General features: G+C 41.2%; 1 protein-coding gene across 1 annotated transcript; it reads left to right on the top strand.

The window, feature by feature from the left end:
* The first annotated feature begins 24392 nt into the window (after window positions 1-24392).
* On the top strand, window positions 24393-83925 carry LOC124622380 (protein transport protein Sec61 subunit alpha-like). Its single transcript, XM_047148068.1, has 3 exons — window positions 24393-25166; window positions 52072-52354; window positions 83348-83925. The coding sequence occupies exons 1-3, from the start codon at window positions 24393-24395 to the stop codon at window positions 83704-83706; spliced, it is 1416 nt and encodes a 471-aa protein (XP_047004024.1). The 3' UTR covers window positions 83707-83925.
* The last annotated feature ends 59586 nt before the right edge of the window (window positions 83926-143511 follow it).

Here is a 143511-nt window from a genome sequence, read left to right as displayed (position 1 = left end):
AACTGCAAGTATTTAGATTGCCACCGCGGACTGGATGGCTCAGTCGCAATTACTAGCTCACTGTCTGAGTCAGTCTCAGTCTCAGTCACTATCCTAGTTGGTGTCTGTCATTCATCGTATAGCGAGACTTGTACATGTGTGCAGTTGTGTTGTAGAAAGAGGATACCGGCCATGAAACAACATCCTCTCCCTTGCTTCCCATGGTACAAGATTCTACAGTGTTGTCGAAGAGACAACAGTGGCAACAAGGGTAATTCAGTGCAAATCAAAGTTAATCAACTTGCTTGCTTCTTTTGTGCTTTAACTTGCAGGGGTGATCGTGTCTGCTAATTTGTTGTTGTTTGTTCCTGCATGTATTCCAGGAAGGGAGCCACAGAACTAATCAAATTTCTCTTTTCATAGGCCTTGCTTGCTTTTTTGCTATAACGTATTTGTGTAAACCATGAATGCCCCACCCCCTCCACCCCACACCCCCGCACCTCAGCCACAGATGGCCGATGTGATGGATCTAACGCAACCTTTAAGTTTCAGAACCAATAACTTACCGCCCTGCTAACAACAGTACAACAATTACTGGCTGCACAAGCTGTGGCGGCCGCACAACAGACCAACCAACCAGCCCAACAAGTGCCGTCGACCAGCATACCACCATTCCAGCAGTTTAACGACACCAAAGAGGAATGGCTCGAATACCTGACACAATTCCGAGCACATTGTCAAGTTCATCATGTTGAAGGTAATGTAAAGCTACAGTACTCTCTTTTGACTGTGGGGTTCCCAGTGTTCAGGTTAATTCAAAATCTATTTTCAATTGCATCTCCTGATGAACTCAGCTATGACCCAGTAATTGCTGCATTAACTCAAAATTACGACCAGCAAGTTCAGGTAGCTGCAGCTAGATATCAGTTCTTTCACTTGTACAAAAAGCTGGAACAGACGTACCGTCAGTGATACACAGAATTAATGGCCATGACTAGGAAGTGTAAATTAAATGTAGTTGTGGCAACTTTTCCAATGATTTAATGATTAGAGATGCAATAACATTCAGTATCCCAGATAGCAGAATATGGGAATAGATCTTAAAGTACTCAAATCCATCGCTTCCCCAAGTATTACAAATCTTAGAGCAATATGATTCAGGTGCCATAGCGGCTGATAAATTTGACTGGGCCCTAATTTGCCGGGTCAAGTCGCCCCTTGCTCGCCACCCCAAGCAGCCACAACAACGAGTGCATACACAGCTGCATGGACAGCCACACAGACATGTAAACAAGTCTGTGAATTTAGTGAAGTCTTGCCCCCAGATGTTTTGCTCACCATAAAAGGCAGGACTGCCCATCACATAACATAACATGTCACAAGTGTGGAAAAAAAAGGCCATGGCAATGAGTTTGTTTGCAATGGCACAGAGACGCCAATTTTGCCCACTCCCAGAAGAAACAGGCCTGTGCACATGCAGTGGACACTGTGTTTTCAAAATCTACAACAGGTTCTGACAAAAGTAAGACTAAGATTGTGCCTCCTTCTCACCCTAGTACTGTGCAGTGACATTCTAACAACCTATTTGTCTCATTACGCACTGCTGACCACTGTGTGGACTTTCAGTTAGACACAGGTGCCTCAGTAACTTCGCTTAATCATGCCACATATGAACAATTAGGCTCACCATGCCTTTCTAAATCTAGCAAGCATCTCACTGCTTACAACGGACAGGAAATTCCACTGCTTGGACAGTGCAGTCCTGTGCCTAGTACTTACAAATCTCACACTGTGTTGAAATCCAGAGACAGTGAGAAAATTTTTGGTGTAGATGCCTTTGATTTGTTTGGACTTGTCATCCACGAGAATGTACTTTCCATATCAGCTTTCGCACTAGCTTGCTTAAAGAATTTACAGAACTATTTTCAGAAGGAATGGGAAAAGCAAATAACTTCGTAGCACATTTTACATTGAAAGACAATGCACAGCCTAACTTTTTTTGGGCCCACCACATTCCAATTGCTTTATGAGACAAAGTAGACAGTGAACTGAAAGAATTGAAAGATAATGGTGTAATTTCTCCCATTCAAACTAGTCAATGGACAAATCCTCTTGTTTTGTTGCTTAAGCCACCTGGTCACATTCCTATTTGTATTGACTACAGTCAACCCACAGACAGTAGTTGACACTTATCCATTACCTTGCCTTGGGGAACTCATGGACAGGCTTGGTGCAGGACGTTACTTTTCTTAGATAGATTTACGTGGTGCCTACTTGCAAATTCCATTGGATGAAGAATCACAGAAAGAGTTCTAAATACACTCTTAGGACTGTTCAAGTATTTGTGTTTGCCCTTTGACAGTGCTTCCACACTTGCCATTTTTCAATGTTACTTGGAACAGCTGACTGCAAAAGTCCCATTTTATTCAAACTACTTTGACGATATTGTCATCTCAGGTTGTACACCAGAGGAACACATTGCTAATTTGCGTACTCTTTTACAAATGCTGTCAGAAGCAGGACTCAAGTGTGGTCTCGAAAAGTGTGATTGAACTACAGTACTTAGGCCATGTGATAAACAGTCAAGGTGTACATCACCTTCACTCTCATTTGCTTGCAATCTGTGACTTGCCTGTTCCTCATAATGTGTCTGAACTGCAGTCAGTACTAGGGAAAGATGGTATGCTACATTCAGTTCATACAGTTTGCCACTCAGATCAAGGCTCCACTGCATTGCTTGCAATGCAGAACTGTGCCTTTTGTGTGGACTTAAGAATGTCAAGACGCATTTCAGAAATACAACAATGCCTTGCTCAGGGACAGATGTTTAGTGCATTTTGACTTGGCTAAGCCAGTAGTTTTGCAAGTCGACACTTCTTCCTATGGAATTGGTGCTGTGCTTTCACACAGAATTGGCACACAAGACAGACATATAGCTTTTGCCTTAAGTTGTTACCTCAAACTCAGTGCAATTACTCTCAAATTGAAAAATAATCTCTTGCTATTGTGTATGATTTGACAAAGTACCATCACTATTTGTATGGTCACAAGTTCTATTTAGTGGCAGATAAAAAGCCTTTGCAGTCTTTGTTTCATCCATCAAAACCGGTTCCTACATACACTGCTCAAAAATTGCAACATTGGGCTTTGTTGCTTTCACAGTATCAGTATGAAATTGTGTACAGATCTACAGCAAAGCATGGCAATGCAGATGCCCTATTTCATCTTCCGATTGACCCAGACTCTGATTTTGATACATTGCCACATTTTGTTGCCAAATCGATGCACAGGGCTCTGAATTGCTGTTATCTTTTCCCTTGCACTACAGAAAAATTGCACAGGCTATGGAAACAGACCCAGATCTCAAGATTCTGTTGCATTACATACATACATCTTGGCCTTGTTCATTGAACTGCATCCAGAACTCAGTTGTGTCCTGATATTTTGCACATTGGCATAACCTCTCAGTTCAAAAGGGTGTGACTCCAGTTCAAAATAACAGTGGTAAATGCATGAGCTTATTCCCAAAGTGTTGCAAAAGGATGTGCTATGATTGCTCCACCAAGGACATTGAGGAATTGTTTGTGCTAAAGAGTCAGCACGATGGCACTGTACTTGGCAGAGTATGGACGTCCAGATTGAACAGATGAGGTCATGGTGTCGCACACAGACATTCTCAGTTTCACCTAAGACTCAATCACCATGGCAATGAGTGCACATTGACTTTGCGGGACCATTCTGGAACACTCATTGGCTCATAGTGGTAGACTCTTTTAGCAGGCTCCCATTTGTGATGCCTACAGCTTCTACCACATCACGTAGCAGCATTCAAGTGTTGTCCTCCATATTTTGCGTAGATGGTTTGCCAGAAATACTTATGTCAGACAACAGACTACAGTTCACTTCATGTGATTTTGAACAGTTTTGTGTACAAAATTGCATTCATCATCTAACAAGTGCTCCATTTCACTCCCAGTCCAACAGAGAAACAGAACGCTTGGTACGCACTTTCAAACAACACATGGCCAAGCTTCACATCACCCACACAGGAACAGACACTCCAACTCTTTCTCATCTCCTATCACTCCCACCCATGAGACGGACCATTACCGGTGGAACTTCTGCTTGGCTGCCACCATCGGATGCTGCCCCACTTGCTACACCCACCGCAGCATCTGGTGCCGCCAATGGTCCGCAGGTATTGCTTTGCACCACATAATATTGCTTTTTTTTTTTTTTTTTTTTTTTTTTTTTTTTTTTTTTTTTTTTTTTTTTTTTTTTTTTTCAGGGTTTATGGCAACCACTGGCGCTGGGAAGAGGCATAATACAGAAATGCATTGGCTCTTCTGTGTTTTCGATTGCACGTCCTGACAGTTTGCAGCACCGTCACTAGAACCAAATTCGTGCATGTCGTTTGCCCCGTGATTCTGCTGGTTTTCTTCCCTCAGATTCAGGCCTCATGGGACCATGTGGCCTTTGCAGTTACCCACTGGTGCCACACGGGTATCCCGGGAGGAGCGGGTGGATGATGCGCCCTCGCCGCTGCTGTCCCCACTCACAGACCAGATGGACCTGGACCCACCATCACTTTTGCCGTCACCATCACCATCATCGCCCTAGGATACACCCTCAGGGCTACACGTGTGCCCTGGCAGCAGATTTCTAGAGGATGTTTCTGGTTGCCTCACAATCCAGATGGTGGGGTATGGTCGGGAGTACGCCATCCTCCACACTCATGGCTCCCAGCTCATCTCTATATCCAGCATCCTGCCTCTCTCCCCATTGTCATTCGTATTATCCCTACATGACAATGTAGGAATGTGCTGGTGTAAGCTGTCGCCAGCACACCTCGGCAAAGATGTAGCAAGAAGATCGTCAGTAGGTGTTGGATCAAGCGTGGCTATCAGGAGAGGGGGCCATAGACAGACTCACAAGCAATACGCTGCCAATGCTCTTTCGACTGCAAATATTTAGATCACTGCCACTGACCAGAGGGATCAGTCTCAGTCTCTCAGTCACCAGCTCAGTCACTAGCTCAGTCACTGGTGCACTAACTCGCATCCTAGTTTGGCATGTGCCATTCATCTCATAGCAGGACTTGTACTTCACCAGCAGTGAGGCTAATGTGGACTATTAGTGGAGAGGTTGTACCCCAACATATGGACTTTTAAAGTTAAGTAGCTTCCTGGTTATGTCAATAAATAACCTAGTTAATAAATGTGTGCAGTTGTGTTATAGAAAGAGGATACTGGCCACCAAACAACATCCTCTCCCTTGATTCCTATGGTACAAGACTCAATAACTTCAACAAGCAGTGTATGTTCCAGAAGGCCCACCACAGCCTCTGCCCCCGCCAATGCCTGTTCCTGTGTTGCAGATGGTCCAGTTCGATCTGCAAATGAGGTCGCTGCCTGGCTGATCACTGTCTAGGGTTTCTTCCTCTGATCCCACTGAATCTGATGCTGCAGCTGCTGCCACCCCCATCACTGGGTCCTGTGTGGCCAGTGTCTCTGATGGCCCCGCTGATGCCTCCAGTGCAGGTCGCTGACCTCAGTGAGGATGTTACTATGGAAATGCTGTCCCCAGCCCTGCCTGATGACCTCTCATGAGAAGGAGGACAGTGTGCCAGACCACTCTCCCATCACTTCCACCCCAACCTGCCAGTGCCTGCTTGCCACATGCTGCAGCATCTGCCATCGTCGGACAATAAAATGGAGGTTAGCACAGTCATTGGCATTTTCTGTGACTCAAAATGTCGTTGCCTTGTTAGATCAGTGCTTTTTTTCATTGTACTAATTCTTTTTCCATACCAGTGCTTTTTTGGTACCAGAGCTTTCCCGGTACCAGTGCCTTTTCTGTATCATGCATTTTTTCTGTACCATATAATTTTCTGTGCTTAGTGTTTTTATATATGTGGTTTTCCCAAGGGATGGGAGGAGGGCTGTACCTTCACTCATAATGTGCGCGATTTAAGAGATCTCACGTCCATAGAGTCCAAAGACCCACTTATAGAGGCCACCTGGGTTGGGCCCCTGGTGCGCTCTGGTGAGCCGCCAAAGAAACAGTATTATTTAAGGGATCGCAAATGAGTGCTCACCTATTCTGTAACCTGTACTACTGCTGTCCATTCACTGTGTTCAGTGGTGTGCACAACCTTGATATGTTTATTGAAAAAGTACTAGATTCCATAAATTGCATTTGTTCTTGTTGAAGCAAATGCATACAATTCAATTTAATGCTGGAGGGACGATTTTACAGAAAAGTTATTACAGTGTCACCAGCATTAACTGGATGCTCATATAACTTACTAGTTTGAAACTTGAAAGGGCAGCTTGTAAAAGGTCATCCCACTTACTTTCTGAGATTTGTAGAGGATCCAAGTTACGCACTATCTGTTAAGGTTGTTGTTGTTGTTATGGTCTTCAGTCCTGAGACTGGTTTGATGCAGCTCTCCATGCTATTCTATCCTGTGCAAGCTTCTTCATCTTCCAGTATGTACTGCAACCTAAATCCTTCTGCATCTGCTTAGTGTATTCATCTCTTGGTCTCCTCTACGATTTTTACCCTCCACACTGCCCTCCAATACTAAATTGGTGATCTCTTGATGCCTCAGAACATGTCCTACCAACCGATCCCTTCTTCTAGTCAAGTTGTGCCACAAACTCCTCTTCTCCCCAACCCTATTCAGTATCTCCTCATTAGTTATGTGATCTAATCATCTAATCTTCAGCATTCTTCTGTAGCACCACATTTCAAAAGCTTCTATTCTCTTCTTGTCTAAACTATTTATTGTCCATGTTTCACTTCCATACATGGCTACACTCCATACAAATACTTTCAGAAATGACTTCCTGACACTTAAATCTATACTCGATGTTAACAAATTTCTCTTCTTCAGAAACACTTTCCTTGCCATTGCCAGTCTACATTTTATATCCTCTCTACTTCGACCATCGTCAGTTATTTTGCTCCCCAAATAGCACAACTCCTTTACTACTTTAAGTGTCTCATTACCTAATCTAATTCCCTCAGCATCACCCGACTTAATTCGACTACATTCCATTATCCTTGTTTTGCTTTTGTTGATGTTCATCTTATACCCTCCTTTCTGTTAAGGTATCTGATCTCAATAAGCATATATTCTTGATATATCAGAGTCAGCTGTTATATTAAAATCATATTGTATATATGTTTGAATTAAAAAACAGTCTTGGTTGCAACTTATTCTTTTATTAACAATGTGTTTCACTTTCGTGGGGCATCTTGAGATTATCTTAAGATTTTTCCTTTTACAACATATTTAAAACCATAAAACATAATATGTTGTGAAAGGAAAATTTTAAGATAATCTGAAGATGCACCATGAATGTGAAACACGCTGTTAATAAAACAGTAAGATGCATCCAAGACTGTTTTTAATTAAGATACTCTACATATGGCAGCTGTACCAGGTGTGCTAATGGAGTTTTGTATATATGTCTATATTGTAGTTACAAAGAAATTATTTTGATTTTATACAACCATTCATCCAAAACTCTTTGCACATTGTGGAATACATTATGCATTTACAGACATCACATATGTGTGTGCACGAATGAACATGTGGAAACATGCATGTATACACATTGCACAAAATTCAGAAAATTTAGCAGTAATACTGCAGTAAGTAAACCATTTTTGTTTTATTTACAAAACAGGATGCACTACTAGGATTTTTCATTTTATTGTTTTGAGTTTCTTGTATTTCACATGTTCCAAAAATTCCACTACTGAATAGAAGCAACAACCTAATACGAAAGCCATAAAGGTCTTAATAAATAGTGAGAATGATGATATAATTTTCACTGAATGTAGAAGACTATTGTAAATTTGAATCACACCATTTTTAGACAAAATTTTAAACACTGATTTCTTGTTCAACTGAACACGGAACTTTTCATTTTGCCTTGTGTTATGTTCTACGTCTAAATGTATATACATTCTCCATGAACCACCATATGGTGTATGGCAGAGTGTGCCTCCTACCACTACCAGTCATTTCCTTCCCGTTCCACTCACAAGCAGAGCAAGGGACAAAATGATTGTCTTTATGCCTCCATATGAGCCCTAATTTGTCTTATCTTAGCTTTGTGGTCCTTACACGAAACATACATTGGTGGCAGTAGAATCTTTCTGCTGTCGGCTTCAAATTCTGTTTCTGTAAATTTTCTCAGTAGAACATTGTCTTGCGTCCAAGGATTCCCATTTGAGTTCCCAAAGCATCTCCATATTATCTGAATGTTGATCAAACTGCCAAACAAGTCTGGCAGCCCGCTTCTGAATTGCTTCGATGTCTTCCTTTAATCGAAATTGGTGGGGACGTCAACATTTGAGCACTACTCAAGAACGGGTCACACTAGTGTTCCACATGTGGTCTCCTTTACAGATGAACTAGACTTTCCTAAAATTCTTCGAATAAAATGAAGTTGACCATTTGCCTTCTCTACCACAATCATTACAAGTTCATTCTCTTTCAAATCATTTTGGAACATTATGCCTAGATAATCTGTGTGACACTGTCAAGCAAAATACTACTTTACAGGATTACTTTTCCTACTCATCTGCATTAACTTCAGTTTTTCTACATTTAGAGCTAGCTACCATTCATCACATCAAATAGAAATTTTGACTTAAAATGTCAATTTATCTAGAAGAATTCTGTCATTCACACAATCAAATGCCCTAGAGAGGTTGCAGAAAATAAAAACCGGCACTATTTTATTATTTAATGGTTGTAAAATCTAGTGGGTGAACATGTAAGTGGCATTCTCAGTAGAGCAACTCTTCTGAAATCGAAACTGTGATTTCTTAAGGATGCTATTGTTGCTAACATGAGCTACTATTCTAGAATACACCACCTTCTCAAAAATTTTGGAGAATGGTGTTAGTGCTCTAACAGGTCAGTAGTTATTGACATCTTTCTTATCACCTTTCTTAATGAGGGGTATAACAATAGCGTAGTTCAGTCTCTCTGGTAAAATGCCTTGAGTTAGTGAGGCATTACATATATTGGATAAGACTGGGCTTATTACATGAGAACAAATCTTTTGTACTCAATTGGAAACATTGTCGAAACCAGATGAACTTTCGTTTCTGAGACACTGTATAATTTTCTTAATTTCCAAAGCAGAAGTTGGTGATACATCCATATTATTGAATTTTATGAGAGTTACATTTTTAACATTCTGCTGTGATTTTGCCTCTGAACTGTTTGTTGCTATGATTACTACTATATTTAAGAAATGAGTACTAAATGCATTTGCTGCCTGTGACTCACACTTTAGAGCTCTTCCATTTAGCTTGACACTGATGTTGTCTTGTTCTGTGGCTTGTTGACCTGTCTCTCATTTCACTACATTCCATACAGCCTTCAGTCTGTTGTCAGAAATACTGATTTCTAACATTATGTTCCTTGATTTTTAATAACCTTTATTAGAAATTTTGAATAGCTTTTGTAGTTGCAACTACTGCAGGGTCCCTACTACTTTCTGACAAAAGATACATTTCCATGTTCCTTTCACAAGATACTTTAATCCCTCTAGTGATCCACAGTTTTTTACATGGCTGTTCAGTGTTCTTTCTGATTAGCTTATGTGGAAATCTGATTTTAAATAATGATATAAATTTATTGTTGAATGGATTAAATTTTATGTTAGGGTTTAGTTCATTAAAAATTACATCCCATGTCATCTCCTTTAAGCCATTCTTAAAAGAATTTGTCCTGGAGTCATTAATTACTCTAGCAGATTTCCACAGATCCAAACTGTAATATACTATGTTATTTACCCCAGATAACTGTGCATCACAATCAGAGAAATGCAGTCTGTGTAATGGTCAAGTGACAATATGTTTGTATGATCCTCCTGTGCGAATGATTCAATAAATGCGATACTTGAAACTTCATCTTTCCTTTTGCTATATTCTATAGCCACACCTGACTGATCAGTGAGTGACTAGATAGAAGCTTTTTACCCTCTTAACAATTTTACATTGGGCCAGAATTTCTTCAGGCTCTTGGCAAGATCTTTTGCAAGTGTGCGATGGTGATAGTTGTGGTATGCTTCAAGCATTGATCTTTATACACACACATGAATCTCTATTAATTTTTGCCAGTTGTCATTTGCATGTTCTCTTTTGAACCGAGAGAGCAACAGTCTTTGCTTTCTCAGTGTTTTCTGAATTTTGTTAGTAAACCATGGAGGGTCTTTCCTCTCCTTAATCCATTTACTCGGCACACACTCCTCCAGGGCACAACTTAAAGTCCTTTTGAACTTTGCCCATAATTCCTATACATCCATTATAGTGGAACTAAATGATGTCCATTCATCATCTGAGTGGGATGCTAACAACTGTTTATCTGCTCTTTCTAGCAAAAATACTCTCCTAGCCATCTTGATACATTTATTAACTTTAGTAACCATCACCACTATGATGACATCATGATCATTAACCCCTGTCTCTACACTAACACCACTGACAAGGTCAGACCTGTTTATAGTTACAAGGTCTAATGCATATTCATTGTGTGAGGGCTCTCGAACTAGCTGCTCAAGACAGTTTTCGGAACACTTGTTCAAAAGTACTTCATAAGATTGCTGAGTTGTATCCTTACATGTCCCAGTCTATACTTGGAAGGTTAATGTTCATGTTGTTGTTGTTGTGGTCTTCAGTCCTGAGACTGGTTTGATGCAGCTCTCCATGCTACTCTATCCTGTGCAAGCTTCTTCATCTCCCAGTACCTACTGCAGCCTGCACCCTTCTGAATCTGCTTAGTGTATTCATCTCTTGGTCTCCCTCTACGATTTTTACCCTCCACACTGCCCTCCAATACTAAATTGGTGATCCCTCCATTTCTCAGAACATGTCCTACCAACCGATCTACATCTACATCTACATCTACATTTATACTCCGCAAGCCACCCAACGGTGTGTGGCGGAGGGCACTTTACGTGCCACTGTCATTACCTCCCTTTCCTGTTCCAGTCGTGTATGGTTCGCGGGAAGAACGACTGTCTGAAAGCCTCTGTGCGCGCTCTAATCTCTCTAATTTTACATTCGTGATCTCCTCAGGAGGTATAAGTAGGAGGAAGCAATATATTCGATACCTCATCCAGAAACGCACCCTCTCGAAACCTGGCGAGCAAGCTACACCGCGATGCAGAGCGCCTCTCTTGCAGAGTCTGCCACTTGAGTTTGTTAAACATCTCCGTAAAGCTATCACGGTTACCAAATAACCCTGTGACAAAACGCGCCGCTCTTCTTTGGATCTTCTCTATCTCCTCCGTCAACCCGATCTGGTACGGATCCCACACTGATGAGCAATACTCAAGTATAGGTCGAACGAGTGTTTTGTAAGCCACCGCCTTTGTTGATGGACTACATTTTCTAAGGACTCTCCCAATGAATCTCAACCTGGTACCCGCCTTACCAACAATTAATTTTATATGATCATTCCACTTCAAATCGTTCCGCACGCATACTCCCAGATATTTTACAGAAGTAACTGCTACCAGTGTTTGTTCCGCTATCATATAATCATACAATAAAGGATTCTTCTTTCTATGTATTCGCAATACATTACATTTGTCTATGTTAAAGGTCAGTTGCCACTCCCTGCACCAAGTGCCTATCCGCTGCAGATCTTCCTGCATTTTGCTACAATTTTCTAATGCTGCAACTTCTCTGTATACTACAGCATCATCCGCGAAAAGCCGCATGGGACTTCCGACACTATCTACTAGGTCATTTATATATATTGTGAAAAAAAATGGTCCCATAACACTCCCCTGTGGCACGCCAGAGGTTACTTTAACGTCTGTAGACGTCTCTCCATTGACAACAACATGCTGTGTTCTGTTTGCTAAAAACTCTTCAATCCAGCCACACAGCTGGTCTGATATTCCGTAGGCTCTTACTTTGTTTATCAGGTGACAGTGCGGAACTGTATCGAACGCCTTCCGGAAGTCAAGAAAAATAGCATCTACCTGGGAGCCTGTATCTAATATTTTCTGGGTCTCATGAACAAATAAAGCGAGTTGGGTCTCACACGATCACTGTTTCCGGAATCCATGTTGATTCCTACATAGTAGATTCTGGGTTTCCAAAAACAACATGATACTCAAGCAAAAAACATGTTCTAAAATTCTACAACAGATCGACGTCAGAGATATAGGTCTATAGTTTTGCGCATATGCTCGATGACCCTTCTTGAAGACTGGGACTACCTGTGCTCTTTTCCAATCATTTGGAACCTTCTGTTCCTCTAGAGACTTGCGGTACACGGCTGTTAGAAGGGGGGCAAGTTCTTTCGCGTACTCTGTGTAGAATCGAATTGGTATCCCGTCAGGTCCAGTGGACTTTCCTCTGTTGAGTGATTCCAGTTGCTTTTCTATTCCTTGGACACTTATTTCGATGTCAGCCATCTTTTCGTTTGTGCGAGGATTTAGAGAAGGAACTGCAGTGCGGTCTTCCTCTGTGAAACAGCTTTGGAAAAATGTGTTTAGTATTTCAGCATTACGCGTGTCATCCTCTGTTTCAATGCCATCATCATCCTGGAGTGTCTGGATGTGCTGTTTCGAGCCACTTACTGATTTAACGTAAGACCAGAACTTCCTAGGATTTTCTGTCAAGTCGGTACATAGAATTTTACTTTCGAATTCACTGAACGCTTGACGCATAGCCCTCCTTACGCTAACTTTGACGTCGTTTAGCTTCTGTTTGTCTGAGAGGTTTTGGCTGCGTTTAAACTTAGAGTGAAGCTCTCTTTGCTTTCGCAGTAGTTTCCTAACTTTGTTGTTGTACCACGGTGGGTTTTTCCCGTCCCTCACAGTTTTACTCGGCACGTACCTGTCTAAAACGCATTTTACGATTGCCTTGAACTTCTTCTAGTCAAGTTGTGCCACAAGCTCCTCTTCTCCCCAATTCTAATCAATACCTCCTCATTAGTTATGTGATCTACCCATCTAATCTTCAGCATTCTCCTGTAGCACCACATTTCAAAAGCTTCTATTCTCTTCTTGTCTAAACTATTTATCGTCCACATTTCACTTCCATACATGGCTACACTCCATACAAATACTTTCAGAAACGACTCCTGACATTTAAATCTACACTCGATGTTAACAAATTTTTCTTCTTCAGAAACACTTTCCTTGCCATTGCCAGTCTACATTTTATATCCTCTCTACTTCGACCATCATCAGTTGTTTTGCTCCCCAAATAGCAAAACTCCTTTACTACTTTAAGTGTCTCATTTCCTAATCTAATTCCCTCAGCATCACCCGACTTAATTCGACTACATGTTAATGGATTTTAAAGCATTAATTATTTACTTCTAACATATTTATATGTTTAAATCAAATAATGGAAAATCCAGGATGGACTGTAACAATATTTTGAAAAGGATAGTTGCTACTCACCATATAGTGGTGATGCTGAGTTGCAGATAGGCACAACAAAAAGACTGGTGCACAATAAGCTTTCAACCAACAAGGCCTTTGTCAAAAATAGGCAACAGACACACACACTAATGCAAACACAACTCAAACGCTCATGACAACAGTATCTGGCAGCTGAAGCCAGAGATTTTTGACGTGTGATTATTACATCCTGGATTTTCCATTATTTCATATTTACAAGTTTCTGCTATATAGATACAGGGGGTGGGTGGGGCGCAGGGATTGAAAGCTTTCCGGAAAAGGGCTTGGTATAATCTGTTTGTCAAGCATGTAGCATTCCTCTCAGTTCTTTTCTGAATTATGAAGATAATTGAACTATACGGTGTGTTACTCCAGAACATAATACTATACTGAATACTATATTGAAGGCTGCAGTGCAACTGAACAATGTAGGCAGTATTATCCCAATGTTAACGTAATTGGTTTGGAGTGTTTTCTGTAGGAAGGGTGTTTGTGTCAGTCTGTGTGAAAGATATTCATTTGTGATTTCATATTCAGCGCTAGGTTACTTAGAATCAAGAGGAAAAGACTGGTTTTAGGACTGATCCTTCAGGAATACATCTTTTCTTGTTTTTTTCCTCTGTCTGTTTTCCTTTAGTTCATGTTTTATCTCTGTCTTCTCTCTCCTAGTTTTTAAGCATAGGCTAACCATTTTAACACAGTGCCTTAAACTGGAGCTCCTCCAATTGCTTTATGTGGTCCAGAAAATTGAATGTTTCACTTAAGCCTAAATTAAAAAATGGGGCATTTTCATTTTTGTAGAAAATCATAGATGGCACTAGATGTAGATTTATTTTTCTGACAGTCATACTGGGTGTCAGAGAGGATTTAGTTTCTGTCTATAATTTTGATTAACTTGTTATACAATTTTTTCCTATGATTTTACCAAAGCCTGATTATAAGGAAATGGTCTATAGTTTTATACGTTTGCTTTGTCTCCTTCTCTTGAAATGGGACCACTTTAGCAATATACAGACAGTCAGAAGAATGCCTGCCAGAAAAGATGAGTTAACTATATCTGCAAGAGGTATTGAAATGTTTGTAGTGCAACACATTTTGACAAAATCTAAAGTACCATCAATCCCTGAAGACATTTTCTTGAAAGCACCAGTTGTTTCACAAATGTAGACTGAAGAGAGACACTGATATCTTTTTTTGAGGAATGACAAAGTTATTACATAAAACGTCCAGATTGAGGTAAGTCGGGTCAACAGAAGTGTCCGATTTTACCCGTCTGCTTTGACCCATGACGTAATGGTGTTGTGATGTTTGATGTCACTATAGCATGGTGTTTTTGAGTTGGTTGTGTTTGTAGATGTCGTGTTGTTGTATTTGGTAGTGACCTCTGACAGCGGATGTGGATATGCTGAGCTTAACATGTGGTTTTGAGTTCATTTGAGTTTTGATTGTCATCATGCTAACATGGTTTTGAATTTAGGTAGTTAGTGCAGTAATGTGGGTCATGGAAATGTTTTCAATTACTAAGGTTTTTTTTTTTGTTTATGTGTTTGGTGTTTTTGTTAGGTCTGTGTTTGCGGAAAGATGTCTAATTTTTGTATTGCTTTTTAATTAGGTATGGATATGAGTGGGTGTTTTAGGTGATTTTTTTGTTGATTTGGTGTGTGTGTGTGTGTGCCAACCCAGGTGGTACTGCCAGAGACTTTTGTTGGTAAGTAATTGTTGTTTTGGTTTTACTCTGCAGAAGTTGTGATGTTTTGTCTGTTGTATATTTGTGGTAGGTCGGTTGTGTTTTAATTCATGTAGTGAATATGGGATATTTGGGTTCCTGAGTTCTGGGGTATCGATCCACTTTTTGAAGTTATAGGTACTGGCTTTTTGGTATCGATAGTTATGGTTGAGCTGTGTAGGTCATGAACGTCCAAATTCTGTGGTTTTGCTGGTGTAGCGGAATGCAGTAATTTAAATTTTTCTGGGTATATTTTGTTTTAGGATGGTGTGGTGTTTCTTTATTGTTGTATATTTAGCTTGTCCCCACCCTTAACCCCCAATTTTCCGCCGTTGTTACGTTAGTTTAATTTTATTTTTGGAGTGAGACGGTATTGGGTCATTCCACGTGAAGTGTCTTAGGGCTCCCAGCTCCACCATCTTCAATTTTGATGAAATTTGTACAGGATGCACCTGAAGGCCCCACATGAACTTATGGTTGAGGTGCTAGAGCCATTTTCGTGAAGACCACTTTTACAGAGACCGAAAAGTCGTGAAGAAATCGTCAAGTTTGGCATTCCACTGTGCCTAATGTAAAAGAGCTAGACTCTTGCTTCTGGGTATAGTGGTACAACTTTGTGTGCTCTACACACAAGTGTTGCAAATAGAGTTCAGAAAGCAATGAATTTGGCATAATTTCAGTTCAAAGTGGGCAACAAATCATGTCGCGAGACATTTGCCCCATAGTTTAATGAGGCATAAGTAGTGGACCAAATGCGCTATGGACCTGGTCTTTTTCCAAACTACTGTCTGTCTGGGTGTTTAGTATATTACAAATTTTGGCCTGGCTTGTGTGTTTAATTATTGTGCTACCATATTGTAAATTTGCTAAAAAACATGAATGTATCAAAATATACCTGTGTTCAAAGTCATGTATCTCAGAATGGACACCTACCACATTACATTCATTAACACCATTCAACAGAGCACATTTCATTCTATTAGAAAAACTTATTTTCATTTTGGTGTCCCTTTGGGCAAGGTGCAAAAATGTCACCTATAATTTGGAATTTTGTTGATTATGTCTTCATTATTTAAATATTCATTTTGCTGTTTATTCAGTGATTTTAAACCTGTTTGTGGCAGTTTAATTGCTAAATTTAACCATTTAATTGTACGAGAGACTGCTACATAATTTTTGGAGAATTTTGTTGATTAATCTTCATTGTTTAAATATTCATTTTGCTGGAATGAGATGTTCACTCTGCAGCAGAGTGTGCGCTGATATGAAACATCCTGGCTGATTAAAACTGTGTGCCAGACCGAGACTCGAACTCGGGACCTTTGCCTTTCGCGGGCAAGTGCTCTACCAACTGAGCTACACAAGCACGACTCACGCCCCGTCCTCACAGCTTTACTTCTGCCAGTACCTCATCTCCTACCTTACAAACTTTGCAGAAGCTCTCCTGCGAACCTTGCAGAACTAGCACTCCTGAAAGAAAGGATATTGCGGAGACATGGCTTAGCCACAGCCTGGGGATGTTTCCATAATGAGATTTTCACTCTGCAACGGAGTGTGCACTGATATGAACAAAGGATTGCATGCTTCATTGCTGTGAAGTATATCTAGGAACAGAAGCTCTAAATGAATGTTTGGAAAGTGCTTTTGCAGATTTTGAGCCTGAGGATACAATTCATTTCAAGCAACGGAGTCACACTGATAGAGATGCACTTGAAACCAGAGAAATGACAGTTGAAGGATTCATTGAACTATTAGTTACAAAACTGTTGGCCCTTTCTACCCACCACCACATTGCAAAGCATCAGAACAAGCATTTGCAGTTCACTAAAGAAGGTCTCAAACCAGGAGAATTGATTATATTAATGGACTTCGCAGACAATTAGTCCTTTATTGTCCAAGACGCAGTGCAGGGATTCCACTGGGAAAATTGTCAAGGTAATTTACTACAAAGGTAATGAAGACCTAAAGAGTGTCAGCTTCTGCATAATCAGTGATTGCCTCTGACATGACACAGTTGAGTGGATGTGTCTTTAATGTACTTGATCAAATCCCTTAAGTGCATTTTTAAAGAAATTAAGCATATTCATTATTTTAGCAATGGTTCTGCAGCACAGTACAAAAATTTTAAGAGCTTCCTAAATTTTTGCCATCATGGAAAAGATTTTGTCATTACTGCAGAATGGAATTTTTTTGGAACAAGCAATGGGAAATCACCATGTGATGGAACTGAGGGTACAGTTAAGCATTTAGCAGCAAGACTTGTCATATTTGCAACGCCCAACTGACAGCAAAATCTTAACACCAAACTGATCTGTTTGAATATTGCAAAAAAAAAAATTTCATGCCATTGAATTTATTTATATTAAAAAAGAAATTATTGAAGATACAAAAATTGATCAAGAGAAACGTTTTGAGGATGGATGTACAGTGTCTGGTACAAGAGAACATCACCATTTTGTGCCAATTGATGAAAAGCGACTTAAGATTCACAGAGTATCAAATGATACATTGTCCTTTATAACAAATGTTAACCGACATGCTAAAGTTGCTACTAAACGTGTTGCCATTAATGAACTACAGCCTGACCAGTATGTTGCTTGTGTTTATGATGGAAAATGGTGGATAGGAAATATCTGTGAAGTTTCATGTGAAGAAAAAGATGCCTTGATTAATTTCATGCATCCTCATGGAGCTGCTCAATCATTTCATTGGCCTACTAGAAGAGACGTATGCTGGGTCCCAGAACAACAGATAATTACAGTCATACCAGTCGCAGCTGCTTCAATGATGGGGCGACAATACAGTTTGCCAGAAGCAATAGTTTTGGACATCAGCAAAAAATTTAAAACATTTAACAATTGAAGAATTCTGTATTACGACTTGGGAACCATGGAGAGACCCAAAAAAGGCCTGGGAACCTGCTAGATACGCACATGCAGACTTGGGAACCTGCTAGATATTCGCATTCTGGCTTGGGAACCTGCTAGACACCCACTTTCAGGCTTGTGAACCTGCAGAGGGTGTGTACATGGGCAAGGAAAAAAAATTCCCGGATTTTTTCCCAGTTGGAAATACACTTTCTCCCAGGTGAAAATACACTTTTACGAGTTAAGTGACAGTATACTTTTCCTCGGCACTGTAAACCGTATCAATCCTTTGATGGTTTATGGTTTTATACAACGACGTAGAATTTACCAGCACTTTAGAAAATGAAACTCGGGGAAAAAACACGTTTTGGAAAGACCTTTGATGTGCAACAACATGTACGCTACATATTTTCGTGTTACGAAGGTATAAATTCAAATTCCACCAAACACCGCATGTTACTTTCCGAAGCATTAAAATCGAGATTGCGACGCGCTTTTGCAAGCCAGTCACAGCTCATGTCACGTGATCTCGCCAGAGCTGATGACAGCATTTGACACGTGATGTAGTCCGCCAATAGCAAGATCACTCGTAAGTAGCGCGACACACAAATAAGAAAAGTTAATGGCTTAAATTAGTACACGTATTGTTGCTACAAGTAAAGCAATGCTTACACATATAATACTGGTCTCGAAGATTAATAAGCTGCAAGAGAAGCTAAGTTTCCACATATAATGTCGATCTTTTTTGCGCGTCATACATCACATAAATGTACCAGTAAAATTTTTAATAACGACATAAATGTCTCATCTTCTGGGCTCGAAATTCTTCAGGTGGTCGTCCCCAAAGAGTTGATTTTTAAATGAGATCCAAACGCTCTGTGATTTAAGAAATTCGTCGTACATTCTCTCACATAGTTTACTTTGAAAGTAACGCTTTTCAAAGCAATATTTTTACGTGACCTATTAGAAATAGGTCCGTTTCAGCAGTTGCCAGAGAGCGCCAGATAACAGGCGTCACTGCACGTGGGCAGCTACGATGACGCAGGAAGCCCGCATGTTAGTACGTGTGAAACATTAAAAGAACTTGCTTTAAAACGAATCTAATGTAAACAGCTGTCACGTCACGCTCATTGGAGACAATTTGTTGTTACGAAGCATTGCATAGTCTTCCTAAAGCCTTTGACACACTTTGCTGTCGGCAGACGCTTGTATGAGCACTGTGTTTTGTTGTATATGGCGCATTTCCTTTGCAACTTAAGTTTTATTTTAGTTTTTTTTCTCTCGTTCATGTTTTGTTGCTGCAGTATTATTCTGCGGTAGCGGGATACAGTAATATTTTTTGTTAGAGTATTGGTTCTTACCAGTCAAAATCACAAAAATTTAACTGAAAACTGAAACAATGAAAAATTCCCGGAATTAAAAAAAATTCCCGGGTTTTTCCCGGTTTTCTCCCGGATGAAAAAATTCCCGGATTTTTCCCGGATCTCCCGGTTGTCCCAGGTCGTATACACCCTGCTGCAGTAAAGAAACCCACCCGTGGCTGACCTTGTATGGCTATCGTGCGTGGCCACTTGGTGATGGGGGTTACCAGTCTTGAGATTGGTAGTGACATAGCCATCATGGACCAACGCAAGGATTTTCCGAATTACCAAAAAAGTCAATAGCTTAGGCGAATTTTTTGCACCTTACCCAAAGAGACACCAAAATGCAAAGAAGTTTTTCTAACAGAATGAAATGTGCTCTCTTGAATGATGTTAATGAATGTAATGTGATAGGTGTCTATTTTGAGATACATGACTTTAAACACGGGCGTATTTTGATACATTCATGTTTATTAGCAAATTTACAGGATGGTAGCACAGTAATTAAACACACAAGCCAGGCCAAAATTTGTGATATACTAAACACCAGACAGACAGTAGTTTGGCAAAAGACCAGGTTCGTAGCGCACTTTCTCCACTACTTATGCTTCGTTAAACTATGGGGCAAATTTCTCGACATGATTTGTTGCGCACTTTGAACTCAGATTATGCCAAATTCATTGCCTTCTGAACTCTACCTGCAACATTTGTGTGTAGTGCACACAAAGTTGTACCACTATACCCGGAAGCAAGAGTCTAGCTCTTTTACATTAGGAAAAGTGGAATGCCAAACTTGACGATTTCTTCACGACTTTCCGGACTCTGTAAACGTGGTCTTCACGAAAATGAGTCTAGCACCTCAACCAAGTCACAGATGAGCCTGAAATTTGGCATAAGTTCATGTAGGGCCCTCAGGTACATCCTGTACATATTTCATAAAAACTGAAGATGGTCGAGCAGAGATCACCTTCTAAACTGGGACACTTGACATGGAATGACCCAATTGTCATTTTTATTTTTGCCCGCGTTTGTTGCCGAGTGTATGTACTGACGTCATTGTCGCTATATTGTGTTCGCTGGAACTAGCAGTTTCCGCCATATTGATGATGTCATGCGTCAAAGCAAACGGGTGGAATCGGACGCTTCTGTAATGGCGGTAAGTCGTCCATATTAAACATGCCAGTTAAAAACCAGTGAAAGTTTTACTTAATACATCATTTACAGGCGCTCTCTCGCTATTACGGCGACGATTTATTGTATATGTACTGTATATTCAGTTTCTAGGAATTGCTCTTGCTGATACTTCTTTGGATATAGTTCTCCGTAAGAATGAGGTATACAGTATGCAATGGATGAGTGAATGAATTGGTTGTAGGAAATTTCCACAATCGTCGAGTCTTCAGTATTATTATAATATTTATACAATTATATTGACAAAGAAGTGTAGTGTGAAAAGAACGTCACAAGGAACATAGAAATAACCCTTTTTACAGTCTAGATAAAATTATGAATAAAGGCGACTACCAAAGATCTATTTACAGTTAAGAAAAGCTTGCTGCCAAGATAGGCCTATATGAATTCCACCTGCACACAGTACACACTATCTGATGTGTGTTGGGGCTTATGGGCGCTCAACATCGAGGTCTTCAGCGCACACTATCTGATCAAAAGGATCTGGACACCTTTGAGAGGACATTAATATGGGGACCCATCGCCTTCATGAATGCTTGAAATATGCTGGGGAAATTTACAGTGGGGTGTAAAAAGTCGATAGAGTAATTGAAGACCATTCTTCCTCAAGAGCCAAAACCACAGAATTTAGTGATGTTGGGGGTTGGGGTCTGGAGTGAAGTCAACTTCCTATCTCATCTAAAAGTTCCATTGGCTTCAAGTCAAGCCAGTCCATTTCAGGTGCGTTATGGCTTTATGACAGTGTTTGCTGTCACGCTGATGCACCCATCATCTCTGAACTGTCCCTGTATTGCATGCAGTAGACAATGCTGTAAAATGTGTTCATATCCTTATGCATTTAGTATTTTCGGTAATTTCCAAGAATGACTGCCTATCGAAGTCGTGGGGTCCAAACGACACATATCGAACATGCGATTGTAAATCGATAATGCGAGTCTCGTGGCGGGCGTTATGATCAATTACTTGTGATCAGTTTTCCGTCGTTCATTTATTTGCTCTTTGCTCTGCGAATTATTTGTGACTTGCTTGGGAAACTCAGACGATTTCTGTGGATTGTGAATATGGCTGGCTCTGGGACTTAACAGCTGAGGTCATCAGTCCCCTATAACTTAGAACTACTTAAACCTAACTAACCTAAGGACATCACACACATCCATGCCTGAGGCAGGGTTCGAACCTGCGACCTTAGCGGTCGTGCGGCTCCAGACTGAAGCGCCTAGAACTGCTCTGCCACCCGGGACGGCGATTGTGAGTATGATGTCTGGTGTTCCTGACGTTTCTTCGGCGGATTCTTTCAATGGAAAAATTCTCATTCCATGCATATCCAGCGTAGAAAATTGACTTTTTGCCGCAAATATGCAGTTCTATCGGACGACGGAAGGAGGGACTGTGTTGACTGTGGTGCTGCGATGTGTGTAAAACTTCGTAAGAGGCGGTTCGATGCTGAAATACCGTTTCCAATTCACTGAGGACAGTGCGGAAAACGAACGAGTATCAGGAAGAATACGTGGTTCGACTCTTCCAAGTTATCCATCCAGACCAGCGTAATTCTTCTATCGTGCTGGATTCGAGAATACACATTGCAAGCAACAGCTTCAGAAACTGAGTTATTTGCAAATACCGTCTGTAACTATTTCGGGTTTTGCCGAGAAGTCTGTTATGCGGTAGTGACAAATGACAGTGTACCAATAGGTAGAGCAAGTAAGATTGCGGAAGTTGACGAATCTCATACAGCTAGACGGAAGAGCCAGAGAGGACGATCTTCAAAAAGCGAACTCGATCACATTTGGGTATTCGGTGGAATAGAAAGAGACTCGCGGAAGTGTTTCGTTGTCAGAGTATTGTCCAGAGACAAGGTCACTTTAGTGGGTCTCATAAAGCAGTTCATACTCCCTGCTGCTAAAGCCATTACAGACGGGTTTCAGTCGTACAAGACTCTGAAAGGATTCGACACGAATTCGTGAACCACTCTGTGGAGTTTGTGCCTTCGGATGACCCCAGTGTCCACACACAGAATATTGAGCGACTATGGAAATCTGTGAAGTTTGCCATTAAAAGAGAAGGGCGTCCAGGACAAAGATGAACTGTACTTGTTTCAGTACCTCTACTTCTACAACTTGCGTTTGCAGGGATCTGCCGATATTCTTGCCTGATATTGGCAGAGTTTGCCCAGGCACATCACATCGCGTTACATGGACTTTCACATGACGATAACACCGACAACGAATAAGGTAAGTCGTGTCCTTTGTAATTGCAAGTGTTTTTTTAACGCTCTTGTTTTGTCGTTGCTGTTGTGACCACCGTAAACATACTCATAACGCCTGCCACGGGACTCGCATTATCGATCTACAATCGCAAGTTCCATATGTGTCGTTTGGACCCCGCGACTTCGACAGGCAATCATACTTGGAAATTACCATACTTTCTTCAATGCAATAAGGAAACCACACCCTGTCCAATGGCATCCCTGTTTACCTCACCTCGAGAACCACTTTGCTGCTTGACTACTGTATCCCGTTCCTTTTAAATCCCTATGCACTGTCATTGCGCCAGCTGGACCGCTGGTAACACTTTGTAACTCACGGGTGATTCCTTCGGCTGATTTCATGCGATTTTTCACAATGTAATTGCTCAAAGGTCTCTTGCTATTAGCAGAAGAGATTTGTTTGATCGTTTCTGCTGTGGTTGTCGACTTGGGCAGCTTTAAGAGGATCGTGACAACTACTGGTCAATTCTGCTTTACATAGCGCTGTCGGGATACTTTCGGTCCGACACTGAACGTTCAGCAGATGACTAGACACTTTCCACGTGCCGCACGTTTTACTACATACGACTTATGCGGAATGTGCCACGAGCGACAGAATGGCGGTAATGTAATGAACTTTATTGCCCCTTAATCCACAAGTTCCTTCTCCGTAGAAAATTACCGATATCATGAAGTAGGAATATCTATGGAGTGAGCCTTCAGATGCACGCAACAGAATTTTTGTGGTCAGCATGCATTCCCTTCGAAAGAAGATACCGCACTTACCTATGAAAAGTAATTGTTTCTCCTTTCCTGTATTTCGATTTGCATATGCAGCAGTCACGATTATTCATTGTTATTGTTATTAATAAGTAAACACACAAAAGCAGGAGAAATGTCTGTAATAATCAAGTTACGGTCTTCTTTGGAAAATGTAAACAACCAATAACCAAAAGTAAGGTGACTATTACCACATGATATTGACGATATGTGCAGTATGCTATGTTTACTTCACAGATATTCTTGGCTTATGTTTATGATCCATTGTTATGACCATAGAGATTGGTTATCAACGATACGCTAGTCAGTTGTTGAAGTTTTGGAGATACAGGGATTAAGAATTAGAAAGAGTGGAAGTGGCGAAACCTTGCGTTACATTTTAGGTCCAGTATTAAGAATCAGTTGTTCTAAAAGCGAATATGAGCGCGAAAGCATATATGAATTTAATTAGTTTTATTTTTAGAAGGAATGACATCTGGATGCGTAGCAACTGAGTGTGTTGTTTGGTTCTAATTCGACAATACTACTTTGTTTCTAACCGTTAACGATTCTTTTATTGTTGTTGGTTAGTAACGTCGGAATGTCGTGGGAATCAACTTGATTTAATTGTGGCGAAAGGAGACTGCTCATTGGGTGAAAGTCACGGACGTGTTTTAGCAAGAACATTCTGTTGCCATTTTCGATTGAAAACGTGCAATGTAAACGATGTTAGCAGTTGTATGTCAGTAACACTTCTCGTGTCACTCGAATACTTTAGTTTTGATATTGGATATTTTTTTCTTCAAAATGGGGGTGTTTCTCGAAGTTATTAAACCGTTTTGCAGTATTCTTCCCGAAGTAACGAAGCCAGAAAGGAAAGTTTCCTTTCGTGAGAAAATGTTATGGACAATAATAACACTTTTTATTTATCTTGTTTGCTGTCAGATTCCTCTATTTGGAATAATGAGTTCAGATTCTGCAGATCCTTTCTATTGGACACGTGTAATTTTAGCTTCAAATAGAGGGACATTAATGGAACTTGGCATTTCACCAATAGTAACTTCTGGTATGATTTTACAAGTTCTGGAGGGAACGAAGATAATTGAGGTAGGAGATATACCACGAGATAGGGCGATTTTTAATGGTGCACAGAAGCTTCTTGGTTTAATAATAACTAGTTGCCAGGCGGTTGTCTATGTTTTATCTGGTATGTATGGCGATCCAAGTGAAATGGGTACTGGTGTATGTTTGATTATAATAATTCAGCTAGTGATAGCAGGAATGGTAGTAATTTTGTTTGATGAACTTCTACAGAAAGGCTATGGTGTGGGATCAGGCATATCTCTGTTTATTGCGACGAACATTTGTGAAACTGTTACGTGGAAAGCTTTCAGCCCGACGACTGTAAACACAGGACGTGGTACGGAGTTTGAGGGAGCTGTCGTCGCCCTGTTCCATTTACTTTCAACTCGCAAGGACAAAATTCGGGCCGTGAGGGAGGCCTTTTATAGACACAACTTGCCAAATCTTATGAACCTATTGGCCACGATTCTCGTTTTCGCGATTGTAATTTATTTTCAGGTAAGAAGATCTTCACCTTTGGTTTAATTATGTGTATTTTTCATTCTAAATATGTATGTTTATTGTAAAAAGTAGGTGTGTGCTATTCGTTATGTATACGAGACAGCTGTGTACAGTATGTATACAATTGTTTCTTAGGAGACAGTGCCTTGCTAAGGTTTGGACTAAATCTGACGCAATAGTACTCAGTTGTGGCACAAACAGAAAGCAGAGTAAATGGCACGAGATTTCTGTGTAACAATCATGTGGTGTACTTAATTGCGGTATTAAGAAGTGTCATCTGTCTGCGATGTATTAATAATTATTTAATGTAGTTGGTTCTTCATTATATCACTTAAGAAGTTGCTTATTGGGGAACTGCATTGTAAGACCACTGCGATGAAATAATGGAAATGCAGGAGGGAAATAAAAACTGCGATACGAGCAGCAGCCGACAGCGACGTTGAAAACATGTAAGACAAACACGTTATATTTTCAAGCTATCGGTACGCACATAAATTACACACGTAAGACTGGTTACGGGTCAGTTCTAGTGTCCGATTCCACCCGTCGGTTTTGACCAATGACGTAATGTGTGTTGTTATTTTGTTAATGCCGCAGATTGTACTGTTAAATGCTTTCTCTGGATTTCGTCTTAACTCGCGTATATTAAAAATATGATGTATAGTGTTTTGTTTTCGGTATCTTTTGTTGATGAAAGTATTCGTGATTTATAAGATTCTGCTTTCTTACCCAATTGCTTTTCATTATGGATGAGTCAGTTGTTTTTACAGCGAAACTGTTCCTTGACGGAATGACTGACCGTAAATGAACTATAAGGCTTTTACAATCATGGGGAATTATTGCAGAATTGTGCAAGTGCAGTGTTTGTGGTAATTATATGGTGTTGAAAAAGGTTAGATCGTATGCCACTGTAGTTGAATGATTTTCATTTTGTACGGAAGTCTGCGGGAAATTTATAAAGTGCTGGGGATCATTGGGATGGGGGATTGTTATAGTTGAAGTAGACGAGTCACATTTTGGAAAGAGAAAATATGCAAGGGGGCGTGAGTTTGTTTTTGCTTTGGGTTTTTGGAGTAATAATTTCTGGAAGGGATTGTGCTGATGTTGTATTTAGGGTCGTTCCAAATTGTGCCCCGAAGAAGTGTTAACAGCTTCAGTTGAAGAATATGTGGAAGTAGGGTCAATAGTGATGGCAGATGGGTTTTCTTCCTACAAGGGGTTGGGTGACAGGAGTTATCATTTGGTTGTTAATCTCAATACTGAGTTTAAAGATCACAAAACTGGGTCATGTACAGATACTATGGAGGGTGTGCTGGGGGGGGGGGGGGGGCTGTAAAATCTGTTGTTGTGCGGGAAAGAGAAGTATTGCAAGGCCATTTAGACGACTACTGTTGGAGGCAAGAGAATTCCTACAGGTTACTGTGTATTTGCAGCATTTATGAAAACAGTCTGCAAAACGTACAGGCCTCGTTTTGTTAGATGTGGGTGGGATTCATATTTTTTTCTTGTTTTCTGTTGTTATTTTTTTCCATGGTCTGTGGGTTTGGTACCTTTTTGGTTTCTCCATGTGGAGGATTTTCTATCGTTTTAATATTTCTTGGGTACAATGGTGGGGCGATGGTTTAGTAGTTGTGTCTTCTGCCTGTGGGTTTACGTGTTTGAATTGTGATATCATTTGTACTTCTTATTTTTAAATTTTGGGTCCGCTTGGGGGCGGGTGGTGGGGAAGAATTGATTTTGATGGTGGCTCTTTCGTACCTGGCAGTTAGTGTTTATTATTAATTTTTTGATTAGTTATTCTGGTTTTTGCATTTCGTTATAGTTTGACTCTCTACTATTACTATTTCTTATTGTGCCCTTATTTTATTCTTATTGTTAGCCTCGATCTTTCACTCCTTTGGAAGTTCATATGTGGTAAGTTTCCCTTTATATAGCCAATTTTATTTTGCTCTACTTATGTCAATTTTGCTTTCATTCCTGAGGAACAAATTATATCGTTTGTCATTTTCGAGCTATTGTAGCTGGTGTGAGTTACGTTTAGTATTGTTATCAGTTCCAAGGTTCTGTTTTTTTTAGTTTTTTTGAGTGTGTAATGATGTTTGTAAAGATTTCATTTTTGGAAATGTTTTCTTTACTGCTTTTGACAATAATGTTCTTTGAAATGGATTAGTAAGTTTGTCCTATATAGAAGAATTCTTTTGTCGATTCCTAGGTAGGCAAGTTCTGCGTTTTTACAACATATGTTCGCAATAGTTTCTCTCAGTGTTTCCATTGCTTCTTTCCTCTCTGTACTTCCGTAACAAACAAACACTTTATTTATTGCAGTAGTACAGAAAGTAACAGCAAAATTGAAATCGTACAACATAATACTGCACGTGATTACTTGTAAAGACGCTGAAAATAGTGATTTGTGGAATCGGTAACTACAGTTAACCTACATTGATATATTATTTACCATGAAAAGCGTGGAACAGATAACCGGAATTTATGTTTATAGATGAATTGTAGTTACCGATTCCAAACATTCCATGATTTATTATGCACATCGTTTTTCCAAATATAGGCCAATTCTAGTTACCGGTTCCCACCATTCTATGGTTGAATAGATGGATCTGGTAGCTAGATCTGACCTATGTAGTTCAATTCTAGTCACAGATTCCAACCATTCTAAGACGTCTTTGCAGCAGGTTTGTGCACTGAAATGTGATGGGATTTCCGCAGTACTACTTGCTCTACGAACTACCGCAGAAAGTTATTGGCTCTGAGCACTATGGGACTTAACATCTATGGTCATCAGTCCCCTAGAACTTAGAACTACTTAAACCTAACTAACCTAAGGACATCACGCAACACCCAGCCATCACGAGGCAGAGAAAATCCCTGACCCCGCCGGGAATCGAACCCGGGAACCCGGGCGTGGGAAGCGAGGACACTACCGCACGACCACGAGATGCGGGCGCAGGAAGTTATTATTATTGGAATCGGTAACTAGAATTTACCTCATATATTATAGGTCAATTCCAGTTAACGATTCCAACTATTGGGTGGTTCATTAATTAGATCGTTTCTCCAGAACGTGTGTTAAGCATGAAATCATCTGCAGCCGTTAAGTGCTCCCTGAACTTCTGCGAAAAAGTTAGTAATATTGGAATCGGTAAGTAGAATTGAACACATATATGTCAGTTCTAGTTATCGAGTTCAATATTTGTTACTTTTTATGATTTTTCGTACTTGCGCACCTGCTCTTTTAGGATTTAGCGTGTTGGTTTCGCCATATTTCATGTTACTTATTCCTATTTGTTATCATTCACTTTATTTTTCCGTTGCTCTGTTGTAACTTAGTTTCTTCCCGGCAAAACCCCAAATTTCTTGCGCTTCTCCGTTTGAATGAATAATTAAAATTAACGCAATTTTATAATAGTACGATTTCAACATGCGCTATAGTGTAATGCAGTTTAATGATTCTTTGTGCCCCCCTACTCGCATAAACCATGATAATAATTCTAGTCAGACAATTTTTTTCGATTCTTGTCTTTATTTATTTTCTTTATCTTCAACGCGTTTGGATGTAATTCGTGCGTTTACAAATAATAATAGCGTTAAACGTGAGCGTAATTTTATCGCATACTACATTCGTTTGTTTACGAGTATGATCTGTACATTTCATAGATTCACTCTGTGCAGAGGCTTTGCCTTAGGTACTACGTCATTGGTCAAAGCCGACGAGTGGAATCGGACACTACCAGATTTCTGAAATTTTAAATGGCGGAACCGCAGAGAGAGTAGTGGCTCTAACGTGCTAAACGTAGTCGTTCCTATTTCGTGAATTACAGTGTTAGTCGTTCCAACCCCGTTAATTAAAGTGCGATATGCAAAATACTACGCTGCTAATGTAGACAGTGTAATGTCATTGCAGTTACCTCGTGTTTCGTGGATCTCATAAGAAATGACATATTTCAGGAATGAGAAACGAGTCGAGTGGACTACGTGTTAATCGAGAGAACCAGTTACATATTAATTCTGTAGGCTGTAATTAATTACTGGCACCTAAGCTTAAATTATTATATGTTCTTTTTGCTTAGAGACATAAACGCAATATAGTTGCCAGTAAAGCAGCTTTAGAAAAAGCAACTGCTTCCCCAGCTGTACAAAATATGCGGTTGATACTGATTGTTTCTTATGAAACTATGACTATACTGATAACCAATTAAGAATAACATTGCGACGTGCTAATGGGAGTTTCAACTCATGAATACAATTAATTCGATGAGTAACCGTTTTAACTACTGATATGCAATTTATCCACATTTATTGTACCGTAACAAATCATATAAAAAGGATGTGTTTTCAGTAGATGCCCCGGTACATAGAAACAAATTGCTTTCGTACTATACTACGCAGCTTAGAATACGAAAACTACAGTTGTTTATCTCTTGAACTAAAAAAAACTGTTCTCCATACACAGATAACAATTAACGTTTAAAATTTTGTATACTGGTATAAGACTTCCTGGCGTGGTTTATGTGCTCGTGCTTGGAAAAAGTTTGATGTGTTTGGCTGACTACATAATGCCTAATGTCCTCTGATCCTGTGTTCTGATTGAGGAGGTCGTGAGTCCTGTGTTCACATTGTGTAACAAAGGCACATCACGCAGCGTAATCTCGATTTCACAGTTTGCGTAGCTGTCGTGCCGTATTTGGTGATTTCGTATTTTTACCTGTTTATTGCACAAGTATACAGTTTCAATGCTAGGGCACAGAAAGGTCGTTCCAAGACATGTCCTTGTATTCTCGGTTTGTTTTGCGACAGTTCCAGGAAGTCCAGTACCGATATCTAAAAACTTTACTCAATTATATGCTACAGTGAAGAGCCAAAGAAACTGGTACACCTGCGTAAAATCGTGTAAAACCTTACTCAATTATACACTACACTGAAGAGCCAAAGAAACTGGTACACCTGCGTAACATCGCGTAGGGCCCCCGCGAGCGCGCAGAAGTGCCACAACACGACGTGGCATGGACGCGACAAATGTTTGAAGAAGTGCTGTAGAGGGTGTCGCATTGTTCTGCTGGAGTTGTCCAAGTGCGTTGGAATGCACAAGGAACATGAATGGAAGCAGGTGATCAGACAGGATGCTTACGTACGTGTCACCTGTTAGAATCCTATCAGGGGCACCATATCACTCCAACTGCACCCGTCCCACACCATTAGAGAGCCACCACCAGTTTGAACAGTCACCTTCTGACATGCAGATTTCCCTTCTGACATGCAGGGTCCTTGGATTCATGATACCCGTACACGTCCATCCGCTCGATACAATTTGAAACGAGACTCGACCGACCAGGCAACATGTTACCAGTCATCAACAGTCCAATGTCGATACTGACGAGCACAGGCGAGGCGTAAAGCTTGGGTCGTGCAGTCATCAAGGGTACATAAGTGGGCCTTTGGCTCCGAAAGCCCATATCGATGATGTTTAATTGAATGGTTCTCTTCAGCCGTCGTTGGTCCCGTTCTTACAGGATCTTTTTCCGGCTGCAATGATGTCTGAGATTTGATGTTTTACCCGATTCCTGATGTTCACAGTACACTCGTGAAATGGTCGTACGGGAAAATCCACGCTTCATCGCTACCTCGGAGATGCTGTGTCCCATGGCTCGTGCGCCGACTATAACACCATGCTCAAACTCACTTAAATCTTGATAACCTGCCATTGTAGCAACAGTAACCGATTTAGCAACTGCGCCAGTTTTTTGTTATATATAGGCGTTGTCGACCGCAGCGCCGTATTCTGTCTGTTTATATATCTGTGTATTTGAATACACATTCCTATACCAATTTCTTTAGCGTTTCAGTGTATTACATACCCTAATCTCTGCGACATAATCGGAGGATACGATCAAAAAATATTACAGTTGTTTAGCTAATTATCATTGCTGCCTCTTTGTAATTGTACTTCTCACACTGCAATTTCATGTATGATATTAATTCTCAACCTTACCACTTAACATTATTTAAAGGTGACTTTTACTCGGTAATCAACCGAAGAAGTGAACATTAACGCTATAAGGTAGTGTAAAGGAGATGATCATACGTCTTAAAGCCTTTCACATAAAAATAGAGGCTTGAATAGAATCCTTATTAGCCATTTAGCATCTTATCCATGCATTCAGTGTCGCCAAGGAGTGCAATAATGAAATAATCGAAACAAATGATAGAATTTCGAAGTCAAACCTCGACCTAGATTACGTTGAAGGAACTGTATGCTTTCGTTTTAATCCAAGTGTCTAATACTTCCTTAAATGTATCTAGAGATAGGTTTTTTATTGTATGTTGTAGTTCTTAAAGCTTAGATATCTGTGCTAGACTGAAAGCTTTGAAAATGGTACGCCTGTTTTTCCCCTACAGTTTTTACCTGTATTGTGGATATCTACATTTTATCTGAAGTTGAAATATTTCAAACTCTTTTCCTCGTACATTTATTCTTCAATAGTATTTGTGACTGCTAATAACAAAAATTAGTTTTGGAAGAACTGTTGTTCACACTGCAATACAAGACATAAAAATGATTTTATTTTAAACTTTGCCTCCGTAACTAGTATTCCAGCTGCTGTTCCATATTGTTATAAAGAGAGATTTGAAGAGATTCCAGCAGACATAAAGCAAAAAACTTAATGGAGGAGCCATTCATATAAAACATGGAGACGATACCTGAAAAACGATTCTTTTCGCACACTTAGCCTTGTTCCGATATCAACAAAGTATCGATAGCATCTGAAATGAGTTGTACACAATTCATCCTGCGATGATACAATATTTTTTTCAAATGAAGTAATGTAGAGTATATGTGATATTTTACTTGATTTTTCAGTAATGAAAATACTTTAGCAAAAAGACGCTTTTTCGAAGGTTTCCTAAAAAAGAGCAATTGCTGTAAATATTTAGGAGAAAACATTTATATTCTGAATCGTAATTGCACCAGATTTTGAAAATAAACGCTCACTGGACACGCGACGACAAGATATTGTAGAGCATATTTCTTCAAACACAGAAAAATTACTTTCATGTTTTCCCATTCTGCCGGCAGGTGTGGCCGTGCGGTTCTGGGCGCTTCAGTCTGGAACCGCATGACCGCTACGGTCGCAGGTTCGAATCCGGCCTCGGGCATGGATGTGTGTGATGTCCTTAGGTTAGTTAGGTTTAAGTAGTTCTAAGTTCTAGGGGACTGATGACCACCGATGTTAAGTCCCATAGTGCTCAGAGCCATTTGAACCCATTCTATAAATGGGTTGCTTCTTAAAAATATGACAGGGTTTGAGAAATAAAGAGATACTTCGTCACTGTGGTGTTTCCTTTTTATTATTGCGGCCTTGTGCTAGCTGTTAATAATGTTTCCAGAAGTCGTATTCCTGTGTTACAGTAGACGAAGCAGTATCTTGCTGTGATTCACTTGGGCCACGTTGTTGCTCAAAAACCATACTTCAGTAACGAGATTTGTTGCATGCGCAAAACATTACAAATATTTCTCTTCACCAATAGATGTTTTGGTGTCTGCTATCATAGAACATCTACATTAATAGTCTGCAAGCCATCTGATGGTGTGTGGTGGAGGGGACCTCTGATACTGTTAACTGATACCTCCTTCCCAGTTCCACTCGCAAATGTGGCGTGTGGAGAATGATAGTCGGTAAGTGTCTGTATTAGCTCTAATTTCTCGAAATTTTTCATCATGGTCATTTCGCAAGATGTATGTAGGAGAAAGTAATGTGTTGTCGGACTCTTTCCAGAAAGTATCTCTTGAAATTCAATGGCAAACCTCTCCGTGATTCACTACGCGTCTGTCCGCCCCCGGTAGCTGAGTGGTCAGCGCGACGGACTGTCGGGTTTGATTCCCGGCTGGGTCGGAGATTTTCTCCGCTCAGGGACTGGGTGTTGTGTTGTCCTGATCATCATCATTTCATCCCCATCGACGGGCAAGTCGCCGAAGTGGCGTCAAATCGAAAGACTTGCACCAGGCGAACGGTCTACCCGACGGGAGGCCCTAGCCACACGACATCATCATCACTACGCGTCTACTGCAGCGTGTGCCACTGGAGTTTGTTGAGCATCTTTGTTGCGCTATCGCGCTGACTATAAACGATCCCGTGACGAATCGCGCCGCTCTACGTTGGATCTTGTCTATCTCTTCTACTAATTCTACATGGTATTAAATGTCACCAAGGTACGAATTTTAATTTGTTGTATATTCCAACTGTCAAGAGTGTCCATAAATGTTTTCGATGTATATGTGGCTGTATGTCTTTCGATTAGTGAACGAGCTGTTAGGTATAATACACACATTTCGCCGAAAGAAAATAGGCTGTCACACAAAAAAATTCTCGTTCGTTCATTATTTAAGGCCAAGTATCCAGTGTGAGACAAATATTGTCTATTTTTGATAATTTAGCCGAACCTGTAGCCACACAAACCTCATATTTTTCGTGAGTTATCTTTTTTAGATATTTTGCTCCAGGCACATTAAAATTAGATTGCAGTTCCTTCATAAGATATTAAAAGCTTTTTCCTTCAACCATGTTAAAAGGTCACGTATCCATACAGATAAAAAATACCAATGACTGAACATTTTTTAAATATTTTATACCTCCCTCTGTAGTAAAAAAGTCATTTACAAAAACTTCCAGTTTAAGTATAATGTTTAAATACTAAATGTATTTCATTTACCTTGATTGGGCGATGTTCTCGAAATAACTTCCTTTAAGGTATTTTGCAATACTGTCTTCGTTCTATTTGCACAAAAGTCGACATCGTAATCAATACCAGACCTTTCTTTTCCAATTGATAATATTTCTATGTTTATAGCTGGACAGGATACAACAAACTGGTACCCTACATTGTTCTTGGTCATACCCGAGTAATTTAATGACAATATAGTGTTTGTACTACGTAAGTGAAAAATACTCGAACACAATAAGTAGACTGGACAGCCAGTGTTTCGTGCAGTTCTCTCTTGTCACAAACCACAATAAAAGCTAACAAACTATTGTCAAGAAGCACGCACTGCACAATTGCAAACCACAGCAACCAATATGGCCGACGAACAGATGAACAGGCCGGGTAGACAAAGGGTAGAGCGGACAGTGGAAGCAGTACCACAAGCTTCGTTTGATTAACGTTAGCAACCGTTATGACCACAAGAATGCTTTTGAAAGAAAGATCTCCCACTTCAAGTAGTTTATGGCTGGCTGAAATTTGTCCAACTGATGGCCAATGGCCGACCGATGTGGCCGAGCGGTTCTAGGCGCTTCAACCTGGAACCACGCTACCGCTACGGTCGTAGGTTCGAATCCTGCCTCGGGCATGGATGTGTGTGATGTCCTTAGGTTAGTTAGGTTTAAGTAGTTCTGAGTTCTAGGGGACTGATGACCTCAGATGTTAAGTCCCATAGTGCTCAGAGCCATTTGAACCATTTGATGACCAATGAGTGGTTGCAACTGAGTTTCGACTGACAGCATCTATTTCTTCTGGTGACTCCAAATCACTAAATAACCTTGCTTTGTATACGCAATGCTTTTTGTGCTCAGTATCATAGCCTTCTAGTTGAAGAAAATGAGTACTAGGTTACGGCTAGCCTTTTAAAGGGACAGTGCATCTCAACCTTGTGAAAATTCAATACATCCTAGTGCAATTTTAATCTCTTGAGGGATTTTTCGGCGGAAATTTGTTGTATATATAAATCCTGGGGCATCGAAATCAAAAGGATCTCACTATCCTCGTTGCTATAGTTGCAGGGCTAGATGAATTAACTTTATTGCAGCATAAAAACCAAACTGTAACATATACGACTCCATTTAATAGTACATTTAACTACAGAATAAACCATATACAAGACAAAGAGAAAACATAAGTTAGCGATGGCACCAAAGATAAACATTAAGAGCAGTAATCAGTGGCACTTAGCTTTACACTGTATGACACTGAACTTCACCCCCCCCCCCTCCCCCTCCTAGTGTCAGTGATAATTTCTACTGAACTGGATTTGTCCAGACTGGGTAACAAAGAGTCGTGCACAGGCTGATGATGGTAAATTAGAGGTAACCTCTGACGTCCATTGCAGCTGGTCTTTGACTGGCAGTGGTGGGGCTGTAGTGTTTATCGAATCTGTGGTGTGTGTAGATGAGCCCGTGCCATTGTAGGGTGCACAGAAATCAGATTTGAGCCTATCGATGATGATGGTGGTTGGTATACGCATAACATCAACTTTGAATGTCTTATCCCGCCCTACTGATGAGGCAGTCGAGTAGCTGCAATGGCTTGCATACTGCATCATGCCGTACAACGATATGATGATATTTCGGTAGTTCATCAAAAACAAAAGGGCGATGGGGCTGCTGATCCTTTGGAGTAAAGCGACATAGTTGCTGGATTTTTGTATGCAGCTTTTTTACGAAATTTGATGGGCCAGTGCAGTTGTCTGGAAGTTGACAAAGAACTGTCGGGCAGATGTAATGGCTGGGCATAAACAAGTTCTGCAATGTTGGTTTTCAGGTCTCCTCTCAGTGATGCACGGAGACCAGGAGGATGATGGGCAACGTCTCTGTCCACTGTTGTGACTTGTGAGATCGAAACGACATTTTCCATTGGCGGTGGATGCGTTCGACTAAACCATTCACTGCCAGGTGCTAAGCGGTGGTCCTGATCCGCTTCATACCGAGTAGGAGGACGAGTGCTTCGAACAGATATGGTTCACATTGTCTTCCCTGGTCTGTTGTAATTCGTAGAGGCACACTGAAATGTGCTATCTATACCCGTAGTTTCGGTGGTAATTTTGGCGATCGGGATCATGTCGGATCAGCGTGTAATACAATCGATGACTATAAGACAGCAGGTGTGTCTTTCTGGTGGTGGGAGAGGCCCTACAGGGTCTAGATGTACATGTTCAAATCTATGATCAGAGGAAGAAGTGTGCGAAGATGTGACCTAATGTGCTGGCCAACTTTATTCTGTTTACAGGCCATACATTGTCACATATATTGCTTGCAATCTTTGTACATGTGTGGCCAGACAAAAGTTGTCTTCACCATGTTGATAGTGACTCATACTCCATGGTGTGCCATGTTATGTAAAGAGGCGAGTGCCTATTGGCGAAAGTCAATAATCAGTCACAAACGATTACAGTTTGTTAATACAGCAGCCTAGTTGACAGTGACAGCGTAATACAGCGGAGATGTAAGCCTGATAGTTGTGCCAACAAATCTCGTAGCTCACTATCTGTTTGTTGCACTATGGTTCAAATGGTTCAAATGGCTCTGAGAACTATGCGACTTAACTTCTGAGGTCATCAGTCGCCTAGAACTTAGAACTAATTAAACCTAACCAACATAAGGACATCACACACATCCATGCCCGAGGCAGGATTCGAACCTGCGACCGTAGCGGTCGCTCGGTTCCAGACTGGAGCGCCTAGAACCGCACGGCCACTACTGCACTATGGTGATAGCTTCAGAATGAACTGCACGATTGATCACTTTGATCCGAGAGAGAGCATCACCTGTCACACTTAATTCTCCTTCATTGTGAGCAATATTGGTAGTGAACTGTTCAATACACCTGAGACGTCACAGCTGACATGGTGACGCTTTTACAGGACACTGGCAGAAAGAGTATATTAGTAGCTTGTGATCTGGAATGAGTGTCAAGTGATGTCCGCCAACATACGACGAAATTTGTTAATAGCAGAATGGGCAGCATACAGTCTGTGATCATACAGTAGATGGACCAGTTTTGTTGAGGCGGCGATAACTGAAAAAGTCTAAGAGCTTTCAGCTTTCATCTGTATGCTGTTGCAGTGCAGCACCAATGGCAGTAGCGGATGTGCCGATCATCAGGGCGAGAGACGCCTACGGAACTGGGTACGCTTACAGCGTAACTTCTAGGATAGCAGTCTTCAGCTGGGTGAATGCCAGCTTGGCCTCACTACTCCACTGAAGTGTGTCCTTCAGCTTTCGTGAACAATGTAAGAACTTATTCAAAGATGCAGCTACGAGGATATGATTGTGAACAAACTGACGGTAAAAATTGGTTATGCCAAGAAATTGTCATATTCTTTAATTGTCGTAGTCTGTGGAAACTTAAGTATAGTTTCTACTTTCTCTTGCGGTGGCCATATGCCTTACACATTGATAGTCTAGCCTAGGAACTGTACTTCAGCTGCTCTGAAGACACATTTTGATGGGCAATAAGCAGGCCATGTGCAGGTAGATGAGAGAGATCTGTTGTAAATGCGACAGGTGTTCAGCCTCTGGATCTGACATGACCAGGACGTCGTCAGTGTAGACATAAAAAAGTGTAAGTCATTTGTGGCTTCATACATGAACTTCTGAAATATTTGAGCAGCATTACAAAGTCCAAAAGGCATTCGAGTAAGTTGAAATAGTCTGAATGGTGCGCAGACGGTAGTCTTAGTAACACTGTCCAGTGCCACAGGAAACTAATAAGAATGGATGAACTAAGTCGAATATAGGGAATATATGCTTACAGTGGACATTGATACAGGGTATTGGATGTTGATCGGTAATGGTTGTGACGTTGTGCTGTCTGTACTCGCCACATGGACACACCCATTATTCTTCTTTGGGTTCACGTGTAGTGGAGATGCATAACTGCTGCTCGTTGGGTGCCAGATGTTTTGTGCAAGCATTGAGGACAATTTGTGCTGCAGTTTCTGGGATGTCAAGCGGCACAGTCGAGCAAGTCGTGGTCTGGGTGAAGTCAAAATATAGTGTGTTATTGAATGCTGCACAGGTGCTAGTGTGGGAGTGTGGCTTGTGATCTCAGGGAACTGTCTGAGCGGCTCTATGATTGGAGAATCACCTATAATTATCTATCCTGCTGTGCGCTTGGCTTGCTAGATTGTAGTGGTGTCAAGAAGGCGTCAGTTATCGAGGTCAGACAGGAGTCCTTAAAACGATAAAAAGTCCACTTCGAGTAGAGTGTGCGTAGAATAATATGGCTGGTAGATGCGCAGTCGGTGGGGTACATGTTGACGGGAGCGGTAGTGTTGAGGGTTGCGGGCAGGCTCTGTAGGGGAAATACTGAGCACTGGAGGGGAAGTGCCATTCTAAATTGAAGCATACGCTCAGTGGAGCCCCTCCAAGCTTACCTTGCATAGTAACCTTTGCAGTAGATTTATTGTCACCTCTGCTTTGGTTAGTATGTGGAAAGAATTCCGCAGAAAATGCAACAAAAGCAGCAATTTATTTTCACCTGGCTTTTTAACCATTTGTAGCTTTTGGAGAGGTGTAATGAGTGGTGAATTTTGAGTACAACCTACATTCCTCATGTTACTACGTTAAAATTTACTTCTTTTGCCAAAACAAAGCAAAGGTTATACAGCATCGCCTCACTGGCATGTTGTATGGACGCAGTGTTGAGAGAATCCTGAAACAGTGGTTCATAAAGGAACTTTGGAAAAGTAAAGTCAATAGCTTACAAAAATAAACATGTAATGTCTTCACTAATACTGTTCCAAAATCCAGACTTGTCGTTTCACCAGCTATCGATGGCTAAGAGCCACTGCATTCAATGAAGGAATTGTGTTCTTTCATCGAAAAAGTCTGTATTTAGTGGAACAACATGGCAGATAACGAAATCTTGCATAATAACCATAGGGCAAAATACTCTTCTCTTTGCGTGTATCATTTTCCAAAATTCCATTTCGATATCCCGAAACGTTTATGAAATATTAGAAATGTTGTGAATATTTCATTCTGGCTTTTTTCGCTGCCGCAACTGCAAATAAGTGTGTTACATCAGATCAATTTTCTTGATACTAGTGAAAGGTATAGACCTGTACCCAAATCTAAAGGAAAATTCAATATCTTAACTAAATTTCATATGCAGCATCATATTATGTATGTATCAAACCCAAAATCATAGCGACTCCTATTTTTCATTGCAAACTTTTTCGAATTTTGTGCAGTGTTTTACTTAGATGCAAATATCACAATAACTGTGTCCATTAACGAAATGATGGACATGTCATCATGAAGCTGACATGCAAAGCTATAAGTCACGCAAAAATGATTGTTTTTATTGAATAATTTCTGTAAAATCTTTTGGGAAAGATTGCAGGATCACTGACCAATTGAAAGAGGGCAAACAGTTCTGCCCTCACTTTCCAAACAAACAAATGAACTTGCCCAGTGCACTGGACGAAAATTGGTCACTGCGCGTCAACCACCATATCCTGTGCAGACTCTGTGGCATGTCATGTCTGCTACGATGAACTGCCATTCAGATTTGCGCTGTAGGCTTAAGTTCAACACTAAAGTGACATGACCATGCACAGCAATCATAGAATGAGTAGCGGCAAAAAGGTGGCTGTCATTAAAGTTGTGACGTGGTAGATGGGAGCATGAGTAGACTGTTATGTCAGTACTTGTCTGACAAAAACTGCAACTTTGTGTCATGCTCGGTTACAAATGGTCGATGACTTGTCTAGAGAGCCAGTGGCCATCAATACTGACTTTCTGCCCAATCCCCCATTTGTACAGCAGGCCACACTGGTGCACCTTGAAACCATACCGTTGGTGGTACCAGACGACTTTTCCTGGTGAAGGAGAGTGGCTGCATTTTCCCAGTGAGCGGTAGCGACAACATCGGCGACTAGTAGACTGGGTCCGTAATGCAGCAAATAGCGCAGTGAGGTCGGCAACCTGTGGCTGTAGTGTGTGAGGATGTAATCTGCCTGAGACTGTGGAAAAACGGTTGTATTACACGTGGATGGATACATTCCTGCTATGCGATCTGGAGTTTGGGGGAGTGCATCTAGATTGCTGGCACACACTGTCAATATCTTCTGTGCATCAGGTGGCAGGTGGCATAACACAGTATTCCGCAGAATATCGTCACTGAGTGCATTGTTCGCTAATATATGCTGTTGGCGAATTAGCGACGATAGGGTGAGATCGCTTACCTCTTTAGTCCGGAGTAGCTTATTCATTCTCTTCGCCTCAGATTGTGAGAATGAGGTAATCGGCGCTCTGGATGGTTATGTACCGATCAGTGCTCAGTGGCAATTCCACATTTTCTTGCACCTCTGTGGGCATATCTCCATTGAGTGCAGCAACTACATAACTTTACATGTGTACCGTACGCTAGCACTGACTGACTTTCTACAATGAAGCGCCAAAGAAACTGGTATAGGCATGCGTATTCAAATATAAATATATGGAAACAAGCAGAATACGTCGCTGCGGACGACAACGCCTATATATGACAAGTGTCTGGCGTAGTTGTTACATCGATTACTGCTGCTACAATGGCAGATTACCAAGATTTAAGTGAGTGGTGTTCTAATCGGCGCAGGAGTGCTGCGACACAGCATCTCCGAGGTAGTGATGAAGTGGGGATTTTCCCATATGACCGTTTCACGAGTGTACCGTGAACATCAGGAATCTGGTAAAACATCAAATCTCCAACATCACTGCGGCCAGAAAAAGATCCTGCAAGAATGGGATCAACGACGACTGAAGGGAGTCGTTCAACGCAACAGCAGTGCAACGCTTCGGCAAACTGTTGTTGATTCCAAGGCTGGGCTATCAACAAGTGTCAGAGTCCGAGCCATTCAACGAAACATCCTCGATAAGGGCTTTCGGAGCTGAAGACCCACTCGTGTACTCTTGATGACTGCACGACGCCATGCTTTACGTCTCGCCTGGGCCCATCAGCACTGACATTGGACTATTGATGACTGGAAACATGATGCCTGATCGGACGAGTCTCGTTTGAAATTGTATCGAGAGGATGAACGTGTGCAGATACGGAGACAACTTCATGCATCCATGGACCCTGCATGTCAGAAGGGGACTGTTCAAACTGGTGGAGGCTCTGTAAGGGTGTGGGGCGTGTGCAGCTGGAGTTATATGGGACCCCTGATGCGTTTAGATATGACTCTAACAGGTGACATGTACGTAAGCATCCTGTCTAATCACCTGCATCCATTCATGCTCATTGTGCATTCCGACAGACTTAGGCAATTCCAGTAGGACAATGCGACACCCACACATCAAGAATTGCTGCAGAGCAGCTCCAGGAACACTCTTATGATTTTAAATGCTTCCACTGGCCACCAGACTCCCCAGTCATGAACATTATTGAGAATATCTGGTATACTTAGCAATGTGCTGTTCAGAAGAGATCCCCCCCCCCCTCCGCCCCCCCCCCCACCCGCTTCATACTCTTACGAATTTATGGAGAGCCCTGCAGGATTCATGGTGTCAGTTCCCTCCAGTACTACTTCACACATAGGATGAGTCCACGTTGTGGCACTTCTACGTGCTCGCAGGGGCCCTATACAGTATTAGGCAGGTGTACCAGTTTCCTTGGTTCTTCAGTGTAGATGCGCAAACCACAGCAAGGGATTCTATTGCCAAAACAGAGGTGGTTTTACTGTAACACGATTAATTACTGCACCAGTAGACACATCTACAGTTGTTGGTTGGTCTGACATTGTGGAGTTACGGTGACGGTGCGACATGGAAGATTTATGATGTAGTTGACACGGATGTTCGTACATAGCGTGAAACGGCACGATTCGAAGCATTAGTGACTGTCGAATTTCATGTCAATGACCGTCAGAGATCATGTCAGTGTCACCAATTGCGGAGCTAGATGATTTAAAAGTTATTGTAACATAAAAACTAAGCTGTAACTCATACAACTCAATTTAATAGCACATTCAACAACAGAATAAAACATATATAATAAAAAGAGAAAACATAAGTCAGTGATTGAACCAAAGATAATAATTTAAATAGTAGTCATTTGCACGTAGAACTATGCTGCATGTAACACTGCAACACTGTGGTTCACTATCAACGACATGCACACCTTAATGTGGTTAATGAGGTGAGGTGGCATAGGTGGAAATATGTATGCTGTACCGTTACTCAGATATATTAATTAAGTTGCATACCAGATTCATAACCACTGGACACACAGAAATCACTCAGTGACAACTACACAAGTGATAATTTTTCTTGAAATTAGATAATTTCCTGCATTTGTAATTTTTGGCCATTTGCTACATTGGTGCTGATTATATGCTGTGTGCTGTCAATCAGCAACAAGATTTGTATTACCAAAATCAGTGAGACATGTTTATGGCAACACTGCAGCTGTGTCATTCATTAAATAATGATACATTGCACTAGTTATGTATTTTTTCACGCACAACACGGCGCATTTCGAGAATAAGCAAGTATTTACGTAAGTATTTTTTATGTTTCATTCTGCCTCTCTTGCATTGTAGTCGTCTTTTTGGGGTTATAAGATACTGTGCCGCCTACAGCGCACAAAACTACACACGCACAAATCATCATTCGTACTGTTTGCGAGATTTCACACTGTGTGTGTGTGTTTTTTTCTGCAAAAAGACGACACAGTACAGTGCAAGAGAGACACAATTCACATACAGACATCACACAAAATACTTATTTAAATACATGCATTTGACAAGGAGAATGAATTCTCAGAGGAGTAGTGCTGAGCGTGAAAAAATACGTACTTATACAGTGTTTCATTATTTAAATCAGAAACGTTTGAGTAACGCGAAGAGAGCAAAGGTGTCAACTGACGCTACAGGTGGCCAAAAACAGAAACACTCGAAATGTGCATTCGAGTAACACATAGGTTTCATACCGATCACAGCTATCGCGAAACTGCGCATGTGTCGTAGAGACAGTTTGCAATTTGTTGTGTTACCTTTAATCGAATGAACCTATAGACACGGCATACACTTACTCAGTACTTGGATATGCGCATAAAATCGTTTTGATACAAGTATTTTTCTTTTGACACCTAATAATTATCGTATGAATGATGCCTTTCTAAAGGCATCCAGTGTCAAAACAAAAGTATCGAATACTTGTGTGTATTTACTTGTATTGATACATTCCTATACACACTACATAACACAGGGCTAGTCAGGGGCTAAAACTGTTACCACCACTTTAGATGGAAATATTCCTGCAAACAATCTGAATACCACAAATAGTAACTAAGTTAGCGCAGATACGTCTGTTATGTACTGTCTACTTCCTCAGATGATTATTGCAGAACTAAATATCAAGTCATACTATGGAAGATCGGTGATTCTGTCTGTCCACCAGATAGTTTTTGAAAGAAAAGAAATTATTGTTTTCGATGTAAGTTTGTACACTACAGTAAATTCCGAAAAAGTAATAGTATTGATTTAGAAACAGCTATCGATAATGAGAGTGCAGTTATAATAGTTAGTTTTGACATCAGGTACACAACGTCTTATACAAACTTTATTTGGGTTTTATTTGTCAGATGATAAATCTGTGACATTTTGATAATATTATTAGGACGTTGTTGTTGTTGTAGTCTTCAGTACCAGAACTGGTTGGGCGCAGCTCTCCATGCTAGTCTATTCTGCACTTGTTATTTCATCTCTGCACAGTTACTGCAACCTACATTCGTGAGATCCTGCTTCCTGTTTTTGATCATTGCTCTCCCTCTACAATTCCCGCCCCCCCCCCCCCCCCACACACACTTCCCTCCATTACCAAATTGACGATTTCTTGATGCTACAGAATGTGTTCTATCGATTGATTCCTTCTTTTAGTTAGCTCCTCACAACTGAATTTATTATGTATTTGCAGTCTCAAGAATATCAACATCTTTTGTCTGTTTATCCTATTTTAGATATTTGCTAGGTGAACACCTCTTACTAGTTTGGAGTTATATTTAACGTGTTTGGAAAACATTTATTAGTATCCATGAAAATCTCATTTACGGATATTTCGGAAATGCAGGGCCTCCTCGTTAGTTATTCGATCTACACATCTAACACCACGTCTCAAAAGTTTGTGTTCTCTTCTTGTTCAAATCTTTTATCATCCACATGTCACTTCTGTGCAATTGTACACTACGTATATATACCTTCGAAAAAGACTTCTTAATATTTAAATTTATATATGATGTTAACAAATTTCTCTTTTCCTTGCCATTGCCTGTCTTGCTTTTGCATCTGAATTTTATATCCCCTCTACTTCAACCATCACCAGTTATATTGCTGCCTAAGTAGTAAAACTTATTTACCAATTTTAGTCTCTCGTTTCCTAATTAATTTCGTCAGTATCGCCTGATTTAATTCGACTACAGTCCATTTCCCTCATTTTATTTTTGTTGACGTCCATCTCATAGCCTCTTTTTAAGACACTATGCATTCTCTTCTTTACTCTCCCAAGTCCTTTGCTGCCTGTGATAGAATTATGAAGTCATCAGTTTTTATTTTTTCCTCTAAAATTTAATTCCCTTTCCAAATTTCTCCTTTGTTTCCATCACACCTTGCTCAATATATTGATTGCGTAACACTGGGGATAGGCTACAACACTGTCTCAGTTCCTTTCCACTGCTTCCCTTCCCTGTGCTTCGACTCTTATAACTGCCGTCTGGTTTCTGGTCAAGTTTTGAATAGCATCTCACTCTCTGTATTTTATGCCTGCTTGTTTCAGAATTTGAAATAGTGTAGTTCAGTCAAAAACTTTCTTTCAATCTACAAATGCTATATATGTGTTTCCCTTCCTTTCACCTACCTTGTAGTAAGATAAGTCTTAGGGTCAGTATTGCAGCCCTACATTTCTCTGTAACCCAAACTGATATCACTCGAGGTCACTTACACCCGTTTTTCCATTGTTCTGAGAATAATTCGTGTCAGTATTTTGCAACCATGAGTTATATAACTGAAATCTGGTAATATTTACACCTATACGCACCTGTATTTCTTGGAACTGGAATGACATTCCTCTTAAAGTCTGAAAATATTTCACTTTTCTCATGCTTATTGCATACAAAATGGAATAGTTTTGTCATGGTTGACTTTGCCAAGGGTCTCAGTAATTCTGAGCGATCTAGTTTTGACTTTAAGCCTTTCAGTATTCTGCCAAATTCTTCCCACAGTATCCTATCGCTCATCTCATCTTCGTTTACTATTTGTTGGCTTTCTAGAATATGATAGGTGTAAGACAGCCAGTTGGTTGCCGTCATTTCCAGTGTATAGCCCTTCTATATATTCTTAGCAGCTCTTCCTTCTTTGCCAATAGAGTTACTGATATTCATGGAGCTGCTTCTATTTTTTACGGAAGCATCTTTAAATTTTCTATAAGCAGCATCGGTCGTTGCAGCATCGTGTGATCAAAGTTTACAGCATCATATTTTTGCACATTAGACTAAAATATACAGTACATAATCATACGCTGCTTATGAATTTATGACAGTTAATCTAGTAAAAAATATTGACAGTTTTTGCAGTATCATCTTGACCAGGGGTCTCCAAACTTTTTAGTCCGCGGGCCACATTGACTCCTCCACGAAGTCATAAGGGCCAAGATCTACCTATTGGGATTAAGACACCCTAGCACTCCATGATCACCGTAATGTAAGGCTAAAGGAAAGATGAAATCGAAAAAATCTGATGTAGCACTGAAATGAACAACGATTTTTATTTAATTACCGTAGATAATTTTGATTGGTGGACGTACCTGACCGAAATTCTGGCGTATTTTATTCTGGCGAATTTCACCGAAAAAAGGTATGTCACTGCATATTCTTCACGAAAGCGTCCTGCAAAGTTAACGAAATCTCAAAATCATTGTTAGCACCACTATTACTGCAAGACGTAACAGAGGTAGAGTGTGTCAACGCTTTGCTATTTCAAGCGGCGCAACAATAAGTTTATTTATGTAGTCTTGTAGCGAGTAGCAGAGCCAGAGCATATATTTGATAGTTCTGTTGCGTGATTGTGTCTATGTTGCGAGTGTCTCACGAGTTTTTTAGTATTTAATGCGCTGTGCTAGGTGAGACGACGAAGTGTAGGAAAATTCAAAGTTTGAATTCGAAGAGACAAGGAAAATCTGAAACTCGAAATACGTATAGCACGACTTGAATATTTTTTCACTGTAATTTTTAGTGGAACCATAGTGTAACTGTATTTAATTTAGTAATTAAAGTACCTTAATAATAAATTCATTGTATTTTGTTTAGGCAGCTACTCCCTAGTTTTATTAGTATTAAATAGCACAATTTTATTTTCAGGTTACAGTCTTTTGTGAAGTTCTGTACAAATATGGAAAAGAAACGAAAGGTTGACAGTGAAGGTAGAATTTTTAAAGAGCAGTGGGGATGTCAATATTTCGTGGTGGAGTCAGGGAACAAACCAATATGTATTATTTGCAATGAAGCAATATCAGTCTTCAAAGAATACAATATAAAACGTCATTATGAGACTAAGCACACTCAGAATTACTCCAAGTTTACAGTATGCGAACGATTAGAAATTCATGAGTCTCTGAAACGCCAGCTAAAAACCCAGGAGTCGCTGTTTAAGAAAGTAAATGCTGAACAACATGCAGCAACTAGTGCTAGTTTTCGTGTGGCTCATTTAGTAGCGAAATAGTGTAAGCCATTTACCGACGGTGAATTAATTAAGAACTGCATTATTGCAACAGCAGAAGAAATGTGTCCAGAAAAAATTAATTTGTATAAAAATATAAGTTTGTCGGCAAACACTGTGGCTCGAAGAATAGATGACATTGCACAAAATATATCAGCACTACTGCGTGACTAAAATCAAGACTTAGACTGGTTCTCTTTGGCTGTGGATGAGTCAACAGATGTATCAGATACTGCTCAAGTATTACTTTTTATTCGAGGGATTGACAAAAATTATGAAGTGTATGAAGAACTCCTTTCAGAAAAACAATCTTCAGTGGAATAAATTAAAATGTATTACAACTGATGGTGGCAAAAACATGTGTGGGAAAAATAAAGGTATTGTTGCTCTCCTTTCTAAGGCCGTAGAAAATGACGGTGGCTCAAAACTATCAGTAGTGCATTGTATTATTCACCAACAGGCTTTGTGTGGAAAACATTTCGATACGCCAGAAGTTTTAAAGCCAGTTATTTCAGTTGTTTATTATATCAGATCCCATGCACTCAGTCATCGCCAGTTCCGCGAGTTTCTTGAAGATATTGAGGAATGCGACTTGCGATATTATACTGCAGTGCGCTGGCTTAGCTGCGGTAAAGTTCTGACCCGTTTTTTTGAACTCCGAACAGTAATTGAAATTTTTTTGAACGAAAGGAATCGCCCTCTGGCTGAGTTACGGAACGGTGAGTGGTTATGGAAGCTAGCATTTTATACAGACTTAACTAAACATATGAATGACCTTAATTTAAAATTGCAAGGTGAAAACCAGCTTCTGCTTGATTTATACACGCATGTTAAGTCCTTTCGACAAAAGATTGCTTTGTTTCAATCTCAGTTGAACAAAGTATGCTTCACGCATTTTAAAACATTCGAAGTCAGCAAACTGAGATTCCTTTTCCTGTAACTTTCACAATTGAATCTTTGGGCGCTTTAAAAATTAATTTTGAATCACGTTTTTCAGATATCGGTGCAAATTCAAACGATATCAAGATATTTCAAAATCCATTTGACGTTGATACAGAAGTGTTACCCGCAGAACTTCAGTTTGAAATTATTGATTTACAATGTAGCGACTTTTTTAAAGAAAAACATTCAAAGTCAACATTACTAGAATTTTATAAGTGTCTTCCATCCACACAGTTTCCTAATTTACATTTTTCCGCTTTTGGCACTATTTATTTGTGTGAAAAAACATTCTCCAAAATGAAACAGGCAAAAACTATTTACTGATCAAAATTAAGTGATGAGCATTTGAAGTCGCTGATGATTATCTCCACTAGTAAACTTGATCGACAACTGGAGGTAATTATGAAAGGAAAGTTACAGCTACATAAAAGTCCCTAATTATCACAAAGATGTTAAATTTCTTTACGTGAATACTCTTAACACTGTGTGTTTTCAAGATATACAGTTATTTTTATACATCCAATATCACTATGTACACCAGGTATTGTATTTTATTTAAATAGCCTGTAAATAAAAATATTTTTTACGATTTACTTACTATGTGTATTTTACAACGTAATCAAAAGAAAGTGAAACCTCGCTTAAGAAGCATCTTCCATAATGATTGATTACTAGGGCTAGTCACCGAAGTGGCGTCCATTTGAAAGACTTGCACCAGACTCGTGAGTAGAATAAAATGCAAAGAATTTTTTTTTACTTAAAATGTTTTCGCCAAACTAGTCTGTTACCCGTTCTTTTTTTTTTTCACTATCGCACGGACAATGGTCTGTCTGTTTATTGTGGATAGCCACAAGTATAACCATGACCTTCCGCTTTGTAAAGATAGAGCTCCGACAATGTCGCGGTGTATTGGTCGCGACAGGCCTCGAAACTCAATTGTTGGCAATATAGGCACCACCTCAAATATTTGGCGGGCCGGATACCGGGGATGTCCGGCCAGCTAACGATGCCGGCTCTCGCGGGCCGGTTTCGGCCCGCGGGCCGCTGTTTGGAGACCCCTGGTCGTGACCATAGTTTACAACTGTAGCTTTTTGTATAAAAGACACAGATTTGAGAATTAAAGATATTTAAGATTTATACAACATTGTGATGAAACTGTACCATATGATATTATGTTTATTTGTGCTAAAAATATTTATTTTTACTCTAAGAACTTACGCTAAAGAGATAGGTGTGTACAGATCCTTTGAATTTTGCAGTCTGTTGTACTGTTTCACACTTGATAGTCTATTCAGATTTTCTACTAACACTATTTATTACAGTAATAACGTACACATTTATATTTTAATCTGCAGGATACTCAGCTACACCATAATAACGCTTCTGCAGTAATTAGGCACGAACAGCTGTTTTAAATGCGAAAATATCTGATTATTTTGATGTCACAAGTTAGTTTGTTGTACAGCTTGTATCCCGCTTGGAGTGGTCCATTATGTTGTAGTGTTATATTAGAATATTGGAAATGTGTATCTTGGTTTCCTCATGTGCTGTGTAATTCCCTGGGTTTTAACTACCAGCTGGTTATTGTCATCTAAGATTTCCCTAATGAAATTTATACACAGGGCAGTAGAAGGACATGAGGTTTTTTTGAATAAAGAATTGCATGAGCTTCTGGAAAGTGCCTGGAATGGCAGCTGTCTTTAGAGCTGCGAAACAGCTTTTGCTAGCACTCGAGTTTCTCTGGTAGATAACACCGTATTATAGAGATTTTGCTTCAGTAAAGTTGACATTTTTTATTGTTTTCTTTGATGTGGCTTGAAAGAATTTTTATGCAGTGACTAGTAGTGTTCAGTTTATTGGTTACGTGTTTTGTATGTTGGACCCGTCTCAGACCCTTCTGGATCCATATTCCCAAAAAAAAAAAAAAAAAAAAAAAAAAAAAAAAAAAAAAAAAAAAAAAAAAAAAAAAAAAAGAAATTGTAGAATTTATAATTTCCAAGTTTCCGGTGAATAATTCTACAGGGGCAGCTAACGGATTCTAAATTATTTACTGTGTTTGGATTTGTAGTAACTGTTTTATGCGCCACTCAGTGGACGTCCAGTTGCGATATTAGCGTGCAAATTCCAGCCTTCGTTGCCGATGGATAGCACTTAGCATGGGTGCATGAACCAGGCGTTGCTGCAGAGGCCCTTACGCAGTAACATTCAATGAACGGTCGTTCAGGAGACACTGTTGTTGGCAGTCCCTTGGTTCATCTGGGTGGTCAGTTGCTCAACAGTTGCACATCTGTTCATCGATACACGTCTCCACAGCCATCTTTCATCCCTGTCATCTATGGCCCGTGGTGCACCACAGTTGCCTTGGCACCAGTTTCAGATAGCGACATTTTGCTGTGCGTGGTAAGATTCAACCATGGCAGCAAGCGAACAGTTTACAATCTTTGCCCTTTCAGAAATGCTTTCACCTTTGACCTGAAAGCCAAGAGCATGCCCTTTAGGACGTCAGGTAAATCACTCCTTTTTTGCATTACGACAACGACTCCATATTTTCCGTATCTCCCCCTCCCCCTACCGACAGGCTTTATGTACCCTCAACTGCTAGTGCTGCCACCTGCCATCTGTGAGTGGTTATTGCTCGTTGACGTTGAACATGGCTGTTGGTCATGTTAATGTGACTGGACCGAGTATATTCTTTTAAAATGATTTCGTAATTTTCATGGCTTTGAAATAATTCCTGACAGAATAAAGTCTCCTGTTCCTGTATCTAAGGACAGTTGTGGAGCCGATTCTCAATAGGGGGAAGGAATATGGTTAAATATTTTGCATTTGGATGGTATTGGAAGCAGGTGAGGAAATCGAAAATTCAGGAGACTGAAGTATGCTAAAATTACTTTTGGTAGGAATCAATGAAATGAAAATTAAACATATTGGCGAGGAAATTACAGTATTTGCGAGAACTAAGCGAAGATGATGAAATTGGACACTCAAAATAGACAAGTTCATGCTACAATGGATGTGAGGTATGTTTAACCGTGATAAGAAGTGAGAAAAATATTCTCGCCCTTACAAGGGAATTGTTGCCTTGTAACAACCAAATGGTGGGTTTTTATCCTTTATGATTGGCAGTGGTTTCTGCTTGAAACCGCCATTTTATACATTTTTTTAAGTACTAGCGTCTTTCGCATGAAGTCACCGATGCTATTGCAAGCCAGAGACTTCTAGTGCTACACTGAGGTACTTATATGAACGTAGTGCATTGTCGCAGTCACAGCATTCAAGGCAACAGTCGGCGCGGAGAATGTACTACGTGATTATTGGAGATCGTGAGAGGCGTTTTCTTTTTTTATAATTACAATATTCAGGAATTCATTGACAGTGACATATATAGTTATTATAACGTAAACTTGATTTTGTACTGTGTTGTTATGAGAGGTTTTCACTTGAAACCACTGGAGCAGTACGTACTTTTGATATAAATTTATTAAATTTTAGATCCATTTTTGCTTATTATTTAAGACTATAATTTGTTTTAGGCATTGTGAGTTCACAGAAGTTTCGAGGTGTGGGATTGTGTCTAGGAAAAACGTGAAATTACTTTCAAACATCTCATGAGAAGATGGATGGCTCAAAACCGAATGTCCCAGTGGTTCCAAAGTAAAATCACCACTTTGAAACAAACTATTTTTTTTTACTTTTTGCCATTTTCTTCTTGTATTCGTTACTTACTATGATGATAAAGGTTAATTTTTTGAAAAAAATTGAAAATTAATTTTTTAAAAATATTGCTAGGACTCAAAAGGTTAAAGGACGGAATGAAATTATATGGAATTCCGAACTCATGATTGTATTACGGCTGGCAACCAACATATGTCCTGTACTTTTCATATTAACGCTGCACAGTTATATAGCACGATTTATGTCTTAGAGATTTGCAAGTGAAAAGACAATTGATGATATCGTCTCCCGTGTTATCAAAAAAATTTTCTTATATTTGTTAAACTTTCCTTTCACCTAACCAAAAATGTCTGTGGGAAGGCACCATAGACATTCAAATGCGAAACCTTGATCGAAGTTCCACGGTTTATTTGAAACTTTCCTTTCACCTAACCAAAAATGTCTGTGGGAAGGCACCATAGACATTCAAATGCGAAACCTTGATCGAAGTTCCACAAGCAGACTTATGTATGTCGGTTTATTTGAAGGAAGGCTTCATAAACAGCAAAATGGGAAACATTGGTTCAAGTCCCAGTAGTAAACTTGTATGTACAGTGGAACTTACTCAGAGATTCTCCATCTTCATCTTAGGAATAATGTACCAGTAAACAGAGTTAGGCATGAGATGAAGAGTGGTCTGATTTCAAATTTAGAGACGTACATTGTGTGTCAAACCTTTTACCAATGATAGTGGCACACGAAAATTCTGTTGTTTTTCTTGCTTGCTTTTTGGTTGTAAATGAAAACTTTTTTCTTTTCTCTTTGCAGGGCTTCCGTGTTAATCTCCCAATTAAATCGGCTCGCTTTCGCGGACAATATAGCACGTACCCCATTAAACTGTTCTACACGTCCAACATGCCAATCATGCTGCAGTCGGCGCTGGTGTCCAACGTCTATTTCATATCGCAAATGCTCGCTTCCAAGTTTGGCGGAAGCCTTTTTGTCGACATTCTGGGAGTCTGGGAAGAAGTAGAGCCGACCCGGTCCAGCCCAGTAGGTGGCCTGTGCTACTACTTATCGCCGCCAGAAACGTACGAACACGTCCTACAAGGTATGATCACCAAGTATGAAAAATACAGTTCGTTCTTGTTATTTATATTTTCAAGTTTTACATCACAGAACTTGCTATTATTGCCTTTTTGTTTTGGAGGTAAATTAATAACGTAACGACAAATGTACGCAATACACTGAATAGATTCAGAAAAGCTACAATCCATGTATAACAAAGAAATGGACAGAATTGTCTAACATGCATCATTAAAGCTGTGATATGGTTGCATACATTCACAATATTAAATTTCCACCTTTTTTAAAAAAATTATGTGATACATAAACAGAATGTTTTAGAAAGTATTTTTCTTTATACCTTACGAACTCATAAGTGAAAAGAATATTTAGTTAGAGGGGTAAACGTGAAAACGTTACTATTTTTGCGGAGTTGTGAACAAAATGAACATAATTTATTTAGTTATTTTTTAAAGAGATAGAGCAACGAGCTATATTTCTTTAAATGGGGCATTAATTTGTCTATTATTTAACTGATATACGTAAACCAATGGTGTGCAAATCAGTTTAAATCAAATTTCTATCAATTTCTGTTAGGAAACTAGAAATGTTCTAAGTTTCAGATGTGGATGAAAAGTGCTGTACATAATTATCTACTTTCGGATGGATGTTCTGATGCAGGAATGTTCATTTAAGTGAGTTGTTCAACTAATGCCTATTTTTATGAATGCACAACTCAGAGTGCCTTCTAAATGACCTCTGGATAAGATGTTAAATTGCTTGTGCGATGGAATGACAAGCTTCCTTGATGTGCTGTTACAAGCCATGTTCGGTTACATTGTAGAACGTATTCTTACACTGCTGTATGCAAGGCAGGGTATGAATGCATAAACGAGTTTGGTTTGCCATGGATATTGATATGGAATAAACATGTTGTTCACATCTAACTAATACGTTGGCATGTTGCTCATGCTCGGCAAATGCCACACAACGCCAATGAAGCAGCTATATCTTATGGCGTAAAATATCCGGATCGACAAACTTCACTATTAAGTTCTTATGTGCTGAACAACAACTTCGAGGAGCAAATAGTTTCAAAAATTGCGGTGGTAATAAATGAAGACCAGCAAGAAGCGAGAATATGGAAGTACCCGTTTTAGCTGCAGTACACCATATTCTGCATGATATATTATGAAAGGCTGCTGCAGTCACTGGTGTCAGCGTTACATCTATGTGGTAAATAGGGCATGGCACAACTTCCACCCATACCACCTGTTACTGGCACAGGAGCTGCGTCGAGATTGTTTCAGTGGGAGAGTTACTTGCTGCGAATGGGCAATGAATGATTTCACTCTGGACGTATTACAAAGTATATTATCTTCTCTCGTGAATTCACGTTCACAAATTATGGTGCAGTAAACTGTCGTAATGTACATTACTGAGACACAGAACTACTGAGGTGGGTAATTTATGTTGACTGTCAGAAGATGTGAAAGGAGATGAAATCGTTGGCCCACGATTATCCATAGCTATTTGGAGAGGTGAGATGTATAGAGCTTCTATCGTTGACAGTTAAGTTGCTCTCCTTGAGAATGTAGGTCTAGACCAGGGGCAGCCAAGAATTCGGCTCTTGAGCAGTGCCCTAGCTTGCGAGCCGTAGCTCTCAGCATGGCTGTGCACTTACTCACCGCCGAACCATTCTGTCTGAGCGTGAGAAGGGGAAATGCGAGAAACTGCGAAGGCGCTGCATTTACAATGCCAGAAAAAAAATAGTATACCCTTTTAGACGCTGCAGTTCACTCAAGATTTATTGCTAGAACAGTGCATACGCAGCACATGAAATGATTACATCTACAGATCAATAACAAAAGCGGTTCTAAGGTACCAGGTATCGGCCCAAGCTGTAACGCCCACATTTGTATGTGGTCATCCACATTTGTATGTGGTCCCGGCGCGCAAGTCGCCCAAAGTGGCGTCGACTGGAATGCGACTTGCACTTGGCGGCCGAACTTCCCCGCATGGGGCCTCTTGGCCAACGATGTCATCCACTCATTTACATTTTTTTTTGTATGTGGTGCAGCCTCCATGAGCGCAATGCAAGCGCTGATTGTGGCATACAGTTGATCGTACAGATGGTGCATACTGTGCTGGGATGCGTTATGTCATGCCTAATCGACTTGATGACGAAGTTATGTAAGAGTTGTTGGGCGATGATTCGAATGAGTCACTTATCATCCCATCACAGTCCTCACGTACTCGATAGGAGAGAAGTCCAGAAGAAATTGTACTGGCCAGCGAAGTACCTGCATGTCTTGCATCACGTTGAGTTTCATGGACAATGTGTGGAACAATACATCACATATTGCCCTTTAAACTCACATGAATCCCGTCTGTCGATTATTGTAATTTTTTTCATCCTTCTATTTCAACTGTCTTTAAATTATTTTTGCAGGGAATGTTGTTTAATAGCAGATTTGCAGTACACATCGATTATGTGACTGCATAATAGATATTGAGAATCCTCATCTCTATCTTTTGTTATTCCCATTTATTTTTAAAAGCTTGTGACAATAGATTGCTAGACTGCCACTTCTTGGATCTGTGAACGTCCATCAAACAGCGGAGAGTAAACAGTGCTGACACCACGATTCTGCTCAACTGCAGATAGACGTGCCGACCGAAAAATGCCGTACCGAAGTACTAAATAAAAAGTGGCGCTGTACTGGGTACTTCCATGAATTACCAAACAAAGACAATCATCAAACAAAGACAAACATCACTCCGCATGCGATCCGCATGTTGGGCTCTCTTGCAGCTTGGCACGCTGCGCCCAGCTCTGGTCTAGACAGTAGCGGCTAAATATGGATGCAGCACATCGGTGACCTAGACCATTCTGCATGTGCTGTGCAAGGATCGAACAATGGATTTACTGTAAGATGATCAGGATGTCGTGATCCTCAGAAGCACTCCACACATTTGCCCAAGTTAACACCAACAGATTTCTTTTTGTCAAGGTATCTAAGGAATTGGGTTTTTGTCACCGAATTCACACCCTAGGCGTTGAGGAAGATTACAACTCGTCCACAGGTCGTTTAGAGTGCACATTAAGTTATCCATTCAGAAAATTGGGCAGTAATTTGAACACCTTAACTAACTGAACATTCCTTCAGCAGGACATCCACCTGAACATAGCCACCTATCTACAGCATGATGCATTCACTCCTCAAACATTGAATGTTTCTAACTCCATAACCAAAATTTATAGGAATTTGATTTGAACTGGTTTGTACACATACATGATAGAGAAAATAATGTTCAGTTAAAAATATTAGAACCCGTTGCACTAAGTCTCTGGAAAATAATTAAATAAATTATGTTCACAGTTTCACAGAAAGGGTAACGTTCTTATGTTTACCTGTCTAAATAAATTTCTTATTTTGTAGGTTACGTAGAAAAACACAACCGAGCTTATTACAAATGAAATAACCAATAAAAGTAAAAACCCACGTAGCGTGACCTCAGGGTGAAATTTTCTCAACAGTCTGCGTGGTACAAGGGCAAACGTAAGGTGCCACTAATTCACCACAAACTGTCTGTTGCCATCCTACACCGAATTCCACCAGCCATAGGATTTCACAAGGAAACATCGTTTACGATTCGCATTCTTGCTACATAGTTCAATCCCAGTGCTGTGCCACCAGATTCATCGCAACATTTATATGTGGCCACTATCACTAGCAACGTGAGTCTATTGACTAAGTGGCCCTTCTCACTACTGATCGTGGCATCTTACTCGATTTCGCTACAGGGTATTAGTCATGACATAGCTAACGACTGTGCCATTACAGAGACTAACAGAATTTAAATTTTGGGTGTAAGTATTATATTACCTGTTCGATAACAAGTAAGAGTCACATATTGTATTTTACATCTCTCTTTGTGTTAGTAAGACTTGCCCCCAGCTTCTAGTTGTACTAGAGTGACTATACACGTGAGGTTGTCATTGGAGATACGCAAATGTGTTTCATTTCGCGGTTTTTCAGAATTCCACTAACTTTTCATCTTCAGAGATGTCCCTTCACTGCAATGGAAGCACTTCGTTGTGGCCTCGTCCAGAAGTGAGAGATATAGCGCTGTAATGGTGATATATTAGCACCCGGAGTAGACAACATTCCATTGGAACTACTGACAGCCTTAGGAGAGCCAGTCCTGACAAAACTCTACCATCTGGTGAGCAAGATGTATGAAACAGGCGAAATACCCTCAGACTTCAAGAAGAATATAATAATTCCAATCCCAAAGAAAGCAGGTGTTGACCGATGTGAAAATTACCGAACTATCAGTTTAATAAGTCACAGCTGCAAAATACTAACACGAATTCTTTACAGACGAATGGAAAAACTAGTAGAAGCCGACTTCGGGGAAGATCAGTTCGGATTCCGTAGAAATGTTGGAACACGCGAGGCAATATTGACCCTACGACTTATCTTAGAAGTTAGATTAAGGAAGAGCAAACCTACGTTTCTAGCATTTGTAGACTTAGAGAAAGCTTTTGACAATGTTGACTGGAATACTCTCTTTCAAATTCTGAAGGTGGCAGGGGTAAAATACAGGGAGCGAAAGGCTATTTACAATTTGTACAGAAACCAGGTGGCAGTTATAAGAGTCGAGGGACATGAAAGGGAAGCAGTGGTTGGGAAGGGAGTGAGACAGGGCGGTAGTCTCTCCCCGATGGTATTCAATCTGTATGTTGAGCAAGCAGTGAAGGAAACAAAAGAAAAATTCTGAGTAGGTATTAAAATCCACGGAGAAGAAAGTAAAACTTTGAGCTTCGCCGATGACATCGTAATTCTGTCAGAGACAGCAAAGGACTTGGAAGAGCAGTTCAATGGAATGGACAGTGTCTTGAAAGGAGGGTATAAGATGAACATCAACAAAAGCAAAACGAGGATAATGGAATGTAGTCGAATTAAGTGGGGTGGTGCTTAGGGAATTAGATTAGGAAATGAGACACTTAATGTAGTAAAGGAGTTTTGCTATTTGGGGAGCAAAATAACTGATGATGGTCGAAGTAGAGAGGATATAAAATGTAGACTGGCAGTGGCAAGAAAAGCGCTTCTGAAGAAGGGAAATTTGTTAACATCGAGTATAGATTTAAGTGTCAGGAAGTCGTTTCTGAAAGTATTTGTATGGAGTGTAGCCATGTATGGAAGTGAAACATGGACGATAAATAGTTTGGACAAGAAGAGAATATAAGCTTTCGAAATGTGGTGCTACAGAAGAATGTTGAATATTAGATGGGGAGATCACGTAGCTAATGAGGAGGTATTGAATAGAATTGGGGAGAAGAGGACTTTGTGGCACAACTTGACAAGAAGAAAGGACCGGTTTGTAGGACATGTTCTGAGGCATCAAGGGATCACAAATTTAGCATTGGAGTGCAGCGTCGAGGGTAAAAATCGTAGAGGGAGACCAAGAGATGAATACACTAAGCAGATTCAGGAAGATGTAGGTTGCAGTAAGAGCTGGGAGATGAAGAAGCTTGCAAAGGATAGAGTAGCACGGAGAGCTGCATCAAACCAGTCTCAGGACTGAAGACCACAACAACAACAATTTCTTCGTGTACAACATGGCACCTGGGTAATGTGGGCTGGCATCTCGGTGCCATCCACATCAGAACCTAGGGGCAGACTGAGGTTGGCCCCAGTATATAAAATAAAACAAAATTTTTGTAGCTACTATTAGCTGAAACAAGTGATGCAGAGACGTCCTTGTGTCAGCAAGAGCTAAAGATCAGGTCTGGTGTCAGTCTAGTAGCGGGGGACCACAATGAAAAGTAATGACAGTGGTGGCTCCCATCAATTGTTAACAAATATCATTAAAAATATTGTTTATGGCAGTATAGTTGGGGGCCAGTCAATAGGGCTGTCGGTTGTGTGTGCTGGAAGTAATGCAATGAACCTCCCACAATTGCAGAATGGCACTGATAACTAATATTGTACACCATATTAAGAGTAACACAGTGAACTGTGATGCAAAAAACTACAGCAATCATTAAATGTCATCCCTTAAAAAGTTAAACTGTTTTCTCTTTACTGCAAACGAAATAGCTAAGGATTTTCTGCAAATATCACCATGTTGTTGTTGTTGTTGTGGTCTTCAGTCCTGAGACTGGTTTGATGCAGCTCTCCATGCTACTCTATCCTGTGCAAGCTTCTTCATCTCCCAGTACCTACTGCAACCTACATCCTTCTGAATCTGCTTAGTGTATTCATCTCTTGGTCTCCCTCTACGATTTTTACCCTCCACGCTGCATTCCAATACTAAATTGGTGACACTTAAATCTATACTCGATGTTAACAAATTTCTCTTCTTCAGAAGCGCTTTCCTTGCCATTGCCAGTCTACATTTTATATCCTCTCTACTTCGACCATCATCATTTATTTTGCCCCCCAAATAGCAAAACTCCTTTACTACTTTAAGTGTCTCATTTCCTAATCTAATTCCCTCAGCATCACTCGACTTAATTCGACTACATTCTATTATCCTCGTTTTGCTTTTGTTGATGTTAATCTTATATCCTCCTTTCAAGACACTGTCCATTCCATTCAACTGTTCTTCCAAGTTCTTTGGTGTCTCTGACAGAATTGCAATGTCATCGGCTAGCCTCAAAGTTTTAATTTCTTCTCCATGGATTTTAATTCCTACTCCAAATTTTTCTTTTGTGTCATTTACTGCTTACAAAGAAATGGAACACTGGAAATTGTTTAAACACTCAGACACTAATAAAGCAGTTATGATGGCAAATTAAAAAATTGTTGCAAGGCAATATGTGGCATGGGTTGGTACTAAAGGGAATCCAACTGGCTGACTGAAGTGCGAGAGGGACTTGCTTGTCTGACTTAAATTTCCTGGGGTGGAACGTGGTATCGAAGCATGACGAGGAGAATAATCATCTCATAAAATGCAGCTAACTTTTAAATTTTGTTCAGAAATTCAACTGTAGAAATGACTTCCCTAGCGAAGGTACCTCCACACTAATAGCCAAGTCCTGCTGCAGGGGCAACAAGATTTCGGCACGAGAGCTGTGCCCTGGCACAAGTGTGATAGCACTGTCTCGCTGCACACTTCCCCACCGCCACACCTCACCGTCTGAGAGCTTGGGGGGGGGGGGGGGGGTGAGGAAACGGTGATTTGGCGCTGCAGACAACTTGATTTCACATTTCTCAACCTCATTGATTGCAAACAAAACAAATTTTCGGTATTATTTAATTCCTTTGTCGCGCTGAAGACATAATATAATTTTTACCTGGTACAAACTGTTGACATACCTAGAGATGCCGACAGTTTCACAGATTTTCGCACTCAGTTTGCCATGTAATCGTGACTTATTTAGTTTCATAATCGAAAAAGGTCTTTCACACAAATATGTCGATCGAAATGGGAACTCTACTTGACGTTCTGGAAAGTTTTAACGTAAAAGGATTTGTCATTGAAATGAGAATTGCCTTGCAGGTTAATCGGTTACATTTGCATATGCATAGCAGCGCTTTCAACTAAAACGGCAAACGGACTCCAAAACAGCTAGAAAACAAATGTAAGATTGAAAGTGTCCTCAAAACGCGTAGGAAACTATCCTTGTAATTCTTTCAAGGGCACAATGAAATCTTCATACCTTGCCTTTTCGTTAATGGCCGTGAGAATAGGGCACTGGAATGTGTTTGTCAATTTGTGGCCCTTCTATAACGTTATTTTCCTTTTAAATGCGTTCCCATCAAACCAGAAAGAAGTTTTTTCTCACCTTACATTGTCTTACTGGGCAGTGTGCAGTCAAGTCCGTTTGAAATGGGAGGTCTGCAATCCATTATGGATGTTCTAATTTTCGTTCCTGCACTCCCTTTTCCTTCATAAACTCTACATAGCTAGCTTTAAATCAAAAAATCGTTCCAGACTTGCCCCTTGACTTAACAAACGTACTTTGCAGAAATATATGAAGTCCCCATATTGTTCGTTCATTTCCGTCGAAAATTGCTGCAACTGACAGTGGAATAATGTGTGCGACTTCAGAAATTTTAACATTCTTCACGTGCTGCATGCCTGGTAATTTAGCACGAAGTTCTCCTTGATGTTCGGAACAAAGAAGCACGTCTGTCGATCTTCGAAATTTTTTGTCTTTCATTGTTAACTAAATCTTTAAATTCCTTCTGCCTGGTGTTGTAAGATCGCTTCACAGCAAATTTGCAGCACCCGTCACTTATGCGAATGCATAACAGATTCTGAGAATACTAGTCCCTCTCTTCTGTCATTCACATTTATACTTAAAGGTTTACGACGGTAGATCGTTAGACGGCCTCGTTTTGTGTAGACATTCAATGGACCTGTGGACGTCCATCATACCACGAACAAATAACGCCGACACGACGATTCTGCCGAACTGAAGAGAGTCGTGCCAATCGAAAGATGCAACACCGCATGTCGCACTGCTTAATGAAATACAGGCAGCTCTCCCTGCAGCTATTTAAAATCTATCCAGAGGCTCTAGCCCATAACTGTGGCTGTTTCCTTTCGCTACTGCTTCGAGTGTCTAACTCTGTACTCATTACTTACTACTTTTCTGACCTCTACTGCCTCTGGACGCTTTTCCCCTTCGTCCCCATTTACCAGTGACATGACATAATGTCGAACGAAGCCTCTTCCTACATGATCCCGAGCTACTTCCAAGCCCTTCATTGGCTTGTCATGACATAGTGAATTCCCCACCACGAACCCTCTGTCTCTCTCTCTCTTTCTCTCTCTGGCAGGTGCCACACTCTGTCTCATTTCTTACTCCTTTATTGTCTAAAGCCCGTGCTTCATTAACTCTGTCACATCACTTATGTCTTTAGCACCTAAAAACCTCGTCACATTGGTTCCATCACCTTTATAGTCTAAGGATTATTTCATTAATTCAGTTACCTTATTCCTCCATTTATAGTCCAAGAGCCTTCCCTCATTAATTCTGTACCATAACCTATTTCGCAGACTTCTTTATCGTGCTCCTTGACCTGATCATAAGGCCCTTTGTGGCAGCTGCCGACATGCGCAACTCTGTCTTTACTTTACTTAATTTTCAGTTATTGTTTCCTGGATGTGACTTTTCGTTGTGGACACTACAAAATTACCGTGACTTTCCCCATAATATGTGTGTAGGCTGGACATACCATCCTCGATCAGTGCACTATTAATGTTGATTCGGCCATGGTCCCATTTTCAGAATTTTCTCACGTCACTTTTGCTTGCTGCTGCACGACACTTTTTCTTGCTGCTGCGACAATCTAATCGTGGATGCTGTGTTAACTTTTTGCCACATAACAGTGTGTACGAATAGGGACCCGATACTGAACAAAAAGAATCGATACTTATAAGTATCATTGCACGACAAATATCGTTCTAATAAAAATATCGAGAGAAAAATTGATGTATCGATAGTTATCTTTGATAATAAGATTATCTCAGTTACTCGCAGTTCGCTCCAACCTCTCCATTTCTGTTTTTAAAATCTATCTCTAATAGGGTGAGATAATCGATGTTCACAAGTTTTAAACAGAATAATACAAAAGTTAATTCAAGCATTGTTTTTGTTTTCATTGCAGATTATATATCTGAAAATCTGGAACTTGATATATGAAATTACAGAATAGCTTATTAGCATCCAAAAGTAATTAAAATGGTCAAGAACGAATTTCAAAAATTCTCCTGTGCACAGCTTTAAAAAGTATGAAACAAGACTTGCTCATTGAGGTGTTCTTCAGGACTGCTCTCTACATAACAAATTCATTCGGAACAGATCGATATTTTAGCAGCTGTAGACGAGGACACACGCAAATGCTTTTCCAGTTTTTCGAAAGTATTCTACAATGTGCCCGTTTTCGGCAGAAGGGAGTAGTAACCAACACTCAGGAAACAACCCATAACTCCCAAATTTATAGCAGTACAATAAAGGAGTTTTGCTATTTGGGGAGCAATGTAAATGGTTATGGTCGAAGTAGAAAGGATATAAAATGTAGACTGGCAATGGCAAGGAAAGCGTTTCTGAAGAAGAGGAATTTGTTAATAGCGATTATAGATTTAAGTGTCAAGAAGTCGTTTCTGAAAGTATTTGTATGGAGTGTAGCCATGTATGGAAGTGAAACATGGATGATAAATAGTTTGGACAAGAAGAGAATAGAAGCTTTCGAAATGTGGTGCTACAAAATAATGCAGAAGATTAGATGGGTAGATCACATAACTAATCAGGAGGTATTGAATAGAATTGGGGAGGAGTTCGTGGCACAACTTGACTAGAAGAAGGGACCGGTTAGTAGGACATGTTCTGAGGCATCAAGGGATCACCAATTTAGTATTGGAGTGCAGCGTGGAGGGTAAAAATCGTAGAGGGAGACCAAGAGATGAATACACTAAACAGATTCAGAAGGATGTAGGTTGCAGTAAGTACTGGAAGATGAAGAAGCTTGCACAGTATAGAGTAGCATGGAGAGCTGCATCAAACCAGTCTCAGGACTGAAGACCACAACAACGACAACAATACAATCTAAGATAAAAAAAAGCGACGCACCGCGAAGAAATTATCCGAATGTGACGGAAATAGGTAGATATGATGTAAATGTACTGAAACAAATGTACCAATTTCTGAAAACTTGGATGATTTATTCAAGAGGAAAAACATCACGATTAGAGCACGTAAGTAACACGTTGGTCCATCACTGACCCTTATGCAAGGAGTTATTTGTGTTGGCCTTCATTGATAGGATTCTTGGGTCACTCCTGAGGGATATTGTGCTGAATTATGTCCCAAATTGTGCGTTAGCTCTTCAGAATCTCTAGATGGCTGAAGCGCCCCGTCCATATTGTCCTAAACGATATCAGCAAGGGAGAGATCTGGCGATCTTGCTGCCCAAGGTAGGGTTGGGTTAACACGAAGACGAAGCAGTAGAAACTCTCACCATGTGTAGGTGGGCATTACTGGCATTGTCTTGCTGAAATGTAAGCTCAGGATGGCTTGACATGAAAGGCAACAAAATGGGGCGTATAATATTGTAGACGTACAACTGTGCTGTAAGCGTGGCTCGGATAATAATCAAAGGGGTCCTCCTATGAAAAGAACTGGCACCCCAGACCATCACTCCTGATTGTCAAGACGTATGGCGGGCGACAGTGAGCTTGGTATCTCACTGCTATCTGGTGCGTCTCCAAACTAGCCCTCGCCGGTCGCTGGGCCCCAGTTCGAAGCCGTGCTCGTCACTGAAGACAATTCTACTGCTATCGTTAAGATTCCTGGCCCAAGACGTGTCTGGAGACGCCACGGACAACTGTGAGATACCAACATGACTATTCCCCCTCCCTCTCCCATAAGGCCTGACAACCATGTGTGACAGTCAGGCGCACCATTTCTTTTCAAAGCAGGACCACTTTGGCTAACATCCCCGACCCATTTACAGCTCAATGATACGTCGACATATTCTGCGTCCCGTTTTGTTGCCCTCCACGGCAAGCCATTATGAGCTTTCATTTCAGCAAGATAATGCTAGCCGCCACACAGAGTTTCTATTGCCTGTCTTCGCGTTTGCCATCCCTACCTCGACCAGCAAGGTCGCCAGATCTGTCCCCAGTTGAGAACTCCAACCATCTCGGATTCTTGGCGATCTAAAGCGCCAGTTGGACAGAACTTGGCATGATATCTCTCAGAAGGGCATCCAACAACTATGTCAATCAATACCAAGCCGAATAACTGGTTACATATGGGCGAGAGATGGACCAGCGCGTTACTGACTTGCTCAATTTGCAAAGCTCTTTCTCTTGAATAAATCATTCATGTTTTCAGAAATAGTAATCACCTGTTTGTCTTTGTAAGTACACCGCATCTAATGATTTCCGTCCAACTCGGATAACTCTTTTGTGGTACGTCGTTATCTTTGTCACAGAGTGTATTAAAAGGCTCAGGAATTATTTTTAGAATCATTCGACTCAATACCTGCTATAAAGTAATGACCCTAGAAGACATCAATTGAAAAGTCTTGAACACAAAAGTATCGGTATCATGATGACAGTACAAGAAGTGTCTGTGTCTCTGTGTAGGAGTGATCGAAGAGTTGAAAAATATTTTAGGAGGAGTTACGAAGAGAAAAGATATAGGACTTCTGTCCGTGTCCAAATGTTAGTGACACTGGACTCGCATTCGGGAGGACGACGGTTCAATCCCGTCTCCAGCCATCCTGATTTAGGTTTTCCGTGATTACTCTAAATCGTTTCAGGCAAATGCCGGGATGGTTCCTTTGAAAGGGCACGGCCGATTTCCTTCCCCATCCTTCCCTAACCCGAGCTTGCGCTCCGTCTCTAATGACCTCGTTGTCGACGGGACGTTAAACACTAACCTCCTCCTCCTCCTCCAAATGTTAGTGGAAAACCAGTGAAGAATCATGGAGCTGCTTCTCTTTCCTAACCTTACCCAGCTCTGCGGGATGGGTGCGTTATTTCGGATGTGGTGATGTCAGTGGTAAAGAGTGTGCCACCATTTCCGCCCGGGACAGAATTCGTGTTCCCTATTCGTTTGCGTCTAGTTTTATTTCACATTGAAGTGTGAGAACGTTCCAGAAGTGGTTACCTGATAGTTATCAGAAGTGGGGTGTGGGCACGGGCCGGTAAGTATCTAGAAGGACGTGGGAAACCGCCTAAAAAACCGTATCCAGGCTGGGCGGCTCACCCGGCCCTCGTCGTTAATCTGCCGGGCGCATTCGATACGGAACCGGCGCGTCTTCCTCTGTCCCGGGAACTGGCGTTTAACGTGCTCGGGTATCCTGGCGGGTCTGAAGAATCATCGGTGATGTGATTACGCGCAGGTCAGTTGTGATTTCGGCTATCAAATCATCCCCAACGTTTTCGGCCTCATGAAGTCAGTGCGGGGCAGATGCCAAGAAAGGCAAAGTTGCTTTAAGAAGTCGCCGATTTTCTGTGGGTAACCAGGCGTGAGAAGTGGTTATAAATGTTTGCGAAACCAAGCAAAAATATTTTTATTGGTGGAGTAAGGAAGCTTCAAATGCCTTAAATACAGTTGGGAGTGAGACATGCACTTTTAATCTAAAAATCACGCAGAAACGACGTGATACAGCGAGCAATCGAGAGATGCATGTCGGTAATTACTAGGAGAGACAGGAAAATTGGATAAATGAATCAAGAAACAAACTGTGCTAAAGAGGTAATTACGACAGTAATGAAAAAGAAGGTTTCCTTTATTCCCAGACGAATGCCGGAACTGGAAGTCCACTCCCAGATATTCTCAACTGAGGGTCCCTTTGCCCCACATATTTGGCTGAAAAGAACAAAGTTCTAACAGCCTGCGATGCTTTTAAGAATCTAATACATAAAAATGAATTTTTGTGTTTCGGCTTCTTTGTGTTTCTATACTATTCATCTGATTACAGTGAAAGTTTAGTGAATTGTGCGCACACTCGTGAAGGTTTTCTGTGGCATTAAGAACCATCTACCTGCCACCCATAGGGTGGGAGTGAAAAATGGGAGGAGGGTGATGTAAAACATTATCTCAAGAACTGTTTCTGGAGCTGTTTCTATCAAATTGTGTATATACAAAGATTGTGGGGGTAATGTACCACAATAAGCCCTAGGGTTGGGACTGAAAAGACGCGACATGTAAAAATATTCCTTAACAACTGGTATTAGTATCAAACCCATACATTTCGTGGTCACTAGACTTGTTATTGACAACACCATGACGTTTCACCTATAGAACTGAGGGTGGGGGAGGGGGGGTGGCTCGCAAAGACAGTGACATGTCAGTGTATCACTTTAACACCCAACAGAATTACACCAAAACTAGCACTTTGCTAGCTGAAAAAATTTACTGTGACAGTAAGACATCGCCAGTACTCGTATGGCCGAGGGCTTTGGGTGAAAAGGGACATAAAAGCATAACTCAGGATCGCCTGGAGGAATTTCAAGCAAATTTAGTATGAACATAACTCTTTATTAGTATTATTATTTATGTAAAAATACTGTGGGGGTAATATACCCCTATCACCTCTAGGGACGGGGGTGAGGATGCGAGCCCTTGACATGTATAAATATTCGACAGTGACCTATGTTAATATGGAATCCACAGTTTTCGCTGTCGCTACGTTCACCGGATTGACATGTCGCTCCTGGGAGGAGGAGGGGGGGGGGGGGATGCAGGGAGAGTGACATATCAGCATAACTGCAATACCTGAAGCAATTTATACCAAACTTGGGGCACGTATCACTTGATACCTGGATAAAATTACTGTGACAATGAGGCGCCGCTAGCACCTGAGGCTGAGGGGGTGGGGTGAAAGGATACTGAGGCACTGCAGTGCTGCAATTCATGCCATGCACGGCTAGTAGGGAATTGTTATGGCCCAACATTAGGCTCGGCGTGGGACAGTTGGTGCCCAATTAGAATGTGAATAATAATTTTATTGGAAGGAGCATAATTTCAGTGTTCTTCTTTGGAGCTTAAATACAACAACAGAAGAAGTACTTTTCAGTGAAGTATTTGTCTTGAAGTGAGTGAGAGCCGGTAAGTCTGGTGGACTGAATCACAATCACTAAAGTTTCAGTTAACATCCTACATGGTGCACGAGTTAACTCTGATTGCATGAGCACTATGACATGCCATAATACCAAAATCCTGGAGGTCTGCTGTGGTAGAAGCCAAGTCTTGGTGTAACGTGACGACGACTGCTGGCAGCTCCACGTAGTATCAGAGGAGAACGTCTGAAGTCGGTAGGCTGGCTGGCAAACACATCTACAAACGATGTCATAGTCGTTTTACCGGCTTATAAGCTTTTAATTCGTTATTTGTCAAGTCTGTTCAAAACATTGACTCATTCGGTATCTATGTTCTTGCCAGCAAGACAGTTAGGTCCCTAGAGAAGTATAGCTTTTCTTTGCATTCCCATAGATACTGCCATGCAGAGAGTGTTTCTTACTACATTTTATCGTACTCTTAAGACGAGCAAACTTATCCGCTGGGAAGCTGGTGTTTTTGCCAGCAACAGTAACCGCAAACAACTGTACGTTGGAGTAGTCGTCGAAAATGTCAGACTGTAGACAGTTTACTGCATTTAGGGACAAACGAACATATCTGTTTATAAAGCTCGATTCGCATCTGGATCTTTTTAGGAAATGATGATTAAACTGCAACTAAATGTGGCAGACTAGACGTACACCTAGTCATATACACAGAAGTAGTTGCAAATGAATGGCTACCAGTTTACGCCAAAATAGAATCCTATAGCTGGGAACAGAATGAATCTTGTGTTTGACCTTGTGCGAAGACCAACAAACAGTATTTTGCAACTGTACTCTGTGTCAATCAGTTCCATTTAGTTTCACTTAACGAATAACTTACAGACAGGTGCTCTGTGGTGTTTAACAGCGTTATGCAGTTTGTCTACTGGGGTAATAAATCCCTAAGGGTCGTTATTGTTATGTATACAAAGAAAAAAGAAAACTGGAAATTGAGGACATCGAAGTCAGGAAATGAAAAACTGGAGTATATGGCTTAGCCAACTGCTGCATAGGAAGAACATGTAAACAGCAAGTGGAAAAATAGCACTAGTAAAGACAACTGCTGACAAGGTGGTGCTTTTCGAGCCATAGTAATCGCAAATACCATTTGTTGGAGTACTGGTCGGAAATGTCAGAATCGAGACCTCTTACTGCATTAACGGACATACAGAAATAATGTTTACAAGGCTCCATTTACATCTGGAACTTCCTAAGAAATGAAGTGCACTAGATGTTGTACACCTAGTAGAACAACAACCGTTTGCCGAATTTAAAACTGGTGGAATAACAGCTTTTAACTGTAATTCATTTACAAAATTTCTTTACTTAAAGTTCCGTATGACTATACGGCATTGGAAGCAGCAGTCTGCTTCTGTATCCAAAGGGGGGGCCATCTCCATGTATGGTAAAATTTCGATCAGTTTGGTATTTGATTTGATGCACACACCTCACCTAAGAAGTGTATTCTTTTTTCTAACCTCCATGCTCTGACATGGCAAGCCCAAGTGCTCACAATGTGTTTTGCACGAATGCTGATAGGCGATAATGCCGTAGGCCCTCTTCCACGCGATAGTGCACACGTGATCGAGTTCTCAAAAATATGTGTACATGCACGGCTGCAAGCTGGCTACTTCTGTGATGCATAATTCCGTATAGCACATTCTTATTTTGTTTGTGGGTATCTGGTCTGCCAACATTACAATGAGTTTTCACTCTGGTACAAGAACTGCAGCGGCCTTGACCGAGAGCAAGAAGAGACTTGCTTGACACACCCTGTGACATTGCAAGACTGCTTCCAAGATGGCCAACTGTTATCTCAGATACCAGGTGACACTGATGAGCTGGACCTGCATGCTATGCTGGCCCTCAGATCTGCAAACATGTGTATCGCAGCATCCACCATACTTGATGCTTGGTGATAACTCGGCAGCTCTCGTTTGGCATTCAGATGAGGCCACTGCAGTTCTGCGTGACAGTGCAAAAAACATTATAACGGTGGTAGGCTGGGTCCTGCAAGGAAAGTACGACTGCGTGATGCCATTTCATAGTACAGAAGCAGACAGACTGCCAGATATGCACATATGTGTGTTTTTGGGAACTTTATCATGTGACAGCATTTGCATTATTGGGTGACTGCACATGGGTTCTTTAAGGTATGCATTATCACGTGGTTCTGACCCTGGAACATAATCAGCTGTCGCCATTTGTGTTAAACACATCAGGTGCACTTGAGCCTGCTAGCGCAGAGCATGGAGGCTAGGGAAACAATACACTTTCCAGATAAAATGTGTACATCAAATCACGTATAAAAATGATACGTTATTTCTGTTTATAGTAAATGCTAATATCGCACTGTGTGTGAATTAATATGTAAATTTTGCTTATGCATTTTGCAATAGCTTTTTCTTTTTTACAGTTGCAGTTTACATATCATTCTTTTAGGTAGTTGTCTACAACATACACTCCAGATTTTCGCTACTTGAATTCAATGTTCTCTTTTTGTATACGTAACCTTGACTGTGCTTAGGAGTTTATTACCCCATTAGATAAGCTACTTAACACTGTTAAACATCACTCAGCAGCTGATCTGTAAGTTATTTGTTAATCGAAACTACATGAAAGCGACTGGCACAGTGGACAATTGTAAATACTGATCGTTGGTCTATGCGCAGGGTCAGACACGTGATACATTGTGTTTCCAGCTATAAAAGTCTATTTTGGTGTAACTAGTAGACATACATTTGCTCGCTAAAATTTTAAGCATAGGACTAGGTGTATAACATCTAGTCTGTCACATTTAGATGCATTGTAAACCATCTTTTTTCTTTTTTTTATTTACCGATCCAGATATGAATGGAGCTGTATAAACCGATTTTTCGTTTGTCCCTTAATACAGTGAACGGTCTCGATTCCGACATTTTCGACCAGCACTCCAACGAATCGGTATTTGCAGTTACTATGTCTGGCAAAAGCACCAGCTTCCTAGTGGTTTTCTTTGCTAGTGTTAAGAAAAAATAATGAAATCTAGTAAGAGTCATTGTCACCGTGACAGTACCGATCGGAATGCAATTGCCTGCAAGGTGATAGATACCTGAAGGACTCAATGTATCGAACAGAGGAAAGACAGTACCTTAAGAGTCATAAACCTTTCATATGACCGTGACGTCTCTTTAATGTGTTAGCTTAGTGCTCTGAGGCTAAACGTTATATGTGTTAACGTGCTACAGTTTCACCACACTATGCTACAGTCAATATACTTTCATGAAAAAGGCCAAATTAGCAATCATATTTGATCCAATCTATTTATCACATGCATAACAAGTTTCTCATTTTCATGGCGTGCTGCGTGCAAAATGCGGGATTGGTTTGTCAGCCAGGGGTACTTACAAGGTTGGGTTAATGGATGTGGAATATAATCATGATGAGAAAATATTGTGAAGCCTATTTTACTGTGGGGTTGGTAAACCATTCCAGTGTTTACATATACATATGTCCGAACAACAGTCAGGCTGAAAAACTGGCTAATTCTGCACACATATCCCAGATTCTTTGTGTTGGAAACTTATTAGGATTTTTGGTGGGTTAGCAAATAAGACAAGGAACTATTCTGCTACAAAATAAAAAACTGTTAAGGTTTTTGTGGCCACTTGTTGACAAACTGCCTGTTGGCTTCTGTCTCAGGTTCTTTGGCCGATGTTTTTTAATGAATTTTGTGACATTTCGCCAGCACCAGTGGCTGCCATTATAAAATCATGACCTTCCATTGCAGTGGAAGGGCGCTTCCGTGACAGTGCTAGCCACTTGTGCTGGCGAAATGTCAGAAAAATCATTAGACAGACGTTGACTGAAGAACCTGAGACAAAAGCCAACAGGTAGTTTGTCTACTACAAAGTCTTTGTTAATTTCTGCATATCCATTCACACACAGAAAACAACGCTTCCTTTATGTTTGTTTGATGTAGTTTCAGTAACATCAATCTCAATTTTTAACTTATAATTTAAATCTACGTCCAAATAATTTGTTTCTTTCCTCTGCATGTAATTAGGCAAGTACAAAGAATGTATGTTCTCGAATTCCAATACATATTTTCCCCCTTTAAACTATCTTTTTATGTCTTTAACTACTAGTTACATTCCTTCCCGCAAATCTTTTAGCTGAGATAATTTACGGAGTTTAGTATTACCTCTTATTTCCTGCAAAATACTACTGTTATAATGCTCCCCATTTGTCTGCGTGTACACCACCAACTCTTCTGCTGCACGTTCTTGTGGAATTTCCTTGTAGAACTTTAAGTTTACAACTTCTACAAACGAGTGGTCATTTAATGTTGCTCTTCCATTGGTTTTAAGCTATGCGAACAGTTGTTCTGTTGCTAGATGCATGTCTTCCAGTCCACCGCATTTTGACATAATGTTTATTAAGCAGATCCTGGTGGGAATGGTGTTTTATAAACAGTTTTTTCGCAAGTCCTTTAATGTAGTACACATGCTCTAATCTATCATTTTTGGCTAGGACTGCAACGTAACAGCCGCTTATCATTACTGTTTACAGTAAGTGATAATATCTTGTATTCCCCAGTAATCTCCCTACACTGTGTTTAAAGTCATGTATACATCTTTGTAGCACATCTGAGAGAGTTTCCTTTTCCCAATTCCTTTAAGGCAGTTGTTTCAGCCCTGTACTTCAGTGTTCCTTTTTTGATTGCAATGTCCTCCATTACCAGTTTCCTTTTTCGAGGGCATTGTTCATTAACTCCATTTACTGTAATTTCATCAGTGGGAAGTGGTTTCAGCCTGTGAGATACATTTACTAGTTTTCTTAAGATTTATGGAATAAGTGTTGGTAGCAACCAGTCCTAATTCGGCAGTATCTATATTTGATGATATTGTGGAGAGCAATGCTCTAGATCGAGGGTAATATGTTTTTTTTTTTTTTTGCTTTAATATAGCACTTCAGTATAACACTTATGTCGTCTTTGTTGTAGTCAGTTTTAAGAATCTCCACATAGTTTGGAGGTAGAGAGTTAAAACTGTTTGCAGCTAGAATATAGTTTATAAGCTTTTTTTGGTCCCGAATGTCTGGAAGACTTACTTGTACATCAGCCAATTTTTCATTGTCGAAGCAGACAAACTGCAGACGTTCTTAAATATAACAAAGCAGCTCTTCTGTAAGTTATTCGTTAATTGTCGCCACATGGAAGCAGTTGTCACAGAGTAGAGTGGAGCACATCGTAAATACTGTTTGTTGCTGTTTAACACGCTTAAACAGTAGAGCACAGGATCAGACATACGATCCATTTTGTAGCTGTATATTGCAGTCTCCAGCCTGGAAATAGCATGTTCTTTAACCAAGGAAGGCGTAAAAGTTTCACGTAGTCGCATGTCTGGACACTTTTTGGTATCTATAAGGTTGTTAGCAATAACTTTGTTCACTCCTGGCTGTGATTTGACATACAAACTTGTTACACATCTTTACACTTGTAGTTCAACAATATAAACTGTCAGTCCCAACTGTCTTATTGTCGTCCACAGTCACACTGCTGTTTCCCTGACAGTCTTCTTCCATGCAGAAGCCATGGTTTGATATCGGAAAGTCACAGATCTCCATTTTATTAAAAATTCTGCCAAAATCTCGCATTATGTCAAACTCCAAAAGGCAATAGTCATCTGCACGAATGTGCGTCAATATTGCAGACAGCCCTTCTGTTAGAACACCCATTTTAACGTCTGGTTGTTCCACTTCGTATGGTATGGTCACAGGGCTCCTACATTTCTTCGAAATGATTTCCACAGCTTCCTTGCCGATTTTTTCCAGTATTCCTCTTGCTGATACATTATCATTCCCATGTAGGAGAAATGATAACTCTGCCTTGACACTGTATCTCGTTGTGACGAACCTGGAAAATTTAGTACGTAGGTAATACACTCCTGGAAATGGAAAAAAGAACACATTGACACCGGTGTGTCAGACCCACCATACTTGCTCTGGACAATGCGAGAGGGCTGTACAAGCAATGATCACACGCACGGCACAGCGGACACACCAGGAACCGCGGTGTTGGCCGTCGAATGGCGCTAGCTGCGCAGCATTTGTGCACCGCCGCCGTCAGTGTCAGCCAGTTTGCCGTGGCATACGGAGCTCCATCGCAGTCTTTAACACTGGTAGCATGCCGCGACAGCGTGGACGTGAACCGTATGTGCAGTTGACGGACTTTGAGCGAGGGCGTATAGTGGGCATGCGGGAGGCCGGGTGGACGTACCGCCGAATTGCTCAACATGTGGGGCGTGAGGTCTCCACAGTACATCGATGTTGTCGCCAGTGGTCGGCGGAAGGTGCACGTGCCCGTCGACCTGGGACCGGACCGCAGCGACGCATGGATGCACGCCAAGACCGTAGGATCCTACGCAGTGCCGTAGGGGACCGCACCGCCACTTCCCAACAAATTAGGGACACTGTTGCTCCTGGGGTATCGGCGAGGACCATTCGCAACCGTCTCCGTGAAGCTGGGCTACGGTCCCGCACACCGTTAGGCCGTCTTCCGCTCACGCCCCAACATCGTGCAGCCCGCCTCCAGTGGTGTCGCGACAGGCGTGAATGGAGGGACGAATGGAGACGTGTCGTCTTCAGCGATGAGAGTCGCTTCTGCCTTGGTGCCAATGATGGTCGTATGCGTGTTTGGCGCCGTGCAAGTGAGCGCCACCATCAGGACTGCATACGACCGAGGCACACAGGGCCAACACCCGGCATCATGGTGTGGGGAGCGATCTCCTACACTGGCCGTACACCACTGGTGATCGTCGAGGGGACACTGAATAGTGCACGATACATCCAAACCGTCATCGAACCCATCGTTCTACCATTCCTAGACCGGCAAGGGAACTTGCTGTTCCAACAGGACAATGCACGTCCGCATGTATCCCGTGCCACCCAACGTGCTCTAGAAGGTGTAAGTCAACTAACCTGGCCAGCAAGATCTCCGGATCTGTCCCCCATTGAGCATGTTTGGGACTGGATGAAGCGTCGTCTCACGCGGTCTGCACGTCCAGCACGAACGCTGGTCCAACTGAGGCGCCAGGTGGAAATGGCATGGCAAGCCGTTCCACAGGACTACATCCAGCATCTCTACGATCGTCTCCATGGGAGAATAGCAGCCTGCATTGCTGCGAAAGGTGGATGTACACTGTACTAGTGCCGACATTGTGCATGCTCTGTTGCCTGTGTCTATGTGCCTGTGGTTCTGTCAGTGTGATCATGTGATGTATCTGACCCCAGGAATGTGTCAATAAAGTTTCCCCTTCCTGGGACAATGAATTCACGGTGTTCTTATTTCAATTTCCAGGAGTGTAGTTATAGACCACACCTCTCCTTTAAAATTACTTTTTTAACGACGAGAGAAGAATTGGTACCTGGAATGTGAGAACTTTACTCCAGACTGGGAAATCACAGGACATGATAACTGAAATGGAAAAATTAAATTTATATGTATTAGATTTAGCCGAAGTGAGGTGGCCACAACCTGGATACTTTTGGAGTGGAATTTGTGGTGTAATCTATTCTGGTACAGCAGAGAGTATTCCAGGAAATGGTGGAGCGGGCACAATCTGACATATGAAACTGGGAAACAATTTTGTGCAGTACAATGAACGACTAATTATAGTACGGATTGAAATTAAACCAAAGTCTATATGCCAGCAGCAGAGGAGGAAAAAAAGTGATGGAAAAATGTTATGACGAGCTAATTGAATTGATAAAGAAAATACAGGGTGAAGAAAACTTTATTTTACTTGGAGATAGCAATGCAACATTAGGAGAAGGAACCGAAGGAAATACAGTTGGTAAATATGGATTGGGACAAAGGAATGAGAGAAGCGAGAGACTTGTAAGGTCTGCATAGCTATAAACTAATGGTAACGAATATTATATTCTGGCATTATCCAAGGAGGAGATATACGTGGAAAGCCGCAAGAGACATACAAAGGGCACACATAGACTACATACTGGTAAGAGAAACATTCAATCAGTGAAGGACAGCTGAAGCTACCCTGGAGCAGATCTCAACACCAACAATAATTTAGTTGTGATGCTATGTGTACTAAAATTCAAAAGATTAAAGTTGGAAGAAAGAAGCAGTGGGAGGTATCTAAGCTTAAAGATGAGTCTACATAAAATAGCTACACAGCACAAACAAACAGCACCGTTGAGGAAACCAGATAACACATGAGGCTACAACAGAAATGTGGTAAAATAAAGAAATGCATTTTAAACTCTGAAGAAGTGGTATTAGGGAAAAAAGAAACAGCAGAACAGGAAAGAACGGAGAAGTCAGGAAGTCGAGAATATGATGAAGGAAAGAAGAGAGTATAAAAACTCGAAGGATGTAGAAGCAATGCAGAAATACAAGAAATTTGGTAACGAGATTAATAAGAGAGCAAAACAATATAAAGAACAACATTTTAAAGAAATGTGCGAACACACAGATAATAGTATGAAAGTAAGTCAAATTGACATGGCATAGCAGATGTAAAGAATGTCTTCGAAACGCTTGTACAGTAGAGCGTCGATTATCCGAAGTAATTGGGGGACATGGGTGTTCAGAAAACTGGTTTGTTCGGATAATCGAACTGTACATGTTTATTTGCCAAAAAGAAGTACTGTACAGTAAATTTATTCATAAAAACAGGCATGTCTTTTAGTATTACAAAGTAACATACAAAGGCAACTTCAGTAAGAATATATAGTAATAACCTCGTACTTGTCCCTCATAGCATTTTGTATCGTCAAGTTCACTTTTTCACACAGCACCACACAAGTGGTCGTAGCAGAGAACAGAAGGTGACTGCACCGTGAGAAGCTCTTCTTGGGCGCGCGCAATCCGTCAAACTTCGCGGAGCGGCACGCCTCAACTCTAGGCTGGCGCAGCTGTTACTGTGAACAGCTTTGATACTGCCGCTACTTCTACTGCCAGTGCCAAGCCGACAGAAGTGTGCTGATTGTTGAAACACAGCGACTGGCGGCTTGGCCTGTCAGTAGCGCCTTGTGAAGACCCCATTAGAAGCAATGTTCCGCCAGAGTTGGCCCAGTGCGGCGACTACTGTGGGAAACTTGGTTTGGGAGTGAGGGGGATGATGGACGGTGGGGTGGGAGTGTAACAGGTGCGAGCGAGTACACAGTTCGGTTAAGCGGTCGTTCGGTTGACCGACGTTCGGATAATCGACGCTCTACTGTATATAAAAACTACAAACGTGAAGTCGGAATAGTTCGCTGTGGTAATAAAGAAGAATCAGATATCATTCAGATGGGAGTACGATAACGTTGCTCCCTATCCCCATACTTCTTTAATTTGTAGATACAGATGGCAGTCGACATGGTGAGAAAAGACGTAAACATAGGAGTTAACAGTTCATGAAGATAAAGTGGACATGCTGAAATTCACGGATGACATAGCACTAATTACAGAAAGTGAAGGAGACCTGCGAAAAATATTGAACACAACGAATAGAATAATGGAGAAGCAGTTCTGTATGACAATAAAACACACATAAAACAAAAGTTCTAGTCAGCATTAGAAGCGAGGAAAGCAAGACAGCGGTAAAGTTGAAAATGAGACAATTGAGGAAGTGAACGAGTTTAATTAACTGGGTAGTAAAATTTCGAGTGGTGGAAGAAGCTACTGGGAGATAGTGTGCAGAACTGGCCAGGCCAAGAATGATTTTAATAAGAAGAAAAACATATTCACTACAAAGAGTATAAGCCTTGACGTGAGGAAACAAATGTTGAAGACCTACATGTTGAACACTTAAAAAATTTGCAGAGGAGCTTGGACGATAGGAGTGAGAAACATGGTGCTACAGGAGAATGATGAACATTAGCTGGACAGAAATGATCACAAACGAGGAAGTTTTTATTCCAGCAGGAGGGAAAAGATGGAACACGAAAAAGAAGGAGGGCTCAGCTGATAGGCCACGTACTCCGACATGACGGTGTATTGAAAAGAGTAACTGAGGGAGCAGTGAAGGGAGAAATGTTAGAGGAAGACCCAGACTAGAGTATATTAAACAAACATTGGGACAGAGAAAATGTTGTTGAGAACTGGTTCTGTAACGGGTAGAGGCACATTTAAATTCTTCTTGCTGTGCGCATACCATTTTCCGTGTAATTTATGTTGCCAATGTTAGTAACAAGGTTGTCCAGCTTCACCGTAATAACGACAAACCAAAGCGTTCCGCAGTTGGTCCCATCTTTCTCCCTAACAGCCGAGTAACGCTTAGCTCTTCGGAGAAATCCATGTTAACAGTTTTCGCTACTACATAAGACTGATTAGCTGCGGCTATCAGGCCTTCCTTTGTACTTAAAAGAACGAAGATGGCGGCACTCTGGCGCGTTAGCACCGCACAACAGCTGTTCTGTAAGTTATTCGTTAATTGATACTAAATGGAAGTGATTGGCACAGAGCACAATTGTAAACGCGGTTTGTTGGTGTCTAATACAGTTAAAACAGCCTTGCACAGGGTCAAACTAATTTTCCCTATGAAACAGAGTTACGTGGCCCGCTGTGTACCATCAATTGCTGAAAACATCTTTTCGATATTTTGAACCATTCATAAAATAAAGGCGCGTTAGATCTGATGCGATTCACCCTGTAGACGTCACGCAAGTTCGCGGCATAGTCATACAGTGAAAGGATTAATGACTCATTTTATATTATTCGTCGTGTTACCGATTTATGCTCGCATCTTATAATAAGCAGTAAACCCTCCACTCCTGAATCTTTAAAGAATCTAACCCCCATATAATAAAGAGCTTTAGACGTCTGATAACTTAACAGGTGAGTTAATGTATTAAATACACTCCTGGAAATTGAAATAAGAACACCGTGAATTCATTGTCCCAGGAAGGGGGAACTTTATTGACACATTCCTGAGGTCAGATACATTACATGATCACACTGACAGAACCACAGGCACATAGACACAGGCAACAGAGCATGCACAATGTCGGCACTAGTACAGTGTATATCCACCTTTCGCAGCAATGCAGGCTGCTATTCTCCCATGGAGACGATCGTAGAGACGCTGGATGTAGTCCTGTGGAACGGCTTGCCATGCCATTTCCACCTGGCGCCTCAGTTGGACCAGCGTTCGTGCTGGACGTGCAGACCGCGTGAGACGACGCTTCATCCAGTCCCAAACATGCTCAATGGGGGACAGATCCGGAGATCTTGCTGGCCAGGGTAGTTGACTTACACCTTCTAGAGCACGTTGGGTGGCACGGGATACATGCGGACGTGCATTGTCCTGTTGGAACAGCAAGTTCCCTTGCCGGTCTAGGAATGGTAGAACGATGGGTTCGATGACGGTTTGGATGTACCGTGCACTATTCAGTGTCCCCTCGACGATCACCAGTGGTGTACGGCCAGTGTAGGAGATCGCTCCCCACACCATGATGCCGGGTGTTGGCCCTGTGTGCCTCGGTCGTATGCTGTCCTGATTGTGGCGCTCACCTGCACGGCGCCAAACACGCATACGACCATCATTGGCACCAAGGCAGAAGCGACTCTCATCGCTGAAGACGACACATCTCCATTCGTCCCTCCATTCACGCCTGTCGCGACACCACTGGAGGCGGGCTGCACGATGTTGGGGCGTGAGCGGAAGACGGCCTAACGGTGTGCGGGACCGTAGCCCAGCTGCATGGAGACGGTTGCGAATGGTCCTCGCCGATACCCCAGGAGCAACAGTGTCCCTAATTTGCTGGGAAGTGGCGGTGCGGTCCCCTACGGCACTGCGTAGGATCCTACGGTCTTGGCGTGCATCCGTGCGTCGGTCGCTGCGGTCCGGTCCCAGGTCGACGGGCACGTGCACCTTCCGCCGACCACTGGCGACAACATCGATGTACTGTGGAGACCTCACGCCCCACGTGTTGAGCAATTCGGCGGTACGTCCATCTGGCCTCCCGCATGCCCACTATACGCCCTCGCTCAAAGTCCGTCAACTGCACGTACGGTTCACGTCCACGCTGTCGCGGCATGCTACGGCCACGGCAAACTGGCTGACACTGACGGCGGCGGTGCACAAATGCTGCGCAGCTAGCGCCATTCGACGGCCAACACCGCGGTTCCTGGTGTGTCCGCTGTGCCGTGCGTGTGATCATTGCTTGTACAGCCCTCTCGCAGTGTCCGGAGTAAGTATGGTGGGTCTGACACATCGGTGTCAATGTGTTCTTTTTTCCGTTTCCAGGAGTGTATATTACGTGTAGACATGTAAGTGAGAAAAAGTTTAGTATAGGTTTGAAATTGTATTTAAAGTTAATTGAAAGCCGATAAGAGCTCTCATTATCAAACACTGGACTGAGTATAGTGTAGGTAATTTGCGCTCTATTTTATGCAAAAGCTATTTTTGCGCACATCTCAATGTTTATGACGTCTTCTTCAGAAATACGCAATAATTTTGCGAGTGCTTCAGTAGTACATGTGGACACAGTCTGCAAATGGTTTTGCGAATAGAGTTAGTAGTAAAAGATTAATAACCTAAAAAGTCATGCCAGAAGTTTCACTAAGTAGTACTATTTGAAAGAAACTGCATAAATATTCAGTCAGATCTTGATAAGATCAGAGATTGACAATTTGCTTTAAATGTTCTGAAATGTAAAACTGTATACTTCACGAAACGAAACAATGTAGTATCCTAGGACTATAATATTAATGAGTCACTGTTGGAATCGGCCAACTCGTACAAAGACGTGCGAATAGCACTTTGTAGTGCTATGATGTGGAATGATCTCATAGGTTCAGTCGTGGGTAAAGCACCTGGCAGAAATACTGCATACATACATACATACATTAATCCTTGTTCCATAGATCATGAATATGACATTTCGTAATGATGTGGAACGTGTCAGTTTAACATAAGTTTTCTTTAAACAAATTAATTAATTAATTAACTTGTTTACAGTTGTTACTTCATATCCAAGAATTCATCTATTGAGCAGAAGGAGATGTCATTCAGAAACTCCTCCAATTTGCTTTCAAATGCTGGTTGGCTATCTGTCAGACCCTCAATATGATTTGGCAAATGACCAAAGACCCATGTGGCAGCATAATTCACCCCTTTCTGTGCCAAAGTGAGATTTAATCCAGAATAGTGAATATCATCCTTTCTTCTAGTGAAGTGCAATCAGTCTACAAAGGAGATTGCTGACAAGTCACTCGAGCAACCGGTTCTATAATATTGCTCAAGTGTGTGGGACACTTACCACATAGGACAAACAGGGGATCTTGAACGTATACAGGGCAGAGCAGCACGAATGGTCACAGGTTTATTTAATCCGCGGGAGACTGTCACAGAAGTATTGAAGGAACTGAACTGGCAGACTTTTGAAGATAGACGTAAACAATGCGTGAACGCCTATTAACAAAATTTCAAGAACCGGCTTTAAATGATTACTTTAGGAATATATTGCAACCCCTTAAGCATCGCTCATACTGGGATCGTGAGGATAAGATTAGAATAATTGCTGCACGCACAGAGGCATTCAAACAATCATTCTTCCCACGCTCCATACGTGAATGGAACAGGAAGAAGCCCTAAAATTGGTACAATGGGACGTACCCTCTGCTATGCACCTCACAGTGGTTTGCAGAGTATAGATGTAGATGTTGATCTAGCTCCTTTCAGTCACTGTTTTTTACTCAAGAAAAGAAGGGACCGTACAGTTTTTCATGAGAAATGGCACAAAAAACGTTTACTTGAAGCGAGTCTCTCTCACTCTCATTGCGAAAAGGCCGATGAAAAGCACGTTGGACCGAAATCAGTGACTTAGTCCTTGTAAACTGCAGCACACTAGACGCCTTCTGTTAAGCGTACGCCTGACTGCCAACTGACAAGACGCATTCACTAACATGTTGTTGTTGTGGTCTTCAGTCCAGAGACTGGTTAGATGCAGCTCTCAATGTTACTCTATCCTGTGCAAGCTTCTTCATCTCCCAGTACCTACTGCAGCCTACATCCTTTTGAATCTGCTTAATGTATTTATCTCTTGGTCTCCCTCTACAATTTTTATCCTCCAAGCTGCCCTCCATTACTAAATTGGTGATTCCTTGATGCCTCAGAACATGTCCTACCAACCGATCCCTTCTTCTAGTCAAGTTGTGACACAAACTCCTCTTCTCCCGAATTCTATTCAATACCTCCTCATTTCTGAAAGAATTTGTGTGGAGTGTAACCATGTATGGAAGTGAAACATGGACGATAAATAGTTCGGACAAGAAGAGAATAGAAGCTTTCGAAATGTGGTGCTACAGAAGAATGCTGAAGATTAGATGGGTAGATCACATAACTAATGAGGAAGTATTGAATAGGATTGGGCAGAAGAGAAGTTTGTGGCACAACTTGACCAGAAGAAGGGATCGGTTGGTAGGACATGTTCTGAGGCATCAAAGGATCAGCAATTTAGTATTGGAGGGCAGCGTGGAGGGTAAAAATCGTAGAGGGAGACCAAGAGATGAATACACTAAGCAGATTCAGAAGGATGTAGGTTGCAGTAGGTACTGGGAGATGAAGAAGCTGGCACAGGATAGAGTAGCATGGAGAGCTGCATCAAACCAGTCTCAGGACTGAAGACCACAACAACGACAACATTTATGTGACCTACCCATCTAATCTTCAGCGTTCTTCTGTAGCACCACATTTCGAAAGCTTCTATTCTCTTCTTGTCCAAACTATTTATCGTCCATTTTTCACTTCCATACATGCCCACACTCCATACAAATACTTTCAGAAACGACTTCCTGACGCTTAAATCTCTAATAGCTATTAACAAATTTCTCTTCTTCAGAAACGCTTTCCTTGCCATTGCCAGTCTACATTTTATATCCTCTCTACTCCGACCATCATCAGTTATTTTGCTCCCCAAATAGCAAAACTCCTTTACTACTTTAAGTGTCTCATTTCCTAATCTAATTCCCTAAGCACCACCCCACTTAATTCGACTACATTCCATTATCCTCGTTTTGCTTTTGTTGATGTTCATCTTATACCCTCCTTTCAAGACACTATCCATTCCATTGAACTGCTCTTCCAAGTCCTTTGCTGTCTCTGACAGAATTACAATGTCATCGGCGAACATCGAAGTTTTTATTTCTTCTCCATGGATTTTAATACCTACTCCGAATTTTTCTTTTGTTTTCTTTACTGTTTGCTCAATATATAGATTGAACAGCACCGGGGAGAGGCTACAACCCTGTCTCACTCCCTTCCCAACCACTGCTTCCCTTTCATGTCCCTCAACTCTTATAACTGCCATCTACTTTCTGTACAAATTGTAACTAGCCTTTCGCTCCCTGTATTTTACCCCTGCCACCTTCAGAGAGTATTCCAGTCAACATTGTCAAAAGCTTTCTCTAAGTCTACAAAACCCTTCCTTAATCTTTCTTCTAAGATAAGTCGTAGGGTCAGTATTGCCTCACGTGTCCCCGAGGTTGGCATCTACGTTTTTCCATTCGTCTGTAAAGAATTCGCGTTAGTATTTTGCAGCGGTGGCTTATTAAACTGATAGTTCGGTAGTTTTCACATCTGTCAGCACCTGCTTTCTTTGGGGTTGGAATTATTATATTCTTCTTGAAGTCTGAGGGAATTTCGCCTGTCTTATACATCTTGCTCACCAGATGGTAGAGTTTTGTCAGGACTGGCTCTCCCAAGGCTGTCAGTAGTTCTAATGGAATGTTGTCTACTCCCGGGGCCTTGTTTCGACTCAGGTCTTACAGTGCTCTGTCAAACTCTTCACGCAGTATCGTATCTCCCATTTCATCTTCATCTACATCCTCTTCCATTTCCATAATATTGTCGTCAAGAACATCGCCCCTATATGGACCCTCTATATACTCCTTCCACCTTTCTGCTCTCCCTTCTTTGCTTAGTACTGGGTTTCCATCTGAATTCTTGATATTCATGCAAGTGGTTCTCTTTTCTCCAACGGTCTCTTTAATTTTCCTGACATGTAACGGCGATTTTCTGATATCTAGGCCAAGCTCATTCAGACGGCACCGTCCAAAATCAAGTCATTCTTTCTGAAACACCCTGTATTTAGTGAATATAGTCTGCATAATTTGCGCGTCATGAGTTACGCCCCATCACGACATATACACTATTTGTAAAATTCCCCTTGCTGTCTTAAATCTGTAACATGAGACTTTTCCTCTTAATGGATAGGTCGTGACAGTATTTTAAATTTTTAGGTTTGGATATTAATTAAAACTCATCCGAAATAACTGAAAGACCACTTTTTTGTAGCGGCTGGAAGCCGTTAGATAGGTAATTTGCAACTCGGTCTGTGCACCGTAAGCTAAGTTAGCTATTAAGTAATGCAGATGGTTACCTTCCTGTTCTGAACGGTTCAAAAGTTTGTAATTTTTACATTTTACGTAGCTTTTGCTGCTGAGTAATGCGACCGCTCTCCGTGGCAGACCCGATGCACGCGCTGCTGTACCTGTGCTTCATGCTGGGCTCGTGCGCCTTCTTCTCGAAGGCGTGGCTGAGCGTGTCCGGGTCGTCGGCTCGCGACGTGGCGCGGCGGCTGCGCGAGCAGCGGATGGTGATGCCGGGACACCGCGACGGGTCGCTGGTGCGCGAGCTCGACCGCTACATCTCGACGGCCGCCGCCTTCGGGGGCGTCTGCATAGGCGCGCTCTCCGTGCTCGCCGACGTGCTGGGCGCCATCGGCTCGGGCACCGGCATCTTGCTCGCCGTCACCATCATCTACGAGTACTTCGAGATATTCGTGCGCGAGCAGGGCTCCCCTGGCTCCGTCGGCCTTCTCTTCTGAGACGGACCTGGAAGACTGGCCTGTGGTCGGACGTTCGAGTCGGCAGATCCTTTGTGGAAAGTTGCACTGCAAAGTACGATACGAAGAACACGGACTAGTGATGAGTATGAATATGAGTGCATTGTCAAATAGTGCTCGCTGAGGAGCGCTGTGCCAATATGTTGTATCTGACACAGACCCTTCCTCGTACGCACTGGAAATTTCCAGAGGCTGTTTTGGTCCGACTGTGTCTTAACGAATGGTGGGAAGCTGACGAGGATTTTAGTCTGCCCCTCTGCTTATCGTCAGTGACTCTTGTTGACCTTAATTTTGTTAATTGATTTGTTTATAATCTCACTTAAACCCTTGTATAAAAACATTTACTGTTTAATCAAACGGAACATATGCAGTTGTGAGTAATGTAGGCTCTGTCTGTACCACCAGTCTACTCTAACCTTAATACATACACAACCTCATCAAAAGTAATCGCCAACCAGACACTTTATTATTATATCGGTGCATAACTTCGAAGCGTTTTTGTTTTGCATGTTGGTATTCCGATTGCTATGGCTTCATTTATTAATTGTCATTTCTATTTGAGTTTACATATTGTCATTTTGTCGTTTCCAGATAGTGAGTGGAGCTGTGGACGCTAGCAAATGGAATGCTTAGAGGAGAAATCGGAACGCTTCCGACATATTCTTCCGTTTGAGTTCATCAGATGGGTAACAGCGCTTTGTATGAAAATTATGCCACTGAACACAGAAAGTCAAGAAAATGGTTCCTCGTTTAGACATTAGTCACTCTCCGCGTTCAGGAAGAGGGTTGGGTTGGGTTGTTTGGGGAAGGAGACCAGACAGCAAGGTCATCGGTCTCATCGGATTAGGGAAGGATGGGGAAGGAAGTCGGCCGCGCCCTTTCAAAGGAACCATCCCGGCATTTGCCTGGAGCGATTTATGGAAATCACGGAAAACCTAAATCATGATGGCCGGACGCGGGATTGAACCGTCGTCCTCCCGAATGCGAGTCCAGTGTCTAACCACTGCGCCACCTCGCTCGGTGCGTTCAGGAAGACCTTCGAGGTTTGCTGAAGATCGTTTAACCGCATTAATCTACAATGATACACGTCAGTGCACTCGAGAACTGGCAAATGTGTAGAAACTGCGATCATTCCACTAGCGTGCAACATTTACACGCAATGGGAAAGGTTAAAACGCCGGATGTAGGGGTACTACTTGGTCTAAGCCAAACTGACAAAAATCAATGGGTGGTCATATGTCCATCTCTACTTGCTCACTATCGATTTGCTTGTGAACAAGACCGACCATTCCTATCCTATATCGTTACTGGTGACAAGACATGGTGTCTTTATGATAAGACAAGGAAAAGAAAGGAATGATTGAGCCCAACGAACACAACAACTACCTGTACAAAGACCTGCGCACTTCCACAAAAAAGATAATGTTATGCATCTGATAGAAGAGCGGCGGTGTGGCGTACTAAGAATTGCTTCCCCGAGATGTAACCCATCACTGCTGACATTTACTGTCAGCAACTGAGACTTATTGCAGACGCAATGCAAGAACAGCGACCAGGAAGACTGCGTGAAATGGCGCTACTCTACGATAACGCCCGCCCGCATTCTGCTGAACTGATAAAAGCACTATAAGGGTAGTTGGGTTGGGAAGGCATTCCGCGTCCATCTTATTCATTTGTTCTTGCTCCCTGGGATTTTTACCTTTTCCGCTCTCTAACGAATAACCTTCGAGGAACTTCCTTTCCGGATGAAAATGCGCTCAGAGTATGGTTGGACGAGTTATTCGTCTCAGAACCACGTGATTTCTACAGTAGCGGAATGGAAAGGTTACCCCAGCGTTGGCAGACTGTTGTAAATGAGAATATGCTATTAATGACTAAAGTCTCTGTTATACGCATCTGCTGTGTTTAATAACGCTACGAATTTGTTCACCAACCCAGTAGTTTACATTAATATGGAGTGCATCCACTATTCGTCTTGAGCTCTGCTGGGGACACTTTCAGTGTAGTGTCTGAATGTCTTTGGAGGAATGACAGTCCATATTTCCTCAGGAGCCGAAACCAGAGGAAGTAGTGATGTTGCACGTTGGAGTTCGTAGCGAAGTCAGTGTTCTAAGTTATCGCAAAGGTACTCCATTTGGTTCAGATGGGGCTCTGGGCAGGGTAGCCAATTTCAGGAACGTTTTTGTGCATAAATCATGCCTCACAGGTGCTGCTTTACGTCAGGGTGCATTCTCATGCTGATACAATAATCTTCTAACAGCTACTGTACTGTACGCAGTACACAATACAATGCTGTAAAATACACTACTGGCCATTAAAATAGCTACACCACGAAGATGACGTGCTACAGACGCGAAATTTAACCGACAGGAAGAAGATGCTGTGAGATGCAAATGATTAGCTTTTCAGAGCATTCACACAACGTTGGCGCCGGTGGCGACACCTACAACTTGCTGACATGAGGAAAGTTTCCAATCGATTTCTCATACACAAACGGCAGTTGACCGGCGTTGCCTGGTGAAACGTTGTTGGGATGCCTCGTGTAAGGAGGAGAAATGCGTACCATCACGTTTCCGACTTTGATAAAGGTCGGATTGTAGCCTACCGCAATTGCGGTTTATGGGACCGCGACATTGCTGCTCGCGTTGGTCGAGATCCAATGACTGTTAGCAGAATATGAAATCGGTGGGTTCAGGAGGGTAATACGGAACGCCGTGCTGGATCCCAACGGCATCGTATCACTAGCAGTAGAGATGACAGACACCTTATCCGCATGGCTGTAACGGATCGTGCAGCCACGTCTCGATACCTGAGTCAACGGATGGAGACGTTTGCAAGACAACAACCATCTGCACGAACAGTTCGACGACGTTTGCAGCAGCATGGGCTATCAGCTCGGAGACCGTGGCTGCGGTTACCCTTGATGCTGCATCACAGACAGAATGGAAATGGAAATGCCGTGTGGCCAGGGCCTCCCGTCGGGTAGACCAGAGGGCCTGCGATGGTGTACTCAGCGACGAACCTGGGTGCACGAATGGCAAAACGTCATTTTTTCGGATGAATCCAGGGTCTGTTTACAGCATCAAGATGGTCGCATCCGCGTTTGGCGACATCGCGGTGAGCGCACATTGGAAGCGTGTATTCGTCATCGCCATACTGGCGTATCACCCGGCGTGATGGTATGGAGTGGCATTGGTTACACGTCTCGGTCACCTCTTGTTCGCATTGACGGCACTTTGAACAGTGGACGTTACATTTCAGATGTGGCTCTACCCTTCATTCGATCCCTGCGAAACCCTACATTTCAGCAGGATAATGCACGACCGCATGTTGCAGGTCCTGTACGGGCCTTTCTGGATACAGAAAATGTTCGACTGCTGCCCTGGCCAACACATTCTCCAGATCTCTCACCAATTGAAAACGTCTGGTCAATGGTGGTCGAGCAACTGGCTCGTCACAATACGCCAGTCACTACTCTTGATGAACTGTGGTATCGTGTTGAAGCTGCATGGGCAGCTGTACCTGTACACGCCATCCAAGCTCTGTTTGACTCAATGCCCAGGCGTATCAAGGGCGTTATTACGGCCAGAGGTGGTTGTTCTGGGTACTGATTTCTCAGGATCTATGCACCCAGATTACGTGAAAATGTAATCACATGTCAGTTCTAGTATAATATGTTTGTTCATTGAATACCCGTTTATCATCTGCATTTCTGCTTGCAGCATTTTTAATGGCCAGTAGTGTATGTTCATATCCTTCTAAGTTTAGTTTTTGAATAAACGCAATACAGGGAGCACACTCCTACCGTAACACCACCTCCTCCGTACTGTACTTCTCTGTAGGCACTATTAATGATGGCAGATAAAGTTCTCCAGACATTCGACAAACCCAGATCCTTCTATCGGATTGATCGGATTGCCACACGGTATAGCGTGAACCATACTTCAAATCACTCGTTGCGAGTCATCCACTGTGCAACTGCGTCACTCTTTACACAAACTCCAGCTCGTTTAGCATTGACTACACAAATGTGTGGCTAGTGAGGAGCTGCTTGACCATACTACCCCATTCGTTTTAACGCTGTACGCAGTCATTGTGCTACCTGGCGTGCTCATTGTGCTAGACGGACTGCTGGTGGCACTTTGGAACTCACGAGTGATTCCTTCCTCCGATTTCATGCTGTATTTTAAAACCACCGCCGGCCGTAGTAGCCGAGCGGTTCTAGGCGCTTCAGTCCGGAACCGCGCGACTACTACCGTCGCAGGTTCGAATCCTGCCTCGGGCATGGCTGTGTGTGATGTCCTTAAGCTAGTTAGGTTTAAGTAGTTCTAAGTCTAGGGGACTGATGACCTCAGATGTTAAGTCCAATAGTGCTTATAGCCATTTGAACCATTTTTTAAAAACCACCCGCAATAACACTCGACGGTCTTGGTTTAGCTGCGATTGTTCCCTCGCGTTTCCACTGCACAACCACAACTGTCGACTCGAGTAGTTTTACAAAGATTGAAATATCCTTGACGGATTTATTACTCAGGCGGCATCCAACGAGTAATCCACTTTAAAGCTACTGAGCGCTCCTCATCGACCCATTCTGCTGTTGCTGTTCCTCCACCGACAACGCAATACTCTCCGCCTCCTTTTTTACTTTAGGGTCCATCTTTCATGATATCTGGTGGTCAAATTCGTACTACGTAGCTTTGTTCGAATCCTTTTGATCAGACAGTGTATGACTGCGGAGTGTAATATCTTTTCCTTTGACGTGACGGAGGGCAAAGTTGCGCTAAATGGACCGAGAGTTACGGTTTTTCTCATTTATAGCTGAAATCAGTCATTGATTACAATAATTGAACGACTTGTGTTTTTATTACGCACGTAGTTAGCACATTTAATATGATTTCGCCGCAATTCCCAATGTTAAATCGATAATAATCTGTTTTATATTTGTCCAAGTGAAATGGGAACAAACAGTGTGGAACACTGTATTGACAGTTCTTTGTTTTTACAAGGGATCGAATTGAGGTTGTTTAGTGAATTTATTTACTACTCTGCGAGTAATGTAGTTCAATGCTTCTACAGGGGTAAAGTTTTCTGGCAATTCCTCGAGAATATGCGTGAAATGTTTTATTACGGTTTTATGAGAAGTGACATCCGTTTCTATCCACAGTGTCCGATTTTTACACAAAACAAACCTTTATTTTTTAAGTCTTTGGTCTACCGAGACAACATCAATAAAACAAGCGTAACGTACCAGCAAATGTTGTTGGTAGAGGAAACTTTTGCAGTGAGTTAGATACTAACATTCTGCTGTGTCTAAATCTTCGTCATTCAGTGCGTATTTAATCAGCAGACCAACTCATTTTTCCGAGATATGTATGTAATGATATTTATCATTCAATTCGTAACATTTAGATACAGATAAATGCTCTAAAATAGCACAGCATTCCCATCTTCTTAGTGACGATATCAGCCCTTGCTGCAGTCTTTAAATTAACTGACTTAATCTCGAAGAAGGTGTTTGCAAATTTGCTTTTAAAACAAACGTACCTGTGGAACGAAATATTGCTTCCCTTCAAATATCTCTTACTGTAAACAAACACGGTACAAGATACTACCATTTTAATAATGAAAACTTTACTGACCATATCAAAATTCAGATAAATTGAACAGTATTGCAGAAGCCGCCTGCAAACAGATGCTACTACCAGTCATCTGGTCGAGATGATGGTATCTACATAATAACGTAATGCGCCGCCTAAATTATCTACTTTCTGAGGCTTCGACTCATGACTTCATCAAACAGTCGTATTTAAATCGTTAATCGAAATCCATTTTCGTAAAATACGCGTCATAACAAGAATTATAATTGGTAGAGTAGTCAGTCAGCAGAGGCACTCACGAACTGATGTCTTGGGCGAGATGGTGACTTATATCCCCTTATATCAATGTTTGGTGGTTGTTCTTTCGGACATTCCCAAGAGAACAGTCACCATACATTCACATAATCCATAGAGATGCATTGAAACAAGTCACAACTTATGTATGAGAACATGCAATATTGGTAACAACTGTTGCTGTTGGATAGTGGTGGGGGGACATAAAATGTGATATACATATCTTCAATATTCAATACATATATTTAGAATTTAACATTCGTAAATTGACGTTCATCCTTTTTTGTTACCGCTTTTGGGCATGGAGATTGGTATGATAAAACTGGGTCCAGATCGCTCCTCCTCTGCTCAAACGAATTCTTCTTGTTAGCTTCGATCCTCTTGATGCAGGATTCTCGGCGCGTCGCGGATTAAGTGCATTATAATTGCCCCCCACTGTACACTGACGTCACACGGAGGTGCACAATGTCTGAGCTTATTTTTCTTCTTTATGGGTTGATTTGATAACCCTGGCCCGTATGGGCATCGCCTTTATTTTTCCGCCATTGGAGTTATCCTATATGATTACCAATTTATGTAGGCATGTCAGCTCCCTTAACACATACATACATGTTCTCCTTACTACAGAGTGTTTTCTGTAAGCACATAGTCCCATTATTGTCAGTCAGTACCTGCCCAGTGTTTAGATTACGAATCATGCGCGTGCAGATCCACGTCCGTTACCGTTCCTGCTCGGCTTCACGTGTCTAATACAAACTCAGAGTGCCTGTTTCGTGAGTCCACACAGTCTTTACTGCACAAATTCGTGAAGCTCGTGTTCAGCGGTGTGATCCTTTATGAAATCTTCGATGCGGTGACAACTCGTTTCCATATCAGCGGCCCGAGGAAAGTATTTCACCTCGTCGCTCTCACTTATTCAGGTAAGTTTCTTGACGCTTCTACGACGTTGTCGAGCACAGAAAATTCATGTTTTTACGACGTTGTCGAGCACAGGAAACTCATGTTACGTGAAGTATGGTCATTTTTTAGTTCATCACGCGCACACCCACATACCTGAAACGTGCACTTAACTCTTTGCAGGCAGTTTTCGTATGTTTTTGAGCGTCTTTCACACCGTTGCATTACACAAAGTTTTTGTTGTGTCCTTTCCACACACTATACACATGACAAAAAAATAGAAATTCATCTACAACAATAAACTTATGCTATTAATTTGCTGACATGCCATTTTCGTTGCTTGTATACATTGCAGTCTGATTGTCATTTTGTTAAATTATAATTTCGTTACATTGTTAAATTTCAATTCTGTGAGTACACTTTTTACTCTCATTATATCACATTCACACAATAATAGATCCGTTTTCCCTTTATAGCGAAATTGATATACATTTCATTTCAATTTAAAGTGACTTCTTGCCGGAGCATATTTATCAAGTTCAAAGTACTAAAGAGGTAAACAATAGTCGTTACAATAGATTCTACGCGCTGCTTATATAACTATGCGTGGCCACGCCTCTCTAGCATTCTCCAGGAAGGATCTACACACTACAGGGTTGAGGAAATTTCACGGAAAGGCATTTATGTTCTCAGTTACGTCTCGTTGCTGGTCTTAATTGTGATCCCAAGAACAAAATAGTTTGTTGTTTACAAACACAACGCAAAGCTGACGATACCATTCGTATCGAATACTTATTCATTGTTTAATGTGCACTTCAATATTTACTGATTATGTTCATCGTATAAAGGATAACCATTTCATATGCTGAGGTATACAGAGGTGTATTATAAATATTATATGTCATGTACAACGAGCGTAAAATAGTGTTTATATAAGTAGCAAACGTGTATAAAAATTTCAATGTAAATCATGTGTTTGACGCGTTCATGAGTAGTCGTCGCTCACAGTAGTTAGGTTTTGACTTTGGTAGTGCTCCACATTAGTTCAGCATCGTTATATGCGACGTACTGCAACTTTATTCCTCTACACATATTTTCACACTATCACATTCGCATATATCATAAATTTACAACTATATTTGCTTGCGGCGCGGCCCTTTCTTATGTTTATATGGTACCTAACACTCTACAAGCATTGATCTTTCTTCACATTAGGACGTGTCGATGAATCGTTCCCTGGAAGAAAAAAACTTAATACTTACTTAAAACTAAGTCTTCTTAGATAAGTGTACAGTGGCTTGATGGTCACTAATACCTCTTTCATATATACAACCATGTATTCGTTTACTTCAGTGCAGACGTGCTATCACAGACTCATTCAATGTCAAGTGTGCGTCTTTACTTACCTTATAAATCTGAAAGATAAAGTGTATTATAAGCGTGGTGCGACCTCTTATTCAGCTTGCCACTTACATTGTACTCACTTGTTTACCTGCAGCAAGAGTTTTCTGGTCCCTCAGTTATAATTAGTGGGTGTACTTTCAATATTTAAATTTGTAAATATATCGATACAGTGTACATAATAACGTAACTTCAGTAAATATTTCGTTGTTTAGGATCCCTTTCCGTGTATATAATCCCTTAGCTTATCTTTGTTTGTGTGTATTGTGTAGATAGTCGTAGTTCTAGTATAGACTCTCCCTTAATTTTCAATATCTCAGTTTACGCAATAGGCTTTAAAACAGCTAGTGCAGGCTGTAGGTCATAGAGTTTGTTTTCGGTGCGGCAACACTTTCAGCTGTGTCTGGCGCGCACGCGCGTGCGGTTTGTCGACTAACTTTCTCCCCAATGCGCCACAAGTTCGTATATTCATTTACAACTGGGCTATGCACAAGGCGAAGCGTTGTGTTTAAAGTATCTTCATCTCTTGACGCATGAAACTAAAATTCTTCCTTGTTACATCCACTTACCTTATCATTTATACATTTGACATATAAGAAAAAACCTAAATAAAAATGTTCCTTGTCAACTAACAACATAAATGCTGGAATGTGATTTTCCAGCATCCTAAATTTAATATTACTGTACATATGTACAACTTAGAGGTGTACAAATGGCTGCATACCCTCTTCTTTGAGATGTTAATAACACTTCAATTTTGTACACGAAATCCTTAATAATACCTGGTCTTTCTTTCAAATACATATATATAAGCAAGTGTATCAGTTCCCTAAGTTCCGCTTCCTGTTCTATAGAGAAGCACTTTGATTCACTTGCCTTTGTGTTTATGGTGTCAACGTTTATGTCTTCTGCTGACGACTGTTCTTTGCTGTATGTATTGACAAACATAACTATGGGATTTACCAATTGAACTTCAATGTCGTGTGTAACTTCAGTTTTACATCAGTTAGTATATCCCCTGATCAGACCTATTACAAATAATTGGTTATTTACAGTGAAATGACTTGGCCTTCTCCTAAATCAATTTGTGCTTGGTATGTCCTAAATGTATCCATACCGATTATCAATCAACTATTAATTTCTGTGCTATCAAAAAATTGCATCATACAGAAAACTGTCCTAATTGTACGGGAATTGCCGGCCGCGGTGGTCTAGCGGTTCAGGCGCTCAGTCCGGAACCGCGGGACTGCTACGGTCGCAGGTTCGAATCCTGCCTCGGGCATGGATGTGTGTGATGTCTTTAGGTTAGTTAGGTTTAAGTAGTTCTAAGTTCTAGGGGACTGATGACCATAGATGTTAAGTCCCATAGTGCTCAGAGCCATTTGAACCATTTTGTACGGGAATTAAGGCTTGTATCTTGACTCCTCTTGATTTCTGACCAGTGGCAGTTTGTACCTTGCAGTTTTGCATTGGCAGTCTGGGTATACGTCCAAGTTTCTTCAATTCTTGAGAGAATACCTGTGACATCAAATTAGTCCTTGCACCTGTGTCAAGCACAATGGGTACATCAAGGCCAAATATTTTGGCTTTAATAGTAGCTTGTTCCTTGCTCTCTGTCAAGTTTTTCTGCGTAACCTCATTACCTTGATACGCATCAACTCTCACATCATTACTATGATCTGATCTGATAAAGCAAGTGTCGATCAAACTCGTGCCTCCACTCTCCTCCAAGGTCACAGAATGGGGGCCTACCGTGACCGGTTCAAGTTTTCCGGCGTCGCAGTGGCGTCGACCTTTAGGTTTGGCGTAACTTCAACTATGTTCGCCCATGGTGTTTGGTTATGCCGCCAATTATTCTCCTGAGAGGCTCTAGACTGAAATTCCCTTTGCCTCTGCGCCTTATTCGGCATATGGGTGCTACTTTTTGCTGGCAGAATTCCGCTGCCTGTGGGTTATTCGGTTGTCTGTTATTGTTTTGCGCTAGCCAAGCGATCGGCTGACTATTGCCGGTAGCTTGTGTCTGTACATATTGTACAGGCTGGCTATACGCTACATGCCAATTGTAATTTGCCGTTGTGATTACCGTTACCATTACCATAGGTCTATGTGGGGTAGGATTGCCATCCGTGTTGTACTAAGAATCCATTGTTTACTTGTTGGTCCGTAAATCTCTGTGTCGCTATCGGCGTATTAACAGGCTCCGGTTGTACTGGTCTCTCTTCATATATTAAATCTGTTGAGTCCAGTACAGATAGAAAGTATTCGGTATCGTGTTCCGGGATGGTAATGAGTTTTTCCCTAATGTGGGCAGGAAGACGGCTCTTTAAAATTTTTAGCACGTCTACTTGAGATACAGGGTGCTTCCAGTACCTGGTTTTATTCAAATATTTTTCTAAATAGCCCCTGAGGCTCCCATACTTGCTATTGAACGGAGCTGGGTTGAATACTTCACGTCTGAGCCTCTCTTGTACGGCTTCAGGCCAATACTTATTCAGAAATGTTCTCTCTCACAAACTGTTCATAACAGTTGCAACGTTCCGCCATGTCCGTAGCCCATAACAGAACGTCACCCTTTTTGTATCCAACAAAAAATCTAATTTTCTGGGCTTCGGCCCAGGTAAGAGGTTCAAATGGCTCTGAGCACTATGGGACTTAACATCTGCGGTCATCAGTCCCCTAGAACTTAGAACTACTTAAACCTAACTAAACTAAGAACACCACACACATCCGTGCCCGAGGCAGGATTCGAACCTGCGACCGTTGCGGTCGCGCGGCTCCAGACTGTAGCGCCTAGAACCGCTCGGCCACCACGGCCGGACCAGGTAAGAGGTAAAACATTTCGGAATGCTCCGATAAAGACCACAGGGTGTGTTCTTTTCCCTTCAGAAATAAATATCAGGAATTGTCGGTGCCTAATTAATCCCTCATCAGAAAGTAATGTTGACAAACACGCAACGCTGTCAGCGACAGTCATGTTTATGTTCGCTTGTGGGGTAGCGCATGGCAACTGCGCTTGCTCGACAGGTGCAACTGCCGGCAAGTGTTGTTGCATTGTGCAACCTTCGCTATTTTCCTTCGACGGGCTAACCCAGTGAAGGTATCTAACTTCTCTTTTTTGTTTTCTGTCATATGTTGTTTTGGAATGTCAGTGGTTTTGACACTGCCTCGCAACCTTTCTTCTGCTTCCTTTAAACCCGAGTCTATTTTAACAAGAAGTTGACTTTCCTTCTCTTTTAGAGCTGCGTCTACAGCATCTACATAAATTTTGCATTCTGGCACTACCTTTCCAGCAAGGGTGCTGCCCTTGTCCAGCATCCCTGCTTCAGATTTTTCAGTTATTTCCTTTACATCTGCACATAACTTATCTCTCTGTTTTTTGGCAAATTCTGACTCTAAACGTAAATGATCTACTCTTAGACTCAACTTGTGTATTTCTGTACGTAGGTTTTTGCATACGTCTTGCAGATCGCTGACTGCGTTCGTCACATTTCTTACCGACGCATCCAGCTGGGACTGCGTATGCTGAATTTGAGAATATGCCTCACTGAGGTTTTGCAAATCATCTGCAAGTTGATTCTGTTTACAATCTACGAATGTTACCTTTTCCGTTAAAGTATTTATGTTGCGGGTCATGTCGGTAATTATATCTTGTTTTAGTTGTTTACCGAGCTCTGTCAACTTCCCGGATAGTTCGTCAGATAACTCAGTGCGTGTAATTTTGCTCACCTAACCTCACTGTTGACCAATACTATTCTTGAAATGCCTGATTTTGCTGTGTAAGCTGTTGTCCTGTATTTTCCTGGTGTTTTGTGAACTGCTGTGTAAACTGTTGTCTTATATTTTCCTGATGTCTTGTAAGCTGTTGTGTTATTAGTTGCATGAGTTGTGTCAAATTGTGGGTGTCACTAGTATCTACATTGCTTTTTCGAACTGTTTGCTTTTCTTGCGTTCGCGACGTAGTGAGCAAATAGACAGAGGAAGTTTCGCTGTCGCGCGCTTTTGTTTCACTATTTGGAAAAATGCTTCCCGGTGACAACTGAGAAATTGTCTCATCGAGTGTCATAAAAGTTTCATTATGATTAGGTATCACCGAAGTCATCATTTTTTAATAATGGGACGCCAACCTGGTTGTTTTGGTAGCCATCAGCCAGTTTACAAGTTGGCGCGTTACTTTCAACTGTTGCCAAGCTCGGATTTCCGCCATCTAGGCATATCGCATTTTGTAACGAATTTCAACAATGGCCATTTCCTTTGACTCCATTGTCAACATTGTTTAACAAAAATTATAAAAACATTTAAACATGAAATTTTGTTCGTATCGGTACTTTACAATTGAATGTTGACTTCACACAAATCTTCATCTTTTCTATAGAAATGAGCTTTCTGTAAAAGGGAAGGAAAAGGATTATTTACTACGAGAGAGACGGCGCCAAGCGCTAAAACCCGCATCCCCGGCGCGTCTCGTTTGCAGGCAAAATTTAATTTTAATTTGCTCCTTCAAGTTGTTAATAGCTTCAATCGCACGTACATGTAACAAATGCAACAAAGGCTTCATTAGTTCTTTGTAACGATAAAATGGATCATTTATCTCAAGAAGTTTTTATCTCAACAATTGAAAGGTCTGTTCATATTCCGCTCGGCGCCATCCTTGAACGGTCGCCATTGAACAGTGGCGGGAGGACATAGAGTGTGTATATTGGAAACTAATTTTAAAAAATTTGCTGCTTAAATAATTAAATGGAAAATTTTGAAAGAATGATTGAAAAAAAAATTGGAAGGTCACATATCCTGAATGAACTTTAACTGGCACTAATATAAACAGACCTTCAGTATTCAATACATATATTAGGCATTTAACATTCGTTAATTTACGTACATCCTTTTTTGTTACCGCTATTGTGCATGGAGATTGGTATGATAATACTGGTTCCAGATCGCACCTCCTCTGTTCACACCTATTCTTCTTGTTAGCTTCGATACTCTTGATGCAGGATTCTCGGCACGTCGCGGATTAATGAACACAATAAACTTTGCTATCTCGATAAGTGTCTTTAATACTTTCTAACGCACAATTGGAAAATAAAGATATGTATAAATAATAATATGTTACATTATACTGTCATGCTAATCCAAGCCAAGTGTGAATTTTTGCTGAAGGGTTAATGTACACCTAGAGTTTGGGAGACACGCTCTGTCTACCGACTAGAAAGCGCAGCACTCAAGAAATTGTTTACAACTATTTAAAAAGTAATAATGATGGGTTTACTGGGTTGATTATAACGTTCTTAGAAAAGTCAACATTTCCGGCAGCTGTTTTGTGCTATCCTCTAAATCAGAAAACAGTTGGGTGTTAGTAACAGTTTGTGTCACTGGTAAACATACGCCAGACAATAAAAATGATGAAACTATACAAGAAATAAGAATTGCAGACTCCTAGATTATTTTGTTCATGTCTACGTTTCATAACATGCTGATATTGTATGCTACGAAAAAGATGCCTGGATTTGTAGACAGGTGTTTTGTGCAATCTGCTTTCCACGCCTTCGCACTTCATGGGAATTAAATATGTCTTTTAAATGTAGTAAATGGATGTTTCCGTCCTTCAGGCCTACTAGTTAAAAATATAAAAGCATGCCCATTAGCTTCAAGATCAATATGGTCAAAAACGGCTGTGGATACATAATACTCCTGTTTAAAGATGAGTGCAGTAAAGATACAGAAGTGTAAGGAGGGCGTCCCATCAACTACGAGGTCATTAGGAGCGGAGCACAACCTCTTACTTTGGTCAGAGATGGTTAAACCCGTTCATCATTGGGAACTCGACCGTCTCTCGTTTTTCATGTAACTGTGCACGCTATATGGATATTAAACAGCTCGTTTCTACATGGAATGGCGAGCCCAACTGGTGGAAAGGTGTGCGGGGGGCGGCGGTAGATCTTCTCAGAAAGCATCACATTAGTCGGATGACGTGACAGGGCAGTGGCCTGATGCAGGTAGAGAGAGACAAGAGTAAGCTGAAAAGAGGTACAGTTTACAACCCAGGATGTACCGCAATAGTCATCATTTGCTTTCGAGAGAAGCTCGTAGTCATAGCAAGTGTAGTGTTTTCGTTTCAAGTTCGTTTACAGAAAATAATATATATTTGCACGGCCATTACTAGCATGAAATAATTGGAAGTATAGTGTCATCTGTCAAACCAATATTAATAATTTTAATTTTGTATCTGCGGGTGTGTAAATTAACTGTGCATCATAGTGCCATACTATTTGCATGGGTAGTGAAGGTTTATTAGGAAAAATCACGACTTCAGGTATAGGAGCTGAGAATCCGCATACAAAAAGCAAATGATTTATATCAGTAACGGCGGCAACTACATAAATACAGTGGAAGATAGTCAGATTTTCGTAAGCGAAAAGAAACAAGTCCTGTTTTTTCATAACCTCACGACATAGCACAGATCTTTGCAATCGGAAATGGCAACTAATTTTTGAAGAGTCAGCAGGTGCATGGGGGGGGGGGGGGGGTGTCAAAATTCATGCATATAATCAATCATTAGTTACCGGAGACAGAGAGCTTCTGTGCGGGCAAAGGCAGCCATTAATAAACGAGAGTGAAACGAAGAAGAAGGTTCATAATTCAGTAAAATTACCAATTAATGTACTTAAAATATAAATTTTACACACAAATGTTTGTGAAAATAAAATATAAGAAAAATCTACTACTACTTTAATGCTGATAATTTTACACATCCTTCAATCGTTCAAGTTACTACAGGAAAGGGCGGGTTGAATGACTTTGTCGTTAAATCATTAGTTTCTACCACAAAGTATAAAATTAGACCACTTTGAAGAGTGCGTGTGCTTTGATTAAAATATTTTGGATAAGTTCTCTTGTATTTATCTTACAGACATTGGAGATATAAGAACTGCGAATTCTGTTGTCGAAGAACCATCCCGTTTAGTATCTTTCATTACGGCGAAAATGACTTATGTATTGAAAAAGTTTATATCTCACAACGAAGTTAAGTTACGACCGCAAGAACAGACTGAAAATTGTTCTATTTGTGTTTTCTCTGCCACTACGTATGTCAAAGCATAATCCTGTGCGGTTTGAGAAGCCAAAGTAATGTAAAGTAGTGTATATATAAGTAAAGTATATATATATATATATATATATATATATATATATATATATATATATATATAGGGTGAGTCACCTAACATTACCGCTGTATATATTTCGTATACCACATCAAATACTGACGAATCGATTCCACAGACCGAACGTGAGGAGAGGGGCTAGTGTAATTGGTTAATACAAACCGTAAAAAAATGCACGGAAGTATGTTTTTTTAACATAAACCTACGTTTTTTAAATGGGATCCCGTTAGTTTTGTTAGCACATCTGAACATATAAACAAATACGTAATCTTCTGGTAAACCTTCCGGGATGTAAGGTCGTGGTCCATGAAACTCTTCAGCTCCTAACGTTTCGTCCAGAGCTGCGCTGGGCATCTTCAGAGGGGTGTTTCTCCTCCGGTATATATATATATATATATATATATATATATACATATACAGGGTGAGTCACCTAACATTACCGCTGTATATATTTCGTATACCACATCAAATACTGACGAATCGATTCCACAGACCGAACGTGAGGAGAGGGGCTAGTGTAATTGGTTAATACAAACCGTAAAAAAATGCACGGAAGTATGTTTTTTTAACATAAACCTACGTTTTTTAAATGGAACCCCGTTAGTTTTGTTAGCACATCTGAACATATAAACAAGTACTTAATCAGTGCCGTTTGTTGCATTGTAAAACGTTAATTACATCCGGAGATATTGTAACCTAAAGTTGACGCTTGAGTACCACTCCGCTGTTCGATCGTGTGTATCGGAGAGCACCGAATTACGTAGGGATCCAAAGGGAACGGCGATGGACCTTAGGTACAGAAGAGACTGGAACAGCACATTACGTCCACATGCTAACACCTTTTTATTGGTCTTTTTCACTGACGCACATGTACTTTACCATGAGGGGTGAGGTACACGTACACACGTGGTTTCCGTTTTCAATTACGGAGTGGAATAGAGTGTGTCCCGACATGTCAGGCCAATAGATGTTCAATGTGGTGGTCATCATTTGCTGCACACAATTGCAATCTCTGGCGTAATGAATGTCGTACACGCCGCAGTACATCTGGTGTAATGTCGCCGCAGGCTGCCACAATACGTTGTTTCATATCCTCTGGAGTTGTAGGCACATCACGGTACACATTCTCCTTTAACGTACCCCACAGAAAGAAGTCCAGAGGTGTAAGATCAGGAGAACGGGCTGGCCAATTAATGCGTCCACGTCCTATGAAACGCCCGTCGAACATCCTGTCAAGGGTCAGCCTAGTGTTAATTGCGGAATGTGCAGGTGCACCATCATGCTGATACCACATACGTCGACGCGTTTCCAGTGGGACATTTTCGAGCAACGTTGGCAGATCACTCTGTAGAAACGCGATGTATGTTGCAGCTGTTTGGGCCCCTGCAATGAAGTGAGGACCAATGAGGTGGTAGCCAATGATTTCGCACTATACATTTACAGTCCACGGTCGCTGTCGCACTACCTGTCTGAGCCAGCGAGGATTGTCCACGGACCAGTGATGCATGTTCCGTAGATTCACTGCCCCGTGGTTTGTGAAACCCGCTTCATCGGTAAACAGGTAGAACTGCAACGCATTCTCTGTTAATGCCCATTGACAGAATTGCACTCAATGATTAAAGTCATGTAACTGCTGATGTAGCGACACATGAAACGTGTGAAAGCGGTGACGATGCAGTATGCGCATGACACTACTTTGACTCAGTCCACCGGCTCTCGCAATGTCCCGTGTATTCATGTGTGGGTTCATGGCAACAGCAGCTAACACACCAACTGCACCTGCTTCTCCTGTGACGGGCCTGTTACGGATCCGTTTGCGTGCTACGACCATACCTGTTGCATACAGTTGGCGGTAGATGTTTTGCAATGTGCGGCACGTTGGATGCTCTCTGTCCGGGTACCGTTCTGCATACGCCCTGCAGGCTTCAGCTGCATTTCGTCGACACTTACCATAGATGAGTATCATCTCCGCCTTTTCAGAGTTCGAATACACCATGGTCACAGTTCCTACAACACTACACTTTCACAGACGTCGGGTAACACGGTGTACTACAGTTGGTCTGCGTGCGGAGACGAATGCAGAATAACAATAGCAGCAAGCGCTACATGCGGACACTGCGACAGCTAGACCAAACCACAACAGTGCACTACAGGCACACTCGTAAACACGGTAGTCATCGTAAACATGTCCCTGCAGATGCTGCTCGCCGACCGTGGCCCGTGTTTGCTACAACACGCAACTGAACGTCGGAGGTTTCAAGAGTCAACTTTAGGTTACAATATCTCCGGATGTCATTAACATTTTACAATGCAACAAACGGCACTGTTTACGTATCTGTTTATACGTTCAGATGTGCTAACAAAACTAACGTGGTTCCATTAAAAAAACGTAGGTTTGTGTTAAAAACATACTTACGTGCATTTTTGTATGGTTTGTATTAAACGATTACACTAGCCCCTCTCCTCACATTCGGTCTGTGGAATCGGTTCGTCAGCATTTGATGTGGCTTACGAAATATATCCAGCGGTAACGTTAGGTGACTCACCCTGTATATACACTACCCGCCATTAAAATTGCTACACCAAGAAGAAATGCAGATGATAAACGGGTATTCATTGGACAAATATATTATATTAGAACTGACATGTGATTACATTCTCAAGCAATTTGGGTGCATAGATCCTGAGAAATCTGTAGCCAGATCAACCACCTCTGGCCGTAATAACAGCCTTGATACGCCTGGGCATTGAGTCAAACAGAGCTTGGATGGCGTGTACAGGCACAGCTGCCCGTGCAGCTTCAATACGATACCACAGTTCATCAAGAGTGGTGAATGGCGTATTGTGACGAGCCAGTTGCTCAGTCACCATTGACCAGATGTTTTCAATTGGTGAGAGATCTGGAGAATGTGCTGGCCAGGGCAGCAGTCGAACATTTTCTGTATCCAGAAAGGCCCGTACAGCACCTGCAATATGCGGTCGTGCATTATCCTGCTGAAATGTAGGGTTTCGCAGGGATCGAATGAAGGGTAGAGCCACGGGTCGTAACACATTTGAAATGTAACGTCCACTGTTCAAAGTGCCGTCAATGCGAACAAGAGGTGACCGAGACGTGTAACCAATGGCACCCCATACCATCCCGTTGGGTGAAACGCCAGTATGGCGATGACGAATAAACGCTTCCAATGTGCGTTCACTACGGTGTCGCCAAACACGGGTGCTGTGAACAGAACCCGGATACATCAGAAAAAATGACGTTTTGCCATTCGTGCACCCAGGTTCGTCGTTGAGTACACCATCGCAGGCGCTTCTGTCCGTGATGCAGCGTCAAGGGTAACCGCAGCCATGGTCTTCGAGCTGATAGTCCATGCTGCTGCAGACGTCGTCGAAGTGTTCGTGCAGATGGTTGTTGTCTTGCAGATGTCCCCATCTGTTGACTCAGGGATCGAGACGTGGCTGCATGATCCGTTACAGCGATGCGGATAAGATGCCTGTCATCTCGACTGCTAGTGATACGAGGCCGTTGGGATCCAGCACGGCGTTCCGTATTACCCTCCTGAACCCACCGATTCCATATTCTGCTAACAGTCATTGGATCTCGACCAACGCGAGCAGCAATGGTACGATACGATAAACCTCAATCGCAATAGGCCACAATCCGACCTTTATCAAAGTCGGAAACGTGATGGTACGCATTTCTCCTTCTTACACGAGGCATCACAACAACGTTTCACCAGGCAACGCCGGTCAACTGCTGTTTGTGTATGAGAAATCGGTTGGAAACTTTCCTCATGTCAGCACGTTTTAGGTGTCGCCACCGGCGCCAACGTTGTGTGAATGCTCTGAAAAGCTAATCATTTGCATATCACAGCATCTTCTTCCCGTCGGTTAAATTTCGCGTATGTAGCACGTCATCTTCGTGGTGTAGCAAATTATATATATGTTTTTCTATGACTTTACAGAAACTGAAAAGTCATTCATGGTCCTGTCCCACGTTCTGTCTCCTAAATCTTCTATTGGTTTTAACAGATATTTTCCAATACGTTGTATCTTTAAGCAGATGTGATTTGTGTGACAAGTCCCTTAAGACAGATTATTCATATTGGCATGAAAATGAAGTTGTGGTCAACGCTCTACACTTAGTTACTAAACTAAAAACTGTGGGTTATCTATTTGAGAAAGGCGTCAAACTCATGGATCACTCCAATAAATCATTTACTTCAAGCTGCGTCTGAGTATAACTATAATGTTCCATGGCAAGAAAGCTTTTATCGAAGAATAAGCAATTTTAAAATAAAATTTGATTTTCTTGTCGTTTTTGCCTCACACGCATAGAAAACAGTAGGCTTATAGGCTGTGTTATTAAAGTTAATGCAGCAATACGGTATTAGTAATTAAGGATGAAAGTAACAAAGTTTTATGTGAAAAAGTCACTTCTGAACAATACCATCTTTGGTAAGAAGTGTATACGATTCTGTGCCGTTCTACAATTTTTCAATTGGAGAGACATCTATTCCCCATTTACTACCGGGTCTAAATCACTTATAATTTTGTTTTTTGCTTTTGGTGCAAAGAAATCAAACACAAAGAAACAGCCAAACTTGAAAAATAAGATCCTTTCTAATAGTCATGTTTTATTTTTGGAAGAAATACGAAAGTCGTAACTTTTATGTAAACTTTATTACACTACTATTTAAGAAAACATTAAATGTTGTCTTAAATAGCAGTCGTTAAATCGAGCAGATGAAAGTTCAAAAAATCTGTAAATAGAAGTGAAATTGCGTTGTAATAGGTATATGTTCCACAGTTGACCAAAACGTCGAAGAAATAACGGTGTTTCTCTTTTCAACGCCAGAAAAATGTGTATAGTACATACAATATAATTTTATATAAGTTACATAATTACAGAAAAATATTGTAAATTACCGCTCTTGGATGACGAATAGAATACAGAAAGAACTAGGAGTCCAGATCGCGAGAACAGTTTGAAACAGAACGAGAACAAACGAGCCGAGTGAACTAATAGGACGACAACTCGATTCTCAGCTAGGAGCGGTGGAATTGGAACTAGTTACGAGTGGTCACTCGAAAAAGAAAAGGCCGAGGCGAGAACAAGGAATAGAGTAATTATACATCGAGGAACGAGACCGACCGAGTGAGACTGACGCAACCGAAGTAAACGGTGACTGACTGTTCCTTAGAAGTGGTTCCTCGATCCCCCCGTTCACTTTAGTGTACCTTTCCATTTGGCCCATTCATTCGCAAACGACCAGCCTCCAATTGGGAAAGCAACTATCCCCGTGTTTGCCCTAAGCGATTTAGGGAAACCATAAAAACCTAAATCTGGATTATGTATGGCCCAGTATGGGCCCATGAACGGTTTGACGCTAATGGTTTTAAGGACGGTTTTCAAGCTACTGTGTGATGAATATTGTCTTAGAGATATTACTGAAAATTTCGTACGTTTATATTAATGCACAACTGGCATCTGTTAGCTAATCATTGTCTAACACGATCGAAACATTCAGCTGTGCCACGAATGATGCCCACAACTTCAGTCAAACGGACAACGTGCTTTCATGGAGTATGTATTGGTGTAACGTTCACCAAACGTTTCATTTCCCCCATAAAAGAAATCCATAAGATGTAAGCAACATCTGCAAAACAATATTCATCACACCTCACCTTGAGCACTGTCTCTGAACAACATTACCGTCAAAACCTCGTGGATCCCTAGCAGGGAAGCGGTGCACCTGCGATATTTCTGTCACATAAAAAGTGTTTCTTTTTATCTCTTCTAAACACACTAAAATCCTGTGCATTATGCTGGTTTATGTATGGGTGTTCGCGGTCGTCTATCAGGTAGAGCGCTGGACTCCGGCCCTGGGAGGTCTCAGGTTCAAATCTAGATAGGGGTGGGAATTTTTACTCATTGTAGTCCATCCAGGACTGTCCCTGACGCGTTCAACATGCTATAAAATGAATACTGGATACCTTTCCCGGGGGTAAAAGGCGGCTCGTGATCTGGGTTCGTCACCCGCCACCTTCTAGTGCTGCGGCGAAGAATTTCTGTGTTTTGTGTGTGTCTGTTGTTCATCCTGTCGGTAAGTTCCACTTCATAAGGTTTATAGTGAATATGCCTGTTCCCCCTCACTTCTGCAGCCGACTCATCGCACAAAGAAGAAGTCAATGCTGTAGGGTTATACAAACCAAATTACTTCACTTGACCTAAAGCATCCTGACAATCGACTCTTGAGTCCGCCCCCGGTAGCTGAGTGGTCAGCGCGACAGAATGTCAATCGTAAGGGTCCGGGATCGGAAGATTTTCTCCGCTCAGGGACTTGGGTGTGGTGTTATCCTAATCATCATCATTTCTTCCCCATCGACGCGCAAGTCGCGGAAGGGCGTCAAATCGAAAGACTTGCACCCGGCGAACAGTCTACCCGAAGGGAGGCCCTAGTCACACGACATTTATTTATTTTAATCGACTCTGAGGCAGAAGTAAATTTTTCTACAAGATATGTGCTGTAATCGAGATCCGAAACGCACCGGTTGCCTTGACATGTTTCGACTTTTTATGAACTATTTTCAGGAGTCCAAAAATTTCGACACTCCAAGAGAACTTCTAAATATTTGAGTAACAGGATCGAGGAATATCCAAAAGGACAACAAAAACTGACAAGGAACCCCTTGAGTGCGACGACGAAAGTTCAATCTATAGTAAACCTGTAAACAATTATGACAGAAGAAATATTAACTTCTAATGACTCACCACTCACCAGAAAATGAGTGTCCGGGAGGTGTAGAACTCAATGTTCTGTGGGATGTATGTATTACATTTTACAAAATGGACATCGTCGACAATCAAATAATGTTCGAAACAAACCATTAACTCGCATCATGAACACCGAATGAAAAATGGCGCGCCCTAGTGATCACAAAGGTTCGCACCATTGGGATCGAAGACGAACTCCTTGGGAGTTACGAACTGTGCAGGACGTTCAGCTAGGTATCCACTCTTAAAGGATGCATATACACTACTGGCCATTAAAATTGCTACACACCAAGATGACGTGCTAGCGTCGCGAAATTTAACCGACGGGAAGACGATGCTGTGATATGCAAATTATTAGCTTTTCAGAGCATTCACACAAGATTGGAGCCGGTGGCGCCACCTACAACGTGCTGACATGAGGAAAGTTTCCAACTGATTTCTCATACACAAACAGCAGTTGACCGGCGTTGCCTGGTGAAACGTTGTTGTGATACCTCGTGTAAGGAGGAGAAATGCGTACCATCACGTTTCCGACTTTGATAAAGGTCGGATTGTAGCCTATCGCGATTGCGGTTTATCGTATGGCGACAATGAATACTCGTTTATCATCTGCATTTCTTCTTGGTGTAGCAATTTTAATGGCCAGTAGTGTATATTTCTCACCATAAGGTACCTGCTATCTGTTTGTGAGGGCAACGCGTAAAAACAAGAGCTTTATCGACAGGAATTGGAATTATCATTAGAATAGCTACAAGCACTTCCGTGTAAGAGGGCAACAGGCGACAATTATAAATGGACTCCGCAGACAGGCATAGATCACGCGAGAGAATAATTAATAGCGGTTTCGTACTGCCCATCTAATGGTCGATGATGCGATGTTCCGCTCAGTAGGCTGCAACACTGGAGAGAATGGCCACGTTTCATGAACCAAGAGACTGGCCGGCGCGCAGACATGCATGGACCTTGAGAAAATCGAGCAGTCTAAAGGAGGGTCATCAACGACACGAGCTGCTTCTGTACCGAGCATTCGGTTTTCTTCCTCTGTATTCGAGTCGTCGGCACAAAAAAATTACTACCCATATTGGTCCTTTAATTTGGCTCGCTGTTTTCTTTTGTACAGATGTTTTCGCATCGTATGCAGCAGTCACTTGTAATCAGGAAACTGCTCTTTTTGTTAGCATTAGTCGTATTTTGAAACTGTACAGCACCCATTGGACGTCAGTCATATTACTGTGTAAGATTCTCTGTACTAGAGACGGAAAGCTACAAAATTTACTCGCCACTCTAAAAGCTATGAGAAACCCGAGTCGCAGGTGTTACAGAAAGTGCTGCCTCACCATTCTGTTGCTGTGTGTTTTCCTGTTTCTGTCGTGTTTTACAGGTGTCTACGCTCAATGGAAAAACGGAAAGCAGTCTTGTAAAACAGGACTGTACACTTTGATTTTCTTCCTTACCTCAACCACGGTGATTTGGCTGTACCAATTCGTGTCCCTGGTAAACGACATCGAGTGGAATCTCGACATAATGAAGCTTCAGTTGCGGAATCCTTTGAATAAGCACCCTTCTGCCGTCATGCAGCAGCGTTTGGGAGGTGAGAAGGATTTAATTGAATACTTTGATCTCTTGATGTGGACGGGAAACGAATGTTTCTTTCGTATCCCCTACAGTACATAGATATCACTGTACATGGTGTCTAAGGGGGGTAGCCACTTCTGAGAAATGAAGTTTCGTAATCAATTTGTAGGGTTCAGTCGGTAAAAATAGATCCTTTTGCAGGGTATCTTTGTTGTCCGACTGTATGTCTGTTAATACCGCTTTTTCTCAGAATTGAGAGGATCGAGGTGAAATTTATGTAATATACTAAGGGGGCCGCGTAAAAAAAAAAAAAAAAAAAAAAAAGAAAGAGAGTTGCCGGCTGGTGTGGCCGAGCGGTTCTAGGCGCTTCAGTAGGTTAGTTAGGTTTAAGTAGTTCTAAGTTCTAGGGGACTGATGAGCTCAGATGTTAAGTCCCATGATGCTCAGAGCCATTTTAACCATTTAAAAAAATTAAGCCTCTAAGTTAATGCAATCAAAATATACCACCTTTTTTAATACTCGCAAAGTCTCTCATCAAAACCTATGTGATACCAACTGGAGTCATGAAATTTGGCAAGAAGGGAGGTTCCAGAATATAAGTAAAGAAGAAATCCGAAAACAGTTAATTTGTAATTATGTTTCATAAAAATATATTTTTTGGCCATTACAAGCTTGCATTGCACTTGTAACCTGTCAAAAATGTGAGGAACTATTGTACGGATTTTGATCTGGTTTTCAGTAATAGGAGTGATTCACGAGGAAGATTTGTGTGCATAATTTGCAAATATTTGGTACTAATTGGCTGGGCTATGATGAAGTGAGGGCCCCTTCCGCTGTGAAAACGCAGCCTTTGCTTCCAGCTGTGACAGGCATAAGGCCGTCCGACTACCACGACGCGCCACTGCTAGCACGCAGGTCCTTTACCAACTGCTCATTCTGCGTACAAACGTTACCTGACGATTCATGCTTCGGAAACTTACTGCATCTGTAATGTTTCAGAGCAAACTAATACTGGTAAATGATGCAGGATTTCACTTCCAATGCTTGGCATAAGGTTCTGATGCACAACAAAATATCTGTTGAAGCCTTCTATGAAACAATTCGACATTTGGGTGGCAACAGTACCCCTATCGCTTGCTCTGCTAGACACTTCCATCAAATCTTACCAGTAATTGCAGAATGGACGGAACAAATGAACTCCAAGCATCTGCAATTTCCTGTTAACGTAGCACTTTAATGCAACGACAAAATTAATAAAACGAATGAAAAATTTCAATAGCGAATGGGAAATTGCACAAAAAATATTTGAACTTAAAATTAAAACATTCTCGGATGTCTTAAAATTCGTGGAAACGATATCTTGCAAGGATCGATATTGATAACAGTCAAGATCGTCGAGTTCACGATTCCCAGGGTGGATGAAATGTCTTGTTGTTGTGGTCTTCAGTCCAGAGACTGGTCTGATGCAGCTCTCCATGCTACTCTATCCTGTGCAAGCTTCTTCATCTCCCAGTACCTACTGCAACCTACATCCTTCTGAATCTGTTTAGTGTATGCATCTCTTGGTCTCCCTCTACGATTTTTACCCTCCACGCTGGCCCGCCAATACTAAATTGGTGGTCCCTTGATGCCTCAGAATATGTCTTACCAACCGATCCCTTCTTCTAGTCAAGTTGTGCCACAAATTTCTCTTCTCCCCAGTTCTATTCAATTCCTCCTCATTAGTTATGTGATCTACCCATCTAATCTTCAGCATTCTTCTGTAGCACCACATTTTGAAAGCTTCTATTCTCTTCTTGTCTAAACTATTTATCGTCCACGTTTCACTTCCATACATGGCTATACTCCATACAAATACTTTCAGAAACGACTTCCTGACACTTAAATCTATACTCGATGTTAACAAATCTCTCTTCTTCACAAACGCTTTCCATGCCATAGCAAGGCTACATTTTATATCCTCTCTACTTCGACCGTCATCAGTTATTTTGATCCCCAAATAGCAAAACTCATTTACTAATTTATGTGTCTCATTTCCTAATCTAATGCCCTCAGCATCACCCGATTTAATTCGACTATCTTCCATTATCCTCGTTTTGCTTTTATTGATGTTCATTTTACATCCTCCTTTCAAGACACAGCCCATTCCATTCAGCTGCTCTTCCAGGTCCTTTGCTGTGTCTGACAGAATTACAATGTCACCGGCGAACCTCAAAGTTTTTATTTCTTCTCCATGGATTTTAACTCCTACTCCGAATTATTCTTGTGTTTCGTTTACTGGTTGCTCAATATACTGATTGAATAACAGCGGGGATAGGCTACAACCCTGTCTCACTCCCTTCTCAACCGCTGCTTCCCTTTCATGCCCCTCGACTCTTATAACTGCCATCTGCTTTCTGTACAAATTGTAAATAGCCTTTCGCTCCCTGTATTTTACCCCTGCCACCTGCAGAATTTGAAAGAGAGTATTCCAGTCAACATTGTCAAAAGCTTTCTCTAAGTCTACAAATGCTAGAAACGTAGGTTTGTCTTTCCTTAATCTATTTTCTAAGATACGTCATAGGGTCAGTATTGCCTCACGCTTTCCAACATTTCTACGGATCCGGCTTCTACCAGTTTTTCCTTTCGTCTGTAAAGAATTCGTGTTAGTATTTTGCCTCTGTGACTTATTAAACTGATAGTTCGGTAATTTTCACATCTGTCAACACCTGCTTTCTTAGGGATTGGAATTATTATATTCTTCTTGAAATATGTACATACGCAATACGAACCCTTGTAGCGCAGCTACTACTGGTACTTGTCTGGTTTTTTGTTCATGAGCAGGTAACCGTCTGCAGCCCTGGTACACATTGTAATCCTCACTCCGTATAATCGTAGCACGCCGCCAGAGAAGCCAAAACAATGCGGTGCAATTGTGGGGTATCAACTATGGTTGAGTGAATACCTCTGTGGTGCACAGGACCAAACTCTGGTGACCAGCCACCCCAAATGAGGCAAATTAACTTAAAACAAGCGTACGTCTTTCTTAAGTATAAATTAATAGAGGTGGTCCAATTAAGCTTGAAACAAATGGTTACCACACCAATCATATTCACTGATGAGCCAAAACTTTAAGACCACTTGCTTAATACACTCCTGGAAATTGAAATAAGAACACCGTGAATTCATTGTCCCAGGAAGGGGAAACTTTATTGACACATTCCTGGGGTCAGATACATCACATGATCACACTGACAGAACCACAGGCACATAGACACAGGCAACAGAGCATGCACAATGTCGGCACTAGTACAGTGTATATCCACATTTCGCAACAATGCAGGCTGCTATTCTCCCATGGAGACGATCGTAGAGATGCTGGATGTAGTCCTGTGGAACGGCTTGCCATGCCATTTCCACCTGGCGCCTCAGTTGGACCAGCGTTCGTGCTGGACGTGCAGACCGCGTGAGACGACGCTTCATCCAGTCCCAAACATGCTCAATGGGGGACAGATCCGGAGATCTTGCTGGCCAGGGTAGTTGACTTACACCTTCTAGAGCACGTTGGGTGGCACGGGATACATGCGGACGTGCATTGTCCTGTTGGAACAGCAAGTTCCCTTGCCGGTCTAGGAATGGTAGAACGATGGGTTCGATGACGGTTTGGATGTAGCGTGCACTATTCAGTGTCCCCTCGACGATCACCAGTGGTGTACGGCCAGTGTAGGAGATCGCTCCCCACACCATGATGCCGGGTGTTGGCCCTGTGTGCCTCGGTCGTATGCAGTCCTGATTGTGGCGCTCACCTGCACGGCGCCAAACACGCATACGACCATCATTGGCACCAAGGCAGAAGCGACTCTCATCGCTGAAGACGACACGTCTCCATTCGTCCCTCCATTCACGCCTGTCGCGACACCACTGGAGGCGGGCTGCACTATGTTGGGGCGTGAACGGAAGACGGCCTAACGGTGTGCGGGACCGTAGCCCAGCTTCATGGAGACGGTTGCGAATGGTCCTCGCCGATACCCCAGGAGCAACAGTGTCCCTAATTTGCTGGGAAGTGGCGGTGCGGTCCCCTACGGCACTGCGTAGGATCCTACGGTCTTGGCGTGCATCCGTGCGTCGCTGCGGTCCGATCCCAGGTCGACGGGCACGTGCACCTTCCGCCGACCACTGGCGACAACATCGATGTACTGTGGAGACCTCACGCCCCACGTGTTGAGCAATTCGGCGGTACGTCCACCCGGCCTCCCGCATGCCCACTATACGCCCTCGCTCAAAGTCCGTCAACTGCACATACGGTTCACGTCCACGCTGTCGCGGCATGCTACCAGTGTTAAAGACTGCGATGGAGCTCCGTATGCCACGGCAAACTGGCTGACACTGACGGCGGCGGTGCACAAATGCTGCGCAGCTAGCGCCATTCGACGGCCAACACCGCGGTTCCTGGTGTGTCCGCTGTGCCGTGCGTGTGATCATTGCTTGTACAGCCCTCTCGCAGTGTCCGGAGCAAGTATGGTGGGTCTGACACACCGGTGTCAATGTGTTCTTTTTTCCATTTCCAGGAGTGTAGCTTGTTTGTCAGCCTTTGGAACAAAATGCATCACTAATTCTGCGTATCAGGGGTCCGACAATTTGTTAGTGGCTTTGCAGAGGTATGTGTCATTAGTTGTCTAGGCACGGGTTATGTAATTCGCGTAAATAACGGGTCGCTGATTTGCGTACGCGGTGATGGCGCCCGACAGTGGCTCAGATGGGTTCCATAGGATTTACATCAGGCGCATGTGGTCGCCGAAGCATCAACGTGAGTTCACTATAATGCTCGTCAAATCACTGCAGTACGGTCCTTGCTCAAAGACACGGACAAATATACTGCTGAAAGATGACATCGCCGCCGGGGAAGACATCAAGCATGAAGGGATGCAGGTGGTTGGTAGCTGCCAGTGAGTACTACTGCAGGTCTCATGCAAGCTCCCACCAGCCTGCGTCCGCGGCGCGCTGCACGTTTCGTGCCGTCGTTCATCTTGATGATGAGATGAACGTCGATCTAGTGTAGCGGAAATGTGATTCACCCGAAGAACCAACATGTTTCCATTGAACGACCGTCGATTCTCGATGGACCGTGCCCACTGCAATCGTAACTGACGATGTCGTTGGGTCAGCACGTGAACAAGTAGGATAGTCTGCTATGTTCAACAACGTACGATGAACGATGTGCTCCAGAACACTTGTGCGTGCACCAGGATTGAGCTCTTTCGACGGAGATACGAAGGATCACCATCTATCCTACTTTACAGAGCAGACAAGCCTCCGCACCCCACGTTCTGTAAAGAGTCGTGAACGTTCAACCATATAGCGCCTAGCGATAGTTTCATTGTTGTTCTACCTCTTTCAGTAGATGCTCACGACAGTAGCACTTGAACATTCGACCAGCTTCGCCGTTTTCGAGATACTCGTTCACAAGCACTGTGTAATGACATTCTGCCCTTTGTCAGAGTCGCTTATCTCAATGGATTTTCTCGTGTGCGGCCCATATCATTGTTAGGGTGATCCCCCATACTTGTCTGCTCTGCTTACATACTATTGTTACGACGTCACGTGCCCGCAACGCCACCAGACCAAGTCCTGTATCATTTCTGTGACACTCTATCCCATATTTCGCGATAATACAAAACGTGCTGCCCTTCTTTGAACTTTGTCGATGTACTCCGTCAGTCCTATCTGGTAAGGATCCCACACAGCGCAGCAGTATTCTAAAAGAGGACGGACAAGCGTAGTGTAGGCAGTCTCCTTAGTAGGTCTGTTACATTTTCTGTGTGTCCTGCCAATAAAACGCAGTCTTTGGTTAGCCTTCCGCACAAAATTTTCTATGTGTTCCTTCCAATTTAGCCGGCCGCGGTGACCGTGCGGTTCTAGGCGCTGCAGTCCGGAACCGCGGGACTGCTAAGGTCGCAGGTTCGAATCCTGCCTCGGGCATGGATGTGTGTGATGTCCTTAGGTTAGTTAGGTTTAAGTAGTTCTAAGTTCTAGGGCACTGATGACCTAAGATGTTAAGTCCCATAGTGCTCAGAGCCATTTGAACCGTTTGAACCTTCCAATTAAAGTTGTTCATAATTGTAATACCTAGATATTTAGTTGAATTTACGGCTTTTAGATTAGACTGATTTATCGTGTAACCGAAGTTTAACGAGTTCCTTTTAGCACTCATGTGGATGACCTCACACTTTTCGTTATTCAGGGTCAACTGTCACTTTTCGCACCATTCTGATATTTTTTCTAAATCGTTTTGCAGTTTATTTTGATTTTCTGATGACTTTATTTGTCAGCGTCATCTGCAAACAACCGAAGACGGCTGCTCAGATTGTCTCCCAAATCGTTTGTATAGATAAGGAACAGCAAAGGGCCCATAACACTACCTTGGGGAATGCCAGATATCACTTCTGTTTTACTCGATGACTCTCCGTCAGTTACTACGAACTGTGACCTCTTTGATAGGAAATCACAAATCCAGTCACATAACTGAGACGATATTCCACAAGCACGCAATTTTACTACGAGCCGCTTGTGTGGTACAGTGTCGAAAGCCTTCCGGAAATCCAGAAATACGGAATTGATCTGAAATCCCGTGTCAATAGCACTCAGCACTTCACGTGAATAAAGAGCTAGTTGTGTTTCACAAGAACGGTGTTTTCTAAACCCATGTTGACTGTGTGTCAACAGACCGTTTTCTTCGAGGTAGTTCATAATGTTCGAACACAATATATGTTCTAAAATCCTGCTGCATATCGATATTAACGATATGGGCCTGTAATTTAGCGGATTACTCGTACTACCTTTCTTGAATATTGGTGTGACCTGTGCAACTTTCCAGTCTTTGTGTATGGATCTTTCGTCGAGCGAACGGTTGTATATGATTCATTAGTATGGAGCTAATGCATCAGCATACTCCGTAAGGAACATAATTGGTATACAGTCTGGACCAGAAGACTTCCTTTTATTAAGTGATTTAAGTTGCTTCACTACTTCGGGGATATTTACTTCTACGTTACTCATGTTGGCAGCTGTTCTCGATTGGAGTTCTGGAATATTTACTTCGTCTTCTTTTGTGAAGGCATTTCGGAAGACTGTGTTTAGTAACTCTGCTTTGGCAGCACTGTCTTCTATAGTATCCCCATTGCTATCGCGCAGAGAAGGCATTGATTGTTTCTTGCCGCTAACATACTTCACATACGACCAGAATCTCTTTGGATTTTCTGACAGGTTTCGAGACAACGTTTCGTTGTGGAAACTTATAGGCATCTCTCATTGAGTCCTCGCTAAATTTCGAGCTTCTGTAAAAGATCGCCAATCTTGGGGATTTTGCGTCTGTTTAAATTTGGCATGTTTGTTTCGTTGTTTTTGCAACAGTGTTCTAACCCGTTTTGTGTACCAAGGAGGATCAGCTCCGTCGTTATTTGATATAAATTTCTCACTTGCTGCCGATACTATTTCTCTGAATTTAAGCCACATCTGGTCTACACTTATATTATTAATTTGGAATGAGTGGAGATTGTTTCTTAGGAAGGCGTCAAGTAAATTGTTATCTGCTTTTTTGAATAGGTATATTTTTCGCTTATTTTTCAGGGATTTGGGGATTTCAATATTCAATCTCATTACGACAACCCTGTGTTCACTAATCCCTGAATTGGTTTTGATGCTCGTTATTAACCCAGGATTATTTGTTGCTAAGAGGTCAAGTGTGTTTTCACAACCGTTTACTATTCGCGTGGGCTCTTGAACTAACTGCTCGAAATAATTTTCAGAGAATGCGTTTAGCACAATTTCGGATGATATTTTATGCGTACCTCCGGAATTAAACATGTATTTCCGCCAACATATCGAGGGTAAATTGAAGTCACCACCAACTATTATCGTATGAGTCGGGTACGTGTTTGAAATCAAACTCCAGTTTTCCTTGATCCTTTCGGCAACCGTATCATCTGAATTGGGAGGTCGGTAAAAGGATCCAATTATTATTTTATTCTGGTTGCCAACAATGATCTCTGCCCATACTAACTCACAGGAAATATCTACTTCAATTTCGCGGCAAGTTAAACTACTTCTGACAGCAACAAACATGCCACCGCCAACCGTGTTTAGCCTATCCTTTCGGAACACTGTTAGGGTCTTCGCAAAAAATTTAGTTGAGCTTACATCCGGCTTTAGCCAGCTTTCAGTGCTTTCTATTAGCGCTTGGAGCTCTGGTACTTTCCCAACGCAGCTACGACAATTTACAACTGTTATGCCAATGGTTCCTGAATCTACGTTACTCCTGTGTTCAGCCTGCTCCCTTTGTGACTGAAGCCTTCTTGTGTTTTCCCGAGACCCTCTAACCTAAAAAATCGCCCAGTCCACGCCACACAGCTCCTGCTACCCGTGTAGCCGCCTCCTGCGTGTAGTGGACACTTGACCTATTCAGCGGAACCCGAAACCCAACCACCTCTTGACTAAAGTCGAGGAATCTGCAGCCTACACAGTAGCAGAACCATCTGAGCCTCTGATTCAGACCCTCCACTCGGCTCTGTACCAGAGGTCAGGAATCGGTCCTGTCGAATATGCTGCAAATGGTCAGCTCTGCTTTCATCTTGCAAGCCTTTACCGCTTCTGTTAGCCGCTCGAAACCACAGAGAATCTCTTCTGATCCAAAGTGGCACACATCATTAGTACCGACGTGAACAACCACCTGCAGTTGGCTGCACCGTGGCCTCTTCATAGCATCCAGGAGGACCCTTTCCACATCTGAAATGATTCCACGCGGTATGCACACGGAGTGCACATTGGTTTTTTTACCCTTCTTGTCAGCCAAGTCCCGAAGGGGTCCCATAACGCGCCTAACTTTGGAGCTCCCAACTACCAATAATCCCACCCTCTGCGATTGCCCGGATCTTGCAGGCTGAGTGGTTTCCTCTGAAACAGGACAGGCGACAGCATTTGGCTCAGCGACAGTCAGCCGCACACAACACCTGGAACCCGTTTGTCAGACAAACCGGGGAGGCCTTACATGCGGCCGCCTGGGAAGTCTTTCGCCGCCTGCTTCGCCCCGGGGCGACCTCCCACTCGACCACAGCTGAGGGGTCAGCCTCAGTGCGAGCAGTAACTGGGTTGGCCAACGGTGAGGACCGATCGGAGGACTCTGACGCGCTGGACGTCCGTTGGATCCCCACGACCAGCCCACAACAGTGGTGCCCATCCACTGCAGCCTCAAGCTGTGTTACCGAAGCCATCACAGCCTGAAGCTGCGAGCGAAGTGTCACCAACTCGGCTCGCATCCGCACACAACAATCGCAGTCCCTGTCCATACTAAAGACCGTGGAAAACTAAACTATGCAGATAAACGGACTATTGGCACGTGCTGCGCAACTCTACTGTAGACCCTGACGAAAACACATGAACTGTGTCTAGTAACACGCAGATATTCGAGAACCTAACTACCGAAGCACTCAGATGAAACTAAATAATTTGCCCCTGATAAGGAACTTGTAATGTGTCACAAAATCGCTTTACTTTCTGACGCAAACGAAAACGCGAGAACTGTGGCGATTGGATTTTAAATTTATACCCAGAAACTCAAGAAACTAAACTATTAAAATACACAGATATAATAAAATTCGCTGCTGGTTAGGAACTCGTAAATGTCATAAAAGTGGTTTACTTATCTGCTGCTGCGTCTGTCTCGGTCGGCTACTGCTGCCTGACTGACAATATCCACAGTCAACTTCTGTCTTCAGGAGTTCTTGAAAAGGGGGGCGATGAAAAATTTTTTTTGATATGTGTTTATAGTGGCTTCATATACTGACTGGGAAGAAACGTACTGAAGATGAAGAGTTACTTTCTCCTTCAACTTATTTCAGTAATATTCCTAGTGACCTCTATGGTTGACACGTCAAATGTACATGTATTGCAAAGTGCAAAGATTAGCAGTTTTAAACAAACTACACCAGAAGAAAGCAAAACATTGTCTGGACTTCATATAATTATGGGCACCCTAAAATTTCGAAGAGTTGGAATGCGATGGGACACGACACTGAAAATGTACCATTTCTTATATAGGATGTCCAGAGACAGATTATTCTAACTGACAACAAAGCTGAGCGTTGATAACAACATGGATATACCAGCTGACAGTAAAGACAACTCTGCGTAACAGATATCTACAGTTAGCTGTGGAGGAAGAATTAGCAGTCGAGGGGGCGATGAACCCATTTACAGAGCCGATATCTGTAAAGCAGTATGTGAAGGCCAAGACAGCTCCTTAAGCTACCAAAATGTAAATGCTAATTGGTAACAGTGGTCAACCTTGTGATTTTATTCATTAACAGGGAGCATCAGCTGAATCTCAGGAATTTTTGTTGAAGGCATTTAGACAGACACAAACAGCAGTTTTACAGGTAGCCCAGAGAATAAGAAAAAAGAGATGTGACATTTTGACAAATTTTTTCTTCGTACAAGCTATTCTAAGCATTAAAACAAGAAAATCCCTGAGACGCTGTAAGTGTAAGGGTCAATCGTTTTGCTGATTCTTCTCTAATGGTAGACAACAAGGCAGTAGAAAGAAAAGAGAATTTTCAGAAGAAATTTGTATCACTGGCAACCTAGGTTTTCAGCAAAACAGTTGCCCTAGGTTCAAATTTTACTGGGGAAGGAGAAACTGACAAAGTTGAATGTTGATGCAAGAAGTAAAGTAGATATGTTACTATCATTTGACCAGGGGTTATGAACCATGATGAGCATCATTCCTGGCACATTTTATTGTTGACTAAAACCATGGCGAATTTTATATCTATTTTGTTTCTAGAGGAGTTCACATTTAGATGCGCTGTGTAAGTAAAGTTTTCTTTTTTGAGTATAGCAGTTTCAGTATTGACTGAAGCTGATCGGACACAATTGTGTACAAAGTATATTCTGAAAACGAGTACATATATTTGCATTAATCTTGTTTCTAAAATCTTTAAAAAATCCCCTGAGAGTCTTAGAACATTAAAAACTTTTTTCTTTCTTCCTGAAAAATATTCAAGTCTGAAAGAGTTAACACATGGGGGTTCACTTTATCAATGGGCTGCGTCATTTTATTGTGGTCATCTACCGACATGCTGCTGTGGCGCGAAAATTTCATTGTGTGCCAGGACTGTTGGCACTTAACTGCAAAAAAAGAAAAAAAAGCTGCAACATCAACCTGTCAAGTAATCATTATTAATAAACGGCTATTCTCAGTTGTTAAGCATGGAACAAAATCTGTGTCTACAGGACATAACTGTTGACTAGTGCCACTGACAGCCGCATCCTGCCTCTAGCCATACTTACAAATAATGCTATTTATTTATTTGTTTGTTATTTTATTTAACTCTGTTATCTAGGTACGAGAAAAGACCAAATGTTGCTCATGAATTGGTGTGAATGTAACACCTAACATTTTTACGTAATTTCGGATGTGTTAATTTAACTTAGTTTTGTAGTGTTTAAAAAAAATCTGCATAAAATGTCTTCATAAAAATACTTAAAAATAATTTTAAAAATCTACATATTACCCCTTAGCCATCTGGCGCACAGATATATGTTCATTCTAAATGCAGAAGGCGCTTGTTACTGGTCTGCTGAATTATGTCACACAGCAGCATCACAAAATTTGTAGTTTATAATTCTGGATTACACTACTATACACCACTACACTACATACCATTGCACTACACTACACTACTGTACTTGCTATCAGAACCGAGCTAGATTTCCTGATTTCTCTGGATTGTTGGCGTCTGACCCACTGAGTCACAACTCGAGATTCACAGGGGCTGCTGCTGTGCTTCCAAAGGTGGTGAGATTGGAAAATGGCTGTCAGTGTCTCAGGAAATACTTACTGATCCTCCCCGAGACTCATCTCCTCGCTGTTTCCCGAGGTTGTCGTAGGTGAATGTTCTGCTATGGTGCGCCTCATTATCTTGCAGTAAGGCCACTTCTTGGTTGTCTCTCAGCCGTGTGAGTTTGCAGTCCATATGCTGATATTTTGGCTGTCAGTGAATTCAGCTTGTGCCACACCTTCCCTTTGCTTTTAATGTTATATACTGGTGTATTACGAAAGGCGTTCCCATCGTGGCGTGTAACATGTTTTCCAATGCCACATTCCCAGTCGATGTGGTCTGGAGTGCCTAGGAAGGAACTGGTAACTGCTCCTTCCTTTTCTGCCCTGTCCCAGTTTTCTTGTCACTCCCTGTCAGTGCATGCTTTTATTCCTTATATGATGTGGTTCTTGTTCCCAGTATCTCATTTACCTTGTCGTATTCGTCCTTCTTCAGCCAATATTGAGCACCTCTCTTTCTTATTGCTAGGTCCAGAGGTAGCAAGCCTAGTATCAGCAGTAGAACCTCAATCGGTGTTGCTCTGTACGCCAGAAGGACACTTATCCGTGCTTGTCGTAGAGCTTGTGCTGTCCTTGGCTATCTGTCTTTATGAGCCCAAACGCTCGATCCATAGCCCACATATATATCTCTTTTTCCAACAAACAGCTCAGTTCATACATACAATACCAGGAACAAAAATGATCTGCACAAGGACTTAAAAGCACTTACTTTAGTTCAAAAAGGGGTCCACTACTCAGGAACACTCATCGTCAATAATTTGCCAGTAAACATAAAAAATTTAGTTACAAATAAAGATCAGTTTAAAAGAAGCCTGAAAGACTTACTAGTGGCCAACTCCTTCTACTCCATTGATGAATTTTGTAATAGAAACAAATGATCTATTGTGTATATTCATACTATTAGTATTGTTATTTCAGCTTTTTAAAAAAAAAAAAAAAATTGACATGTTCCACATCCACGAGGATCTCCTCAGCACGGATCTATGGAACGAAAACTAATCTAATCTAATCGTAACTACGGGGTGTTCAAAAAGTCTCTCCACAGTGCCGTATGATTGTTAGCTGCGCGTGCCATATGCCGCAGTGAATATACCGAAATGAAACTCAGTGAAATACAAGTTACTAATTTATTAAATAGTCATTTTTACTTACAAATTTTCACATTAAATGTTGAGTATCCCCCCTGTTGTTGAATACACAATTCAATTCGTCTAATCATGGTCCAAACACAAGCTGTAACGTTTCTTCTGTAACAAGGAGTAGTGAAAGTGGATATTGCAGTTTTCAATTCATCGATGGATTTTGGACGGTTTTTATAGACAGTTGCTTTCGCTGCACCCCAGAATAAAAAGTTGGGTGGTGTTAGGTCAGGCGATCGTGGAGGCCAAAGTCCCTGTGAAATTATGCGATCACCAAAAATTTACTTAACACAAGTTCTCCTATGAATGGGTACAGAATATCACTGCAGTATCGTTGTGCGGTTATTGTTTCGTTGAAAAATATGGGACGAGCAATCCGACGTCTAGAAATTGCAATCCAAACTCCTATTTTCACGCAATGAAGTGGTTTCTCACGAATACACAATGGTTTTGCAGTATTCCACATACGAGAATTTTGCGAATTCATGTACCCGTATAAATGAAACCACGCCTCATCAGTGAAAAACGTTTCATTAAGAATATCCCTTCCATTTTGTTGCACGAAAATTTTGAACCATTGACAATAATGCAGTCTCTTTCTATGATCAGTATTTTTCAGTTCTTGCACGACTGTCACTTTGTATGGGAAAAGTTCTAATTTTTTCCTTACAGCTGTGTGGGCCGTACCGACACTGACATCGATTTCCTGGGCGAGTTTTCTTACTGACTTGTTAGGACTAATGGACATTTTATCGGAAATATCGAGTAGTTTATCCTCAGACAAAACTCTAGGACGACCACTTCTCGGCGCATCTGTCACTGAACCCGTACTTCGAAATTTGTTAATCAAATCTCGCAATGTATCGTGGTGTTGAAGTGTTGTCTCCGGGAAAACTGAATTAAATGTTTGACGAACTGAATGTGTGTATTTACCGCCATCTTTGACCACTTGTTTGACTAAAAACACACGTTCTTCAATGGTTAGCATTTTAACAGTGACAAGAACGAAACACACGAACAGAGGAACTAAAACGTTCGCGTCAACACGTAATGACAGACATCAACGATACTACTGACGCTGGCTGAGATAAACGGAACAGGGGAATGTTGGGAGAGTCCACTTGAAGGGAAGTAGCCCAAGCAGGCGAACAATCATACGGCACGCGCGGCTAACAATCATACGGCACTGGGAGAGACTTTTTGAACACCCCGTATAAAGATTGCGTTGTGATATATTCGTATTGTGCTTAGAGACAGCTGTAAGCTTCTTTGACCAATTGTTGCTATTTTGTTCAGGATGGTAATGCCTTAGTTTGCACACAGTTTCTACATGTGCATGAAAATTTTGCTTTTCGTCAATGTTTAACTAAGGTACCCATCTACTTCTTTTCTTTTCACAGGTTGGTGGTTTATTCTGACTGAGGGGTATCTCAATCTTGATAACATTCCCTTTAATAACATGTAAACTAGAATGAGATTTTCACTCTGCAGCGGAGTATGCGCTGATATGAAATTTCCTGGCAGATTAAAACTGTGTGCCAGGCCGAGACTCGAACTCGGGACCTTTGCCTTTCGCGGGCAAGTGCTCTACCAACTGAGCTACCGAAGCACGACTCACGCCCCGTCCTTACAGCTTTACTTCTGCCAGTACCTCGTCTCCTACCTTCCAAACTTTCCAGAAGCTCTCCTGCGAACCTTTCAGAACTAGCACTCCTGAAAGAAGAAAACATGTAAACTGCTTTTTGTGCTGCAGTTATTAATTTGTGTTCTACACACCAATTACTTAGTCTGTTAAGAAATTCCCTGCTATTTTCCTCTAATTTAGACCTTGTATTGACTGCAGATAGTCTCTTTAGGCGATGCAGCCTCTCCCATTACTGGTAAGAAACAAATCACCGATTTTTTTTGCAGGTATTGCTGTCATCAGCTCGGAGGCTACTTATTCGCCCAAGGAACACCAATTGGCAGCGGAAGTCAGGAAAGTACGTGCCCAGTACATGTTGCTGCTCCACGCATCCCAGCATCTTCAGTCGCATTTCGGTCTCAGTCTTGCGTGTGACGTGGCTGTCGGCTTTATCATCCTGTTCTTCAGCATAGACTCTCTGATCAGAACTGTTCTACGGCTGTGGTATATTCCTCTGTCGGGACTGTGGGTTGCAGGCCTCGTCATTCGCATGGCCTATGCTGTGCTGCGGCTCACGGTAATCGTGGAGTCGTGCACAGAAGCCGCCGCCCGTGGTGAGGAGATAAGGCGTCTGCTTGCTGAGAACTCTGTGGAAGTTCCTCCACTACGATTTTCCGCCGCTCGATTCTTCTCTATCGACAGGTCGCTCTTTTCCGCCGTCATTAGTTTCGCTGTAACGAATGGTGTAATCGTTTACCAGTTCCACTCGATGTAATAAGCAGGGTATGTAAAAAATTAAAAAATTAAAAATACGCGTTCTCGCTATAGGCGGGTTCGATGGAGTGCGAAATGACTTTCAAAACGCACCTAGCGTAACACACCTACAAGCTTCCATCAGGTTCGTATCCTCATTTAAAGGTGTCGCTGCCTATTGATTTGCTCTAAGCTTAGAAGATTGTGAATTACGGGGGAGAGAAGAGCAATCTACACTCATGCTCATAAATTAAGGATAATTGCAGAATGTGGTGCTACACAATGTGGCACTACACAAAACTGGCGGTAATAGCATAGGCGCATAGGGAACACACACACCACAGATCTGTAAGTCCACGGTATTGACGATAAGCTGAGGAAACCGTCCCGAAATACATGTGCTAAACGCCACTGTTTCCTGCGCATCTACCCCGACATCAGTATGGGATATGATCACCATGCAGACGTACACAGGCCGCACAACGGGTTGGCATACTCTGGATCAGGTGGTCGAGAAGCTGCTGGGGTATAGCCTCCCATTCTTGCACCAGTGCCTGCCGGAACTTCTGAAGTGTCGTAGGGGCTTGAAGACGTGCAGCGATACGTCGACCGAGAGCATCCCAGATGTGCTCGATGAGATTTAGGTCTGTAGAACAGGCAGACCGCTCCATTCGCCTGATATCTTCTGTTTCAAGGTATTCCTCCACGATGGCAGCTCTGTGGGGCCATGCGTTATCATCCATTAGGAGGAAGGTGGGACCCACTGCACCCCTGAAAAGGCGGACGTACTGGTGCAAAATGACGTCCCGATACACCTACCCTGTTACAGTTCCTCTGTCAAAGACATTCAGGGGTGTACGTGCACCAATCATAATCCCACCCAACACCATCAAACCACGACCTCCATACAGGTCCTTGAAAGGGACATTAAGGTGTTGGTATCTGCCAGATGAAAACCCGGCAATAATCACTGTTCAGTCTATACCTGGACTCGTCCGTGAACATAACCTGGGAACACTGTTCCAATGATCATGTACTGTTTTCTTGACACTAGGCTTTACCGGCTCTCCTGTGACCAGGTTTCAGTGGAATGCACCTTGCAGGTCTTAGGGCGAATAAACCATGTCTTTTCAGTCTTCTGTAGACTGTGTGTCTGGAGACAACTGTTCCAGTGACTGCGGTAAGGTCCCGAGCAAGGCTACCTGCAGTACTCCGTGGCCGTCTGCGGGCACTGATGGTGAGATATCGCTCTTCTTGTGGTGCTTTACACTGTGGACGTCCCGTACTGTAGCGCCTGGACACTTTCCTGTCTGCTGGAATCGTTACCATAATCGTGAGATCACCCTTTGTGGCACACGGAGGGCCCGTGCTACGACCTGCTGTGTTTGACCAGTCTCCAGTCACCCTAGTATTCTACCCCTCATAACGTCATCAATATGTGTTCTTTGGGCCATTTTCAACACACAGTCACCATTAGCAGGTCTGAAAACGTCTGCACACTTACTCGCTGCATCGTACTCAGACATGCACCAACCCACCTGTGCGTATGTGGACTGCTGCCAGCGCCACCGTGCGACGACCGCAGGTCAAATGCACCGCATGGTCATACCCCGAGGTGATTTAAGCCCTCAAACCACCCACCAGAGCGTTCTTTCACCATGTATCAGCATTTTCCTTAATTTATGAGCGTGAGTGTAGAAAGATGTATATGTTGCTTTACTGATTATAGGAATAGGTCAGTATTACAGTTAATGGAATTAGATTGCTCCTTGGAAGATCAGATATTGAAACAAAAATTGACCTCCTTTGGGCACTTAATGATGAAACATGATTCGCAGGAAAAGACGTTAATGCTGGAGAAGATTGAAGGCACAAGGAGAAGTGAGCGGCAAAGGATGAGACGGATGGGATGGTATCGCAGAAGTAATGGACTACAACCTGGGGTGTCTGCGGGAGAAAGTGCAGGACTGAAGGAATAGTTCATGGGGTCACGGAGTGTCGGAATGGACTAAACGAATATAGGAAGATAGAAGCTTAAGAATTAAACTGCCTATCTAACAGCGCTACGTCGTCAAACTCTGTCTGGGACAAGGAGAAACGGCTGTTGAGACGTTGACCTTGTGCAAGCAACATCTCTGAAGTGATTGCCTATCAAAAGCTACTGTTTAGAGATGTTTAAAGTGCTTCAAAGAGGATCGAGTGATTGTGGAAGACGAATACAGAGCAGGATCTGTTTCTGATGTGTTTAACTCAGATAGGCGGTTAAGTGTTGGAATTATTGCAGACTACACAGGAATTGATAAAATGACTGGTCACGATGTTAGCCAGTATTTACAAATGTAAAAACCTGTACTGAGCTAGTCCTGAACGCGTCGACTGATGACCAAAGAGAAACTCTGTACTTGTTTGCGATATTTTGTAATACGTTCAGACAGCCCATGAGGTTGTGGACAGTATGACCACGAGACAAAACGCCCAACTGCTTAATCACACACCAGTATCCGCTGACAGAAAAGGCTCTGATGAGGTTAAAAGCTAAAGGTGTATTCCATACCTTCATTGATGATAAGGGTGTGGTCGACCACGACATTGTACCTTAGCTACTTCCATGATAGGTTTACGTTCATAGGTTGGAAAACTCGTTTTCAGACGCGAGAGTATTTGGAACAAATTTAATTGTTTGTAGTGGTATCTTCATCGTATTATTTCTCTAATCTGGACTCGTTACTTTTTATACTAACCACGCACATCCGGGTTCCATCATGAAAGTTGCAAGGGCCACTCATATGAAAACGAAACACATGGAAAAAAGTAAGCAAACTGTTCATTATGTCAAAAGCAATCGCCATAAATGTTAATACAGATATTTCAGTGTGAGACGAGGCGGTCGTTGCGTTCATGGAAAAATGACTCCGCTTGACTTCGGAAACATGATTGTATTCAGGCGCGCACCGCTTCATCCAAAAAAATTGAGGGACACGAATGTCTTTCTTCAGAGCTCCAAAATGTGGAAATCGTATGTGAAAATCACATTTTGCCAAGATTGTTTCGAGTACGCTGTAGAAGTTTCGCTGGGCAGCCTTTTCACATCTTTCATACAGCTGCGACCTTATCTAATGGTATTCTGCTCTGTAGTTGTTCTCTAAACAGCGTTCCATACGATCAAACCAGGTGTGACTTTACCTGACGTCTCTCACACCTTAGGTAACTGGGCAATGGACGGTTCTGTTTAAAAAGAATAGCTCGATAATGTCGTAGAATCGAGCCGCACATGTCTGCTTTCATGCACAGCAGCTAACTCGCTGCAAATATGAACCTGAAACTGTGAACCTACGCATTGGCTAGAATTGCGAATTAATAAAATACGCAGGAACGTTCAATAAAAGACAATGAACAATTGAATAAAAAGGATTCTTTTCTAATTGTAATTGACGCAAATGACAGAGAAATGTGTTGAATAAGGTTTATTTGTGGAAATATATCTCAACTAAACGAAAAGTGGTCCTACGATATCCATTTAAAAGATAGACATAAAATCATCGTATCAAATTGCGTTGAGAGCGTTACGAGAATGGTGGCAGAAACCCCGAACTAAATAATCATCCAAAACGCGCGAAACTAAGTCCATTTCGTGATCACAAAACACGAAAAATACACAAGTTCAAAACATTTCAAAGTTCAATATGGTGACTTACAAATTAACACAGGCGAGATAACGAGTAGTAGTTCATTCTCAATTCCGTAATGCAACCGGAAAAAATTAGAGTATTGAGGCGGCCGTTCACCGCCTAGAAACACTCACCTATATGAACAACTAGCTCACACGTTACCTCAGGCAAGTCGGCCTTCTTCCATCTCATACGTGAAAGTGTATCAAAGTTATCTACAAGTGACATAACTGCCATATTTATATTCATTAGATACTTAAACATGATAATATGTCAATGTAAGTTTCTGAGTTGCAACTTTCTAAGTTAATTAGTTATTAATTATAAGTACTAAGTTATTTTCATTATTTATTAGATTATTCAATACTGATCAACGATTTTTTTTACTGAGGACTTCACAAGTATTTGTTTCTTCTGTTATTATATTAGGAAACCTCGATTCTTTAGAGTCGAACGTCGGTGTATAAAACAGTTTCAAACGGCTGATTGTTTTACGAAAACGTTTAGAAAAGTTTGAAATTATGTTTAAAGTTTATTGGAAGTCAATATGTTTGTGATGTCATATCTCTTGAACTATGTCTCGCACAGTGATATAATTTTGCAGGTACATTTTTTGCGACTGTAATTAGTAGTGAAGAACTAGTAAATTAAAAAGGTCATGCCCGATGCTGAATTTTTACTGCATGAACAGCGAAAATTTAGTAAATGATAAACTTTTTTCCTTTCATCATAGTACGATGTATAACAGCGATAAAAAGTTTCGTAAAGGTTTGAAACTATGTACAATGTTTGTTGAAAGTCGTTAAGTGATTTTATTCTCAAACAATGAATGAATGCACTGACGGGAAAAAGACAGCAAATCGATACACTGTAGAGCACATCGGGCTACAACAGCGGTCTGTAGGCCAGCGTTATCCTGTTGGAAAACAACTCCTGGAATGATGTTCATGAATGTCAGCACAACAGGTCGAATCACCAAATTGACGTACAAATTTGGAGTCAGGGTGTGTGAGATCAACACTAGAGTGTTCCTGCTGTCATATGAAATTGCACTCCAGACGATAACTCCAGGTGCAGGTCCAGCAGTGTATAGCACGCAAACAGGTTCGTAGCAAGCCCCCAATCGGCCTCCTTTTAACCAAATCACGGCCATCACTGTCTCCGAGGCTGAGCCGGCTTCCTTCAGAAAACACAACAGACCTCGACCCTGCCCTTCAGTGAGCTCTCGCTTGACGGCACTGAAATAGCAGATGGCGATGATTTGGGGTCAGTAGAATGCACGACACAGGGCGCCTGTCTCAGAGCTGTCTTTGAAGTACCCAACTTGTAACAGGTCGTTGTGTCACTGTGGTGCCAAACATTGCTCAGATTGCTGCTGCAGATGCAGGGCGATGCGCCAGAGCCATATGCCGCACACGATGGTCTTTCCTCTAGGTAGTGCCGCGTACCCGTCCGCAACTCGGTCTTCTTGCCACCGCACATTTCCATGATCACCGCTGCCGGCAGTCATATGTAGTGGCTACATTCCTACCAAGTTTTTCTCCAGTACTGCAGAAGGATTATCCAGCATCTCGTAGCTCTATTACGCGATCTCGTTCAAACTCATTGAGGTCTTGATAATGGCGTCTTTGTCGCCTTAAAAGCATTCTCGACTAACATTAACTCAACACGTCCAGTCTCAAAGGTAACTAACGCTCACTCTAGTTACAGCGTGTATTTAAAGCAAACCTGATTTACTTGCTAATAGTGGCGCTACTAGCGCCAGTCTTATGCAACTGGCGTGAAATTTGAATAGACATCATCTTTCAGATTAGAAACACACCTACCAGCTTTTGTTTATATCGCATAACTCCTCGCGTTTGCGATTTTCTTTCCGTCAGTGTATAATGTACAGAATTGACGCTCTGTGAATTACCTGCCTCAAGACATATACGCGTACACAATTTCTAACTGCGATACTGGCCTCACTGTGTTAAACCTTTAGCATAAGATTATACCTTTTAAGAATAAGATTACGACAGTGTTTTAAATTTTTGAATTCGGTCTGTAGTTATATGGAATACTGCAAAACAATCTTCGTTGTCACTGGAAGCCGTTAGATAGGAAACCTGGAATTGGGACTGTGCGCGATGAACCAGGTTGGCCATTTTCCTGTAGTAATATAGACTGTCACGTCGTAACGAAACTCAAGTCTAAATCCAGAGGTAGGGGCGCCAATGAAATCTATTTCGCACGAAAGCACGTTCACTGTGAACACCAACTTACAGCCAGAATAGAGTCTGCTGCTATTTACACCAACATTGAATGTTCCCGAATATGCAAACGTTGCAAACATAAGACATTCCAGAACCTTCCGGAAGTGATAAATGCTAATAAACAACTGTTTGTGGTCGGATTGGAACTGACTACCTGCTGCACGCTGGCAATTAATGTTACCCATTGTACCATGCTGCACACATTGCGCCTCACGACAGTATTTATGAACGTTACTCTTATTCTGAAGTTGTGATTAGTATGTAACAACAAACTCTATAAAGGAGTAATGTATTCTGAGGCTGTGGTCAACTGTTTAAAGAGTTGTTTACATCAGGTTCAAGACTGGACACCACATATTACCCTAACACACATTTCCGTGCGAGAGGAACTTCATTTCTCAGTTATGAGTGACCGCAGACAATGAAACCATTAGTCATAGGAAAAGTGATTCTGTTAATGACACTTCCACGTCAAAAGTTTTATATTACCCATAATTCATAAGTTTCACGACTTAGACGTTTAAAGAATCTCATCTGATTTCAGTTACATCAAGAACTTACAATGTTGTTCCATTCATTGCTTTCTTCATTATGCGTGTTTATAACTGTGTGGTCAGTCCTTTTGCAACATTGCATTGCATGAACTGTGTTTTACCTACGTTCAGTGATAGTCTTTTTGCAGAGAACTGACTACTCCTCAATAAAATTTTATGTACACTTTTTTCACTGGACTTTCTCTATTAGGTTTTATTGCAATACTTACATCACCAACAGCGAGAAGATCTTGGATACACTCTGGCAGATCATTTATATGCAAGAACAATTGATCACTGTGGAACATACGTAGTGGCTATGCTCCACTTTAAAGTACTAGATGATAATATTTTTTAATTTAAATTTTGTATAAACTTATTCGTGAATTTCAAAGTAGCGATATTGGTCTGTACTTATTATTGCCTGTCTTACTACCTTTCTTGTAAAAGGGTCTAACAGTAGCATAATTCGGCCTCTGTTAGCGAAGTGTAATTGAATAAAAATTTGTTAAGAACAAGATTTTGGTAATTGACATGAAATATCTTCAATCTTTTCATATTTCTTTCTATTAAACGAGTTAATTATATTCTTAATTTCTCTGGCAGAACATGGAGTAGTTGTGATTTGCCTGTACACATGTGACACTGACATTGTTTCTTTATGTGTCCTCAACTGCTGTACGTCTTTAACTCTGCACGCGAGACTTCTGAGCTACTTCCAGGAATACCTTTTAACTTCCATGAACTGACTTACTGCACTTACTCAGAATAGTGCCAGTTATATTCTTCGTTACTCCTGGCACATTTTCTGCGGGTGTCTAGTGTGAATTTTACTTGAATCTTTGACTGGAAGGATAGCGAAGGAAATTCCAAACGCTCTGTTCTAAGACTCAAGAAGATTGAGACCACAACCGATTGTGACTGTGGTTGGGGCAAAGCGAAATTAGGGCGACCTGCTATAACGATGGGAAATACGAATCAAAATGACAGAATATATAGTAGTTGTGGACATCACACTTTAAAACAGTAGTGGATGAATGTACACTGGTTCCGAGAGTTAGAAAAAGGATCTGTGCCACGCAGGTCGAGCTCACATATGGGACATACGATTATGCGAAAACTATGATATAATAATAATAATAACAAAAACAATAATAATCAAGTAGATAAACTCAAATTAATAAATAATTCTCAGTTTGTAGATCACAGAGCTAGGTGGGTAATAGTTAAAATATACTTAATAGATATAGTATGATATACTGTCACTTCAATATAAAAACTGTAGTATACTAGCACTAGATAAGGTGAAGTGTTTCCAAACGCCTTTGAAGCTTTGAAAAGATATGCAATCGTTAAAATCTATAACGTTGTCATGTGCTGTACTCGCTATTAGCAGCTGAAATTTCTTTACTAACGATCATAGAAAATAACACGAAATGTATGTTAATTTGGTACACTTTGGAAACATCTAGAGTTTCTTTTTTGCTTTTGAAATTTAATTTATTATTAGTACAGATAATCATCATCAACAAATTTCATATCAGAAAATCATTCCTGCTCACCTAACTGCTACACTTTGTTCTCAAAGTAACTAGGATTATCAACATTACCATATTGTCAAGAGTCAACGAAATTTTGGTATAGACTGTAGTGTTACCTAGATTAAGTTTGTGAAGTTGTTACAAAGAACTGGATATGGCTCCTTCTGACATCGTTGATTTGAACAGAGGCAGCTGAAACGCGATTCAGTTATTTTTCTTAACACAAAATAAATTAATTTTGTTGCAGAACTTAGCTGACTTGTGAGAAACCAGTTATGAAAATGTTAGAGAAAGTGATTGTTTCTGGTTAAAAAGGTTTTCTGACCTCAAAATGTATATATATTAAATGTCCCTGCCTATTCTGACAAGGGCTGGAAATAAGTCGTGTTAGACATTTTATTCTGACAGGTACCCAATGCAGTGTGAAAGCTGTATTAATTTTTGTATTGCTAATATGAGATTCATTCAATTAACACCATAACAAACTGAAATGAATTGGGCTATATATTTTATTACTCTGGATTTCACAGACAAAGATAAACAGTTTACCAGCCGTTTTCACTATCTATGTCAACAGTTTCTAAGTGTTGGATTCCATACTAGGTTTAAGGTCTCTTGTAGCATGTGTTAAGAATGAATTTATATGACATATGAAAGTGTTTTGTAAGAAGAAGAGAGGTTCTTATAGTGATAATTTTAACTGACAACCGAAAGAAAAATAGTTTATTGACATTTAGTAACAGTAAAATAATCTCTAAATGCAAGTCACTCTATAATTTCACAATACAGCCTTTCATTCCAGGGATCCTCATTCGATTTGAAATACATATTACTTCCTAACCATTGTCTGCTCTGAACACTGACGAGTACTGTATATGGTTTTGTTTTTCCCATCACATCAAAAAAGGGAGCACATCATTTAGAACTTAGCATCCTGAGATTTCTGAAGCAACTGTTATTTGCTGCAGCAGTAATTAGTTCTTAATAAATGCTTCTCAACAAAGAAAGATAATAGGAAGAATGGGTATCTGATGATCTGTGTATTATCAGTAGATTCCACAACAAATTCTTAGAGCTAACAGTTATACCTCCTGTGCACATGTGAGAGACGTAACAGTACAGAAATGACAATAATAAAAAGTTATCAACAGACATCATGTGTAGCTTACTCTTAATTTCAACTCTGCATGAAGTTCAATCAGGTAATGTTCACATAAATTCATATTGTATGTAAATTTATATGTAGTTGTAATAAACTTTGTTATGTAGTTGTATGCTGAATTAATTTTTGTCTTATAATTGTGGTAATACTGATACTTGTACATTGGAATGATAGTAATTACATACTGTAACAACTGTAACTGCTGATAGTTAAACATAATGCACAATAGATAAAGTTATCTCTTTGTTACTTTGAAGGAACAAATAAAATTGATTACTTCACCAATAGTGTGATTTTCATATGTAACAGCAAATTCAGGTTTGTAGCCACATTACAAGCAACTACAGTTTTACTTCAGTTCAGATAGAAGCATACATTACATATTAGTTTTCATGTAATGATGAGTGAGGCATAATGTCATACCTGAACAAAAAGATATGTGCAGGAAGTCCCAAGACGTAACATTGATTACATACTGGTATAAACTTGGCTAATTATGTTTGTACATTCAGTTCACAGATAGGTGAAGTTCATATTATTGAACTTTCTGCAACTAGTTAACAATTACTGCCTATAATGGGTGATCTTAGCTACACAGCTTGATATCTTAATACAAGTGATGAATGCTTATGAAAAGCCTTAGACAAAACTAGTTGTGGGAAGATACTTAGTATAAACTAAAGCTATGATGAAATAAGATGATGCCTTTCTTGAAACTTGGCGAATGTTCATCAAATAAATGTTAATTATTTTGCTTATCTTTTTGAAAATGAGCTTAGCTGCCCACATTTTTCTCACATTGGTCCAAAGGAATTATATGTATGCAACTTTATGCACTTTGCGTTCAGTTAGTTAATTACTTGTTCCATAGATCAAATTTCAAGATAAACAATATGATGTAGAACATATCAACAGAACAAATGTAGAACAGTTGAAAATACGTGTTCATGTGTTCCAGAGACATATTAAGTCTCACCTCTATCTATGATAATGAATACAGGGCGAAGCAATGAATTAAAATTTGTACCAAGATCAGGATTCGAACCTGGGTCTCCTTCTTACTAGGCAGATGTGTTAACCACTGCTCCATCCTGGCACTGAGGTTAACATAGTTGCACGGATTACCCTAATACGTCTCTCTCCTTAATATAGGCCAAATAAATTTAGTGAGGAACGGGTAGGATTGTACCCATTTTGCTCAATCTAAGGTACTATTCCAATGATGGAGAGCCTCTGCAATGCTGATATGAGTTAAAGAGAGGAACGTCAAGATGGGGTGAGGCATGAAATGGAGTCTGAATTAGGGAGAGAGACATACTAGGCTAATCCATAAGCTGTGTTAGCCATAGTAACGGGGTGGTCAGCACACCCGTCTAGAGCTCAAGAGACCTATGTTCATCTCCTAGCAATCGTAGAAACCTTAAATTTTTGCTTCAGCCTATATTCATTATAACAAATGTAGAACATTTACTGTGTGACAGTTATTGAACTATATGAAATAGAATCGTCATAAGTTCTGAACGATTTGTGTTAGATCGTTCAAACTGCAATGTTGGCTGCAGGGCATCATGGGCATTGTATGGTTTGGTTTAGCAATGTAACCCACTTTCATTTGGATGGGTTCGTCAATAAGCAAAATTAGCACATTTGGGGGACTGAGAATCCGCATTTCGCTATTGAGAAGTCTCTTCACCCTCAATGAGAGACTGTGTGACGTGCAATGTCTGGTCACAGAATAAATGGTGCGATATTCCTTGGTGGCCCAGTGACTACCGAATGGTGTGTGAAGGTTTTGGAAGATGATGTCAACGTCAATATCCAAAGTGACCGTAATTTCGACAACATGTGGTTCAGACAAGACGGAGCTCGACCCCATCGAAGCGAAGCAGGAGAGTGTTTGATGTCCTGGAGGAGCACTTTGGGGACCGCATTCTGACTCTGGGGTACCCAGAGGCCACTGCCATGAGCCTCGATTGGACGCCATATTCTCTGGATCTGAACACATGCGACTCATTTTTGTGGGGCTGTATTAAAGACACGGTGTACAGCAATAACCTCAAACCCACTGCCAAACTGAAAACAGCCATTCAGCAGATCATCGACTAAATCGATGTTCCGACACTTGAGCGGGTCACGCAGAATTTCACTATTCGTCTGCGTCACATCATCGCCAATGATGGCAGGAATGTCGAACATGTCACAGCCTGTATCTGAATATCTACAGTGACATTTACAAGTTGAATAAAGTATTTGCATATGACAGATTGTAACTTATTTACGTTTTTTCACATAGTTCAATAATTGTCATCCTGTGTATACAATTAAAAAATAAAAGAATACATAGTTCAATAATTGTCATCCTGTGTATACAATTAAAAAATAAAAGAATAATATTTATATGGTTACATGTTGGCCATTGACAGGTCATTTTGTTTAAAAACGTCTATTTCTCCCAATTCCTCTACGGTATAAAAGGAATTGTTATGAAGAAACATCTTTAATCTACTTCCGAAAACATTTCTACTATCTGCCAGTTATTTTATTTCCCTTGGTAGGCTGTCAAAGGTTTTTCTAGCTGCATATTTCAAACCTTTCTGTGCCAAAATTACGTTCATTTAAGGGCGATGCAGATTATTTTTTCTTCTAGTGCTGTACTTGTGAATACCTTTATTACTCGTAAGCTTAGATAGATTTTTAATAACAAATTTCACAAGTCAATAAATGTTCTGCGAAGCTGCAGTTAATATTTCCAGCTGCTTAAAGGGATGCCTGTAAGTTGCACCTGAGTAAACCTGAGACATAGTTATAATTACTCTCTTTTGCGTAAAGAATAATTTTCGATTAAGTGACGAGTTGCCTCAGAATAGCTATTATCCCATAAGGCAGCACTAAGTGAAAATATGTTAACTTACTGACTTCTTTATCCTCAAAGCCAGGAATTATTCTTACAGCAAAAGTAGCCAGAACAAAAAGTTTAACCATGTCTGCTATGTTGGTTTTCTATTTTATGTTTTCATCGAAACAAACGTCTAATAAAATATAACTTTCTATCTTGTTTATTATTTCTTGTTGGTATGCTAAATGAATATAACGTGGGATATTTTTGGCTGCAGAAAACTACATGAACTGTTTTAAAGCTAACCAATGAGTGCAAAACCATCAGTGACTTCCGAAAAAAACATCGTTTACTCTTCCTTCTGTCGATACTTCTTTGCTCAGCTCCACAGCAATGATTTTACCATCCGCAAACAGGACTAATTCTACCTTCTGATTCAGATAAGAGCATTAATATGAAGCAAGAACAGTAGCGGGCTAATAATCGAACCTTTTGGGACACTCATTGTAAGTTCTAGACGATCCCTCTTTGTAAGACTCAAACAGCCCAGGGTAAATTTTTGCATTCTGTTTCTTAAATGAGAACTAAACTAGGCATTTTCTGAACTATGTATTCCACTAAACTTAATTTCTCTAATATAATTAATGATTGGCACAATCAAATGCCTTTGATAAGTCACAATGAATCCCAGTTGGTGATATTTCATCATTAAAAGATTTTATTACATCTTCCTGAAATGTATAAATAGTTGAATTAGTAGAACAGCCCTTTTGTCTCACTGCTAATGATGTGGGTGACGACCCTGGAGAACTTAACCTTCTCAAAAAATTTGGAAAGTGGTGTGCTGATACATGTGGAATCACACTTTTTAACGAGAGGCCCAACAATGAGGTATTTATGGTGAGGAGACGCACCAGGATGTAGAACATGTTTTCTGACAAGAATAAACAATAAATATCTACAAAGAAGAACAAATATGCTAATGTACCCTCTACATATCCCTAGTGAAATGGTCTTCATGGATGTGGAATAGGTCAAAAAAATGTAAACTTAATTTAATATACAGGGTAAGAGAAAACTTGCTGCAAGACACGTAGGCTCTTCTTAACTTCATTAATAGTTAATGTAGGCTCTTCTTAATTTTATTAATAGTTAAACGTTCTGTGACTGCTGGCAAGTTATTGAAATTACGTGTTCCTGAATAATGGACACTTTTCTGGACTGAGCTATTGACTTGAAAAAGAGTTATATTTTTAATGGCACATTTCATGAAGTAATAAATACAGTGGAAAACTGGAGTTAGTATCCCTGTTTCCGAAACAGGGCTCTGTGTGATGTTCTTGAGTTCATACCACAAATAATTCGTATAACATGTTTATGGATTCAGAAAACTTTAGCTTGGCTTGACGAGTTATCCCCAAATTTAATCTCATGTTACATTCTGGAATGAAAGTAATCCCGTGCACAATAACTTTTTTTATTTTTATGTCCCTTATGTCTGACAACACTCACATTGGATATAGAGGTCTGTTTAGGCACTTTAGCAGTTCTATGGTACGCTCCTACCAGTTGAGTCTATTATCAAGCTGTAATACCAAGAAGTTAACAATTTCAATTCTTATATCTGCTTATCCTCATGGTTTAAGCCATTCTGGTAGGAAATCTCTTACAAGTTCGAAACTGCGTGTAGGTTTTTTTTTTCAAAGTTTAGTGACAAAGGATTTGCTAGGAACAATTTATTTATCTCAATGAAACTTTTATTAACTGATCTTTCTAAGACTATACTAGATCTGGTGTAAGTAGGCTGTTTATGTTTTCTTTATGTAAGTAGGCTGTTTATGTTTTCTCTATGTAAGTAGGCTGTTTATAGGCTGTTTATGTTTTCTCTATGTAAGTAGGCTGTTTATGTTTTCTTATTGGCAACGTTACGTAGCGCTCAATATGAAAATCACTGGCTGTGCTGTGTGCAGTCTGTGGCTAGTTTGCATTGTTGTCTGCCATTGTAGTGTTAGGCAGCTGGCTGTGAACAGCGTGTAGCGTTGCGCAGTTGGAGGTGAGCCGCCAGCAGTGGTGGATGTGGGGAGAGAGATGGCGGAGGTTTCTAATTTGTCATGAACTGATATATATATTATGACTTGTGATGATTTCAAGGTAAATACATTGTTTGTTCTCTATTAATATCTTTCATTTGCTAACTATCCCTATCAGTAGTTAGTGCCTTCCATAGTTTGAATCTTTTATTTAGCTGGCAGTAGTGGCGCTCGCTGTATTGCAGTAGCTTGAGCAGCGAAGATTTTTGTGAGGTAAGTGATTTGTGAAAGGTATAGTTTAATGTTAGTCAGGGCCATTCTTTTGTAGGGAATTTTGAAAGTCAGATTGCGTTGCGCTAACAAAATATTGTGTGTCAGTTTAAGCACAGTCCTGTATAATTGTTGAAAGGGGACGTTTCATATGTCGACCCTTAGCCTAGGATACCTCACTGGAATCTTCTGATTTTTTTCTTGTAGTTTGTGTAATTAGTGTAGATTTTGTTTATTGCTAGCGCGTAATTATAGAGAGAATTTCCTTTGTAGTTGCAGTCTTTCATTGTTGTATAGTAAAACAGTTGTGGCAGGCATGTAGATTTGCACCAAGTATTTCGCAGTTGCAATTAACTAGATATTATTTTCAGTGCTATGTTAATGTGTTCTCTTATTTTTGATCTTCAAATTGTGTTTTTCTGTGTTGTCGTGTGAAATACTGTGACAATAATGGCGTGTGAAAAACGTAATACTAGGCTCCAAAGTAAACTGAGAAATGACAGTGAAAATGAAAGCAGTGTGTTAGCGCCACCGAGTAATGAATTAACTGATGTTCAAAGTAGTAATTTGGTAATCGTGCATAGGGAAATGGAGCGGGCGGCAAACAATGGCGTGGACAGTGAAACAATTAGTGAAGAGGGAAGCATTATCGATCGATCGGTCGGCAACAGCTCGCCTCAGGAATCCGAAATGACAGGACACAACTTTGCAAATACTGTAGATTCAGGTTTTGCGTCCTCACCGTTTTCCCAAATGAGTCAAGACACGTTTTCCGCTTGTCAAAATGTGAATGTTGCCGGTGCAAATTCACTGCCGAAAAGCACTGAGGAACATGTTTCAGACACCAGTGCATTGTTATTACAGTTAATGCAACAAATGGGACAAAAGCTACAAAAGTTAGACACAATGGAACAAAATCAGAGACAAACACAGCAAAAGCTTCAAAAGTTAGACACACTGGAACAAAATCAGAGACAAACACAGCAACAGTTAGACGCAATGGGACAAAATCTTCAAAAGTTAGACTCATTGGAACAAACTCTTGAACAAACGCGTGAAGATTTAACTACTGAGTTACATAACATTGAATCGAAATGTCAAAAAGTCTGTAATGACGTAAAAACTCAAATTTGTGAGCATTTCCAACCTATTTTTTCGCGTCATGAAAATGCATTACAGAATCACGAAGCAGCCATAAAAAAACTGCAAACTATTGTTCATGAAAATCACAACACCTTGCAAGCTAAAATTGACGCAGTTGCATCTACCGATTCGGTTACGCAACTTGCAAAAAGTCAAGAAAACTTAAAAGACACAGTAGATTCGATTTCAACACAAATGGACACTCTGAAACTTGGTTCAGAAAAACACACTGAGGAAATGTGTTCATTATCAGAGAAAGTAGTTGAACTTTCGGATCAGCTAAATAATTTATCTGCGAAGGTAGATGATTATCTGAATGACGCAAAACCGGTAGTCTTTAATGACACAGAACAGAACGCACAAATTAGGAAACTGAAACAAAATCTGAATCAAATTGATACGCAACACCAAAGAGAAATCCGGGAAGTACAAGATCAGCTGACACAGGTAATACAAGAATTACGTATTTCAGAAGACACTCGCGCTCCAACACGGGAAGAGGGACTTAGAAACACGGAAAAGCCGCAAAATAATAACACAGGGCATTTCGGAAGTTATGAAAGAAATTGGCAATGTGCACCGAATTTTGAGATGGAACGGCCGACACGAGCTAACAATGACCGATATGCGACTCGCCGACATGACGATTTTGACTATAAGCTGTTCATTACTACACGTAAATTCAAAACATTTAAGAATTCTGGCAACGACATTCATCCACAAGCATGGCTCCATCAATTCTCTCATTGTTTTCCTCCCAACTGGTCGTTAGAACACAGATTAGAATTTATGTGTGGCTACTTGGAGAATGAACCAGCTGTAAGAATGCGATCGGTCATTCACGATTGTCACAGTGAAGGAGAATTTTACCACGCCTTCCTCTCAGCATATTGGTCTCAAGCTACACAAGACCGCGTAAAACATAGCATCATGATGATGAAACACTTTGAACAATCTGAATTTTCCAGTCTTGTCAAATATTTTGAAGACATGTTGCACAAGAATCAGTACTTATCAAACCCATACAGCCCCTCAGAACTCATCCGCATTTGCTTAATCAAATTGCCTGAACATTTACGACACATTATTTTGGCAGGACGTTGCAAAGACGACATTGAAGCTTTTCAGGGACTGTTACAAGAACTGGAAAGTGACACTGACAATCGCGGAACGCGAAAACAAGGACACAACAATTACAGGTCACATCCGTCACAATTCCGTGACGACAGAAACAATAACCGGACACGACTGGTCTATTCTTACAACGCAAATCGTGACCAAAATAGACACCACCCGTACGACAACCGTTGGCAGAGTAATAAGTACAGGGAAAGATCACCTCGCCGCAGTAATGACTATCACAGAGACAATCAGAGAAACAGACAATATGGGAACCAAAATAATTATTATCAAGGGAGACAGAATAACTTCAGACGCAACGGTCCACCACGCAATTACGATTCCGGGAGAAATTCTCCACCACATGACCGACAAACAAGAAACTATGTCAACTACCGACATAACGACAGACCTGAATTCCATCAGAACTGGCGAGCTTTAAACAGAGCTGGGCCCTCTGGGCAAGGCGAATTTGTGGAAGTTAGGCCTCCTAATCCCAGTAACGGCGCGCGCCAACAAAGAAACAGACAATGACTCACACCGCAGGCAGCCGCGTGCGCCCGCTGGCTCAGGGAAAAATAACATTGACGCTAACCTTGAGCAAAATTCCAGTATTCTTTACCGACGTATACCACATGATAATTGCGTTAAAGTTGAAACTCTGCGTGCTAGGAAGAGTAAAGGGCTACACCACATTTCACATGTAAAACCATTTATTGGGAGATAATCTGCTTTTTAACTTTGTCTTTGCCATAAAACGTTTCGCTTCACATTTCTAGTATGCTTTGTCAGACTTAAGAAACTGTTACCATGCAACAATGTTTGAAGTTAAATATCCAGTCAAGAACCAAGAGAACTTATTCAAACAGAAATTGCGAATGCATTGTTATTGCGAACAGACGACACAGTGTTGTTATTTATACATTCCTCCTTGTTAGTTGCACGATTACGTAACGAATATTAGGCTTACATACTTAGAACATATACCAGCACTGCTAATGAAATTTTCATGCAACATTTTGGTTTGCTTGAGAGTGGATTCAGGATTTGAGGTGCTTTCTGTGAAATGCCAGATGACGCAGTGGTTAGTTTATGTGACAGCTACACGATTTTATCACGACGCTGCTAATGCATGACAATTTACAATGTTGCTTTTGCGGTGTATCTGTCTTATATCTGCACAGTTTTTTCTGAATTCTTCTATAAAGTGAGACATATTTTAGTAGTAACTTTTGTGGTATAGCTACAAGGAGACAGCTTTTCCGTAGCACAACAATACGTTACAGCACAGTACTTTCTTCATCACAACAATAAGCGTAATAACTACGATATCTATACGCAAAGCATTTCACTTTGGTTTATCATGAGGTAAGTACATTGGCTTCTGCGGAACTTAGCTTTCGGAGGAAAATAACTACGACACTTCCACAGAGATTATCTTACAACAAGATGCACATTTAGCGCTACAGGACACGCATTTCAGTGATTAATTTTGTACTTAAAACATTTATTTTTAAAGATTTTTTAATTACAAAGAAAGTTTTCCGTGATACATTTCATTCCATTGCTGTAATTTGTAACACCTGAGGGCATAATTACATTTATCCTCAGGGGGGTACATGCTTACTTTGTGTACCATGTGTTTGGCAAGCACAAGGAACCCTAGCTAATATGGTATTTGCTTATACAACTTTACACATCGGTACCATATTTCTCTAACACACAAATTACTCAGCTATCCGATCATTTAACTGAGAGAGACAAACATTTATTTTTACTATATCAGTGACAGATGTTTACGTAATTATACAGTTGGATAACTTCACACTTATGAAACTGTATTTTGTCTGTACTTTGTAAACTGTTCATATTTTTTCGGAATCATTGTGATACTATGAGAGCTTTGAATGATGTATTTGGTATGAGATCATGATTTTTAAAGTACGTTTGAGGCAGCTGACACTTTTGACATTAGCAGAGAATTATTTTAGGCTTAGAAATTATTGGAGGAAGTTACGACGATTTTGAGATTTGACTGAAGTGTTATGATGTTATTATTACGACGACGATGTGTATTATGTTGTTGAGGAATGTTTATTATGCTACGTATTTCTCACGATGAAATATTGAAGAAGTGTCGACGAATATGTATATGTATAATGAGGTAAGGAATAATGAGTAGTGTTTAGGGACTCTGATTTATGAAAAGGATGTTGGAAACCAAGAAACGTACTTTAAGAGTTATGAAATGTGTGACTGTATCACAATGCTGACGAATATTTTTTTTGGACACTTATATTTATAGGATTTTGTTTCTACAGATTTGCAACGCTAATTCTTGACCTGTGAAATATTTTTAAATGTGACTGCAACGGTAGCAGAAACTGCTGTCGTAAATATTTCCGTACGAAAGTTAAGTGACCACCTGCACGTAATGCGTCGCGGGCACCCAGCTGTGTCAGACGCCTGGAGAAAAAGCCATTATTGCGAGCCCTTTTCAGCGGCACAGGTAGAAAAAAAAAAAGAAAGGGAAGGCCATTGTCCGCGCTACTGACATCTCCTTGTTGAAAGCATACTGTGGAGCTCGTAATTTATGATATTTACTGAAATGCCTAATGAAACGATGAGAAACATTTCACAGCTATTGCCTTGCTAGTTAAGAAAAATGCCATATGGCTTGCTTAATGTATTTATTTACACATTTTGTTTAATATCAAGTTTCTAGCTGCACTGCAGCATTGGTTAAAATAAAATTTAATATATGTACTAATATAAATATTTTATGCCTACAGATCCAGTAAATAATTTTATGATCTATCCAAAACAAATGAGGGAGCACAAAAAAAAAAAACATTTCCCTTCACAGGAATTGCATAAATAATTTTTTTACGATTTGGTAACTTATCTACTAGCGTAAGTTTTTGTGATGCATCACTCTAATGTTAAGATGTGACATAGGTATTAGACATGGCCATTTTAGTGTAATATTTTTTCTGCTTGCGCTATGTCATGTTTAGGTATAAGTTGCTACTGTTTGCCAGGCATAGTGTTATTGAATTTGACTTTTGCTCATTTATGCTGCTAGCTTTGCCAATTGGCATTTTTTTTGCATTGCTGTTTGTGTTGATTTGTTATGTGATGCTGCATTGCCTCGTCCCTTAGTTTAGCATCTGAGCTCAGTAGATTTAAGTTAGCTTAAGAGGGGGTAGCCTCTAAGAGAATGAGTTGCGATGAATTGGAAGAAATGCATTGAGAAAACAGGTTTAGGTAGGATTTTCTTGGAAATAAATGTTGAGGTAAGAAATGTGTGAACATATAAATACAGAAAGCATGCTTAGATAGAATTTTTTTTGGTGGAAACAAAGGATGAAATAAGAGGAAAGATATATGAAGTTTTGGGTTGGACTGCAGTACCAAATGTTACACTGAAAACGAACCCTGTCCTTTCCTATTGGTGTTATCCCACTATGTGTGTGTGTACCCTTGTGTATTTGTTTTCTTCCTGTCTCTGTGTAGTTTCATAGAATTTTTTCTTCTTTTAATATTAAGCTACATTCACTATGATGAGGAATACTGTTATCCTCGAATATAATTGGCATTAATAATATGTTGTTTACTTTGTAAAGATGTTAGACATAATCAATTCTGCTCTGTTTTAATGCTCATGTGTGAAGTTGATCTTTCAAAAGTTACTCTGATCTTTTATGTATGTACTCATGTCATAATTCCTGTAACACTGATGTATATGTTATTTCTATTCTTTTGTAAAGCCCCTATTACTACAAATGTTATCTGTATTATTATGTTTTAATTATGTTTTCTGTATCTTTGTAATTGTATTTTCATGTTATAAAATTGTAATTGTCACCATTCATCATATTATTAACTTGTTAGTTACATTTCACTGCACACGTTTCTGTTGGTCATAGTATATGGACAATATGTGAGAAGTTGGGACTGTTAGTGTTTGCACGTGTGTTACTAATTCAGCAAGGGACTGGATAACAGCATTGCTTGTTCTAAGGACAATTTTAAAAACTTTGTGAGTGCACAAGTGGTGGTTTATGGACTTGCTATATTCTCCGCAACACTCTTCGATGGTGAATGTGCACCTGCACAATCGCAACAGATGGCTGCTGGTCA

Source organism: Schistocerca americana, chromosome 7 (assembly GCF_021461395.2).
Source record: "Schistocerca americana isolate TAMUIC-IGC-003095 chromosome 7, iqSchAmer2.1, whole genome shotgun sequence".
Taxonomy (NCBI): Eukaryota; Metazoa; Arthropoda; class Insecta; order Orthoptera; family Acrididae; genus Schistocerca; species Schistocerca americana.
This window is presented reverse-complemented; position numbering and strand designations above follow the sequence as displayed.

Bases quoted from the DNA above. Each gene is read 5' to 3' on its own strand.
- LOC124622380 (XM_047148068.1), top strand. From the start codon at position 24,393: ATGGGGGTGTTTCTCGAAGTTATTAAACCGTTTTGCAGTATTCTTCCC. The intron at 25,167-52,071 runs GTAAGAAGATCT...TTCTCTTTGCAG, and splicing joins CGATTGTAATTTATTTTCAG to GGCTTCCGTGTTAATCTCCC. The intron at 52,355-83,347 runs GTATGATCACCA...TCTCCGTGGCAG, and splicing joins GTACGAACACGTCCTACAAG to ACCCGATGCACGCGCTGCTG.